Here is a 121,276-nt window from a genome sequence, read left to right on the forward strand (position 1 = left end):
TGCCGCGACACAGAAAAATTCAGCACAGCCGCTTGGGCTCGTTAAAGCAACATTAAAGGGAAATTGCAAGTGCATGGTGAATGGGCAGAGTGTCGAGAAAAGCAGCAAATAGAAGAGCGCCGCTACACAACATCATCACAGGGTTGCATCGCATGGGGCGCCGTTGCACATGTAATTAAATTCATTTGACGATTCACACCAGAGAACCCACAGATTAATGCACATTTGCAAACAGCGAACAGAGTCGAGCAGTAATGGGGTTAGAGGGAATGCTCGTTAATCCAGTTGGAATGTGGCAGTTTCGGCAAAGAGAAACTAGTCCAACTTTATACATTTCCTGGTGGGCGTAGTAAATTAGGAAAAAGTGGTCATATCAAAAGATTTTCAGTACTTTGAAATCGTCTAAGAAGTATCAACTATTTCGTTCAATTTTTGCATGACAGCTTTGTATAACATGTGGTACCCTGAATAACATGTTTCTAATGACTCTAAATGTGAGCTCGAATCTGCCAAGTAATCAGCGACTCCGAGAACTCCTGAGTAACGAATTTTAAGCGATACCGTTGAAATTTTCAAAAAAGCGTCCGCCATATTGGATCCGTCATTTTGAATTTTGAAAAACTGACACCAGATTCGGAAGAGCCTCTGCTTAAGTGCCTTTCCCGCTTAAATGCCTTAATATTTAAGCCACAAATACAAAATTGATTGCAATTTTTCACTTTTAAGTGTCTCTTAATATTTTTGACATTGAATGCATGGAGTATTGTCAAAAGGAAAACATATACATACATACTCGTACATAGTTTTGTAATGTTTTTTTTTTCATTTTTTTGTTATTAATAAGTATTTTTGTTATTAAAAAGAAATCAATGTGATTTTCATTCTAAAAGAAAGGCTTGGTAAGTATCTCGATGTACTTAAGCGGGATTCATTTAAGTGCCTTTCTCGCTTAAATTTCCAAAAAGTCTTGCATGTTAAGAAGGGCGCACAAGCTGCCCATCATTTAGGTTTTTTGGGGTTAGGTCAAAACCTTGATCTGCTGGGGTTAAATGAACCTCGGATTCGGATTTAGCGACAACAAACACCTAGATTGCACATAGTAAGACCCCTACGTCAGAACCAATTTTTTTTGTGTGTGGGTGTGTTATTAATCTTATGTATTATCTAAGATGCCATGCACCTCAACTGACTCGAAAATCGACTTTTTTCGGGATAAAAACTAATATTATAGAATCAAGAATATTTAATAATCGAAATTAATTAATTAATCGGAATTTTAAATGCTCTTATTATACTCTCGCAACAAAAGTTGCTAAGAGAGTATTATAGTTTTGTTCACACAACGGTTATTTGTAACACCTAAAACTAAACCAGTAAGATATAACTTCAGTAAAAATTGAGATATCTTTATGAAACTTGGTACACATATTCCTTGGCATCATGAGACGGTTGGTATTGATAATCGAAATCGGACAACTGTCATGCCCACAAAATTTGGTATTTGGTATTTGGTACAAAGGATCGCACTATGAAGGGGCATATTTGGATCTAATTTTTTTGGGGAAGTCGGCGTGACCCCGCCCCTACTTAGTTTTTTGTACATATCTCGTAAACTACTAGAGCTATATCAACCAAACTCTCTAGAGTATTTTCTTTTAGGCACTCCCTTATACAATCCAAAAATGGAGAATCGGATTATAGCCACGCCTACCCCCCATACAAAGGTTATGTTGAAAACTACTAAAAATGCCTTAATTCAGTAAAGAACAATACCAAAAACCTTAAATTTCATTATAACAAGTAAGGAAAGGCTAAGTTCGGGTGCAACCGAACATTTTATACTCTCGCAATTTATTTAGAGATTTACCTATAATTTCGGTGAAAAATTACCCTTAGACACTGAGTTCTTCATGTTTGATATCAGGGGCCTTGAAAAGTCATAGTTCGATTTTGACAATTTTTCCACAAGTGATGTCACAGTATAGTATTTACACAATACAGTATTTGTGTAAAGTTTTATTTCGCTATCGTTATCGGTTCCTTATGTATACATTATAAAGTGAACGAAACAGAAGGATTCAAAATTGAGTTATAGGGGAAGTAGGCGTGGTTGTAAACCGATTTCGCCCATATTCCACCAGTGTCATCAGGGTGTCAAGAAAATATTATATACCGAATTTCATTGAAATCTGTCGAGTAGTTCTTGAGATATGGTTTTTGACCAATAAGTGGGCGACGACACGCCCATTTTCCATTTTGTAAAAAAATCTCAGTGCAGCTTCCTTCTGCCATTTCTTATGTAAAATTTGGTGTTTCCGACGTTCACGTGTTCCAAGTTTCATTAAGATATCTCAATTTTTACTCAAGTTACAGCTTGCACGGACGGACAGACGGACATACATCCGGATTTGAACTTTACTCGTCATCCTGATCACTTTGGTATATATAACCCTATATCTAACTCGTTTAGTTTTAGGACTTACAAACAACCGTTATGTGGACAAAACTAGTTATAATACTCTCTTAGCAACTTTTGTTGCGTGAGTATAAAAATGGTAAAGAGGGGCTGCATTCAAATTGGTATATAACATTTTAAATATACGTGCCTCCACCCACTAATGGGTCAAAAACAAAAAAATATCCCAGAAACTACTCGACCTATTTCAGTGAAATTCGGTTTGTAATATTTTCCTTGATATGTTGTGAAAATAGGCCAAATCGCTTCACAAACACACCTACTTCCTATATAAATAAGTAAATTGCGAGAGTATAAAATGTTCGGTTACAACCGAACTAGCCCTCCCTTACTTGTTTTTTGTACAATTCGTACAGTAAGAAAAGAAGTATTCATCTTTAAGCCAATAATATGAAATAGAAGGCAATTTGAAAGCATCATACATTAAAGAAAAAACTACTTTACTTTCAATTAACAGTAAAATTGGCTCCTTCAATACCAGGCATATCAGGAAAAAGTACACGTAATTAGGAAATGTAAGCGAAAGTGAGTTAGCAATAGAAAATCAAATTGTATTGGGTTGGCTGTTCATTATTTGTGTTTGTGTGTACATTTTTAATATTTTTACTCAGACAACTACAGCAAATCTATACATACATACATATTTACCTACATATAAGTATAAATGGGCGAGGTGGGCTCTCATTCAGTTTCTGTTTTTGATTATTCCGGCGCTTTGACGCATGAAATCATTGAATTGTACCATTGGGAAATTGTTACCAATTAGAGCGGGTGAAGTGCGTGGAAAAATTAAAAATTTATTTAAGAGCAGTTGAAGACAACAAACCGTGCGAAATTAAATTGCAACAGCATCGGAAAAGCAAGAGCATAAAAATAAGCTATGAAGTGGTAAACAAATTATCTGAGTGCCAGCAAATAAAAGTACACGTTTTAAAGTGTTCTCTAACTAAATTGTTGTTAGTAGTTTATACCCTGCACCGTAATTGGCAGAAGGGTATACTCATTCAATTTTTTTGTTTTTCGTTAGATATTAATTAATATAATACTGTGTATGTCTCTTTAACAATATACTAGAATACTATCTGAAATCAGTACAGGAGTCTAGTGAAGTGCATGGGCCTTAATAAGTGCTTTAAAGAAGCTCCATAAATTCTGTGAAAAAGTCAGCACGAAATTCAAAGATAAGGTTAATCACAAATGTTGTTCAAAAAGTTGCGGAGGAGGGATAATTTATTTATATTCGTATTCACATAAAACGGGAAATTAAATATAATGACATTTATTTAGACAGTTAACACATTTGTAATATTCGATGTACATAATAATATATTATTTACTCGTATACATTACATGTGACAAAATTCATTTCGATAGCCTAATTAATGCTTCAGTAATCTATTTTCACAAATAATATTAATAGATTTCAAACAAGCGCATTGTATGTACAATTTTGCTGCAATCGAAAATGACACTCATTATGACTTAGCTTGTGATACTGCAACTCAAACCTCAAGAGGTATTTTCTAATTTGTCTGTTGACAAAAGACATTACTAACCCAAACATGGACAATTGACTTTGCATTGTTTGCTTCCAATTAATTCATAATTTATTTCACAGCCCTTGGATATGGAAGCAAAATATGAAGGGAGCTCGAAAAGACAGAAAACTTTATAAAGGGAGTACTTTCTTATTCAAAATAAAAAATACTATAAACTATAAACAAAACTCAGAAATCTGTTAGAAATGTAGGCAAATTTGTATAAATTTCATAAATTCTTCTGCCTTAATAGGTTTCAAGTAATAATTAAACTTTTTGGTCCCTGCAAGCTAATGCCCCATTATTTCTATTGAAGTAGCTTACATTTAGTAAATAATATTTTTTATTATAAAATTATATATACATATACTATATGTATTAAAACATTGGAATTGGAGTTATGTACGATTAGACCGTCATATTCTTAAATGTATAAGTACGTGTGTACATACGTACATTTAATATTGGAAACGTTGAACAATGTAAAATATTTTAGATAATCTCACATGCAAAAGCAGAAATTTTTTTTGTATTTTTTACTTGGCGTGTCCACAGACGCTTTGGCAAGTGCAACAATAGAACGAAAGCAGACATGCATACAAACATCACATATACATACATATGCACATATATTTTTAATACGCAAACCGAGTTAATGTGAAATTTTCCACGTCAGCAAAAACAAAAGCGGTAAATGGACTATAACCATTGTAGGCATTAGCATAGTAAGCGATTATATCAACGAGGCAACAGTGGTCAGTCACGCGGACTGAACAAACAGACAGCGCAGGCTTATTTCCAAACGTGTCCTGGCATTCAAAGCATGATTTGCTACATTGATTCCCTACACCAGATAGAGGCTCAGTATTACCAGCTGTTATTCTCTGAGTTGTGTGTGTATGAGCACATGAGCTGACAAACCCCTCGCGGGAAAACGGGTATCGAATTTATTACACTGTACAACACTTGGCAGGATTTTGAACCAAACTTACTTACTCCGGGAGATTGATTCATACTAAGTTAAAAACGTGTATTCACTAATTTTCGAAGTTAGCCTTCAAAATCGAAATATTTATAATTACAGGCTATATTTAGTAACTAAAATAAAAATATGGATATGAACTACCTTTCCCTACTATATCAATGATGTATAAAATTTTTCGATCATTGTCATATAAACTGATGCTTTAAGGAGTCAAAGTGGGATATGCGAATAAAATAAAAGCCTTATATTTCGAAATTTACTAGACCAATTTTCTTGGTACGGTTGTGAATGTGGTTAAGCGACCTAAATACTGGTGTGCTTATTTATATAATTGAAGTATAAATCTTTAATTAAAAAATATATATATTTGAATTAGAAGATACATATATGCATAGAAACAGAAAAGTAACATACCGATTGTTCAAAAATTGTGACAGTATTTTTTGAAATATAAAATTTTGAATTGTTTTGTTTGTTTTAAAGGTCCAACTTTGACCATGTTTGGGAGGAACTTCTGTCGAGTCACTATTGATACGTGTGGATGGGTGTTGTCCAGATGGCAAACAATTCCTATCCTTTTTGCAAAATTTAATTTAATTATAGATGAATATATGAATTATTCGGATCAAAGCCCTGGTGATTTTGAATTGAATGACCGCTGGTAAGAAATCCTCGAGTTTGAGGTATATATATTTGAAGCAAAATACCTATTGTAAAACTCAAATTTTACCATACTTTGCGAAAATCACAATTATTGACGTATGGATTTCTTTAACACGATATGAGCATTACAGCCTGTTGGAGGTTCCGAACAAACTGTGTTGGATTTAAATTTTCACGATACTTTTCTTACTTTTCTGGGTGTATATATACAGCATTTACTATGCATGAAATCAAACATTTACATTTCCTTTTCATTATAAAGTATATGGCATTGTTTGTGCGTCTGTATGCCTACCGAAAGGGAACAATGCATTCAATCATGATAAAATCACTTTTACACAGGAATAGATATGAAGTGTATAGGAGAGCTTTTAAATATTTATACTGTTCATATTTATTCAATTCATTCAATTCAATTCGCTCGAATAACGGTATCTCGTGTTGATTTGTTTGCTAATGCAATTTAGTTTTATTTACTTTCTATTAAGTGTGCGTGAGCGTGCGTGCGTGCGTGAATAACCGCCTATATTTATACACTAGAATCTGTCTGTTGCCTGTCTACGATTGCGTGAGCAAATGTGCTGCGAAAGAAGTGTGCGCTGGGTATTTTACAGCGACCGTCCAGGTATCACTTACGTCCCTTGGTATATTGATGTTTGATGGACACCCAAGGCACTTGTTACATATTCTCCTCAAAACTATTCCAAGGGTCATACAAATTGTTGCTCATTTCCGTTTGTTGACATGTTTGCTTTGACAAGTTAAACGCACGAGTGTTATTTTATACATATTTAATATTGGGTATTAAGGCGCTACAGGTCAATGGTAAATGGTCAACCGAGTAGCGGTAACGAAGTATGTTGAAAAAATTAGAAGCAAGATGAAAATAAAACGAAAAATTCGCTCTCATATTTATATTCCCCGGAGTTTTTTTGTATTATTAACTATAAGATATCTTGGGACAATAAATTAGGAGCATTATCATTTTAAAAGCTATAGGATATCATGAAACAATAAATTCTGTGCTTGAAAAAAGCAAATAAACTACCCTTAAACCTCAAGGATTATTATCAGCTGAACTGAATATTTGACTAAAAGAATCTTATCAATTTACACAAAAGGAGCCCAAGATTACTTTATGAGATATTCTATACGTATCTTTGTGTTTTCTCACTTCCATTGAAGATACTAAAATTGAAACTAGCTATTAAGGTGACTTGCAGGCAAATTCCCGAAATTCCTTTCCGTACAAACCACACTGTTTTCATTTGATAAACTCAATCATAATTCAAATGCTTTTATAGTTCAGGAATTACCAAACTCGACCCAAGTTACTCCCCAAAAATTAGCCAATACATACATACTTCGGTACATAACGTTTTATTAAGGGTATAAAAACAAATTTTACAGTTACTTTCGCTTTCGTTATGAAAGTGCAAAATTCCCCGTGTGAAATGTCGTTGAACATTTTCAGAACTTTATCAAGCACTAAACAGACGCACCGAAAACTCACTTGCCGTAGTATTACAAACATATATACCTAATACATACATATCACTCGTATTATGGGGTAGTATATCAAAATCACCACTCGTCCTTGACATATTCGTCCTTGTGTTTACATTAGTCAAAGGTCTACTAAAGTACAGCTTTCGTTTCGGTCGACGATAGGCCAAAAATGAAAATTATCGTTTATGTGAGTGCACTCGTATATGGGAATATTATTAAAGCCTTCCGCAAAAAGTGAATATTATAAGAAATGTGGGTGCATACGTTAAAATATCTTTTAAATTTCTTTCCAGATATAAAGAGAACGGCACACAGATATGAAGATAATGTTTGCTGCAATGAAATTTCCGAAACTGTTTTGAAGGGCCAATCGTATTACAAAACTGGTAGCGCAAAGTTGGACGATCGTAATCTCCTTTGTAAACGCATATGATTATCAGGAAAAGATGTCCTCCAACTTTCATTAAGATATTCCTTATGTCAATCGACTTATTCGGTAAAAAGTCAGCCTTATTAACTGATATCTTCAGATTTCAATGGTTATCTTAAAATCACTATTTGTGAAAACATATTTCTATATCTTCATTTGTGATTGATTTAAAGAATACTCCATTTCGAGGTTGTCTACTTTTATAAAGAAAAAACACAGAAAATGGGGAATGTTTATTATCGATTGAAAGAAAAAAATTTTTGGCATTTATTTTTTAAAGAACGTGTATTTTTGTAATACAAACAATTGCCACAAATGCCAAACAATTCTGAACGAAACTAGTATGAAAACTTGACACGACTCCCGACGCCTCTACTTGGATCACCCATTATAATGGATGGAATCGTATGATGGGTGGAATTGATTCAGCTAGTTCATTTCATATAGCGTTGATATTTTGGGAGATATAAACGTCAGACCTGTTAAAGGACGGAGCCATGCCCACATATCGAACATTTTAGAACCACAGGTGCTCCTCCCTACTGTATTAGTCTGCAACATTATAGCACACTGACTTTATTTTCCAAATGTTGTGGCTTAAATTAATGAACTATAGTCTACCGATACCTTGATATTGTGTCGGTAATTTTTTTATTAAATACATTATACATAGATCCTTATTCGTTCAAAAATACTCTGATATAAATGCAGAATACTGCAAAATGATTATTAGAGAAACTACAGTTTCAAAACAATTAGAGCTAACTGCCTTAAGCTTCGAACTTTAAATGTCTTTGTAACACAGACCCCATTAAAGAGCTGTAAGCTCAGGGCAGAGGTATATATCCTGTCTACTAAATTCTCGCAGTGACGTCTGTGATTTTTTAAGAGATTTTACGTCGATTGTTATTTATCCACACCATTGAGAAGGGAGAGGTTGAGCTACTGTGGAGTCTTACCGCCTCTAAACGCACTATGGTAATTACAAGATTGGCAACATTTGAAACTCATGCATATAATCTGTAGAGTTCTTCCTCAATCTGCTTCCCTACCACATATGCACTTGTCCTTGATGCTTTCTTTTGAAATTACCTCGGCAAGCCAATTCATTTTAATTAAATTTGACATGTAACATTTGTTGCATGTCAAAGAAATTGAATTTCACATTGCACATGTTTCATTTACAAGAAGAACTTCAATGAGAATATGAGTAAATAGTTGCATAATAGAGTTGTATTAATTCAATAAAATGGAGCAGACAAAATTAGAGACAGAACTTGAAGAAATATAACCAATTGCTAACTATGCAAAAGTAATTAAATTTCTCAAGCATTCTTCGCAATTATTTTCCGACACAGTTAACGGTTGAGAAGCTTCTCGCTTCCTTGGTCATTATATTTATGCATTATGTATACATGTATTCCCGTATGTATGTTAGTAGTGATGTGGGTGAACAGTTATTTACACGTGCCAATTGTTGCATGCTGGAATTGCTTTGAAAAGTTATTCACACATCCTTCAAAGGCACAGCTCTTTACAAAAAAATGTTTATTCGTTGGTAAACCTTTCATAAATCCTTAGAAAAGTCAGCCAGTTGTTGACCCTTTCGTCACTTATACTAAGAAACGTATACACTTATACTTACTCTATATGTATATAGGGCTGTACTATAGGAGCTCTACATCTCAGCGACATAAGCAGCGTACAGTGGACGAATTTCAAGCGAATAGCGCAAATTAACATATGGGTGTGGTTATCCTATCTCACCACTATAATGTTCTTCAAAATTATTTAGAAATATTTTACGCTTACGGTGTTTTGTTTATTTGTATGTTTTCTAAATGCAATCAACTTTCCGAGGAGGCCATATAGCTTTCCTGATAATAATAAATTGTAAATTATATAGTAGCCACCGTGTGCTCTCCACTTTTCAAACTCTTTCACCTTAGCAGTTGTAATTAATTACTTCCAGCAGCGGGCTAACCTCTTCTGCAGTTCAACTACATGGCATAGTTCTATGACCTAAGTACACTTTTGTTTTTGCAATGTTTTACATTTCTTTCCCCCGTATTTTATCATTAATAACACATACATATAGATATGTATGTATGTATGTTTAAGCAGACGCCCAGCTCAATCCACATCCTCAATTTGTAACTTAAGTTGCTTTGCTTTACTTACTCTTAATTACGTCTAACCGTTAGTCGTGCAGTGGCGGCCCGCACACATAGTCGGTGTTTTGGTGAGTGTGAGTCTTGGCATGGAGCGCTCTTAAACTCCAGTTTGTGTGGGCTGTTCGTATGGTATCTTAATTAATTTTGATGTTGCTCTTTTACGAACTTAAATTTCCCCGTGGACTGAGTTAAGGGTTATTTTAGTGAATACTGACTGTTGCTTAGTCACAATTCAATTACCAATGATTTTTCGAAAAATTCAATTTCATGGTTATAGCAAGAGAAAACTCTGTAATTATTATTTGTAAAATAAAATTGAAAATAAAATATGTCTATATGTAGTACTAAATTTATATTAGAATTCATGCATATGGATATAGGAAGCGATTTTTCATTAGTTTTATAAAAATTGATAAAAAGGAGTCAAATCGCGAATTACATGGGAATTACACTTTTGGGCTGGGTTTGGAGAAAACAGGCATATCATTGAATTAGTAACGTTTTAAAGTCTCAGTCGAAACAGTCATTAGTCAACAAAATTTTACCTTTTTTTGTCACATGAAAACATGTATATATATCATATGAGAATGAAAAAAAATTGACTCGTCATGTTTTCTTGCGATATCAAAACATATATTTTCTTTGAGATTTAGAGAAAATATTACTCAATATAGAAAAAATACTCTTGATTTTCGTGAATATTTGGCTTCTGGGAGGTCTTTTTTAAGTCTCCAAAAATAATATGCTAGCATTTCTCGGCCCCATTTTCCTTGATATCGCTTCTCCATTAATGAAATATCCACATGAAATCCGTCGCCTTGTTCGTCACTCACAAGATACAAATTTGCCGGAAAGAAATTCACATGAGAGCCCAGCATTTTTATTTTTCAGAGTATATTACACCTCAAAGCTGTAAATGACGTTAAAAGTTCCTTCACTAATTTTTTGTACTTTTTCGATTTATTGGTTCCCAAAAATTTTTGTTGTTTTCTGTTCGTGAATTATTGCACTTTTAGTAATTTTCAACATAACCTATGTATGGGAGGTGAGCGTGATTATTATCCGATTTTATCTATTTGCATGGTGATTGGATACGTAACGGAAGTATATGCGGAAAGTTTGGTTTATATAGCTTTATTGGTTTGCGAGTTATATACGAAAAAACTTTTTGGGGCGGGGCCCCGCCAACCATATATGACCCTCCATAGTGAGATCCTTTATACAAAATTTTACTTTCATAGCTTTATTTATGGCTTAGTGATGACACTTTAAAAGTTTTCGCTATTTTGCGGTTTTTTTTTTTCGTGGCAATGGTTCGAATCACGGTCCGAAGGAACACGTGTTACAAGTTTCGTCAAGATATCTTATCTCGTCTCGTCATTCTGATCATTATATATAACCCTATATCTAACTCGTTTAGTTTTATGACTTACAAACAACCGTTATATATAAACTATAATACTCTCTTAGCAACATTGTTGTGAGAGTATAAATATAACGATATTTGTTTATTCAATCACAGAAGTAAAGAAAAGTCGGCGAGGTTTTCTTTATTTAATTGAAATCTATAATCACCAAAAATATTAAATTCACAAAATCTTTAAGCAAACGAAAGGGTAGAATCGAGTATGTAAAAATTTCCTCGAACTTTTATCTACATATGTATGTATGTATGTATGCATACTCCCAGTGTCGTCTCATCTGATGTTGACATCGTCCAAGCTTCTGCACCATAAAGCAGGACGGGAATGATAAGCGACTTGTAGAGTTTGATTTTGGTTCGTCGAGAGAGGACTTTACTGTTCAATTGCCTACTCAGTCCAAAGTAGCACCTGTTGGCAAGAGTGATTCTGCGTTGGATTTCGAGACTGACATTGTTGGTGTTGTTGATACTAGTTTCCAGGTATACGAAATTATCTACAACTTCAAAGTTATGACTGTCAACAGTGACGTGGGAGCCAAGACGCGAGTGCGCTGACTGTTTGCTTGATGACAGGAGAAAATTGGTCTTGTCCTCATTCACCTCCAAACCCATTCGCTTCGCCTCCTTATCCATGCGGGAAAAAGCAGAACAAACTGCGCGGTTGTTGTTTCCGATGATATCAATATCATCGGCATTCGCCAGACGCTGTAAACTCTTGTAGAAGATTGTACCTTCTCTATTTAGCTCTACAGCTCGTTTTATTTTTTCCAGCATCAAGTTAAAGAAGTCGCACGATAGTGAGTCACCTTGTCCGAAACCTCGTTTGGTATCGAACGGCTCGGAGAGGTCCTTCCCAATCATGATGAAGCTTTTGGTGTTGCTCAACGTCAACTTACACAGCCGTATTAGTTTTGCGGGGATTACAAATTCAGACATCGCGGCATAAAGGCAGCTCCTTTTCGTACTGTCGAAAGCAGCTTTGAAATCGACAAAAAGGTGGCGTGTGTCGATACTCTTTTCACGGGTCTTCTCCAAGATTTGGCGCATGGTGAATATCTGGTCCATGATGGACTTTCCAGGTCTAAAGCCACACTGATAAGGTCCAATCAGTTTGTTGACGGTGGGCTTAAGTCTTTCACACAGTACGCTCGATAGAACCTTATAGGCGATATTTAGGGGCTTATCCCACGGTAATTGGCACAGTTTGTGGTATCTCCCTTTTTATGGATTGGGCAGAGCACAATGAGATTCCAATCGTCAGGCATGCTTTCTTCCGACCATATTTTGCAAAGAAGCTGATGCATGCACCTTATCAGTTCTTCGCCGCCGTATTTGAATAGCTCAGCCGGTAATCTATCGGCCACTGCCGCTTTGTTGTTCTTCAGGCGGATAATTGCTATTCGAATTTCTTCATGGTCAACTCGTGGTGTTGTACTTTCACTGCCATTCAGCAGGTCGGAGAAGTGTTCCCTCCATAATCCCAGTATGCCCTGGACATCGGTTACCAGATTACCACCTTGGTCTCTACATGTGGATGCTCCGGTCTTTAAACCTTCGTTAAGTCGCTTAATTTTTTCATAAAATTTTCGCGCTACAACATATACCAAACCAAATTATCTCTTGTGCTGATACACGCACAGCTGCTTAAATAAATATAAATCAAATTGTGGTAATCAAATTACATTAAAACGTCGCAATAAGCAATTTTCACTACAGTTACATATTGACTTCCACTGCGTCTTGTTATGACACGTAAAATGCATTAAATTCTTAGCTAACTAACTACTTGACGCTGATTAAGGAATCCTAATACAATTTAATTGTGATAATCAGGTGTCACTTTCCTGTAATTGGAATGTGTGAAGGAACGACACGTCGCTGAGGCGAACACCGTCGGCAGCGGGAGTACCTGCACATACGAATGAACACGTAGTATATACACGTAAATATTACATATGGTACAGTGCGCTTGTCGGTTTTAACGGTTTTATCATTATCAGCGCATTGCGGCTGGCTGTTGACAGGAGCACCTGTGCTTCCGCTCACCCACCTATCGTTCGCTATCTTTTCAATCCGGCTTGCGATTGTTATTCGAAAACGGATGTAGCGCGTTGAGGCAATGCCAAAAGGATATGCGAATGTAACGCACTCATGCACACTCATGAATATCGCTCACACACACGCTCAGCTACGGAAAATCAGGCAAGAAATTCGATAAACGACAGTTGTGATGCCTCATTGACGCAGAAAGGCGTGAAGACCCAGCGGAATTACATACTCATATTTCAACTGAATGTTCACATACGCGCAGTGTGTTTAAATCGCTAAGTTGTGGCCTTTAACTAGATTCCGGAAAGTACATACGAATACATATGTGGAGCCAAAGTTTTACACGTACTTTGTGTTTACTTATACTTTAAAGGGGAATTCACTTTGCTTTATTTCACACCTCATAAGCGGTTGGGCTTGTACTTGGATGAATATGTACAAATGGTTCTTAAATTTAAGTTGTGAGCGGAAGGGCACATATCCGGAGTGGATATGGTTCTGTAGGTGAAAACAATGCATCTGTAGTGCACCTTAAATGAGTGATATTGGCCAACAATATTTTTCAGATACTCATCAAAGAATGTCTGCTATAAAGTTGTACTTTCCACTCCACATGCGACAGGCACCTTTAAGCTGTGGTGGGTTTCCATTTTTGCTACTACTTCGGAGAACAAGGAAGAAAAGATGAACAGTCCTCTGGGTCTCCGGCTCTAAGTGATAAACACATTATTTATAAAACATGTGCTTCGCTCTAAGTATCTAAGTTTGAGATCGTTGAAAAAAAAACTTAAAGTCCGACCGATTAACCAGTACCAGTATCGTCTCTAGAAATAGTTACCTTAAATTGGCTTCAAATGTGTTTCACACGTTTGCTTTGTTTCATTCAACCCAATTGTTTGTTGGGTAAAATCCACTAGAAGATGTATTCACCGCTTCGGTATAAATAATTGACACAGTTGGCTATTTACTATTACTGCAGCGCAGCAAAGACAATGTCCACATGTAGCACATTCAATGGTTCAATAACAGCAATTACCATTTGCACTTTAACACTGTAGACCCTTGAGGCAGTCAGTAACGTATCGCCATTTTCGCACTTCAGTAGTCAATTTCCGTCTGTCACCAGTTGGGCATGCTTTGCGCTCCTCGCCTGCATGGACTTCATATATCGCAAGAAATTGTGTCAATATTCCTGCAGAGCCTTTGAAGTCATTGTTATGAGGCAGCTACTGTTTTCTACTCGCCGACTGAAGTCAATCGTCAACAATTCAAAGGTGATTGAAAAGACAAGTGCATGTAATTTATCATCGAACTGTATTTATTTGCTTCACTTGCAATGAGCTCGATTTCGCTCGGTTGTCTATTTGTTGACAGAGATAGAATGCCGAATGGAGACTTCCAGGCACCGAAATGATTGAGGATTGATTCTTCAAATAATTGGGCTCAAAGTTTTTATAAGAAATATTTTACTTATATATACAATGTATATCTTAATCAACGATTTGTTGTACGGAACGTTCACTAAGGGGTACCAGTTGTATAAAATGTATACTTTTTAAAAATCAATCAACACTTTAAACTATTTATTTACGATCCAATATGTTTTAAATTCGTATATACGAACCGAAGATTAGACTGTCTGGGAAGAACTACATGTTAACAAAACAAAATCCATTATACGTCGTATAGCTATTTTTGTAAGGGTTTAATGAGGTTTATGCGAATGAGGATGGGATCATGTGTAGAAGTTCACGTAAATGAGGAAAGTTTTTGATTGTCATTCACTTGGGAGTGGCCAGAAACGATTCTTCTCCACATGATTCAAGCAGCTCACGACTTCCGGTTTTAGACCAAGTATCCTCTGGGTATCCAACAAACAGCAGTTTGTAGGCGAGCTAAAGTGAGAAGGCGAACCCGCTTCTGCGGTTCGGACCCTTAATTGGGAAGGTGCCTCCGCCCAGCTGGTTGATGTCCTCATTCGACTAAAGGCTGATATCACCACCATCCAAGAAGTGCGATGGACGAGACAAGGACGGAGAAGGTGGGTCCTTGTGACATCTACTACAGCGGCCATATAAAGGAGCGCAAATTTGGTGTTGGATTTGTGGTGAGAGAGAGACTCCGTCGCCGAGCCCTGGCATTCACCCCGGTGGATGAACGTCTAGCCACAATCCGCATAAAAGCGAGGTTCTTCAACATATCGCTTATTTGCGCCAACGCCCCAACGGAAGAGAAGGACGATGTGACCAAAGATACTTTCTATGAGCGCCTAAAACGCACCTATGAGCGCTGCCCCCGCCACGATGTCAAAATCGTGCTTGGCGATTTCAACGCTAGGGTGGGTAAAGAAGGTGTCTTTGGCACAACAGTCGGAAAATTCAGCCTCCATGACGAAACATCGCCAAACGGCCTGAGGCTGATCGACTTCGCTGGGGCCCGAAATATGGTCGTCTGTAGTACCAGATTCCAGCATAAGAAAATAAATCAAGCTACTTGGTTGTCTCCTGATCGAAACACGCGTAACCAAATCGATCATGTCCTGTGTTTTAGACGTGCGTACGCTCCGAGGACCAAATATAGACTCGGACCATTATCTGGTTGCAGCGAAGATACGCACCCGCCTCTGTGCCGCAAAGAACGCCCGACAACTGACCAGATATTCACCATGCGCCAAATCTTGGAGAAGACCCGTGAAAAGAGGATCGACACACACCACCTTTTTGTCGATTTTAAATCTGCTTTCGACAGCACGAAAAGGAACTGCCTTTACGCCGCGATGTCTGAATTTGGTATCCCCGCAACTCTTAATACGGCTGTGTAAGTTGACGCTGAGCAACACCAAAAGCTCCGTCATGATTGGGAAGGACCTCTCCGATCCGAACGATACCAAACGAGGTTTCAGACAAGGTGACTCACTATCGTGCGACTTCTTTAACTTGATGCTGGAAAAAATAATACGAGCTGCAGAGCTAAATAGAGAAGGTACAATCTTCTATAATAGTGTACAGCTGCTGGCGTACGCCGATGATATTGATATCATCGGGAGCAACAACCGCGCCGTTTGTTCTGCTATTTCCCGCATGGATAAGGAGGCGAAGCGAATGGGTCTGGAGGTGAATGAGGACAAGACGAAATATCTCCTATCATCAAGCAAACAGTCGGCGCACTCACGTCTTGGCTCCCACGTCACTGTTGACAGTCATAACTTTGAAGTTGTAGATAATTTCGTATACCTGAGAACCAGTATCAACAACACCAACAATGTCAGTAGTCATAGTTCAGCGAATAAAAAGACAGCGGCTACGCTGGCTAGGTCATGTTATCCGAATGGACGAAAACACTCCAGCTCTGAAAGTGTTCGATGCAGTACCCGCCGGAGGAAGCCGAGGAAGGGGGGCCTTCCACTCCGTTGGAGGGACCATGTGGAGAGCGACCTGGTTACAATTGGGATCTCCAACTGGCGCCGAACTGCGAAGGAAAGAGACGAGTGGCGCGCTCTCGTCGATTCGGCTATAACCGGCTAAACTGTTCAACGCCAATCAAATACATACATACATGCGATTCATTTACGATTATTTACGAGACTGAAAGGTCAGAAAATAATCCGCGAATTTGTTGATGATATCTTCTAACAATGAAATACGATAGTTTTTATCTCAATCAATTCTAGTACAAAAAACCGCAATGTAGTATAAAATTCGAACGTTGGTGAAAAAAAAAATTATCTGAAAGAAGAAGAACCGAGTTGGAAGCTGTAGCTTTCCGACTTTCCAGTCACGTGTGCCGTCTCATAATCGAGAAGGATTCAAATAATATAATAATAGTACCACTACTATTATTAAATATAAAGAAGTAAGGAAGGGCTAAGTTCGAACATTTTATACTCTCGCAATTTATTTATTATTATACTTAACTATATTTTCGTTAAAAAAATTGTTAGAAGCATTGAGGTCCTCATATTCGATAAATAGGTTCTTGAGAACTTATGGACCGATTTCGACGATTTTTAGAAGGGCGATGCCACTCTTTAAATGCAGTATTTATGCAAAGTTCTGTTCCGATATCTTCACTAGTGCTTACTATATATTTTGTAAAGTAAACGATTCAGATCGACTTCAAAGTTCTGGTATATGGGAAGTAGGCGTGGTTGTGAACCGATTTGAACTGTTTTCACAACATATCATTGGGAAGTCAAACAGATATTATGAACAGAATTTATGCGCGATCTGCCGACCCCCCGGTAGCTTAGAGCCTAACTGGATGGATTGCTTCTATTGAAACTGTCCCGTTGGCAACATGGGAGCGTAACATTGTACACAGGTTGTATTACGAAATCTGGCCGAGATTATTCTGTCGTTGTGCGGTTTCCAATCTATAAGAGTTTTGCGAACAAAGTTCGACAGCAAAATACCCACGTCGTTGGTGCTTCGAGGTTGGTTGGTTGGTTTGCCTGAATATAGAAGGTGCATACCCGCGGTCTTTACCTCACCAAACTCTGGCCATTTTGTTTCAGATAGGCCAAGGACGCTGATGTTGTACGCTTGTCTTTCCCTAATTACCTGATGAAGTCGTGACAGTTCTAAGAGCGTAAGTAAGTTCCAGTTTCCAAATAGTATCCGAGTTTTCATTCTAAATTTCGTCATCATTTTATGGGGTTGATTTATATTGTTTCTTCTAGTGGTTTCAATAAACATGTGTTTTTGAGATGGATGACTGATTCGGCCATCGCTCCCGATCCTGGTGCTGGATGTGCCAGCAAGCCTCCGACCAGCATGTGGGCAACAGAATGCCGCCTATGTGCTCGGTCGACAGCGCATCGTTAGCGGTAACAGGGATCACCAAGTCTTTTCGGACAGTGGGTGAGGTTGTCATTTGGAGAGGAGAGGTTATATATTCACTTCACTCCCATTGGATCCCTACATAAGCAATATGCATAACTTTGAATAAATCAAGAACAATCGTTAAAAAAAAAATTTATTGGTCAAACCAATATTTTCAGATACGAACATTAAAACAACTCTTTGATCTACGTCGTGCTCGGCTGACTTCTTTTTGCTAGGTACTGCGATATTTACAGCAGATGACACTCTCTCTGAGGAAACAGTGGACGCAGCCGGTATTTATATTTTCTCCAACGTTAGAGAATTTCAATTACAATATTTGTACATTTTGAACAACTAGATTAAGAAGTTGACGCATTTACAAAAGAAATCCAACATGCCGTTTGGAGTAGTACTCCGGAGATAAAGCGAAAAATTATAGCTTAAAACTATCCTAAAGAAATAAAAATCCTCCTAACTAAGAAAAGAAAATTAGGCAGCAGTTGAATTAAGACGTGAAATCGTTCATATTAAGCATGAGTCAATTTTTAACTATTTATCTCAACTATCCGCTGACAAAAAAAAAGATTACTTACTCTGGAAGAGCACCAAGTATCTTAAACGCCCAACAAACCACGTTGCACCATTAAAAATTGCATCAAATACATGGGCTAGAAGTGATTGTGATAAAACTAATGCGTTTGCAAAACACCTAGCTGAAACCTTTCGTCCAAATGAGAGTAGTGAAATTGCGTTCCTCGATAGTATTCAACCATATCATACAACAATACCAGCAATCACCATTTGTAAAAGTGAAATTAAAAATCTTAAGGATAAGAAAGCAACTGGATTTGACCTAATTACAGCTGAAGCCTTAAAGAAATTACCATACAGAAGTTTACCGAAGCTCGCTTATCTTTTCAATACTTCAATCCGTCTGACACATTTTCCAAGTCTTTGGAAAATTGCCGAAGTTGTTATGGTTCCTAAACCAGGAAAGGATCCTCATATAGTCTCGTCATATAGACCCATTTCACTACTTCCACAAATTTCAAAACTTTTTGAAAAATTAGTTTATAAATGATTAAAATCCATAATCGATGAAAAGCAGTTAATCCCATCGCATCAGTTCGGCTTCAAAAACAAGCATTCAACAATAGAACAAAATCATGGAATAACATCCAAAATATAAAAATTCTTTGAGGATGGAAACGTATGCTCAGCCGTATCCCTTGACGTTGCGCAGGCATTCGACAAAGTATGGCACGAAGCCTTATGCAAAAACTAAAATCATGTCTTCCGCTTGAGTATTGTGCTCTTCTGGGATCGTATATCACCTTAAGATTTTTCGGTGTAAAACAAGAGAATAAATTCTCAAAACTAAAAGAAATTAAAGCAGGAGTTTCTCAGGGCCCACTACAAAAGCCTTAATGAGCATGTGAACGAGGAGGCGAGAAATCTCCTCTTAGATGCAAGCCTCTCAAATCGATTATGTCGAAAAAAACCACATAATTTAGTTGGAAGTTGAAATAAAAAGGAATTAATTAAAAGCCATATTAATTAATTTCTTTGTAATTTGTTTGTAAGATACTCAAATCAAACTTCTCGTTAGTTTTAAAACTAGTTGTAGTGATATCAAACATTGTTATAGTTTTAAAAATGTTTGTAATAAACAAAAATTGTTGGGAAGACACAGAGGTAGTCAAAATTATTTACACATCGAACGTTTTTTACGTAACTTCACAGAAAAAGATTTTTATTGTGCTATGTTGCTGAAAACCTTGATCTATTCCTAAACGAACGAAGTAAGTTTGGTGAGAAAGCTGGACATATGACAGAGAAATTGGCAAAAAAACTGATGACTGGCAGTAGTCAAATTTATTTATAAACATTTTTTTTCTTCAAAAGTATTTACACACCACGATTTAGCCTTTATCCTTGGATTTGGTTTGAGCTAGAGTAGTAATTGAATTCTATTCCATTCATAACAAACTAACTCAGCCCTAATATATAAAAACTGGTAAATAAAATTCCGAAAGGAATTATCGATAATAACTAGATCGGAGACTGTTACTAAGTTTAAGACTGGGGTTTCGGCTTCGGAGTTAGTTAAAATGTATAGAATTCGATGGAATACTGTTTATAATGTTATTAAAAAGAAGGACACGAGCAATTACAACGATAATTTAAAGTGTATTGCGCAGAAACCGGTGATAACTCAAAACTGTCATACAAAATCACACAATTAGTCCTATTAATATTGGAGCAGCATCGAATCAGCATATTGCATGAACAGTCAATGATGCTACACTGCTTAGGACATTAAAAAAAGATAACAAATATACCTGACGTTTTGCGGAAAATTGTAAATATTTCCGAAAATAAAAAAGCGATATGCCAGTCATTTGCCTTAAATAAGATCCTGGAGCCTGTCGTGGACAGATAATGCTGAATATATGCAGTTTAAGCACTTAACGGGGTCGGAGGTGACATGATGATTTTTGGGGAAATTTTCCTTACATAAGTTCTGGAGATTTGGTACTAATTTAGGGATCTTAAATCATCCGGATATATCAGAATTCACATGATCATGCCATTGTAGTGGTTAGTCGGCCTTTTCCAACTATTGACTACATTTTACAGCAGGACAATGCTCCATTTCATAAAGGATCATTACTAACAAAACTCTTAAGTGAAGCAAATCAAGTTGACCTCTGGAGAGCCAGGACCTAAACTTTATTGAAAATTTTTGGACTTTCGTTAAATATCAGAGGACAATTGATATAATAACCGAAAACGCCGAAATTATCGACATTTGGTCTAATTTAACAGTTAACTTAGCGCTCAAATGTGTTGAATCAATTCGGACCATAAAATAGGCTGTTATTGATGCCAAAGACGATGTAACCAATTATTAATTTACCGCCTTAGAATAGTAACTTAGGATAAACATTAAAATTAAAAAGAAATTCATTAAAAAACAAGTAAGGAAGGGCAAAGTTCGGGTGTAACCGAACATTTTATACTCTCGCAATTTATTTATTTAACTTTATTTATATTATGTAATACACAATTTGACCCACATATTCGTCATATATAGTGCATAAAGTCCATTGAAAGTTGGAAACCATAATATTAGGTTAGAAGCACCGAGGTCTTCGTGTTAGATATATGGGGCCTTAAAAACCTATGGTCCGATTTCGGCGATTTTTAGAATGGGCTGCTACGTTAAAAACCTAGTATTTGTGCAAAGTTCTGCACCGATATCTTCACTAGTGCTTACTTTATATATTGTAAAGTAAACGATTTAGATTGTCTTCAAAGTTCTGGTATATAGAAAGTAGGCGTGGTTGTGAAGCGATTTGGCCTATGGTTTTTGACCCATAAGTGGGCGACGCGACGCCCATTTTCCATTTTGTAAAAAAATCTGAGTGCAGCTTCCATCTGCCATTTCTTATGTGAAATTTAGTGTTTCTGACGTTTTTCGTTAGTGAGTTAACCCACTTTTAGTAATTTTCAACCTAACTTTTGTATGGGAGGTGGGCGTGGTTATGATCTGATTTCTTTCAGTTTTGGACTGTATTAGGAAGTGGCCACAAAAAACGACTGCAGAAAGTTTGGTTTATATAGCTCTATTGGTTTGCGAGATATGTACAAAAAACTTAGTAGGGGGCGGGGCCACGCCCACTTCCCCAAAAAATTACATCCAAATATGCCCCTTCATAGTGCGACCCTTCATACCAAATTTTATTTCCATAGCTTTATTTATGGCTTAGTTATGGCACTTTATGTGTTTTCGGTTTTCGCCATTTTGTGGGCGTGGCAGTGGTCCGATTTTGCTCATTTTCGAAAGCAACCTTCCTATGGTGCCAAGAAATAAGTGTGCCAAGTTTCATCAAGATATCTTAATTTTTACTCAAGTTACGGACGGACGGACGGACGGACAGACAGACATTCGGATTTGAACTCCACTCTTCCCCCTGATCACTTTGGTATATATAACCCTATATCTAACTCGTTTAGTTTTGGGTGTTACAAACAACCGTTATGTGAACAAAACTATAATAGTCTCTTTAGCAACATTTGTTGCGAGAGTATAATAACAGGATAATAGAGTTCAAGTTGTGTGTAAATTATTTATTTCTCCGCCATATTTCTAACTATTCTACCCAAACTGACTTCATTCGCTCAGGAATAGATTATGGTTTACAACACCATAGCATTTTGTTACCCTGCGACAATAACAACAACAACCAAAAGCTTTTTGTGTGAAATTTGTAAAAAACGTTTGATGTGTAAATAATTTTGAATCTCTCTATACATAAAAAGTTGCTATGTCAACTAAATTATATTTTTTAATTTAAGGTAATTTATAAGAAAGCCTTTTACAAGAAGTGAACTTTATTAGCCGTAACTGCACAACAAATGATGAATGAGCACTTGCATATAGGTATAACACTCATGAAAGCTTGTTTCCGCCTTCTTTATTTCACTTATGCCTTTCCATTTATTTATTTAACTAATTTAAATGAACAGTCACACGATACAGAAATTGAGGCCTCTAGCGTCATTGCAACAGACACTCAAGCACTGCCACTTATAATTTTACTTAACTTAATCCTCGCCGGCAACTTTCTGACGCTCACCCAGGCCAAATGCCTCGCTCCTCTAAATCTTAGACCAACAAATAAACTTTTGGCGCAAAGTTTCAAGTAGAAATTCATAAATATTTCGCAATCTGTGCAAACCAGCACATCCTATGTACATATATACGTACGTATGTATGCAAGTTCTTTTTTGTTTGTGGAAAAGCTATGGCTGGCATATCGGAATTTAAGCAACATCTCACTTAACACTGAGTCACTGGTGTAACCAAGTCCGCCGAGCAAATTATTCTTCAGCAGATATTACTTCAAGTTTTCTCGTCTCACTCCTTGACGGAGCTGGTAATACTACTTTCTGATTGAGTGTCTTTTCTTGCCTCGCACGGCAAGCGCTGTAGTGAATTATAATTAATTTTGCCTGCACAGCAGAAAACAACACATCTATGTAATTTACCGTGACACAAACAACTTGGATGGCGTCTGTCGCACTCCTTTGTCGGATGGTGGCACATTGTGTGACACTTTTTTGGTGGTAATCGTTGCAAGTTTTTGGCTAAAAGTTTTTGGCGAAACTTTCACAGAAATCAATTTCACAACGCTACAGATCGCTCAGCATGGAGACACGGGAGAATTATAAATCATTTCAATTAATTGATTCGTTAAAACATCACTCATACGCCAAAGGAACTGATTTGGTTGGAACTTTTTTACCACAAAAAACTATCAAGCCCTCACTTTCACCGTCGCCGAGACCACATTGGTCGAATTATGCTACTTACTGCCATTCCATCCAATACAATGGGCTCCTCAAATATCCTATATGGGGACTATTTTCTTCTTTTTTGATACATTTTCATTTCTTCTTGCCTAAAACAATTGAACGAGGGTAACCCTTTACCCGTTATAAGAAGGTAACGAACTCTTCTTCAGCTATATCGACTCCAAGCGTGCCATTTGTTGAGATTTTTAATGCCTGTCTAAACTAAACTGTCGGCAGAGATAAAAAATCAGTCTGCAACAGAGAACTGCAAAAATCACTATTTTCTTGATTTACTCATACGCGAACTTTTTCATTCAACTCAACTCACTGAAAAAAAACAGAGTGATGAGTAAAAATCAACTCAATTTGCCGTACACATCATTCTTTGGATTTTGAGTCCTCGGTTCAAAATTTCTCACTCAATTCAACTCACTGAACAAAAGTCAGCGTTCAATAAAATGAGCCTGTGTTGACGAAAGCATCATTCGGTTCAATTTGAGTTGATCGATTATGAGTAAACAATTAGCGACAAGACGACACGATGTGAGCGTTACGACTGCATGACTGCATGTACCGTAACAATTTCTATGCAGTTTGTTGTTGTAGCTTGTCTTGTTCTTCTTCTCACATTTCATCTGTGCAGAAAAAGTGCCGCTTGCTGCGCGAATTTTCTCTTTAGTCGTAGTGAACGGGTTTTTAAAAAATAATAAAAATCAATTTACATTGTAACGAGCTGACGTTGATGACATCCAAGAACAGACTACTTTATTTAATGTTATTCACTTAAAATTAAGCTTAGTTTAATTACAATTTGCTTATTAATTAGTTTTAACATATTGTATTTATGAAATTGTTGATTAAGCATATTACTGTTAATTTGGATAATTCTTAAGAAATTTATTGTCTTTTTCATTTTCAACTACTTTATTTGTTTAGCATTTTTGTAAAAGGCCGGAAATGGTATTATGTTACAATTTGTTTCAACAGTTCATCGTACTTATCAATTGCACCGTCAGGTGTTTTTACATAATTATTCGTATATGTAACTACTCCCCCCTTTAGATTAGAATTCTCCTGAATTCTTTTATTTAATTTTATTTTTATATACTTGTGTTTTTTAAAAATGAGAGTAGCTATTAACAAAATTATAATAATGCTTAAGATATTGCAAATATATGATATATTTGTATGTATTTTCAATTTAAAAATGTTTTCCATATTTGATTTATGTTCTTCTACTATTTCATCAAAAGTTATTTTTGTTGTAAAATTCTGAATATCTTTATATTTTAAAGTTATAATATTTTCTTTAATTTCTTCAAACAAATTAGAAAAATAATAGTCGTTAATTTTAATTGAACAATTATTAAATCTTATTAGATAGTTTCCACTTATTATAGGTTTTTCTTGATTACATGTATTATTAATCTTTAAATTTATAGCATTTTTAATAAAAATTGTTTTCATATTCATTTGTATTATTTCGAGTTCTTTGCATTTTATAAGATTACAATTATTTCTTAATATACAATGTTTGCTTATTTTCATTTGTTCTAATGATTTATTATCTTCAAATAATAATGTTTTATTTTTATAGGTAAATATTTCCTCTATTCTTGCATCTATTTCATTATTTTCATTGTTAGGTATTGGTATTATTTTTCTTATTTTTACATTTTCAAAATTTTTAGGTATTTTTATTCCAAATACTAGAAATGTATTATTTACCATTACTGTTCCCAATTGTAGATATTTAAGCATATTATAATCGAAATAATATTTTTTTTTTATAATTTCTTCATTAGTTAAAATATTTGGATGTATTATTCCATATTTAGCGGATACAACATTTTCTTGTATATGTTCTATTTTACTTTTTAAAAATTGAATTTTTGTGTATTGATCTAAGTATAAATTTTGTTTATATTCTTCATATATAAATTTATTTATTGAATTAAGTTCTTTTTCTATTTTTAATCTATCGCTTTTAACAATTTCTTTTAAATGTTCAATAGCTGATGCAAAATAATCGTTAATTTTAATTTGTTCGTTAAATGAGTCATTCGTTCGTAAAAGGTGTGTTTCTATAGCTTGTCTGTCGTTTTCGTCCATTGTTCCAAAAAGCCATTTTGACATACTGCCAATTGCATTAACTAAACCTCTTCTATTCCTACTTTTAACTTATGCCAGTGTCATTAATTTATTCCTTGTTTCCAATAAATCTCTTTATAGTATTTCTTTATTTTCTATTTTCATTAAGATTATATTGTCGGTCATGTCATTAATAATATTTTCTAATTGTTGAACGTCAATCATATGTAGTATTATGTCACTACCTTTTGGTATTTCCTGATCTCTAATCTGTAAATTTTAATGGTCTCTTTATATTACTGATATGTATTTTGTCTAAGTTCTGCTTCCTATATTTAGGTTGTTCCTTGTGCCTAACTGCTTTATAATTTTTTATAAATCCTTCCTTTCTCTTTTCCTCATAATTTTCCTTTTTCTGATTTAATTTATTTATAATCTTATTCTTTGTTTCTATTAAATTGTTTTTTTCTTTTTGACATGTTTCGCATTGGTTAATTACTATTTGTATTAATTCTCCTAATTTCGGATAATAAATTTTATTTCTGAGTTGATTATATGTTTCTTGTATGCCTGAATGCATACTTTCTCTAATATGATATAGCGAAATTTGTTTAACCGCTTCGACTTCTGTTTCTATATCTTGTGCTCTCATTGTGCTTTTTATAAATTCTAATTGTTTATCATTTGAAAACATTTCTATTAGTTTCTCTTGAACTATATTATACTGTCTTTCAGATAATTCTGAATAAATTCCTACTTTTCCTTTTGTTATATATTTTCTAAATATTTCACCCAATCTATCGAAATCATATTCCGAAATGAAAATAATTATTTTGCCATGAATCATTTTTAGTTCTTCTATCTTGTTATTTGTTAAGATAATTTGTGTTTTATATTTGTTCACTATTTCATTTTTTATATAAAAATGATCTTGTAAGTTTTCGTCTGCTGAATGAATCGTTTGCATTGATGTATTATCATCAATATTATTAACTACGTTTAAGTAATTTTCTATATTTTCCTCAGTAATTTCATCCTCCTTCTCCTCTTTGATAACGTCCTCGTTATTTTCTATTCTACTAAGAAAATCCGCTACTCTATTTTCTTTTCCTTTTATATATTCAATGTTGAATTGATATTCTTTAAATTCTTCTGTATTTAAATGATCTAACTGAATTCCTTTTATATTTTTATTCGTTGCTTCTAGAGCGCATATTTCACTGAAATTGAATGATTTATTTAAAAAATTCGATTCTTTTTTATTTAGCGAAATTTTTCCTTCTATTAAATTTATCATTGTGTTTAAATGGTTTAATAAATCGATTCCTATTACGAAATTATATTTTCTATTTTTTAATGGTGTTGATCGCCATCTTATATATGCGTTTTCTGGTAAATTAAATTCTTTTGGTGCTTCAGTATGCACTTCGTGGGTTATTATTTTCTTGCTTGTTACTGTACTAATAGTTATTTTATTTCTAAGTGGAATTTTTCGAAACTCGTTTAATTCCGAATCCACTAGACTTATATTTGCTCCGGTATCTATAAGTGCAACGTATTTTTTATTTTCAATTGTTATTATTATTCGGGGTAAGCTCTCCGAGGCTTCCTTGTAAAAAAAATAGAATTATTCACTTCCTTACTATCTTCAAGTTCTCTATAGATTTGCCTAGGCGATTGCAAGCGATATTGGCTGCTACTGCTGCTAGGGTGTCCTGCTATTCGGGATCTTTCTTGATCGGTTTCTACATTATCTACTTCCATTGGCTCTCCTCTATCTAGCCTTAATTTGTTTGAGTTCATATTTCTTCTTTCTCTACCTGAATTATTATCTCTGTAATCTTTATACGTTTGGAACCTTTGTCCATATTGATGAGAATTATTATCCCTATTTCCTTTTTGCATGAAATTTTGTCTAATTTGATATGAATTGTTTTCACCATATCCTTTATTTTGTGAAAAATTTTGGACATTTTGCCTAACTTGTCCTGATCTAATATCTTTACCTACATATTTTTCGTTATAATTATTGTAATTTCCTCTATTATCATTATTATGATATTGTCCGTACTGTCCTAGATATTTTTCGTTATAGTTATTGTAATTTCTTTTATTATTATTATAATGATTTTGTCCGTGTGAGGTTTTGGATTTTTTAAATTCTGGCCTAATACACGTATCTTCGTATCTTCTTTTAGTCATAATATCTATGATATTGTAAAGGTCCTGTTCCTCATATATTTTGTCCAGTAATGTCCCCTGTGTCATTTCTTTAATTGTGTTAACTAAAAGGCTGTCTATGTTAGTTAAATCTATCCCTATATCGTCTTTGTAGTATACTTTTATTTCGTCCGACTTATATTTGATTTTTTGAATTTGTATTGATAACTCACTTACCGTATTCGCTTTCATACCACATATCCTCCTGTAAATGTCATGAGGTTCGATGTCCGGTTTGTATCGAAGTTTTAACGCCTTCTTTATTTCTGTCCAGTTATCAGGGTGGGGTATGTTAATTATTACGTCCTTTGCTTCTCCTTGTATGGTCCTGTAGTACACTGCTCGAGTAGCTTCCCTCTTTGTTTCGTCATCTCTGATATTTGACAGCAGATATTCTATGCTGCTCATAAAGGAGTTTATGGTTACGTCTCCTTGTCCGGTGAATGTTGGTATATGTTGAATATTTTTTATGACTCTTTGTATATCGTTGTTATTAGAATGTCGCTGTTGTAATTCGACGTATGCTAGGCGTAGTTGCTCCAGCTGCGTTTCTCTACGGTTAAGTTGTTCTAATAGCTCCATATTTGGATTTTGGATCTGTTCCTGTTGCGCCATCCTTCTTCTTCTATCAAACGTTCGCTGCCTTGATGATTCAATTTTTATTATTTTTTTTTTCGTCACTTCACTTTATTCACTTTATTGATTTGGTGAATTCACGCTTTCTTTGTTTAAGACGTGTTCACTGCAAATCTTTTTTTTTCTTCACTTGTATATTGATTTGGTGAATTCACGCTTTCTTTGTTTAAGACGTGTTCACTGCAAATCTTTTTACACTTTTGTTGCGAGAGTTGTTGTTTTTTGTTGTGTTTTACGTATTTATGGTGAATTTACGCCGTTAATGAGGTCGCTTTTCACTGCACAAATTTTTTATTTTATATTATTTTATACTCTAGAGGGTCCGGTCAACTTCCTAAGTTGGCTACGGATTCGCAGAGTTATTTTGGGGATTATAAGTTTAATTATCACTATCCTTTGTAATTAGTTACAAAGATTACCGACTGCGCCAATTTTCTCTTTAGTCGTAGTGAACGGGTTTTTAAAAAATAATAAAAATCAATTTACATTGCAACGAGCTGACGTTGATGACATCCAAGAACAGACTACTTTATTTAATGTTATTCACTTAAAATCAAGCTTAGTTTAATTACAATTTGCTTATTAATTAGTTTTAACATATTGTATTTATGAAATTGTTGATTAAGCATATTACTGTTAATTTGGATAATTCTTAAGAAATTTATTGTCTTTTTCATTTTCAACTACTTTATTTGTTTAGCATTTTTGTAAAAGGCCGGAAATGGTATTATGTTACAATTTGTTTCAACAGTTCATCGTACTTATCAATTGCACCGTCAGGTGTTTTTACATAATTATTCGTATATGTAACTCGCGCATGAGTAAAATCATACGAGTTGATTTTTGCGAGTTGAGTGTTGTTCTTGTTCAAAACAATGATTGTTGAATCGAATGAGCAAGCGCCCGAAATCATTATATTGAACACGAGCCGAACAAACTCGGAGTGAAACAAAAAATCGCACACACACGAGTGAATTTAAAATCAACAACGAAAATGTGAGCTCAGGCAAGTTTGATCGGCTGATCCGAACAGTGTGATTATTCGGCTATTGAGCGCGTACGAATGTTTTTCATTCAGCAAATGCCGTTCTCTGGTCTGCAATCAGCAGTTGACTGAGCAGGTTAATGCAAACAATTATTTCATTGTAAAATAGTATAAAACGATTTTTTTTTAATTATTACATGCCCAAATTAACAATAATCTATGTATGAGCTTTTCCGCCAGAAGGTCCACCACAGACAAAACATTAAACATTATTAGAATTACAAAGTTTTTGCATATTTTCATAGGGAAATATTTAAATTTATTTATATTAAATTAATTTTAAATTAATTCATAACAAATTACGAGATATACGAAAGCCAAGTCGAATAGGAGCTACTTTTTCATTTCGATATTTCTACTACATTTTATTTTTTTTATAAGAGTATAAAGAGAAATTCAAATGTATAATAAAGAATGCGATTGCAAATACTGTAAGTTTTTGCTCTCTTATTATCCTATATTTTAATGTCCCGTGCGACATCAAAAAGTAACACTTGTTTCCACTGCATTGGAAATATAGGCAGAATGTTAATTGATCAAAAATCAGAAGATTTGAGATTTTGGTAACTAAATCACGTATGACATCGTAGATGTGGAATTTAAAAATTTTAAATTATTTTTTGTCTTATAAAATTGACTTAAAAACTGTAAATAGATTCGATTACATTATTTATTTACATATGAGCATTAGAATGGAATTTTTTTGCAAGGAGTCGTCGATGGAGTGGGAGCAGTTATCAAATGGAAAGTCTGGCAGATAACGAAATCCAAAAATTTGTTTATACCCGATGCATTTTCATTTTATCAATTTGCTCAAAATAGTACAACTGTAGTTAATATGAATGTCATCAGATTGAAAATCATTCCTTATTATAAAATTTAGATAAAAAATGGTTAAATGCATTACAGGTATATCCCAGTTGCATTTCTTTGGTTGCAATGGTCAAGAATTAAAAGCTGCTTCATATTCATAATACTATTTTCATTTCATACTATAGAATATTTTTATTGTGTTTTTAATGACGGAAATGCCCAAATATGAAAGGAAGTCGTGTTGGTTACACTATTTATAACTGAAGAACGGCTGAAGCAATTTGGCTTAAATTCAGTTTGGAGGTTATTTAGGACCGGGGCAGGACACATTATACTTTTTATTACATTTCCGTGACGATAACTATGGGATAAAAAATGCAACTGACATTCCATATAAAAGAGAATTTATTATTCAAAATAGCAGAGAGACAAAAATTTCATAAAAATGATAACGAAACGAAAAATTTTTCAAACAAAACATTTCCATTTCATTTGATAAAAACAAATTCAACTGACAAAAAAAATATATTGTCTAAGATTGAATATTGAAAGGTTTGAAATTTCGAATTTAAGGCTTTACCAGGCCGTGTGATAGTTATGTTACAAATCGTTTTATTGAGTAAATTTTTGTATTTCGGTTATTATAAGAATTCCAATTGGATATCTAAAAGAAACTGTGCCTCATATAATGCCCATGCGTTAGAGTGAAAACCCCTTTTTTTCGAACCAGACATTTTGCATTACAAAATTCAGTGTTAGAGTAAGAAATGGTAGAATTCAGTACAATGCATTTATTTTTAGTGTATTTATACCAAGTTTGTTTTTTAATATTTTGACGTATGGCTCATTCCAGACTATAATTACAGTTAAATCTTCAAATTGTTGAATCAACATGTAATATTGCGAAACCCTCCGTGATGGCCAAAGCTTTAACAGAATCGAAAGTTATCATATGGGACGAATGCACCATGGTGCATAAACGTGCATTGGAATCACTTAACCGAGCAGGTAAAGATCTACACAATGACTGGAGATGCTTTGGAGTCGCAATGATTTTACTGTCTGTCGATTTTCCTCAAAAACTGTCAAAAAAGATCAACTGCCGCCGACGAAATAAACGGTTGCCTCAAATCATCAAATCTATAGCCTTATGTGAAGAATCTTCAGTTAACAACAGACATGAAAATTGTATTACTGAAATGTACATTTGTTGAAGATATCTCTGAGCAATTGCTGAATATTGGTAATCGTTAAGTACCTTTCGACGAATCGGACGGATTTCGAATTTCTGTAACTTTGTCTTATCGAAAAACGATCTCATCCGCAAGTTATTCCCAATCACAAAAGTAATAAATGGTTGAGTGGGTGGCTAAAAATAAAGAGATAAATGACTTAAACTACATAATCCGGAATGAGTTTCAGAGAGAGATTTTCATTTTCAATAAAATCAAAAATGTCCTCATTTATTGCCTCTAAGGCGGAAGAAACTTCTCTGCTGGCTCAGCTAGTTTATACTAAATATAAAATATAATTAATTTATACATTCATTAGAACGTGTACGTGTTGCGTAATATGAAGACTATCCTCCACTATTATTCGCAAGCTACGCGAAAGTCATGCTGCCTAGTTTAGCTACGACGTCCTATGTTGACCACTCATGTAGAGTGGCGACACAATGTGCGAATTAGAAGCAAAGTGCTGCCATTGTGCCGATTGATAATACAGTAGTTTGCCGAACTAACGAACACATTAATTGTCAGGTCTGTTCATTACATCGATTTTTTCGTTAAATCGAGTACTAACTTAGTGGTATGTTTTTCAGTAAAAATTAGTTAAATACTAGTGTCCGATCGACACCCAATTTTTGGCCAAAGCCGATGCCGATGCCGATTAATCGACCAGTTGGCTAAGTATCGGACGATGGCAATGTCGATGCCGATTCTTTCATGAACAAATTTATTTAGTTAACTAGTATAGTAACAAAAGAAAAACAAAAAAAAAAACAAGTAAGGAAGGGCTATGTTCGGGTGTAACCGAACATTTTATACTCTCGCAATTTATTTATTTAAGTTTATTAATATAATACACAATTTGACCCACATATTCGTCATATATATTGTATAAAGTCCATTGAAAGTTGGAAACCATAATATTAGGTTAGAAGTACCGAGGTCCTCATGTTCGATATATGGGGCCTTGACAACCTATGGTCCGATTTCGGCGATTTTTAGAATGGGGCTGCCACGTTAAAAACCTAGTATTTGTGCAAAGTTCTGCATCGATGTCTTCACTAGTGCTTACTTCACATATTGTAATGTAAACGATTCAGATCGTCTTCAAAGTTCTGGTATATAGGAAGTAGGCGTGGTTGTGAAGCGATTTGGCCTATTTTCATAACATATCATTGGGATGTAAGGAAACTATTACAAACCAAGTTTCAGTGAAATCGGTCCAGTAGTTCCTGAGATATGGTTTTTGACCCATAAGTGGGCGACGCCACGCCCATTTTCCATTTTGTAAAAAAATCTGAGTGCTGCTTTCATCTGCCATTTCTTATGTGAAATTTAGTGTTTCTGACGTTTTTCGTTAGTGAGTTAACCCACTTTTAGTAATTTTCAACCCAACCTTTGTATGGGAGGTGGGCGTGGTTATTATCCGATTTCTTTCATTTTTGTACTGTATTAGGAAGTGGCTAAAAAAAACGACTGCAGAAAGTTTGGTTTATATAGCTCTATTGGTTTACGAGATATGTACAAAAAACTAAGTAGGGGGCGGGGCCACGCCCACTTCCCCAAAAAATTACATCCAAATATGCCCCTTCATAGTGCGATCCTTCATACCAAATTTTATTTCCATAGATTTATTTATGGCTTAGTTATGGCACTTTATGTGTTTTCGATTTTCGCCATTTTGTGGGCGTGGCAGTGGTCCGATTTTCCTCATTTTCGAAAGCAACCTTCCTATGGTGCCAAGAAATAAGTGTGCCAAGTTTCATCAAGATATCTTAATTTTTACTCAAGTTACGGACGGACGGACAGACAGACATTCGGATTTGAACTCCACTCTTCACCCTGATCACTTTGGTATATATAACCTTATTTCTAACTCGTTTAGTTTTGGGTGTTATAAACAACCGTTATGTGAACAAAACTATAATACTAATAAAATAACGTCACAAAATAAGTATAAATCAGTTCAAACTTGAAGGTGTTTATTAATTCAATTAATATTTAAAAGTATATAACTTATTTATCTAAGCTACTATTATAAAGAGAAAAGATTTGTTTGTATGTTTGTAATGAATAAACTCAATAAATAAACTAATAAAACTACTGCACCGATTTCACCATTGGAAAGCTACATTCACCCCGAATAACATAGGCTATATTTATTGATAGAATCTCAAATTTCTGGAAATAGGTCCCAGGTGAGGGTATCAAAAAGGCATCGTGATGGAGAATCTTAATCTGAAACTGAAAATCGTCTGACAAGTCATTCTTTAAGCATCGCAATCGCGTACCAGAGAGTCGAGTAAATTACAAAACCTCCCAAATACTCGCTTGAGAGTCGAGTACGGAGCGTGTACAGCGGTCTGAAGAACCAGATATTAGAAATATACAAGCTCGCACTAGGGCGTCGAACTCTGAGCGTTCCCAACGCCTTCATAGAAACGGGAAAATACATACATATGTATGTATGAGTGAGTATAAGTGTAGGTAGGTAGGTAGGTAGGAGTGCTGCTATTTTAGTTCGGGCTCAATTAGCACTATCTGTGCCATTTTGATGCACTAGTCATTGACCTTTTATTTTATTTGCTGTCTTCTTTAAGCTTCTCGTTCAAACCACTTTGTGGTTTCGATGAAGCTACTTATATCCATTATGCTTTTTGTAGACATCCATTTGAGGTTTGATGCTTGATGGATTCCCAGTGTTCTGTGACGGATCTGCGATAGGGCTGGGCATTCACAGAGGAAGTGGAAAATTGTTTCTTTATTCCCTAGGGCATACCCATTTTCGACGCATGTTCTCCAAATGACCAGTGCCCTGTAATGGTAGCAGTTAGTCTGAAAATATTGTTTCTTGACTTATTTAATAAGTCGTTGGTTCTCTTCATGTCATATTTTGGCCATATCTGTTTGGTTATTTTGCATTTTGTTGTATTTTCCCATCTGTTATTTGCTAATTGTTGAAATTCTAAATTAAGCTCTCTTCTGATCGAGCCTAGCGGGCTTGGTATTAATTCGGCCTCCGATTCGTTCAGACAAGCCCCTGTCTTTGCCAGCTCGTCTGCTTTTTCGTTGCCGAAAATGTTCCTGTGGCCGGGAACCCATACCAAGTCTAGGATGAGCTTGTCTTCTAGCGACTTTAGCGCCTTCTTGCAATTTAGGACAATTATTGAATTAGTCACGGGTGACGACAAAGCCAGGAGAGCCGCTTGGCTATCCGTATATATTGTTGCTTTATGTATCCTCTCATAGTTTTCCAATAGAGCTTCACAGGCCTTTTCAATGCCTAGTACTTCCGCTTGGAAGATACTAACCGAGTTTGGTAAACGGATAGAGAAAGAAATGTCTAGATCATCGGAAAATACTCCCGTGCCTACACCGCAGTCCATTTTGGACCCGTCGGTATATACTGAGATGGTATCTTCCTCCTCTATTCTTCCCCTTCTCCATTCTCGTCTAGAGGGTATCCTCACCTGGAAGTTACTATTGAAATCCAGCTTTGGGAGAATATAGTTTGATTTATAGACTTGTGTTCTGAGTTGGTTTAGAATATCACTATGTCCATAGTTCTTCTGGTTCCAATCTCCTAATTCCTTTATTCTTATTGCAGAACATGCTGCTATTTTGTGAATATGAATATCTATGGGTAGTTGATGCAGGATCACATTAAGCGCATCAGTCGGACATGACTTGATTGCTCCAGTTACTCCTACTCAAAAACTAAAATCATAATAAATAGTATATGGGAACTGAGGTGAACCGATTTCACTCGTTTACATCACCAAGATACAATATATCGGAGACTATACGCCCTCTTAATTTTATATTATATATAATTAAGTATATGGGATCTGGGGGAAGTTATGACCTATATTTTCGCTGAAAAATTATTCTTAGGCACCAAGTTCTTCATGTTCGATATCAGGGGCCTTGAAAAATCATAGTCCGATTTTGACAATTTTTCCACAAGTGATGTCTCAGCTCAAATACAGTATTTGTGTAAAGTTTTTTTTCCGATATCTTCATTGATTCTTAATGTATATATTAGGGGCCATCCATAAATTTCGTCACACGTTGTCACATTTTGAACGGGAACGAATAGAAGTCACTGCGACAGTCAGTCTTGCAAACAACAACAAGCATGCATACGCAGCGGTAAAACCACGCCACCGCCGACAGAAGTAGCGTGATCGGCGTGGTACAGAGCAGCCAGTCGTCTAGCACCCAGGAGCGCAGAAGAGCGGGAAACGATATTGCCCTAAATTTTGAAATGTGATGTCACAAAGCTTTTGACCCCCTCCTGCCCCTTGTCACACAATGTCACTTCTGAATGATACCCTCCCCCTCTTCAAGGTGTGACGTAATTTATGGATGGCCCCTTATAAAGTGAACGAATCAGAAGAATTCAAAATTGAGTTATATGGGAAGTAGGCGTGGTTGTGAACAGATTTCGCCCATATTCACCACCCACGTCATCAGGGTGTCAAGAAAGTGTTATATGCCGAATTTCATTGAAATCGGTCGAGTAGTTCTTGAGATATGATTTTTGACCCATAAGTGGGCGACGCCACGCCCATTTTTCATTTTGTAAAAAAATCTGTGTGCAGCTTCTTTCTGATATTTTTAATTAATGAGTTAACGCACTTTTAGTCATTGACTAACCTAACCTTTGTATGGGAGGTGGGCTTGGTTATTATCCGATTCATTCATTTTTGGACTGTATAAGGAAATGGTTAAAATAAACGACTGCAGAAAGTTTGGTTTATACAGCTTTATTGGTTTGCGAGTTATATACAAAAAACCTATTTGGGGGCGGGGTCACGCCCACTTTTCAAAAACAATTACATCCAAATGTGCCCCTTCCTAATGGGATCCTATGTTCCAAATTTTATTTTCAGGAGGAGGTTGCTTTCGAAAATGGGCAAAATCGGTCCACTGCCAAGCCCACAAACACATAATAACCACGCCCACCTCCCATACGAAAGTTAGGTTGAAAATAACGAAAAACGTCAGATACACTAAATTTTACAGAAGAAATAGTAGAAGGAAGCTGCACTCAATTTTTTTTACAAAATGAAAAATGGGCGTGGCATCGCCCACTTATGGGTAAAAAACCATACCTCAGGAACTGCTCGATAGATTTCAATGAGAATTGGTATATAACATTTTCTTGACACCCTGACAACACGGGTAAAAAATGGGCGAAATCGGTTCACAACCACGACTACTTTCCTTATAACTCAATTTTGAATTCCATCTGAATCCTTCACTTTATAATATATACATTAGGAACCAATGAAGATAGCGAAATAAAACTTCACACAAATACTGTATATGATCTGTGGATTCACTTGTCGAAAACGGACTATAACTTTTCAGGGCCCCAGATATCGAACATGTTGAACTCAGGGCCTTAGGTTAAATTTTAACCGAAAATATGGGTTAATCTCTCAGATAATTTAATGTAATTCAGAGGAAATTGTTTTCTTCCAATAGTGTGTCTCTGTTCCAAATATTATTAAAATCGGGTCATAACATATAACATCTCCTAGCTCCCATATACCTAATTATAGGTTTTTTAAAAATACGATGGGCTTTATTCCACATATATGTTTTGGTTAATATGTGAGATATCTTAGTAAAATTAAATGAGCGTATAGTCTTGGATATAGTGTACCTTGCTGATGAAATTGAATGAAATCGGTTCAGGAATTACCTCAGCCCTCATATCTATATATGACGATTTTCGTTATTCTATTAAACTTTATGCCGAATTTATGGGTAAATTTGTGTGTTTTCTAAATAAAATTTCTTCAATAAATTGCGAGAGTATAAAATGTTCGGTTACGCCCGAACTTAGCCTTTCCTTACTTGTTTCTTTTAAGAATAGAAAGAAAGCTTGTTTTAAATAATGTGTATAATAAATTTAAAACAAACATAGTAAAGTTCTTGATAATAGACTTAATATTATCATCGTGCTTGGCGATTTTAACGCCAGGATGGGTAAAGAAGGTGTCGTTGGCACAACAGTCGGAAAATTCAGCCTCCATGACGAAACATCGCCAAACGGCCTGAGACTGATCGACTTCGCTGGGGCCCGAAATATGGTTGTCTGTAATACCAGATTCCAGCACAAAAAAATTCATTAAGCCCCATCAATCAAATCGATCACGTTGTGATAGACGGAAGACATGTCTCCAGTGTTTTAGACGTGCGTACGCTCCGAGGACCAAACATTGACTCGGCCCATTATCTAGTAGCAGCAAAGATACGCACTCGCCTCTGTGCAGCAAAGAACGCCCGTCAACAAACACAAGGAAGGTTCGACGTCGAAAAGCTGCAATCACAACCGACAGCCGAACGATTTTCTACTCGACTTGCACTCCTGCTCTCTGAGAGCACTCATCAGCATCTCGATATAAGGGAGCTGTGGAACGGCATCTCAAACTCATTATATACCGCTGCAGCCGAAACAATTGGTCTCCGGGAACGCAAAAAAACCAGTTGGTACGATGCCTACCTCGCAACGTTGCGATCGACCACAACACGTTCCGGGTGGGATAGATATCGAGAACTGAAGAGGGAAGCGAGACGCATTTGCAGACGTAAAAAGAAAGAGGCCGAAATGCGTGAGTATGAAAAGCTTGAAAATCTGGCCGACATGGGTAATGCTCGAAAATTTTATGAAAAGGTGAGGCGATTTACAGAAGGTTTCAAGACCGGAGCATTATCATGTAGGGACCGAGGAGGTAATCTGGTAACGGATGTCCAGAGCATACTGGGATTATGGAGGGAACACTTCTCCGACCTGCTCAATGGCAGTGAAAGTACAACACCAGGAGATGGCGAACCCGATTCCCCAATCGATGACGATGGAATAGATGTTCCATTACCCGACTATGAAGAAATTCGAATAGCAATTACCCGCTTGAAGAACAACAAAGCGGCGGGGGCCGATGGATTACCGGCCGAGCTCTTCAAATACGGCGGCGAAGAACTGATAAGGTGCATGCATCAGCTTCTTTGGAGAATATGGTCGGAAGAAAGCATGCCTGACGATTGGAATCTTAGTGTGCTCTGCCAAATCCATAAGAAGGGAGACCCCACAATCTGCGCCAACTACCGTGGTATAAGTCTCCTCAATATCGCATATAAGGTTTTGTCGAGCGTATTGTGTGAAAGACTAAAGCCCACCGTCAACGAACTGATTGGACCTTTGGCTTTAGACCTGGAAAATCTACAATGGACCAGATATTCACCATGCACCAAATCTTGGAAAAGACCCGAGAGAGAAGAATCGATACTCACCATCTTTTTATCAATTTTAAAGCTGCCTTCGACAGCACGAAAAGGAGCTGCCTTTATGCCGCGATGTCTGAATTTGGTATCCCTGCAAAACTAATACGGCTATGTAAGCTGACGTTGAGCAACACCAAAAGCTCCGTCAGGATGGGGAAGGACCTCTCCGAGCCGTCCGATACCAATCGAGGCTTCAGACAGGGTGACTCAATATAGTGCGACTTCTTCAATCTATTGCTGGAAAAAATAATACGAGCTGCAGAGCTAAATAGAGAGGGTACAATCCTCTACAAGAGTGTACAGCTCCTGGCGTATTCAATATCATCGGAAGCAACAACCGCGTCGTTTGTTCTGCGTTTTCCAGACTAGATAAAGAAGCGAAGCGTATGGGTCTGGTGGTGAATGAGGTCAAGACGAAATATCTCCTGTTATCAAACAAACAGTCAGCGCACTCGCGTCTTGGCTCCCACGTCACTGTTGATAGTCATAACTTTGAAAACAGCGGCTACACTGGTTAGGTCATGTTGTACGAATGGATGAAAACACTCCAGCTCTGAAAGTGTTTGATGCAGTACCCGCTGGAGGAAGCCACGGATGAGGACGACCTCCACTCCGGTGGAAAGACCAAGTGCAAAGTGACCTGGCTTCACTTAGTGTTTCCAGTTGGCGCCAAAAAGCAAAAAGGAGGAATGAGTGGCGCGCTCTGGTGGATTCGGCTATAATCGCTTAAAGCGGTTCCTACGCCAAATATATATATATATTATCATCGTGAGGAATGATTGGTTCAGGCAAATATTAAACAAACTGTGTTTTATAAGGTGAACAGAAGACTTAATATTATAGGCTTTTAAGAAATCAAGAAAGTATAAGAAAAATTAATGTAAGTGTAATTCATAAACAGTAGAAAGAATCGGCGAAGAATCGGCCAAATATGGCCGATGCCGATGCTGAATTTTGTGGCCGATGCCGATGCCAAGGCCGATTAATCGGTCGGACTCTATTAAATACAAGTAAATAAATTGAAGTTTAATAAATTGTTTTATTAAATGATTTGTTAAAAAAACCATAACAGGACAATTAAAATGTTGTCTTAAGAGAAGTAATATGCTTAAAAAACAAATTCACGTTGTACGAGATCAAAATATTTTGTCATTAGTAATACTCAACAATTTCTATAGCTATTTAAAAACTTGATTAAACGTCGTTCACTTCGAAATACAAATATAATAAGTTTTGAGTAATTGATCTTCTTCTCATACTTCCTCCAAAAATGGACCAATACAGCCATTTTTCCACTACGAAATGTTCCCTTTTTGTAGCAGCAGCTCAAAATTTTCAAAAGGTTTACCTTATTTGGGTCGGCTTTAGTATAGTATCCCCGATTTCAGTGTTGAAATGGGTACGGAAAGAAAATGGTAGTTGGAAAGAGAAGGATCTCCAGATTACGAATATATATAATTTTTAATTGCAAGAAACTTATAGTTTTCGAGATATTCGCATTTAAAGTTGCATTTAAAGTTTCAACCCTGAAATCGGGGTATACTATACTAAAGTTTCCCCCCTTATTTTTTAATATACTCGAAACGGTGGACACTTTTAAATTATTATTTTTATAAATAATTTCGACACTTATCCTTCTATTTTGTGCCGATCAACAATTTTAAGGTTTTCTATCAAATTCAATATTTTTCTTGCACATTTTTTCAATTCTCACAAATCTTTTGAATTTTTTCAAGATCTTTTTTTTTAAATGTTTTTTTTAACTGCATTTATACATATGTTTTCTTCATGTTGTATGTTAAACCGAGTAGTTACAAATCCCCGATGTTCGTTATTTAAGGCAGTAGTCTGCTTTACAGGCTTCAAAAAATCGATTTTTTTGTTTTGTTTTAAATCTCTTCCAAAACTATCCAAGAATATGTATGTCTTTAAAATTCCAGAGGCCAATTCGACATATTTTCGAAGCTAAAGCAGTTTTAGTGGCCGAGCGTCGAGCAGGCGCGAATGCGAATCCGAAAACTTTAAATCGCGTTTTCTCGAGTTTTCATTTTCACAAGTGTTAGGAAACGGTGCCGGCGATAGCAAAAAGAATATATGTCCGATCGAAAAAATATTTGAACTAAAAAAGTTGGACAAAAGTATTATTTAAATTACTTGTTTTGCAACTTAAAGTAAATTTTTTTCTTAAAAAAAGTGAATTTTTTTTTCAAACTTCGAAAAAATTTGGAATTTTATAACTTTTTCGGTATTTTAGTTCATAAAGAAAAAAAATTATAAAAATGAAAAAAAAAAATTGGTTCGACTGTTTCAGATGCATCGCACGACCTCCATCATCGGCACAGATTTACAAGTGCAGACTCCAGGCGCTGCAGAAAAATACTTACAACTTTGAAAAATATTCAATATTTTTTAATAATAAATATTGTTTTTTAAGCCTTAAATATAGTACACTATCGTCTTAAAATTCCGTTTACCGCAATCATTTCCTTCCCTTTCAAAAAAAATTACTAAAAAAAACGCTTTTTTCGGCTTCTAAAGCCGACTACTGCCTTAAGGTACTCAATGCACAGTGGTTGGGCTTGTATGAAGGTGCGGTCATAAATACTTCCCGTTGAGATATCGCTTTGAAATTTTCACCAAAAATCTAGAAAATTATGTTAAATATATAGTAAAAAAATTGGCCCCATCGGACTACTAGGTCCTATAGCTCCCATAGAACTGTAATTGCCATTATATGGCAATCATGCGCAAAAATAGTTCTCATGGTCATGGTCGGAGCGTCAAAACTTTCAGTAAGCTTTGTAAAAACATTTAAGAAAGCGATAAACAAGCTGAACATGATTTGTCGTTATAGTTTCCCCCATCCAACCCCCACATATCATATAAAAAAGTCATGTAGGAAAAAAGCAAATTATCAACCAATTTAATACAGTTCATTTTCAGCAGCCATTATAATTAGAACAAAAACTTATAATACATCCTCTAGTAAACCGTACATAGATTGAAATAAAGATGGTCTATCCTTCTTTCCAAGCTTTTTTAGTCCAATTACAATGAGTTTGAACTTAAAAATAGTTAATTCAAAGCCCATTATTATTTTGACGATTACTTCTACATCTGCAAATTTCCGCACCTAACTTTAACACTTTTATTACCTTAAGACTCTGGTAAAGACAATGTAAAATAAATATAACGGGGGATCGCGGGGGACATTGAAGACGCAGACTAATTTCACAAAAAATAAAAATCACGTTAGTCTTAATTAATTTCACAAGTTAAAATAAATACCTTTAGCTTCAAAAGCCATTAAAAATAATCTTGATTCGTTAACCTGAACAATTACCAGAACAATTTGAAGTGCGTTGTTGCTGAGAATTAAAAAAAAAATGTCTGATGTGCTTTAAAAAATACAGTTGTTCGTGCGTTTAACTCTATTTTTAGAAAGTACCGTTAGATTTTTGGGAAAACCCGGTTTGAAAATAAGAAGTTTGGACAATTTAGAGGCCATCGGTTTACATTTTGTCAAACAATCGAGAAATGGATTTTTTGATTTTTGGTTCGGTGGAACCACTGAACAATTGAAACCTTACAACGATTGTATTTAGTCCAATAAGCAATAATTTTTTTGCAAATGTAACCAATACAAATGTTAAGTTTTCTCATCTCTACTGCGTAGCCTTTGTTTTTAATGCTTTGTTCTATCAAACCAAATTTGAGCAACAGTAAGACGACAGTCAGTTTATTCACGAATATAAACATATGGGCAAATATCGGCAGCTACACTTAACATTTTTATTATCTTAAAACATTGACAAATACACTGATAACACTCATAAAGGGGGGATCGTGGGGTAACATAACTAAATGTCTATTTAAACATGAAAATTACGTTAAAAAAAAATACACAAAAAAAGTATAATCAATCAAAAATACACAACAAATAATAAATCAATAAAATTAAATTCACTTATCATTCCCGTCCTGCTTTACGGTGCAGAAGCTTGGACGATGTCAACATCAGATGAGACGACACTAGGAGTTTTCGAGAGGAAAATTTTGCGCAAGATTTATGGTCCTCAGAACATTGGCAACGGCGAATACCGCAGACGATGGAACGATGAGCTGTACGAGTTATACGACGACATTGACATAGTTCAGCGAATAAAAAGACAGCGGCTACGCTGGCTAGGTCATGTTGTCCGAATGGACGAAAACACTCCAGCCCTGAAAGTGTTCGATGCAGTACCCGCCGGAGGAAGCCGAGGAAGGGGAAGGCCTCCACTCCGTTGGAGGGACCAGGTGGAGAGCGACCTGGTTACACTTGGGATCTCCAACTGGCGCCGAACTGCAAAGGAGAGAGACAGGTGGCGCACTATCGTCGATTCGGCTATAACCGGCTAAACGGTTGCAACGCCAATCACATACATCACAATTTCACAAAATGAATTTATTAAAGTAAATACCTGCAACAATAAAATTCTTTTTAAATAATCAAAATCGGACCTCTCTAGCAAACGTTTGACCACTTTGAAATTCAATTTTGTTTTCATGAAAAGCTAACTTAGCGCAGTTTCGCTACAAAATTGAACAGTTGATCACGCTTTGCATTCTATTTTTAGAATGTCCCGTTAGATTTGCAGTAAAAACCGGTTTGCCATGAAGAAACTTGGATATTTTAGAGACGATTTGGTAACTTTTCAGAAATTTTTGTTGTTATGAATTTTTTGAATTTTGTCCTATGGGCGCAACCACTGTGCAATGTAAACAATTTGCTTGTTCGTAATAAGCGGTTGTCGTTAAAACGAATATTCGTTATTTCGGAAAACTACTGTAATTATTTTATATATATTTTAACTACTATTTTAAATTTTCGAATTATAATCTTGTATGCACAACTAAATTCTCCATTTTGTCGAACATCAAAAATGCGTTATAAATTTATACAACTTGCCAGATGCTTTCAAATTTTTATTTTCATTCCGCTCTTCAAATGGCATTTGTTAACACTGTACACCCACACAAATATTGTTAATTTGGCAGCACTGCACACACACAAATCAGCTGCTCCAATTACCTTTCAGTTGAGTCAATTTAATATTTTCAATTATAAAATTTACGATCGAGAGCTAGTTCTTAGTAGTTAGTTTGAAAGATAAGCCATAAAAGTGGATGTAAAATGAAAAAAGGGAAACTAACATTGAGAAATAAACATCGATAAGCTTTCGAGAACGTACAAAGTGTTATTAATGTTGTCAAACTTATTAGCACAACGGATGTTGTTTTTGTTTGGAAAGATAAGTGTGAACCGCAGTATACATATATACCAAAGGGTGAACCGAAGTAGGTGCAAGACGTAACTTGTGAGTCTAATATAACGATTGATAAATATCAAAATGGGTACAAATTGGCGAGAATTATTTCCAACGAAAGTCACTTTTGTTATATTTTTGCTATACATATCGTTGTTCATTGGACAAGGTAAGTAAAAATAACAATTTATTGGACATGTTTATATTTATTATATTTTATGTTTTTTTTTATTATATATGATATTACAGGTATATTCGTAACCGCCTCACAAGAATCCAATAAAAAACTTTCAGTAAGCTTTGTAAAAACATTTAAGAAAGCGATAAACAAGCTGAACATGATTTGTCGTTATAGTTTCCCCCATCCAACCCCCACATATCATATAAAAAAGTCATGTAGGAAAAAAGCAAATTATCAACCAATTTAATACAGTTCATTTTCAGCAGCCATTATAATTAGAACAAAAACTTATAATACATCCTCTAGTAAACCGTACATAGATTGAAATAAAGATGGTCTATCCTTCTTTCCAAGCTTTTTTAGTCCAATTACAATGAGTTTGAACTTAAAAATAGTTAATTCAAAGCCCATTATTATTTTGACGATTACTTCTACATCTGCAAATTTCCGCACCTAACTTTAACACTTTTATTACCTTAAGACTCTGGTAAAGACAATGTAAAATAAATATAACGGGGGATCGCGGGGGACATTGAAGACGCAGACTAATTTCACAAAAAATAAAAATCACGTTAGTCTTAATTAATTTCACAAGTTAAAATAAATACCTTTAGCTTCAAAAGCCATTAAAAATAATCTTGATTCGTTAACCTGAACAATTACCAGAACAATTTGAAGTGCGTTGTTGCTGAGAATTAAAAAAAAAATGTCTGATGTGCTTTAAAAAATACAGTTGTTCGTGCGTTTAACTCTATTTTTAGAAAGTACCGTTAGATTTTTGGGAAAACCCGGTTTGAAAATAAGAAGTTTGGACAATTTAGAGGCCATCGGTTTACATTTTGTCAAACAATCGAGAAATGGATTTTTTGATTTTTGGTTCGGTGGAACCACTGAACAATTGAAACCTTACAACGATTGTATTTAGTCCAATAAGCAATAATTTTTTTGCAAATGTAACCAATACAAATGTTAAGTTTTCTCATCTCTACTGCGTAGCCTTTGTTTTTAATGCTTTGTTCTATCAAACCAAATTTGAGCAACAGTAAGACGACAGTCAGTTTATTCACGAATATAAACATATGGGCAAATATCGGCAGCTACACTTAACATTTTTATTATCTTAAAACATTGACAAATACACTGATAACACTCATAAAGGGGGGATCGTGGGGTAACATAACTAAATGTCTATTTAAACATGAAAATTACGTTAAAAAAAAATACACAAAAAAAGTATAATCAATCAAAAATACACAACAAATAATAAATCAATAAAATTAAATTCACTTATCATTCCCGTCCTGCTTTACGGTGCAGAAGCTTGGACGATGTCAACATCAGATGAGACGACACTAGGAGTTTTCGAGAGGAAAATTTTGCGCAAGATTTATGGTCCTCAGAACATTGGCAACGGCGAATACCGCAGACGATGGAACGATGAGCTGTACGAGTTATACGACGACATTGACATAGTTCAGCGAATAAAAAGACAGCGGCTACGCTGGCTAGGTCATGTTGTCCGAATGGACGAAAACACTCCAGCCCTGAAAGTGTTCGATGCAGTACCCGCCGGAGGAAGCCGAGGAAGGGGAAGGCCTCCACTCCGTTGGAGGGACCAGGTGGAGAGCGACCTGGTTACACTTGGGATCTCCAACTGGCGCCGAACTGCAAAGGAGAGAGACAGGTGGCGCACTATCGTCGATTCGGCTATAACCGGCTAAACGGTTGCAACGCCAATCACATACATCACAATTTCACAAAATGAATTTATTAAAGTAAATACCTGCAACAATAAAATTCTTTTTAAATAATCAAAATCGGACCTCTCTAGCAAACGTTTGACCACTTTGAAATTCAATTTTGTTTTCATGAAAAGCTAACTTAGCGCAGTTTCGCTACAAAATTGAACAGTTGATCACGCTTTGCATTCTATTTTTAGAATGTCCCGTTAGATTTGCAGTAAAAACCGGTTTGCCATGAAGAAACTTGGATATTTTAGAGACGATTTGGTAACTTTTCAGAAATTTTTGTTGTTATGAATTTTTTGAATTTTGTCCTATGGGCGCAACCACTGTGCAATGTAAACAATTTGCTTGTTCGTAATAAGCGGTTGTCGTTAAAACGAATATTCGTTATTTCGGAAAACTACTGTAATTATTTTATATATATTTTAACTACTATTTTAAATTTTCGAATTATAATCTTGTATGCACAACTAAATTCTCCATTTTGTCGAACATCAAAAATGCGTTATAAATTTATACAACTTGCCAGATGCTTTCAAATTTTTATTTTCATTCCGCTCTTCAAATGGCATTTGTTAACACTGTACACCCACACAAATATTGTTAATTTGGCAGCACTGCACACACACAAATCAGCTGCTCCAATTACCTTTCAGTTGAGTCAATTTAATATTTTCAATTATAAAATTTACGATCGAGAGCTAGTTCTTAGTAGTTAGTTTGAAAGATAAGCCATAAAAGTGGATGTAAAATGAAAAAAGGGAAACTAACATTGAGAAATAAACATCGATAAGCTTTCGAGAACGTACAAAGTGTTATTAATGTTGTCAAACTTATTAGCACAACGGATGTTGTTTTTGTTTGGAAAGATAAGTGTGAACCGCAGTATACATATATACCAAAGGGTGAACCGAAGTAGGTGCAAGACGTAACTTGTGAGTCTAATATAACGATTGATAAATATCAAAATGGGTACAAATTGGCGAGAATTATTTCCAACGAAAGTCACTTTTGTTATATTTTTGCTATACATATCGTTGTTCATTGGACAAGGTAAGTAAAAATAACAATTTATTGGACATGTTTATATTTATTATATTTTATGTTTTTTTTTATTATATATGATATTACAGGTATATTCGTAACCGCCTCACAAGAATCCAATAACTCCTACAGCTATAATACAATTACCGTGGTACTTCTTACCGAAATATTAAAACTTGTTGTATCAGCTAGCTTGTATTGCAGAGAGTACGTAAATGCACAAGAATGAAAATTATAATTATGTGTTTAAATAATTACCATTTCATAATTTTATCTTTGCAAACCAGAAAAAAATTCATCAATCTACTGCAGGATGTCCGAAAGGATTCAAATGTTATGATGCTATACTTCGTTCCTGCATTTCTGTACTGCCTCTACAACAATTTAGCATTTGTCAACTTGTCGACGTTTGATCCAACTACATATTACCTACTCTTACAACTACGTGTCGTGATAACTGGCATTCTATTTCAGGTATGTCAATAAATGTTCAATGTGATATATTTCACTTCTTGGAAAATGAGCTGAAATATTTTGTGTTTGCATATGTTGGTATTTCCAGCTGTTGTTAATACAAATAAAAAAATATACAATTTTTAGACGCGTTATTAAAACCAACTGAAAATTTACTAGCAAGTTAATATCATAATTTAAAATATACATATGTATGTGTAAACATATTTCTACTTATATCATATACAAAAGTATTGTTGGAATAATATGAAAAATTGATTGTGGTATCTATGTGCATACGCAATTTGATACAACTTTCTTAACGAATATCTTTACTATCATGTTGCCATGTAAACAGTTGTTGCAATTTTTATCAAAGTGTTTAGCACTTTACTAAATTAATAACTAATATCTCTGATATATTGAATATGCTGTCAACACGTCAACACAAACATGTTGATGTTGCACCAACTACAATGTTTGCACTTACATTGACAACATACAAAAATACAATGAATTATAAATTCTACTTTCGTTTTCAGATAATTTTTAAAAAATACCTGACACGTCGTCAATGGGTGTCGTTACTGTTGCTTACGTTTGGTTGCATGCTGAAACAAATTAATCTGAATAGCTTATACGGCGACACAAATGACGATAGCGAAGCCGCTGCAGTTCAACAAGTGAGTCTGGGCAGCACCGCTGCTACGGCACCGAAGGTGAGCGGAAAGAACATGTCTGGTTTCGATTTTAGTTTAAGTGCACTCCTAATATTGGCGCAAACAATATTCTCCTGCCTTGCTGGCGTTTATAATGAATATTTGTTGAAGGATAAAGGTGCTGATGTGAATATATTTGTACAGAACGTATTTATGTATATAGATTCGATTGTGTGTAACGTCTTAATATTATTTCTGAATGGGCAATTGGTTGGCGCATTCACGTGGGAAAGTCTGCACGCCATTTTTCGTTTTAATGTAATTATAATCATAGTCAACAACGCCGCAATCGGTATTGTAACTAGTTTTTTCTTGAAATATATGAATTCGATTGTAAAGACTTTTGCCAGCGCCTTAGAGTTACTATTTACCGCTATACTCTGTTATTTCCTCTTCGCCATACCCATTTATATTAATACCGCGCTTGCCATTGCTGTAGTATCGTTTGCTATATATCTATACTCACAGAGTCCGGTTGTCAACACAGGCAAAGTACGCCCAATAAATAAGATAAGCGAGGCTACATTAACAGCTCAAGATAAACGCAAGTTGTTAGACTCGGATGGTGAAACTGATCTGGAAATGGATATAGTGTAGTAAGCACGATTATTTTACCTGACACCGCGTAGAGTAATTTACTGGCTTACAAATTGTGAGTGATGAGTGACAGCCTTTAGTGTAGATTGTAATTAAATATTAAGATGTACTTTAGTTTAATATTTTGATATGAATGTGCAAATTATAAAGAACATAATTTAAGGCTTTAAATGTGTTAATTAGTGTTTATTTTAACAATGTTCAACTGAAAACTTTTCTCAAAGAAAAATACGTTCAACATATAGTTTCATAATCTGGTGAACTAATATTTTTAAAACACATTTTAATTATATACTATATTGGAAAGTATTTACGAATAATATGTTAAACCTAATTCGATAAGACTTACATATTGACCAAATAAAATATTTTCAAAATACCGCAATTCCTGCATACCTATATTTTATAAATTTATAGTGGGTTGATATTTGAGTTTCGTGTAGGCGTTGAAGATTTAAAAACTTAAATCTAAATTAATTACTTTTGTACGATAAAAAAACAATTTCAACTCTGATATATCACTTTATCTTTTATTTAATGTAAGGTAAAAAAAATGATTTTTGGTTTATTTAGTTGTGTAGTCACATCTACACTTGTCATTTATGCTTGTGGTCTGCAGCTTTCCGCCAATCTTTCAAATTCGGAATTATGAAAATGAAAGTAGTCACGACATTTTTCCAAGTGTGTTTCCATTGTTCCGACAGGTACCAAATGTGTTGCATTATACATGCATTGATCCAAAGGAGGTCCATGATAATTTTTGCGGCACTTCATCATATGGGCTGGCATGCGGAAACGAATAATTCGATGCGATTTATTATAAGGGCACAAAATAAACTCTTCTTCATCCATTTTACTTTGAATAGTTCCAAATAATTTAGAAAAAATATAGTTTTGATGTCTAAAATCTCCAACTGTAAATAAATTTTTGCAACTGATGCGCTGTTTGCAATTTGAGTCAGCTGACAGCTGTTGTCTCTTAAAGAGTTGCCAAGCTAACTTACACAAAGTAATAAATAAAAGAGTTCAAATTCAAATTAAAACAAGTAAGGAAGGACTAAGTTCGGGTGTAACCGAACATTTTATACACTCGCAATATATTTATTTAATTTTATTAATATAATACACAATTTGTCCCACAAATCTCGATATATACATATGTATAAGTTTGAACTAAACTTTGAAAGTTTGAAAACCCTAATATTAGGTATATGGGAGCTAGGGGAAGTTATGGCCTAATTTCACTCATTTTTGACTCGGAGACATATTATTAGAAGAAAAATATTCCATTTGAATTTCTTGAAAATATCTGAGAGACTTACCTATATTTTCGGTAAAAAATTTATTAGAAGCACTGAGGTCCTCGATGCTACACTATAAATGCAATATTTGTGCAAAGTTCTGTTCCGATATCTTCACTAGTGCTTACTTTCAATATTGTAAAGTAAACGATTCAGATCGACTTCACACTTCTGGTACATGTGAAGTAGTCGTGGTTGAGAACCGATTTGGCCTATTTTCATAACATATCATTGGAATGCCAGAACACATATGTAAGTGGGCTAAGCCACACTTATTTAAAATTTGTGTGCCAATTTAAATGCAGCCCTTCTGTACCATCTTATAATGAAATTCGAGATTTCTGGTGTTTTTCTTCACTGAATTAAAGTATTTTTAGTAGTTTCCTACATAACCTTTGTATGGGAGGTAGGCATGGCTATAATCCGATTTCCTCCATTTTTGGACTGTATAAGGTAGTATCTGAAAGAAACAACTCTAGAGAGTTTGGTTGATATAACTTTAACAGTTTACGAGATATGTACAAAAAACTGTGTAGTGGCGCCCACTTCTCCCACAAAATTATAGACAAATATGCCCTTTCATAGTGCGATCCTTCGGACCAAATTTTACTTATACCTTTATTTATGGCGTGGCATTATTCCGATTTTATTATCTTCTTCCTACGTGTACCAATTTTAATCAAGATATCTAAATTTTTAGTCAAGTTACAGCTTGCACAGACGGACGGACGGACAGACATCCGGATATCAAATATAGTCGTCACACTGATTACTTCGGACTCTATACCAAATTCTTTTAGTTTTAGGTGTTACAAACAACCGTTATGTGAGCAAAACTATTATACTCTCTTAGCAACTTTGTTGCATGAGTGTATTAAAACTTGTATACCTTATATATGCAATCGTATGGATTAAATGGATTTTATTAATTCAATGTTATTACTTTGTGTTTTATTATGTTAATAGAATCATAACATTAGTATAAACTAAAAAACTTAAAACTTACTAATGCAATGAGGGTTAATCGTTCAACAGCGGTTGACCGGTAAAATTCAGGTCAATTCAGGTAGCGTATAACCGACTATTGTGAGAATTGATAACATTAGTGATATATTAGACGGAAACTACTAACCGTACACTTAAGTACAGTACTCATCGATATATTAACTCGACGCATATCAAATCGTGATATTAAAATTTATGATATATTCGTCAAAAAACGAAAGGAAGACAGACCTTTCAGGGATTATATTGTCTTAAACTGTTTGTTGTAAGTGTGGAATCGCTAACAAATGCCGAAATGTATTCACAAATGTCTTTCTTTTATAATTTTTGTTTTTGTAAACATCATTAAGCACTATATCTGATAGACACTGTAAAATGCTAGTAATATGTGTCTATAAAATAATTTTTAATATAAAATGCTACGTGTTGGCTTTGTTCGGTATTAAATGTATATTTATGTAAACTTTGTATGCTAATACAACAAAATTTACCAATTTCTTGTGCTAAACTATTATTTTACCAAGCGAATTTTTCTTATACAAATGCCAATGTTTATATATGTTTTTTGTTGTTGTTTCCCCAAGCACAGGTATCTAAAGGTATCAGGTTATTTAGAGTCCTTGGCCTCCTTGGCGTTTTGTAATGATTGCGTAATAAAAAGTTTGGCCAAAGATTGTGAACAAAATTGCGATATATGTTGTGAATAGGTATTAATTTGTCCCGAATTAATTGTGGCATTAAGCCTAGGTGGAACTGGAAGTGGTCGGAACTGTTTAAGCACTTCTTCTTCTGGAATCGGTGATTCGCCCTTAGAGCTCCGCACGACGTTTTCGGCTGCTTGTTTTGCTAAAGCGCGGTGCTTCTCCTGTTAAAGAAATAACAATATAACAATTAAAATTTGCTTTTCATTCTATGCTTAATTTACTTACAGTTTCTTGTTTGAACACTACTTGTTGATATTTGTTGTAGCGTATTGACTCTTGGTATAGTTCATCAACACGTTCAATTAAACAACGCATGTGATTTTCCAAAACTGAGGCTGTACCCAAATCCAAAAAGTTTTGACCCTGCTCCTCCGGCAACATTTCACCCAACTCGCTCATCATTATATTGGTGAGTGGAGAATTTTTAATAACGATTGGTATCTCCACAAAAAGGCTTTCATAGCCAACCTTCAAGTTGCGAAGTGCATCAGGTGTAAAATCTCCATCCTTATACATTTGAATGGCTTGTGGAGTTAATCGATAGGCCTTCAAACATAGAAAGCCTCGACCAGACTTTTGTGTGTCGTAGATGACAACAACGGACTCCTCAATGCTAGTTTGGTAATGGTATTGTGACTCAAGCAAAGCCATTGAAAGGAAATTTCCTACATCCGAGCTTTGATACCAGCCAACATGGAAATGGTCAACATTGACACGTCGTAAACGCCGCATCATAGTTAACTGATACATTTCTTCATCCATAGTTTCATCACCGCTTTTCGGAAAGGGGAAACAGTTGGTAATTTCCAAACATTTGTCCACGACCAAACCCAGTAATGCACCTTGTGCTAAATCCATATTACTCGACTCCTCATGGCAATGTTTCACCATTTTCATCACGGCCTAGAAGAAATGCATTGATATAAAAGGTGTGTTTAAAAAAATATCAAAACAAAATCTCTACAAAATATTGGCAACGCTAAAATACGCTGTCACCGCCCGCAAAAGCAAACGTGTAAAATTCTGATACCACTACGACTGTATGGTTCACTTTCACATTGTTTTAGAACATATTTTAACAGCAATCATTTATATTTTATGCACACAATATAGCAAACAGTATTTTCTCAATAATTTCACTTACCAAGCCATCGCATTGTACGTAATTAATGGTATTATCCACTTCTTCTTGACGACCACGATTACCTCCACGGCTTGCCATTTTTATGTCAAATGCAAAAGAAAGAAAGGAGAGAATCTAAATATGACGCGAGCTTGGCTGTGGTTTCTCATCAAAATATGAACAGTGCTGCCAAATTAACTGTTTATCACAAGTTGCCAGTTGCCTTCACCGCAGTTTAGCAACACAACCATGTGGCTCCCAAACTGTCAATGTATTGTAACGGATTTCCAAAATCTGTCGTTTACTCCAAAACTCTACCCTGAGTTCGATCACTGGATTGTCAAATCTAGTTTGTTCTGGTGCTATTTTCGTTACACTGCCCTCCACTTAAGTCTGATCGTCCCGATTAGACATACTTCCAGAACCAAACGCTTAGCATTTCTTCCCCTAATTCGTCTTCTAGGACACTGTCGTCCTCCTTAACATTCCTTTTTCCATTGGCATTATTCCTAAATTTTAAATCATTCCGTAACCAAAAATTATACTCGCAGTGGTCTACGCCGTTGATTCCAGGAACATGGATATATGGAGATCCTCTGTATCTATGACGATACCTGTCCACCAGCTTTCTAAAATGCTCTTCCAAATTTCGGATGAATCTTTCCACCATGATATCGGATCGTGGATGTGATGCAACTTCAAATATTTTTCGGACACTTTGCTTCTGGCACATCTCCCAACTTTTGATGTCTACGTCCACCATCTCGTCAGTCTCTTGGCTTAGAATTGGGTATTTCTCCGTCCTAGCCATCAAACCACTCCTGTTTCCTGATTTGCTGGTAGGTAATTGACCAGCTACAACCATGGCAAATTGCTCCAATGGCGTTCCCAAACTGTACTGCTTCATCTGACCATGTCTCTTGGAACTCGACATCTCATTTGCAATGCAATCTCTCATTGATTGACGACAACCAACCCAACAAAACTGATTCCTCAACTTTCCCAAGGTTTCCGTGATTCTTATGTGCTCTTCACTTGGACCTTTGCGCATCTCGTAGCAAACTTTAGGCGATCTTTCATTTCGAACAACCACGAGAGATCGGGAGCAGTATCCTCCTTTGCCTTTCCACACTCGATATAAGCAACCAGCGACCAACTTGAAACTGTTCCACTGTGCCTTTGAGAATAGAGGTTCTGCAGACATTTCTTCATTCTTTGAATGTTTCACAACTGGAGCTTCATCTTGAGATTCTTGTTCCTTCATATCACAATCTTTTGTCCATGACACGTCTGTCTTCTCTGGGATCACATGCGTCGATTTATACACCTCCTGTTCCTTCAACTGTGTCAACACCTGTGCTGAAACCTGCGATGGTATACCCTCTCCATGCACTTCCAGCTGTGTTGACACCTCTTCTCTTTGTAAGGTCACCTCCATCGACTCCTCCTCTTTCAGCTGTGAGGACACCCCATTCACTTCCAATTGTGATAACAAAATCTCTCCATGCGCTTCCAAAGGTCTTGACAATCGCGCCTCATTCGCTTCCTCGTGCGCTTCCAGCTGTGTTAACACTTCTACTCCTTTTGAAGTCACATCCATTGGCTCATCCTCCTCCTCTTTTTCCAACTGTGAGGATACCCTATTCGCTTCCGACTGTGTTGACAAAATCTGCCCATGCGCTTCCAAAGTCCTTGACATACACGCATCATTCGCTTCGGTCTGTGTTAACAACTCGTCTTGCGTTTCCAGCTGTATTGACACATCCGCTTTATTTGAAGTCTCGTCCATTGATTCTTCCTTCTGCTTTCCTAACTCTGAAGATACCCCATTCGCTTCCAACTTCTGCTCTTTTAACTGTACCGATATTTGAGCTGATATCTGCGTTGATAGCTCTGTTATTTGGTCCTTTATTTGTTGGGACAACTTTGTTGTTAAGCGTGTGTCCTGGTCTTCAAACAATGACAACTGCTGGGCTTTCATCTCTAATGACTGCGCCTGGAACTGTGACGATATTACAGACAAAAGTTTGCTCATGTCCAGTACCCCTGATGAACATGGAATCTCTTCCTTTTCCTCAATTTTCGTTGTTGATTCCTCTAACAGCGATTCAAAAACAAATTCGGCCACGTTGATGTTTTCTTCTACCATCGCCTCTCGCAAACGAGCTTGTAACTCAGCTTTCAACCCATTCGTTGCTAGGCCTCGTTGTTCCAACTCCTTTTTGAGTTGTGGTATCTTTAAATCGTTGAACTTAAACATTATCTCCTATGGAATTTTATTTGTCAATCCCACTTCTGACACCAATTGTAACGGATTTCCAAAATCTGTCGTTTACTCCAAAACTCTACCCTGAGTTCGATCACTGGATTGTCAAATAAAAGTCACACATTAATGGCTATACACTAATCTTTATTTCTATTTCCTTATAACTTAACACTTTAGTACTCAATACTCTACTTTATAACTCTAACTTATAACTTGTTTACACTTTGCTCGACAACTCTCTCCTTAGAATTGTCCTCACTCGACAACTCTCTTATCAGAAATGTGTCTTGCTGCCAGCCCGGCAGCCCTTATATAGTCGATTGCTAGCATGTTATCGTCACTCGAACATTCTGGCAACTACGAATATCGATGTCTAGATAGATCTGGCAAGTTATCGATTTCGATTGTCAATTCTAGTTTGTTCTGGTGTCATTTTCGTTACAGTATAGAAATAAATTTAAATTTGGTCATTCAAGAAAAATAAACTTGGTCATCGAAGCAAATTAATATCAGGGAACAGTTAGGTGTACATATATGCTCAATCAACTTAGGAAGTACATCTTGTTTTAAAGAAATAAAATGGAGCTTTTAGAATTATATAACGTAGCTATGAATTGCACTCACAAATCACTTGTCTGATTTCATTATTATATCGGGTATATTGATTAAGAAAAGCTCTATACTCAAGAGAGTATAATAGTTTTGTTCACATAACGGTTGTTTGTAACACCCAAAACTAAACGAGTTAGATATAGGGTTATATATACCAAAGTGATCAGGAAAAGTGGAATGTCCGTCCGCCCGTCCGTCTGTGCAAGCTGTAACTTGAGTAAAAATTAAGATGAAACTTGGCACACTTATTTCTTGGCACCATAGGAAGGTTGTTTTCGAAAATGAGCAAAATCGGACCACTGCCCACTTTGGGGAGGTGGGCGTTGCCCCGCCCCCAAATATGTTTTTTGTACATATCTCGGAAACCAATAGAGCTATATAAACCAATCTTTCTGCAGTCGTTTTTTTAGCCACTTTCCATACAAAGGTTAGGTTGAAAATTACTAAAAGTGACTCACTAACGAAAAACGTTAGAAACACTAAATTTCACATAAGAAATGGCAGATAGAAGCTGCACTCAGATTTTTTACAAAATGGAAAATGGGCGTGGCGTCGCCCACTTATGTGTCAAAAACTATATCTCAGGAACTACTCAACCGATTTCAATGAAACTTGGTTTGTGATAGTTTCCTTACATCCCAATGATATGTTGTGAAAATAGGCCAAATCGCTGCACAACCACGCCTACTTCCTATATACCAGAGCTTTGAAGACGATCTGAATCGTTTACATTACAATATATAAAGTAAGCACTAGTGAGGATATCGGTGCAGAACTTTGCACAAATACTATGTTTATAGTGTGGCAGCCCCATTCTAAAAATCGCCAAAATCGGACCATGTGTTTTTAAGGCCCCATATATCGAACACGAGGACCTCGGTGCTTCTAACCTAATATTATGGTTTCCAACTTTCAATGGACTTTATACAATATATATGACGAATATGTGGGTCAAATTGTATATTATTAATACTTTATTTATATTAATAAAGTTAAATATATAAATTGCGAGAGTATAAAATGTTCGGTTACACCCGAACTTAGCCCTTCCTTACTTGTTGTTTTTTTAGTTTTTCCTAGCTTTTTCCACATTTTTGCTCCAGAAAAAGCTTAAATTTAAAACAAAAAAAAAACAAGTTAAGGATATTCAAGAAACCGTCGCCCAATCATTTTTAACACGTTTCCGCAGCTGTATTCCTTTTTATTTTAAATTTAACTTTTTCTGGAGCAAAAACGTGATCCTTTAATTTTTTTAAAAATTCGATCAAGTGAAGCAAAAAAACGGCTGGCTGGATTAATTTGATTTTTTGTAGGGTTTTTGTGGACATATTGAACTGTAAAAAGGCACACTTAACATTAGTGGTCGATATTTTCGATCTAGCTCTCGATTTTCCAAAAAACCACCAAAAGCCCTTTTTGTTGCATTTTGAAATTCATGTGACAATAAGAAAAAAATTTTTTCGGAAAAGCAATGGCTAGTCGTTAATGAGAATTCATTCAAGTTCTTGAAACCCACCTTTAACTTTCTGTGCGATTATTGGTTGCTGAGATATCGATAATAAAAGACAAAAGGATCCTTTTCTATTTGAAGACCGATATCTCGGCTTCGTATCGAGGTGTGCAAAAAACAAATTAATGCTAAATGAACAAAATATCCGATCCTTATAGTAGTTAAGCTAAAAAAAATTTTTCCACGCCCGTAGATCAAAAAGAAAACTAAAAAATTTTGAAAATTTTTTTGTTGCTGGTTTTTCTACGATTACTCAAAAACCGCAGAGGTTAAAAATTTTTAAAGTTCTAATCCAAAAACTAGACACTTGGAGCTATAATTTCCTTCTTTGTCGATTTCTTTCGAAGTTACGGCCTGTTGAAATTTGCCCAAAAATTTGGAATTTTTTTTATCCCTTAATTATTTCCAGTAATGTATAAAAATTATCAGGGTGACGAGACGAGTCAAAATCCGAATGTCTGTCTGTCCGTCCAACGAATAACTTGGGTAAAAATTAAGATATCTTGACGAAACTTGGTACATATATTCCTTGTCACCCTGAGGAGGTTGGTATTGAAAATGGGCGAATTCGGACCATTGCCACGCTCATAAAATGGAGAAAACCAAAAACTTATAAAGTGTCATAACTAAGCCATAAATAAAGTTATAAAAATAAAATTTTGTATAAAGTATCGCCCTAGTAAGGCCCCCCCCCCCCCCCCTACGATAAGAGGTTTCAATTGCATAGAGAAAACGAAGAGAGAAAAACTTAGGATTTTTTTATGAAACCTCTATATTATAGTTTTTGTCCCCTTTATTTATCTTCTCACTTAAGGGCAAGTCATTTAATACATATTTTATTACTTTTTCGACGACCAAGGTAAATACATCGGCCAGGGGAGAGACGTAAAGTTTATGGTAGATAATTATTTTACCAAAAGCAAAAAATTAATTTAAAATAGTAGTACAAATTAAAGGTACTCTCTTTCCTAGATGAATAAACCATAAAATTAAAATAACAAATATATAAAATCACTCTCTATCCTAAATAAACGAAACAAATATTAAATATAAAATCTTAAGATCTTTCAAAAACATTTCTGACTTTTTAAAGACGTAATATATCCTCTGCCCTTTCAAAAGAAGTTTTGGCGTATGCACCGCTTATGCGATTATAGGCGAATCTATTTGAGCGCACTAGTCATCTCTCCGTTTTGCTGTTTGGCGCGAATTGGAAATACCAATAGAAACCAGGTCACTTTTAACCTTGTTTTTCCTAAGGAATGGAGGATTTACTGTTCCTCTGCTTCCACCAGCGGGTACTATATTGAACACTTTCCAAGCTGAAGCGCTTTCGTCATTCGAACAACATGACGTAGCCTCTGTCTTTTTATTCCCTGAACTACATATGTCAGTGTCGTCGTCTATAGCGCATCGTTCCATCATCTGCGGCATACGCCGTTGCCAATGTTTAAGGGACTATAAATCTTCCACAAAACCTTTTTCTCGAAAACTCCTAGTGCCGTCTTATCAGATTTTGACATCGTCCATGCTTCTGCACCATAAAGCAGAACGGGGATGATAAGGGACTTGTAGAGTTTGGTTTTAGTTCATCCAGAGAGCACTTTAACATTTAAATGTCCACTCAGTCCAAATTAGCATCTGTTGGTAAGAGCGATTTTGCGTTGGGCTGCCAGGCTAATATGTTTGGTTTTGTTGATGCTGGCGATGGCTGGAGGTGGGGAAGGGGTCATGTTCAGAAGTTCACTCAAGAAAGTATCAAGACTCAAGCAGCTCACGACTTCCGGTCCGGGTGTAATGATGAATAGCATCTACCCTGGTTTCTAACTTTCTCCCCTGGCAGTTATTTTGCCAGGGAAAATACGGCAGGGTAGAGACGTTTTCATGAAAAATTTAATTGTTTTATTTGACTGAATTATTTTTTGGGTTAATTATTTATTTCACTTTAATTATCACAGTATTAGTAACTTAGGACAATAAAGGCAAATAAATTAAATTAATACGAGGAGTATACGTTATATGAATTGCCAGGGGAGAGACAAAATCAGCTTTTGAATCCAGTACACCGCACGATCGGGGCGGAATAACTAAAAAACTACAGCGTTCAAACGGATTTCGCGATTAGTATTGTTAACATCAGGCTGAAATGAGCCCATGAGCACTTTTTTCAATGCGATCGTCTTTGAATTTATGTCGCACAAGCGGAACAAAATTTGGCAAGGTAGATACATAAAAAAATCGGGACAAAAGTTAATTTTAAAAATTATATGAAATAAACAAAATAATTCTGTTTTTTATTTAACAATAATTAATTTTAATTATTTTACTTCCGGTTGAACTTAGTTTTGGTTTAGCATCTCATACAAAATATATATGTATTGTCCAAAAGTTAAATGAAAAGTAGCAATGGGACAAGCCAAGGGAGGGACTTTTTAGACTTTGAAAGGAATTTCAGAAAAAATTGCGTTAATTATGCAGTAAGTAGTAATGTTATTTAATACATTACATTAATATGATGTGATTCATTTAAAAAAAAATAGCAACATAAGGACAAAAAAATACTTTAAGCTGATTGCCGCACAAGTTACCTCTTATCGTAGAATCATCTATAAATCTCGCAAACCCATAAAGCTATATAAACCAAACTTTCTGCAGTGGGTTCCCTTACGTGCCCCACCACACACCATGAGAATAATTGAAATCGGATAATAACACGCTCACCTCCCATGCAAAGGTTAGGTTGAAAATTACTAAAAGTGCGTTAACTCACTAACGAAAAACATCAGAAACACTAAATTTTACAGAAGAAATAGATTCTCAGATTTTTTTACAAAATGGAACCAATATGAAAAGTACTCGTCCTATTTCATCAGCCTATATAAATTGTGTGTTATCTTTATAAAAATATAGCAACGAATTGCGAGAGTATAAAATGTTCGGTTGCACCCGAACTTAGCCTTTCCTTACTTGTTTTTATTTAAAATTTCAAACATATATGTACCTAATCAATAAATTAGTAAACGTTTTTAATTTCGAAATATAAACATGATTTTTTACTAAGCGATTTTTCATTTCGTTGCTGCATCATTTTAGCTGTGAGCCACTGTAAGTGCGCGCTTCGTCTGCTGTTAACACATAACTCCAACGCTCGATATCTCGTAAACGGTGCGAGATATCAATTTTTTTTTTATTTTTTAAAAAGTGAATGTTTAAGTGCCTTTCCCGCTTAAGTGACCACATTTTGCGATATCGCTGTTTTTTCTCTAAATTTACATATAAAATTCCCGGCTTAAGAGCATCCGCTTTCATCCACGGAGAAGGCCGGAATCACTGCAGCAGTGAAGTACCTTTTTTTCGCGCCGTTGGAGATCGACTATAACTTAAACAAGTAAGGAAGGGCTAAGTTCGGGTGTAACCGAACATTTTATACTCTCGCAATTTATTTATTTAACTTTATATTATATAATACACAATTTGACCCACATATTCGTCATATATATTGTATAAAGTCCATTGAAAGTTGGAAACCATAATATTAGGTTAGAAGCACCGAGGTCCTCGTGTTCGATATATGAGGGCTTAAAAACCTTTGGACCGATTTCGACGATTTTTAGAATGAGGCTGCCACACTATAAACATAGTATTTGTGCAAAGTTCTGCACCGATATCTTCACTAGTGCTTACTTTATATGTATATTGTAAAGTAAATGATTCAGATCGTCTTCAAAGTTCTGGTATGTAGGAAGTAGGCGTGGTTGTGAAGCGATTTGGCCTATTTTCACAACATATCATTACGATGTAAGGAAACTATTATAAACCAAGTTTCATTGAAATCGTTCCTGAGATATGGTTTTTGACCCATAAGTGGGCGACGCCACGCCTATTTTCCATTTTGTAAAAAAATCTGAGTGCACCTTCCATCTGCCATTTCTTATGTGAAATTTAGTGTATCTGACGTTTTTCGTTAGTGAGTTAACCCACTTTTAGTAATTTTCAACCTAACTTTTGTATGGGAGGTGGGCGTGGTTATGATCCGATTTCTTTCATTTTTGGACTGTATTAGGAAGTGGCCAAAAAAACGACTGAAGAAAGTTTGGTTTATATAGCTCTATTGGTTTGCGAGATATATACAAAAAACTTAGTAGAGGGCGGAGCCACGCATACTTCCCCAAAAAAATTACATCCCCATATGCCCCTTCATAGTGCGATCCTTCATACCAAATTTTACTTCCATAGCTTACAAGCCATAAGCTTAGTTATACCTCTTTATGACTTAGTTATACCTCTTTATGAGTTTTCGGTTTTCGACATTTTGTGGGCGTGGTAGTGATCCGATTACGCCCGTCTTCGAACTTGACCTTCTTATGGTGCTAAGAAATACGTCTTTCAAGTTTCATCAAGATATCTTAATTTTACTCAAGTTACAGCTTGCACGGACGGACGGACAGACATCCGGATGTGAACTTTACTCGTCACCCTGATCATTTTGATATATATAACCCTATGTCTAACTCGTTTAGTTTTAGGACTTACAACCAACCGTTATGTGGACAAAACTATAATACTCTCGTAGCAACGTTGCGAGAGTATAAAAACAAATGAGAAGAGATATGTAACGATATAAACAAAAATTCAAGGGTCCTTGGATACCAGATTGTAATGAGGAAATTCGGTTCGAAACTGCCAGCTCCACAGTTAAATGCTGCTCCTATGGAGCATATCATGGGCACTATGTTCCCAACCCATGATTTGGGAAGAAATTAGTCAGAGTATACGCAATGAACCCAAAAGTATTGAATTTTGACTCGTGACTCCATACTACGTCATCCCAAAACGAGTCAGGTTCATCAGCGTATTTTCTTGGAAATGTACGCCTCTTTTGTCGATTCATCAGAGGTATTAAATGTTTTTGTACCCATTCTTGAAAGGTGAGCGTGGTCCCGTCGCATCATAGAATTTTTATAAATATGTATCCAAACTTACTAGCGTCCTTCCTATTATACAGTAAGGAAATAACGGATAATAACTGCAAGCTGCAACTTGAGTCAAAATTGAGCTATGTATCTTGATGAAACTTGGTACACGTTTCGTAAATGGACGAAAACGTCGATGTATAACTAAAGCTATAAAGTGAAGTTTAGTACAAAGGATCGCAATTTATTTTAGGAAAGTAGGTGTGGCCCCGCCACACTCTTTGTATATATCTCGTAAACTACTAAAACTATGTAAAATAAACTCTAGGGTCATTTTCTTTAGGCACTTCCTTAACCTGTTTGGAGGAACTTATATTATAACCACGCCTACCTCCCATACAAACATTATGTTGGAATCTACTAAAAATGCTTTAATTCAGTAAAGAAAAGCGCTAGAAACCATAAATTTCATGGTAAAGATGGTACAGAAGGGCTACACATAAATTTGAATTTGGCGTGGCTCCGCCCACTTATGAGTGAAATACCATATTTCGGAAACTACTAGACCAATTTCAACGGAATTTGGTTCATAATACAGTTGAACTTCCCTAACTCGAATCACCATAATCCACAAAAAAGTTTGAGTTAGAGAGATTTCGAGTTATAGAAGGTTTCTGTAATTTTGTTTGTTGCAGTTTGCTATTGTTCGGCTCTGGGCGTCTGTACACCATGCCTTTGTTACATGATTTATGCAATCCATAAGTGTAATATCAAATTTTTTGTTCGTCTCCATACGATATAGGGACTATTTTAAAATTATGAATCGATAGTTAAGTGAGTTTGAGTTATGGAAGGGAATGTGTTTGAAAAATTACTTTTTAACGAAATTGCCAATTTAAGAGTTCGAGTTATGGAAATTCAACTGTTTAAGGAGGCAAAGTTATTAGTTTCTATCGCTTGACTTGACTTAATAATCTATATTTACCAAACTAAACTATATACCTACTCCAATGCCTTTCCCATATGATTCTTATATCGATGAAATTGATTGACAAGTTTTTAATTTTTTTTTTACTTGCATATGTCTATTTTTTTATTTCCGGCGATCGATTACAAACAACTAAGTGCTCTATTTATTTAGTTCATATTTTGAAGTGGATACATTTATTTGTTCACTTTATTTATGAATTTATTTTGCGATAACAAACTAATGTATAAAAAATGTTTGTTTGTGTTAGTATACTTTGATAGTCATTCGGACTTTAAATAGCCGCAGTCCGTTTAGTAATTCATCACTTTTCTCTAACAACGAACTATATCAACATGAAGACTGCCGCAATTATTTCTGCTGTGCTTTGTGCATTTTTGCTGTGCCACAGCACATCAGCTTTACACCTCGTTAACTCCGAAATTGAATCTGCTCACTTAGAACAACCATCAGATCTTAGAGAAAATAATCGTGACATTACAATCGAGGGCGCTATTCAATCCAACGCACACATCGAAGTTCCGGAAACGGTTGCCAAGGATTTATTAAAAGCTTTGATCAAAGCTTTTCAACACATGAAGGTTTCTGGCGAGGCAACTGCTCAGGGCCATCTGAGTACGGCTGAAGTGGAGCCGGCCAACAAAGTGAGTGAGGCGCAAGGTCGAGTCTCTTGTGATTCGGGAGCATGCAGTTTGTACTGTCTTCAAATAGGACGTCACGGTGGATATTGCAGCGTTTGGGGGGCCTGCATGTGCGTGTAAAACACAGAATATTTTAAAAATATATGGATATGAATTGATATATAAAGCATTTTGATTAATATTTTTCATTCTCAGACATCTTATTTAATAAAAAATCTATTACAATTAAACTGCGTGTTTTGAGGAAATTTTTATTTTCATTTAAAAATTGTCGAAATCGGACTTTTGTAGCCCCAGACATGGAATATTTATAAACGCTGAGCTCTAACTGGCTTTATACCAGAAATAATTTTTTGAAATGCGTAACATATGTATATTAATGAATTGATGATATCGACATATTTTCCCCATAATAATGTGGCGAGTTGCTAAAAATGTCCTAGACACCAAATATCTAATATAAGAATTAAGAAACTTCATTTTACTTTGTACCTTATATATCGTTAAGTGAACATGTTATCTCATTTATACAGAAATTTCGTGCCGGAAAGGGTGAAACATATCCTAGAATGCGTTTAGCAATAAGTTATTCGGTAATAAATATCACACGTCACTAATATTGTGAATAGGGTGATTTGTATTATTTAGATGGTACAGAGGTAGATTATTCTAAGAAAAATATTCCCTCTGGATTTTCTAAAAATATTTGAAAGATTTACCGATTTTTTCTATAAAAATTTAGGCATTTATGTCTCGAGTTTCCTCCACTGCATTATTTTTACAAAATTGTATTCCAATCTTTATATTGGTTCTTGAGTTATATATAAAGAAAAAGTGAACGAATCAGATAGACCTCAAAATTTTTTTATATCGAATATTTCCTGAGATATATTTTTTGACATTTAAAGTGAGCGGCGCCATTTTCCATTTTTTATACAAATTCCAGTTCTCTTTTATTTCATTGTGATGAGTGGTTTTGAGAAGGGGAATTCCGTTTTATTCCCCGTCCCCTCATCGTAAAAATACGATCTGAGATGAATTTTCAACGAACGAGCTTTTTCTTCGACATATGTAGATATTATTATACCCTTATATATCTCAACCTGTTATATAAACCGCTTCAAGCAATTATAGCCGAATCCACCAGAGCGCGCCACTCTTTCCTCCTTTTTGCTTTTTGGCGCCAACTGGAAACACCAAGTGAAGCTAGGTCACTTTGCACTTCGTCTTTCCACCGGAGTGGGGGTCGTCCTCTTCCGCGGCTTCCTCCAGCGGGTACTGCATCAAACACTTTCAGAGCTGGAGTGCTTTCATCCATTCGTACAACATGACCTAGCCAGCGTAGTCGCTGTCTTTTTATTCGCTGATTTATGTCAATGTCGTCGTATAGCTCGTACAGCTCATCGTTCCATCGTCTGCGGTATTCGCCGTTGCCAATGTTCAGAGGACCATAAATCTTACGCAAAACCTTTCTCTCGAAAACCCCAAGAGTCGTCTCATCGGATGTTGTAATCGTCCACGCTTCGGCGCCATACATCAGGACGGGAATAATGAGCGACTTGTAGAGTTTGATTTTTGTTCGTCGAGAGAGGACTTTACTTTTCAATTGCCTACTCAGTCCAAAGTAGAACCTATTGAAAGAGTAATTCTGCGTTGGATTTCAAGGCTGACATTGTTAGTGTTGTTAACGCTGGTTCCCAAGTAGACGAAACTATCTACTACTTCAAAGGTATGACTGTCAACAGTGACGTGGGAGCCAAGACGCGAGTGCACAGGAGATATTTCGTCTTGTCCTCATTCACCACCAGATCGACATACGCCAGCAGCTGTACACTCTTGTAGAAGATTGTACCTTCTCTATTTAGCTCTGCAGCTCGTATTATTTTTTCCAGCAATTGATTGAAGAAGTCGCACGATAGTGAGTCACCCTGTCTGAAGCCTCGTTTGGTATCGAACGGCTTGGAGAGGTCTTACCCCATCCTGACGGAGCTTTTGGTGTTGCTCAACGTCAGTTTACATAGACACCTATATTTAGCAGAAAAGTGTGTTGGACGGATTATTCAGACACAATTTCCAAATTTACCAGATAAATTTGAGTTTTATAAACTTCTATAGCGTCATTTAAAGACGTTATTTGATATACATATTTGAACTAAGTTTTGATTAAATTATTTATTTTATAGGAAACTGGATAGTGTTCACGAAACCGTTGTTTAAAATTCAAATATACATTTTTTGTATTACCATCAAGTATATGTAGCAAGAATATATGCCCTTTCAGCAGAGGTCGTTAAAATGCACGCTATGCTTGGAGCTATTAAAAAAGTGCGAAATCCGGATGTATACATGTTCCAAATGGGTGTGTCAAATTATCTTAATCTACTATTCGTGAAACAGTTAATAACAGAAATATAATCACTTAATTTTTCGTATATATTAATCTAAATCTATGACCCACCTGCTTCCACACGTCAAGAGATTTATTATCAAATATTTCTGAAGTGTCCTTATCAGCGTGGCATAAAAGAATCAACTGATTTCTCCGACATTTTTGGTAGACAATTTTTTGTTTTTATTAAAAAGTGCTTTTGTTTTCTTTTCTCTCTTATTAATCATTCAATATGTGGTGAATCCACATTTGATAACATGGAAATGTTGAAAATTACATAAATAATAAATTGTATTGTTTGTTGTTCAATTGGCCTCTTTTTAAATGTAATTTACATTGTACTCAAGGTGTCTATGAAAACGGAAAACACTTTTCACTTCTAAGTATCATAAACTGTAACATCGCAAATACTTAACTTAACTTAGTGAATACTTCAACTGCACTTAGAAGTACTTCAATTCAGAAATTCTGTAAAATGTATTTCATTATAGTCAAGACTAAAGAAACCGAGTTGTTTGGTTTACTATTTGATAGATCGTGGGTTCGAAACGTACCAAAAAATTATGGGGAAGGCGTTTAGTGAAAAGCAGTTACAGTTCATCTAGTGGCCTCTTCACATTTGAAATGTAAGCGCCCGTCATTGAAGCGGAACGTCGGCCTACCATTTAGCGAAGGTGTAAACCAGAAATAGAAATTTTTAAGTACCTCTCCAGCTGGAAATAAAAAGTCAAATATATAATAGATGTGTCTGTCTCACTTATGTGGTACAGTTTCATTTAAATAAATACAACTTACTGATCGATAAATCAGTTAGTTTTACATCGTCAACAATCAGAGGAAACATGAAGACGTTCGCTATTTTATCGGTCGTATTGTGCAGTTGTATGCTGTTGCGTGTTGCCTCAGCTACTCCTGTCGACGAAGCTGAAATAAGTGGCTATCCACAGGTGCTGGAGCCCGAAAATCCTGAAATTGTAAAACAGAAAAACCGCGACATTACGTTCAATGGCGAGATTCAATCCAACGCCCACATCGAAGTTCCCGGCTCAGTGGTTCAGAATTTATTGAAGGCTATGTTTGAAGCGTTTCAGAAAATGCAAATTTCCAGCGAAACCACTGTCCAGAGCCAGGTACATGTGCCTGATGTAAAACCAGCCACCGTAGATCCTAAACCAGAGGCTCGTGCCTTTTGTAATATAGGCGTTTGCAACAACCACTGCTTCTCTTATGGCTACCGCGGCGGATTCTGCAATATGTGGTCCACATGTGTTTGCTATTAAATCGATTTACTAAATACGTATATATGTACTAAAAACCAGTAATAAACAAACAAATTAAAATTGTTTTACTATTCAATAAATACGAAATCAAAAGTCTAGTTCCTGAATTAATGGGCATACTGCGCGCAAGGTGTGACTTCATATTCGTATTTAGGTTAGGTTACGTCAAGGGGTAGATCTCCGCAACTGTAGAATCTCACTTAGACAGTTTCAATTGTCCTTTGTGACATACACATATTCCTAACGGATCGCCAAGACCCTCATGATTCGACAAAGCGCTTGGACTCTATTAAGTTCTTAAGCTGGCTAATGTCGATTTGCCGAAGGTGTGCCTACCGGTATGTTGAAGGAGGAAGAGCCATGATAAACTGGGCCAGAAAGACTCTACTGCTACTGCACAGGTGCTGGTTATTGTCCAGCGATTGGCGAGGTTCCACTCGCTTCCGGTGGCCGGGTACCCACACTAAACGGATTGCAAAGTAGTTCGAAGCTACTGATAAGGGTGTTAATACAGTAGCATTAGTACATTGTCATCAAATCCAAGGTCAGTATTGCCGCTCTACTGTCGGAGCCGCACTTCGGAGCTGCTACTACCGCTGCTATCTTAAGGGCAGCCACCTCTGCCTGAAAGACTCTGCTATAGTCTGGCAGCCGAAAACTGGAGTATTTACAGCTTCCGACAATATACCCCTCTCTCACCTCCCTCTGAGCTTCGATCCATCCGTAAAAAAGCCCCTCTTCTCCATTGACGTCTTTACTCCCACATAGCTCTTGAAAGTATGTGCGTAGTAAATAAACTGCTAGGAGACGGTTACGCGGTGTATCGGAAGATTACAGAGTGTCCCTGTTTTGGATCCTTCATGTACCCAGCTTCTCTCGCAGAGGGCGCTTTATTTTATCTGCTTAGGGACTTTGTAAAATATTTATGAATCAAGAGATCGCACCACATATAAAACATCTCTCTCTGACTTAGAGCAATAACCTCAAATCAAATAGTTTTTAACTCATCTTATAGATATCAAAGTAAAAGCGGATGTGATTTAAAGGAAATAGTTATCAACACAAAAAAGGCTCTTTCACCTACTTTTCGCTTCTTCTTTCTATCTTCCCTCTTTACGTTTTGTTTAGCTGACTTCAGTGATTCCGAAGTGAGTTTCACATTACGTGCCACAAATGTAAACAAATGTCTGCCATATCCATCCCCACAAATTCGACATGCAACAAAGCCGTGCAAACTCCGTTATCAGTTGTTTTCCACCCCTTACTTAATAGGTTGCCAAACCACACTCCCCGCCAGGACAGGCTTCCACTGCGCAGCAGCGAGTCCGAGTGTCAAGAGCACTGACACTCAGCAAAACAACATGTGGCAAAGTGCGGTATAACGGCATTGTGAAGGCAGTAATCTTCAGTCTAACAACAGTACTGTGGACATTCAGTTTTTCTTCTAAGTTTGCTTATTGTATTTCATTCTAAAGTTTGTTTTTCGCTTTTTAATCTCGCAATTCAACAAATTACAAAACAGCAATAAAACGCATTTGTCTTTGCGATCTAAGTAACGGCGCGAAGAAAATATGCAATGCATTCACCGATAAACACTTTCGAATTGAATGAGCGGCTGATGACCGCTGTACAGACGGGTAACTTTCATGGCGTTCTCGATTGTCTGATGGAGGGTGCCCGTGCGACCATTGTGTCCACCTCCTGTGGGCGGACAGCTGTTGGTACTGCGGCGCTGGTGGGTGATGCTGAGATCCTCGCGCTGCTGATACAGTCTTGCGAAGAACCTGATTTGGATATATTTAACAGAAGTGAGTGGCCAAATACATAAATATATGTATATGAAAGTGTATATAAGAAATAGAAAAAATCGATATCTGTATACGGTATAACGAATAGTCCTTTTGAGCTCAGCTGTTTATTGTATGAAATATGTGCGATCCATGTGCCTTAAGATACATTACTTCAAAAATCCTATAATACGGCTAAATTAACACTCGTGACCAACACCGGAAGAATAATTCGACTCGATATAAACCACCATCCATAAGTACTTGCCTGAAAATCGTTAAAACATCTTTTCAGCTATCAAAGTCATATTTAGGCTTAAGGAACAACAATTGTTGTTACAGGGCTTCAATCCCACCTATATATGTATATATGTATATATATACTTATCTATGCGTACCTCCAGATTTGATATCAGTTGATCTTAAGTTCATGTATCTAATTTTATTTGGTATACAGACCATTCCAACTCGTTCGAAATGGAAACGGAGTGCACCCCTGACGGCATGGACAACCTCGAGTGGGAGGATGAATTCATCGAAAACTGCGCGGAGTGTGATGAGAGTGGTGGCGAACATGTTGCGCAGGATGCTGCAGACACTTCCCTCTACTATTATTATGCCAAAACGTTTGAACGTACCGGTGCTATTATTACGCGCATGGATGATCCATATGCCATCTCCACTAATTGCGGACACCAGGAGGACATTCATCGCGCCGATGCAATGTTCATGACACCGCTGCATTATGCGGCAGCGTGTGGACATGTGGAGTGTGTGCGAGTGCTGCTTTCGCATGGCGCCACCGTAGATGCAGTCAATAGTGACGGTTATACACCGTTACATGTTGGCGTGGCCTTTGCGGAGGTAGCACACATGCTGCTGAAACATGGCGCCAATCCAAATTTAAAGACGCTAAATACCGGCGAAACGGCGTTGCACTTGGCTATAAGGAATCGTGCCGTAGCAGTGGTAAGTACATTGTCATATAAACACATATAGTTATTGTTATTTAAAGAGAGCTGTCCTTTCAGGCCAATGTTATTTTGCAAACCAATGCGAATATCAACGAAACGGATGACATCGATCAGACGCCGCTGATGTGCGCCATATCTGCTGATTTGGACGGGCTTGCGGCGACACTCATCGATCGTGGCGCACGCATCAACCTGCAAGATAAGGAGGGACACACCGCACTCTTCTATGCGGTAGTGCAGAACAATATGCCACTCACGGTGCGGCTGCTGCAACGCGGTGCGCGGCGCATCACATCCCACTACCTGCTACACCACTGCGTACGTTACAGCATGCACGAGATGGCTGAGACGTTAATCAGCCATGGCGATAGCTTGAATGTACGCAACAAGGATGGCCTCACACCCATTCTGCTCGCGATACTCAGTCAAAAGATCGATATGCTGGAGTTTTTGTTGCGCGTGGCCACGGTGCAGCAAGCACAGGGTGTCACCATAGTTGACACCGTGGAAAATGAGTTGCTCATCGCCGTGCAATATATAGACACCGTGCAGGATTTTAAACCCATCGCACGTATTTTGTTCGCTCACAGTGAGGGTCGTTGGATGTGTGCATCATTTTCTACGTTGACTTGGTCGTGTTACATCCCGTACTGTCAGACACCACTGGCGCGCGCTGTTATGCTCAACAAGTTCGATATCGCTGAATTTCTGGTTAAAGAGGGCGTGGACATCACACAGGTGTGTAGCGATCATGGGATTAATCATTTGCGGGCCACAAACGCGTCGGGTTCGTTGGAGTTCGCCAAGTTTCTGGGTGAGTGAGGAATTTCGATTTCACAAAAATATAAATCTATTTTATTTTATTTTCCGTAGTACATACTGGCTACAAATTCCCGTTCCTGCGTCCTGAAGTTCCCAATAAATGGACCGCCGAGCGACGAGATTTTGAAGTGGAAATGTGTCGGTTGTGTAGCACACCCTTATCCTTGCAGTCACTATCTCGGATTGTGATAAGGAATCAACTTATAGGCCTGCTAAGTGGATCGGCGGTGATGAGACAACGATACGCAACAACGAAGCGTGAGTCGAGTTTGAGTCGTATGATAAGCCTTTTGGGTGTACCGCGCATACTACAAAAGTATTTATACGAGTTCGATGACTGCGCGTCTGTGATGAAAAATACCTGTAATGTGGATGGCGGGGGTTAGCGCGATAAGTAAGGCTGTTATATAGGTATAAGTAGTAGTTTGTAAAGTTTATTTAAGGTAAAGAAACGTTTTGAGTGTGACATTGAGTTGACGTTGAGTAAATTGTTTTGCTCAGCTCGTGTGTAGTAACCAACATTAACATTTCGGAGAACTATTAAGATTTCATTGAATCATAGCATCAGTTCAGCACGACTTGTACGACCGTTTTTCCAAGTTAATTCCGAAATACTACATAATTTATATAAATATGTAGTAAATTTTTCAAATCTTCTCTTTTGTCAAAAGTGTAGTTTATATGTCCACCATGGACTATGTATTATTCAAACAAGTCACTTCAAAAGCTTCATTAATTATTGGAGTTGTAGAGCCGAGTTTAGAGTAAAGTTACATTTCGTGCTATTTCGTTAATTCAGACTCTGTATTTATAGCTTACTCAATTGAAGCCTCAGCAGCTAATCTTTTACACAAAAGGTTTAAAGAGTCAACAAAGTATACATACATACATACATATATATGTAAATAGTTTTAAAAAGGCATAACTACATTAGTATAGCGTTAGGTACGGCACATTTCAAGTGTTCCTTAGGTAAATCCCTTTATGGTTATAGAGGTACCCCAATTGAAGATTGCATTTGAAACTAAATGTTAACAAACACAGTTACACACTATAAAGTTGGTGAGCTACAATTAGACGCTAACACCAATACACATATACTAAATTGTCTATATAATTTGGTAAACAAACTTGCGGATCGAATAAGAATAACAAACATATAAATTATTTTGAAAATTTTATATATAGATATCAAATTTTATTGGTTTTTGAAATGCAATTATGTATTTTAAAACTGATTTTTAAACTTTCTCACATCGTTTATAAAGCGTTTTAAGAAAAGTAATTATAAAATACAACAGTTTGAATAAAACACAATATACATATGTAGTTTGTATGTTATATATATGTATATGCATATAAATAGTTACAAAGTATATGATGATAAAAGCTCAATATGTGCAACAAACACATAATTCCAACCTCATCAAATTAATAAGATCGTAGCGTGTAGTTAAAAGTATATTATATAGTTTAAATAACAAACAAAAAAATGGTAATCAACAGGCGACATTTGTTATGCCAAAGTTCCACTTAAGCAATCGAGTCAATAAAACATTTCACTACTTTGAAATTCAAATATCTAAAATGCCAAATTTTTATTACAACAAATGTATTTTTGTTTCCGAAATAAAATGCTGTTTTTTTTATTTTGTAAACTAATTAAATAAGATATTTCATTTTAAATATACACATATGTATATATATAAACCATATTGATCCACATGTTTGCGCATAGACATCGAGATCAATGCATGTGTTTCGATTTCGCCTGTTTGATTGATACGTTTTCAATTGATTTGGCTGAATGTTACAATATCTCTTTGCTTTAGTTACATTATTTTGACTCTAGGGCTTAAGCAATAATTTGAAATCATCGTTAGCATTCTCCATTATATATTCATAGGGTATTTTTTCTTTCTTGTCCTTGATTTCCTTTAATTTCGAATCCTTCTCCAATAGAAATTTACAAACATCCAAGTGTCCACGTATAGCAGCACGATGAAGTGCAGTCTGTCCATATTCATCTTGCAGCTGGAGATTTGCTTTGGCGCCAACCAGTAATTTCACAACATCGAGATGACCTAAAATAACAAAATATACATTTCGTATATATTCGAGCGCTTTTAAGTATAATAAATACTAATTACCCATCATAGCAGCGCGATGCAAGGCGGTGGCGCCCGCCTTGGTAATCGCGTCCACATCAGCTTTGCCATCTTCGATCAACATTTTGCATATTTCCACATTGCCATTGCGCGCTGCATAATGGAGCGCCGTGTAATCGAAGTCGTCGCGGTCCATTGATTTGCCGCGGCTGATGAAATTGCGCACCCGCTCCGGCTCATTATAGATGGCTGCGTGGCAAAAAAAATCAATCAATAATAAATGATAACAAATCTTAAGTCAGAGAATTTAAGTTTTACTATTGCCTATAATACGGTTACGAACTGGTTCACAAGTGCGTCTTCATGTTCGAATATTCGAATTAATACTATTGACTACTATTTTAAGTGTGGATTTCGTGCAAACTCACCTGCATTCCAGATGCCACGATCGAACTCCAAATCGGTTAGTGTTTGTTGTGCTGGCGCCGCCTGCTTGTGACATTTGCAGTTATCCGCGTCATGTTGATCCATTTTCACTAAATATTTATAATTTTTTACTTTCAAGGTTCTTTTGAATTTTGTTTTCAGTTTTTTGTATGTATATTTCCAATGTGTGTTTTAATGTTCATTAGTTTAACTAGTTTTCGTTTGTAATTTCGCTTTCAGCTAAATTATTGAGAAATTCAACACTTTGGTTTTGGGTTTGGGAAAACAGTTGTTTTTGTTTTAATTCCTAACAAAGAAAAATAATATGTTTACAATTTTCTTAAACTTTTAGTTTTATACGTATGTATGTTTTTTCAGTATTAATATTTGTTGAATACACTAGATATTTTCATTATTCTTTTTTTATAGCATAGCATTTATATGTCTTTTTGTTAACAATTAAATTTGCAAATTTTAATAAGTTTTAAACTTTAGTTGTTCGGCTGTCCTCTGTTACGAAGTGCGGTTTAAATCTCGCGTTGCATAGTCCAACTGATCTCCGCCTCACCACAACTACAAATCACTTTATAGCTCAATTGCGCCAATGTGTTTACCATGTCCATCGGTGGAATCGTTACCATTACACCGTTCACGGCGCCCTTTAAACCGTTGCCGAATCGTTTTGACAGCGCTTGGATTTCCGTATCGTTGAGACCGAAAACGGCGCATGAGCGATCGTGCAACGAACCCTTCACCGTCACATACGTGTAGTTCTCTTCGTTCTGCACAATCGGTACGGGTATGGTAACAACATTCGCCACCGAATTTGGTACGGAGTTCGTTGAAGTCGCCGTTTGGGCAGCCACCGATGATGTAGCTGTGGTGGCGACGTAATTAACGGCAGCTGCTGCAGCACCGATATTGGTATTCGGATTGCTGGGCGCGGGTTGCGCTTCCGCTGGCACAGGCTGTGCGGCCACTTGTGTTGGTATTTGCGCGTCCATTTTTTGTGGCAACCTTCTAACTTTAACTTCTGTTCAACTTACTATGCTTTGGTTGCTTGGTTGCTTGGTTGCAAATTTTGTTTAAATGTAATTACAAAAAAAAAACAACAGAAAACGTAGAAGAGAAAAGCGTAAAACTTAATTTCTGCTAAAGTCTTCTTTTTTGATTGCAACAAAATTATCGCTTATATGTCGGCCTTCTCTCACGTATATGCGCGATAGCTTTTGGTATGTCGTACTATGGAAATAGTTAAAAATGTTTCGTTTGCACTAAATTGTTGAACTGATTTCTTTTTTTGTTTTGCGCACTTTTACGTGATTTAACGTTATTTTTGTTTTTTGTTGTTGTTGCTGTTTGTTGTCTTTAGTCGACCGCTTTTTACATATGCATGTATGGATCGTGGCAGGGAGATCAGCGGCTAGTCCAGTGCTTTCGTTAGAAATCACATATAGAGCTACATATGTATGTATATTTTATGTTTACTTTATTGAATTTCTTATTCAGGCGAGTCAACTTTGTGATAGTTGCCCAAACCAGCTGCTTCGCGTCCTATATTCGAAAGATTCTCACGCACAACGGATTCGGTTTCTAGCGGCTCTGGTTCGTGGAACTCTTTTCGCATAGTCCACATATACTCGTTGTAGTCCTGCTTAACGGATGTTGATGAGGAAGCGACCACACGAAAACCTAAAATCTAATTACAACTGTAAATTAGTTGAATTGTAATGGAAATTTAAGTCAAAAATAATATTTTCTACACAAATTTGATTTGATATATTATGTATAATAGTATATATAACTAAAAAATTATTATTTCTAAAGTCTAATTTATTAGAAAAAAGTCGATTTGACGAATAGTGTTATTAATCACTTCAATACAATATTCAACAAATTCTGATTATCTTTGTTACAACAAAGTACAAACAAAGAGCAAAACTCTGTTTAGTCGACTAATACTGTAAATAGTAGGCTAAATATATATAATATTTGTATATAAACGCGCCGAAAATTAGTCAACGAGAGAAAATCTATTAAATTTACATAGAACATTACTCTAGAGTGACCATCCGTAAGGAATACGAGGCTTGCCACAACCGGCAATCGTCACGAACATCTAAATTCACATTTGCATAATTAATGAATAGACTGCATGTTAATGCCGGTGGTTGGAGTACATTGTACTAATTACGTGTAAATCGACAAATTCAAGCGCAATATGTTAATGAACAACATAACCTTGGTTGGTTAGGGATGTGAATCGCTCGATAGACTTACATTTAACGGATTTAGGTCTAAACTGAGCCGTTGTAATGTAAAAAAGGTGGTAATGTCTTATGGACATTGTGGGCACAACTAATTCATATCTGATGGCAAAACTACATCTCGGTGGGTCCAATTAAAATGGTTGAGTTCAAATCGCCCCAAATACTAATATAAACTGTATCTAATCAGCCTCGACAACCCACGTCGAACAACAGCTTCTCTCAATTTATCGGGCATATTTACCGACAGAAGATAACGCTCTCAAAATATTTGCATTATATATAATGGTAACATTCACAACGATGGTGTCGTGTTGTTCAACATAATTAAGTAAACTTTATTTACCTCAAGCGCTGATAAGATTCGACATGGATGCACCAGATAAACTATTGTTGTCTCATCACTGTAACCGCCACATGAAAATTTATTCAATTGCTCAATTTCATCCGCTGCAAAAGAAATGAAAATATATATATGCATTAGAAAATAATTGAAAATTTAATTAACTATTTAAAGAAATATAAAGGTAAAGTTAAAAAAAAATTTGAAAACAACAATAAATTTGTTGAGATTTCTTTAAATTAAAATAAGCCAGAAATTTTGTTAGCAAACTCGTTCTGATGTTTTTGATATTGAAATTCAATTAACACCCAAATAAAGATCATAAAAAGCTTTACATACACAAAAATAAGCTCATGGCATCAGATATCACGAGTGAGCGGTAAAGAAAAACATATGCAAAAGCAGACGTAAACAACATGATAAAGAAATGCAAAGCAAATCGTAAGTGATGTCATCACAAAGAGTGGCGATTGTAATTAGCAACCGTGGTGTTGGGGCTTGACCACAACTATAGGGCACAACCGAATTGAGGGCGAAGGATTACCTCATCGCAGGATTAAATAAAATGTCTATATATATATACATATGTATATGTATTTGCGGGCACAACACAAAATTGTGCGAATCGAACTTTTCCAAGGAGTTCATTGACGTTTGTGGCAAGGCAAAATTAAACACCTCAATGTATGCGTACTGAGGCACGAACGTATTTGGCGAAAAAAAGCAATTAAGACTAAACCACAAGCCACACACGCACTAGTTGCGATACTATGAACGTATTCATATACTAAAATTTACAAAACAGGTGAATCGTCACGTCACTCCTTCTTAAAGGTGTTTATTGTTTCTATTTTTTCACACTAATTGCACGGCATTGCAAATGCGTATTTTACATAGTCGACGTTTTTCTTATTACACAAAAGAAAACACTTTCGATTTCAATTTCATTTTTTTTTTTCTGATAAATGTTTGCAATTGCGAATTGCTTGTGCTTAGTGAACTGAACAAATCAAACGTGAGTAATACTCGCAGATACAAATATACAGCTAATTAAAACTCAAACTGCTAATATTTTCTGAATTTTCCATAGTTATTGAACTCTTTATATTACATACAAAATAATGTGTTGCTAGAGCTACTTCATTTACTTTTACTGGGAACTAGTCAGCATATGACACAAAATTACTAAACGACGTCCGCAAATGGAATGAAATGGCATTAAATAAAATTGAAGTGATTCTCTCTCCATTCGCATAGAGTTGGCAAGCAAGCGCAGCTATTAAATTGTTGTTTGGCTGTTTTTAATTTTGTTTTATGTGTTGATTTGTTTTGCTTTTTTCTTGTTCTTTGCTCATGTCATTTGCCGGCGGTGCGTCATTCGGCCCCCATTTAGTATATAGCAGTGCAAAAGGCTGGAATGGGTAAATAGAGTATATGTAGATATACATATACAGTGGATCTTCTATAACTCGAAGATCTCTATAACTCGAACTTTTGAATTGGCAATAGTTTAGAAAACAAGTTTCATACAAATTTCCTTCCATAACTTGAACTTCTATAATTCGAATTGCATATAAATTTCCTTCCATAAATCGAACTTTTCGACCAGGGCATAATACAAAATTAAATTTTTTAGTATCGAACAAAAAATGTGGTATTACACTTATGGATTGTATAAATCATGTATCAAAGGCCTGGGGAACCAGACGTCAAGAGCCAAATAATAGCAAGGTGCAACAAACAAAATTACATAATACATGTTTTAACGTATTTACATAAAACTTTATATGAAGGAAATAAATAAAACTGTATAAATCTATATTTTACAGCTTCTTGAGAAATTGGATGTTTAAATAAAAATTCTCTTACTCGAAGTCTCTCGAAGTTTTTTTGTGTATTATAATGATTCGAGTTAGAGAAGTTCCACTGTACATATATACTAAGCAATGCGATATTTTTTCAGATATCAGTTGGTTAACGATAATTACGTGTATCTAAACACTCGCAAAAGGTTACTGCATACACTTATATATGTATGTATGTATATACAGTAGAGGACAATGAAATCCGGACAACTAAAAAATTATAATTTCTTGTGGCTTTTTGGCGGCGTTCAAACTAACATCTTGAAGCCTTTGACGATTGGTTCTTGCGCTATCTGTATATAGACAAAGGTTAGTTATGGAAGTTTTAACTACTACAGAAACATTAGCATTTGCGGGTTTTAGGAGGTAATACCAGGTGAAATTCTATACAAAGTTACTCAAATACGTTTCTTAATAAATATATAAAAAACAACAAATAAGGAAGAGCTTCGTTCATGTGCTTTTGAAATTTGTAAGTAGGTCGGAATACATTAAATTTTCGACATCAAAAACCGATAATATGCTTATTATCCGAGTTCATTCAATTCAATAGTGTATCAAGCAAAAGATGTTTTGTATTACAAATAAATAACTATTTATGTAAAAGAAAATATTATACACTATGCAACATATTGCGAGAGTTTAGTAACGAAAATTATGCGAGCTGTACAATTGCTGAGCTACATATACCGCAATATTATTGACGTGCTAAATGGAAATAGGAATCTATGTCAAATTTGCTTATGTTAAAATAAATAAAACCTTCATATATATTAATTGATTCTTTACACGCAAGCCATTTTCTTTTTTAAATAATTAAGTCCTTATTTTAATTTTCAATCATTCATTCATCATTGCTAGCTAAACATTAATATTTTTCTATGGTTAACAAAATATTTATTCTATATTAACTTTTATATTTTTTATCTAATCCGAGTATTAAAACCACCAAGAAATACATATCGTAGAGCAAATTAAAATTATATCTTTTAACATCCGATAGTATTATTTTTTAGTATGTACATCTGTGCGCGATTTAAGTTAATATATTTACTTACTTATAAATATATACGAAAGTGGCATACATAGGCAAATGAATTAATTAATGATTGATTGGCCATTTAGTGGAATGTACATGTATCTATTACATATGCATATTACACATCCATAGATATAAATTAATTTCATATATATACATATGTTAATCTGTATATGACTACGAATTTAATGACAAAAGCAAAGCATATCAAAGCCACTATCTTCTCTGTTATGTGTGAATTCAAAAAAAAAATATAACAATTAAAATTAAAACTTTTGGTGTTTGATTAAAAAAACGCACTTAAAATATGAAAAATTATATGACAACAAAAAAGTTACAACACAAGATAGTTGAACAAAAACACAAATTTTCAATGCGTTGATAGGTTTACATATGTTACCTTTTAGGCCGGAAACCAAGACACGCCAGGGGTATTTATGGCTGTACGATGCTAAATTGCCGCGTATGATAATGTAAGGCATTTGTCCAATAACGATGGTATCAGCTAAACTCTTATTGTGACAACTATATAAGAACGATGATGACGATGCAACCTAGATTATTACAATTAATCAGTCAACTTTCATGTGTCACTTTATTTTGTGTCGTAATGAAAGCGCGAGCCATTAAATTGCCATAAATATGCAGGTAGCGAGCAAAGGTGCGCCGCCTACAAAATTTAGTAGTCGAACGAGTGCCGAAGATTACTAATACCTTCAAATATTCGCGACAAAGCTCTCACCCGAACTGATTTTCAATTATATATTCAGTAACGATTATATGTTGGATGTAAGCCACCTTAAAGCTTTCAGACCTTGCTTCGCTTAGTTATTCCCTGGTTGATAGGCTGAGAAATCGGTTTTTGTGTAGTTTGTTTAATTTAAAAATAGTAAATAGTAAATGCTTCGGTTGCGAACGACGTAGTTTGCTTAAATAATTTAGACTGACGATATTGCATGACTTTTATATTGCATGCAGCGATGTATGTAATATTTCATAAATATAAAATACTATGCAGGGTTGGCCTTTTTTCGGAATAGGCGCGATTTTATTTATTTTGTATCATATATCAACGTTTGTTAAGGGTTCAGCGTGTTAGGAAAATACAATAGATATTATATTAGTAGTCTTAATAAATTGAGGTATTATGTAGTATATACATATATTTTTATATGTCCGAATATATATTATATGCATAATTATCTGTTTTCATAATAATATGTATATATTTTTTTTTAAATATATGTAGATGGAAATAAATTTTAGAAGCTATATTTTTACTTTACCAATAAGAAAATGCATACAGATCCACTTGAATTTTTTGAATTCCTACACGACGACAACAATAATATATAAACCTAACAACTTTTAATAATATAATATTGGAATTGCTGATGCAGTGAAATAACACAAAAAGTTTTCGCATATTTTGGTTCAGACAAAGAAGTTTATCGGAAATAATATAAAAATAATACAGTGCTATATAGCGCGGTTCATGTCTAATAAATTTGGTATTTCCATTTTCAGCCATAACGGTATCTCTATTTTTAGATATATAAAGAAAATATATATTCCATACCACGTAATTTCACAAATAATAATAAATTTTATTCACTGTACTAATGATATATATAGTAATAATTTATATTAAATTTATTGGGTACGCTTTATGTATATTACCACTTTTTTGATTAACTCACTTGTTATTATTAATTGTAGTTTTTCACCGCATTCGTTGTTACTAATTTATGGTGCCCTCCTGTTCATATAAATATTTGTGATACCAAAATGCAAATTTTTTTGTTGAAAAACTCCAAATTCATCAGATTTTCTATTAATTTGTTAGTATTGTTCAGATGGCTTATTACTGATTCTCACTCAAAATTTTCTATATAAACGTCAGAAACAATAAAAATTTGGATAAATCGTAATGAAATGAAAACTCAAAGTGCAGTGTTGCTATTGCGATATACGAAAAGTAATCGTAGCCGATTATAATTTGTAGTAATTGTATTCACAATAGAACGATAGAAATTTTTTTTAATGTAACAAATACCGCAATTAAGCAGTAGTAATATATGTATGACAGACTCGGTGAATATACAATATACATACATATATAACTATAGTTCAAAGACAGCAGACAAAATTTTTTGAAATCTTTATTCGATTAGTTTTTCCCATATTGTTAGCTTTTTTTCCCATATTTTGGTGTTATGTTTACGTAATAATTCTCATCTTCTTAAATTTACTTTATTAAATTTTCTGTTTACGATTCTTTTCCTGTTTTCATTTGTGATAATGATTATCGATATACATATTTTTCGTGAGAAATTTTGATAAGGGGTTTTATGGTCATAGATTATATGCATTTTGCGTGGCATTTGCTGCTGTATTGATAATTAATTAAAAATAAATAACATAATTAAAGAAATATATAATATTATATATAAAGTCATATATTAATATGAAATCAAATTGCCGATAATAAGATGTATCGATAATACGGCGTATCGTCTCTGGTATTGTCAAGAGAGAATTCAGTTTATTCCAAACATCACATACAATTGCTCATATTTTTGAACATAAACAAACATATCACTCAGTGTAATAAATTTATTATAATTAAGTGGACTTTAAACATAATTGTGTTTATGTTCGGATAAATTTTCCCAACTAAACAGCAGTGAACTGATCAGTCAATACAGCAATAAAGAAATAAAAGACTTACACAAAGGTATTTTAAAAAATATCTACCTATTGAGTAATTCTTTCAAAGAAGCAATAATACACATCAATCTCTAAAATCTAGCAGTGTAGTTTATATACAGACGAATGTCGATGTTTATAGTACATACCCGCAAGATGTTTGGTAATAATAAATATCTCTAAATTACTAAACGAAAAAGTGGAATAATTAAATTTTATCATTCATCATTTATTCGAAAACATTACGCCAGTAGCCGGATCTTAGCAGAGATTGTAGGTAAATACGTCGTGGTCCAAACAGCTTTTATATACAAATCTATATGTATAAACGTTCCCCACTTTCAATGCCTATGCGAAATAGTTAATGAGCGACCAGCAGCTGTAGCGGGCAATTGAGAGAACATTATATTTGTTTGCAAATTTGCCGTGTGATCTAAATATTAAAAAAAAAAATAGTAAATGAAGTTTTCTAAATGAAGTGTAGCAGTTGTGCAAATAAGAAAGAATATTGCTAAATACAAGCACTTTGAAAGTACCATATTGCCAAAGTGAAAATCTCAAGTATTTCATTTTAAAGTGGTGACGAAGTCAAATTCCTTGTACTCAATAGGCAGTTTATATAAAGCAACGCAGAAAAGCAGGCGCACACAAGTGGCAAAGACCTTGAGCTACCAGAACGTTTAAAGTGAAACTATATATCGAAAAATGCCGCGGTTCGGAATTTTCTTTTTGTTGATAGCCTTTGTGCTTGTCGTTAACACTATGCCCGCAAATGCAGGTGTAGCACACGCTCATAAACACGAAAAACATAATAGTAAAGAACGACTTAAGGATGGAATATATGCTGGACGTGATGCACATCATCATGAAAACGGTGACCATAATGTGGAATTCGATCATGAAGCAATAATAGGTAAGTGTAAAATGTATTTCCTCAGTTACAGTAGTGATAAGATGTTAAAAAGTAATTTTTAAAGTTTCCATATTCCGAAATTTTTGGAATTATGCATATTGAATCAAAAAAAAAAAATATAGTACAAATATTTCAAAAATTAAAAAAGAAACGTACTTATATTTATTGAAGTTTGTGGAGAAAGAAGTAAATATGCCGTTAATGCCAATTAAATATGCTTACGTGCTGCAGGCGTTGTATGTAGAGTATTTAAAGAAAAAGTTAGATTTCAACGACTCAGAATGGTGCTGTTGCCGTTTTGGGGCGATGTATTGTTTAAACACGTGCGTTTTTTTTTATTTCCTTCTTATTTAAGCATACTCGTATTGTATAAAGAAATAAAGAGATATACTGGAAGACAAATTACTTATTCAAACTTCCGTCTAATTATTGTAAAGATTTAAATTTTTTTATTTCTTTCTTTCTTTTTCAGGTAGCTTAAAGGAAGCTAAAGAATTCGACAAACTTACACCCGAGGAATCCAAAAAGCGACTGCTTGTTCTCATAAAATTAATGGACTTAAATAAGGATGGTTTTGTTGACCGCCACGAACTAAAAGCTTGGATTTTAAGGTCTTTTAAGTGAGTTTTATGTTGTTGATTAATGCTTTCATTATCTTCATTCTCCGCTAAAAGCACTAACTCCAAAAGCATATCATGCTTTGTTAAAACAATAGCTTATCACCAAGATCGCGTGATCTAAGCTTGAGATTGCTGGTTAAACGTTAATTTAACTTAGATAATTCACGTAGTGTGTAGATATCGACCTCAAAGAAATGTCATTGGCCTTCTGTAGCTATAATAGATGTATATCCACATGCATACACACATATATATATGTATTTTAACGAGCTTAATACAAATGTTCTATTTACATATGTAATAGCTTTATTTAAAAGCTTTCTCAACACAAAACGGCTGTTTTACATTATTCTTTTACTCATTTAAATAAAAACACATTTGAATGGTATTATGTATGCTTTTAACTTAATTATTTTCTTAATAGATTTTTTTGAAAGTTAATATATTTTACTATTCTAATCCATAACTAAAACAAAAAACAGAAAACTTGGTGAAGAGGAAGCAGAAGATCGTTTGGAAGAAATCGATGCGGATGGTGATGGAAAGGTGACATGGAAGGAATATCTTAAAGACACTTTCGCAATGGAAAATGAAGATGAGAAAAATGATTTAATTGATTTTGATAGCTACGATGAAGAGAAAGAAATGATAAAATCAGATAAGGAGATATTCAATGCGGCAGATTTAAATAAAGATGGCGCACTGGATTCAAAAGAATATGTGCTTTTTTATTCACCGGAAGAACATCCAGAAATGTTACCAATTGTATTAGAACACACACTTCGTGAAAAGGATACAAACCATAATGGCGAAATAGAGTATGCTGAATATATTGGCAATACTGGACAAGACCGCAGCCGCGAATGGTTAGTTGAGGAGAAAGATCGTTTCGACCACTTGGATGAAAATAAAGACGGTCTGCTGACTGGTAGTGAGGTACTCAATTGGGTAGTGCCAAATAGCGAGACTGTAGCTACAGATGAGGTCGACCATTTGTTTGTATCGACTGATGAAGATCACGATGATCGCTTAAGCTATTTAGAAATACTCAACAACTATGACACATTCGTTGGCAGTGAAGCTACGGATTATGGCGATCATTTACAGAACATAAACCATTTCCTTGATGAACTATAAATGGACTATTTAAACCGTGATTTTAATAAATTTTGTGTTTAATTCCATATTTTTGCCACGCCAAACGCTTAACTAAACGTACAAAGCAAATTGTGTTTTATGATTTCATTTAGAAAATTAATCACAAAATTAATATTATATTAATTTTACAGATTATTGTAGCTTTTATTATTTATTAATGTTCCTCCATATACGTAAAGTAGCATATTCTAAATATTTATTGTACTGTAATATGAGTCTTAATAAATTCAAAAACAATTTATTGTGTTTTAATATTAATAAACATGTTTGAGTGTAAACTTAAGATTTATGTCAGCTCACAATCTTAGAAATAATGACAGTATGTTCTGGATAAAACAACAATCTGGTAACTCAGGATGATCGAATATAACTATTGTTCCTATTTCGGTTTACAAATCGGCTTAGTGCAATTGAAGTTAAGGCAATTTAACTGCAGATCATTTAAACTAAATTTTAATTTTACGAATTTAACTAGTTTTAGTTGAATCTTTATTTGCGTTGCCAACTTAGCAATGTAAAGTTTTGACAGATAACACGACTCTACAAAAAAAATTTTTTCTTTGTCCTAAAGTTTATTTTATGATTTTCTGATTAATTATGAACAAAAACGATAAGAAAGTACCTTCGTAGTAGGTTCGTATAAAGTTTGCTTTTGTAAAAGTTATAGTAATAATACTATATTTGGGTAATAATTAAATTATTTTTTACTTTTTTGTAAGTTATTTTGATAGTAAACCTTAATTAATATGTTTCTTTAAGTGATTTAATTTTCAATTAAAAATTAAAAATACATTTAAAAAAACAATATCGTTAAAACGGTGATTTAACGGTATATTGATTAGTGACCTTAGTATTTAATGTATGCAATGCAAAGGATTGTTTGCCCTTGAGACCGCAAATAATCCCTAAACGATAGCTAAACAACAATTTTGTTTGCCCTTTGCTTGATGATGTTAATATTACGGCATACTTTGTGTTTCTAGCGAATGATGTTTATTCATCGATAGTTCTACCAAAAGCTTAAAAGCTATTTTAACACAACGGAAATAAATTTTCATCTCTTCCAATCGCTCACTCAGTATATCTTAAAAAAATTATGAAAGTGTTAAAATTTTGCTCGAATCTGTAAAGTATTGCGAGTATAACTGGCAGCTAATTGGAGATTTCAAAATGGTGGGATTTTTTATGGGACTTCAAAGCGGATATACAAAGTATCCTTGTTATTTGTGCTTATGGGATAGTAGAGCGGATGCTAAGCATTATACTCAACGGTCTTGGCCTGAAAGAACAGAACTTTGTATCGGAAAAGAAAACGTAAAATTTGAGCCAATGAAGCAGAAAAAGTGTTAATGCCGCCTCTGCACATTAAGTTAGGGTTGATGAAACAATTTGTTCAAAAACTGGATCAAACCTCAGAAGCTTTTGAATACTTAAAAATAGTACATATGCTACATGCTCATTTAGATAAATTCAAAAACAACATGGGAACGTATTCAGAAAAGCAAGGAGAACGTTTTCACCAGGACATTATGAGCTTCGAACAACGTTATCAAGGCCAATACAATGAAAACATGATGGGAGACTATATTTGGGGTTTATTAAGAGATAGTATCTATGAACATAAAAAAAGTAAAATTGTGCACTTTTAAATTACTTTTTACTTTTTTGTAAGTTATTTTGATAGTAAAACTTAATTAAAATGTTTCTTTAAATGATTTCATTTTCAATTAAAACCACATATTTTAAAAAATATCGTTAAAACGGTGTCCTAAATAAAAAAGCAAACTTTTTCATGGAACAACAATGGAAATTTACTGCTTTAAAGTTATGGTCAAATTTTGTGTTTGTTGAATTGTTGTTGTAGTGGTTACCCAAACCTGTCCGAACCGAAAAGCCTAAATTAATTGTCATCGAAGTCACCTAACGGGAGGCCCAAGAAACGAGCTATTTCGGCAGAGTCGGACCAAAAGGAAAGGGGTGTTACTAGAGTGGGGCTTAGCGGACATGCAGAGTGGTGGTTAGTGCCATGCGGGGACTCTTTGCATGCAGGACATATGTAATGTATGTAGTTCATTTAAAAAAAAGTAAAATGAATGAGTCCTTGGTGTCCGTTGTATTTATCTCTGATTATAAAAGCTCAGAGTTCGACGCCCTAGTACAAGCTTGTATATTTCTAATGTTTTGTTCTTTAAGCGGCTGCACACGCCACGTACTCGAATTTCAAGCACGTACTTGGAGGTTTTGAAATTTTGTTCAGTCAGAATTTTTGAAATCGGCACAGTAGTTTTTGAGGTTATTCATTACAAACATACATACAATTCTTTCCTCTTTATAATAGTAGTATAGATTGAGAGACACTAATTTCTCTGAGGTATAATGTAAACAAGAATGAATACATAAAAGAAATACGAAAGCTAAGTTGTCATGTCAAATTTAAAATTTCTCAAGAAGAAGTACTCCTTATATTATTTAATTATTATTATTTTATTGTATTTAATATGTATACGTGTTATAATTTATATATTAGTTAAATATAAATTAGTAATTATATTTGTCTCAGTACTCACCGGTATATTTAATCCAATCAAGCTGTTTATTTAAGATACACATATTGTTTTTATTAGACATTAATAGCTTTACAATGCGTATTATTACTGAATATTTTTCACATTTGAACAAATTTTTTAATTTAAATAATTACAATTATTTCCTAAAAATGCTGACTGCTAGTGATGGCGCTATTTTCGAGCAAGCAGTACAACAATTTACATGACTAGAATTCACTCAACTCTACGCTCACTAATTTACATTTTACAACTTTGCATCCTTGCACATGTCAAAACGATTTAATTTTATTTCAATATGTTTGTATGTGCGTAGACAAATACCAACTGAAAGTGAACAAATGAAAGCACAACATAATAACAGTGGTGTTCAATAAGAAACTAAATTTCATTTAAAATGTAAACGTAGCACAAATACAGAAAGGAACGTTTAAGGCGTACATATGTATACCCAAACACGGTTTCTTTTGGTTTAAAATATGTATACTTTGTTTTCTATTTACAAAATAAGTATTTGTAAAAGTTTTATTAACCGCAATGCAAATGATATTAATATGATCTTTCAAGTTATCACAATATTGCACCGAACAGGCCTTTGTATTTTAAAATAAATTTACTCTAAGTTTATCTATACAAGCATACAAAGATATTCTAATATAAAGATCTCGAAATGCTTTTCTATTATTTCGTGCTTTTTTCCAAATTAATCCCAAACACCTAATCTTAATAAAAATATATACATATATTGTATATAACTTAAAAAATAATAATTGTTAATTTCACTTTAGAAGTGTTTGACTAGCACTTATTGAATTTCTTCATAAATTAAGAAAAATAAAAATAGATCAAATTTTATATAACTTCAAATTTACTTATGTAATTAAAATATAAATTAATATTTATTATATCAATCAAAATTTATTATATAAATTAAATTGTATATGTATATCTTTATTTTATTTGAAACTGAAATAATTCCGTGTTCTTTTTCATCAAATACTTTTTAGTCATTACATACATATTATATATCCTTAATGCTTTAGGTCCCGTGCATTTCTTTTGTTCACAATCACGATTCTCTATTTTTTTTTAATAAATGCAAATCTAATTATTGTTTTTGTTTACACCTAATATTTATGTGTAATTACTAGCTTTTATTTATAAATTTCAAATATATGTACATACACATGTTTGAATAAAATTTGTTGACTTTACATACACAATATTTAAGGATTAAATGTTATTTCCACATTTCCCTACTTATTTGTATGTGTGTTTCGGAAACGAAGTAGCTTTTTACTCAAAGCAACTGAAGGGACTATATTTGCCTATATACATACTATGTAGATATACTACAATGCTTCTTGGAGCTCGGTATGGCACGGCGAACTTCACGGATTATAAAGTTATGCACTAAGATTTCTGTTACAATTGTAATTAGTTTATATAATCATTATAATTTGTTTTAGACAATATTTCTTTTTTAGAAAGAAATGAAAATTATAAGAAAAACTAAAATTTTCTGAAATAATTTTCAACAATTTAGACAAATTATTGAGTGCGCCTTAAATTATGCTATGAAAGTATTTATAATGATTTTCTTCACTGAGCTTTATTGCTAGCAAGAGACAACCGATTTTTAACTTTTGACTTCTCAAATACGAATTAAGTGTATACTCAGTTTCAATTGACCAACTAGCTAAGCATTACGAGGCTGGAGTAACTGTTTGAAAGGCACACACTTCATATTCTGTATTTATTAGATTTAGGTGTCTTATCATTTATATGCTGACAAAGCTGACAAGTTAGAAAAAGAAGTGTCCAAATGACGTTCTAAAAAATGTGATACCTATTCCAATGATTCAGCTTGGTCTCGCTCATTTTATACATAATACCTCGTATTCGCGTTAGGAGTGATTTAAGCGATTATAAAAAAATAGTTTACCAACTAAGGACGTATGTACAATTATAAAATGATTATTGAATTTTTCATTAATACAGACACAAACACACACACATACCCACACAAGTTAGTATCACCTCCTGTCCAGCATTACTCCGAAAACTACTCTCTACTGTGAGTTGTCGAAATTTAAAAATCACATAGAATGTCATAGTTGTCTACTTGACGTAGGGGTGCCACATCGTTCACCACTTCGCTCAGATATTGCGTAATGAGCGGCGGCAATTTCAATTTCACCAAATCCTCTCTCGTTTTGACGTGTTTAATAATTTCGGCCCGACAACGATCTTGCAGATTTACGAAATCCCGTCGTGTACATTTGAGTGTCATTTCAGTTTTTGCGGCGGTTGAACAGACAATCGGATACAGCGGTTCCTTGATCTGAATTGACATATATGAATGTACATAATATAGATCTTTACGATGAAAAGTAAACAATTTTAGCTTACCTTATCTAACCCCCTAAATGCTACTCCCAAACATTTGCCATCTTTGTAATAGCTGAGCGTACCCTCAATGCCATCGAAAAGCACACCAATAACGGTCGGGTGGTTTTCTTTGAAACGTTTTGTGTAGAGCAGCGCTACACCTTTATGCCACAGCACACCCTTGTGCGATAGACCCCAGCCATGTTCATTCTCACCAAGCATGTTACGAAATGAGTTGGCGTGAAGACCTGTAATATTAGAGATATATTAATATTAAGATGCTCTATAACAATCGGCTATAAGACGGTATACGAAAAATTAAAAAAATGTCATAGAGTTGAAAGTAAAATAAACTGCTTACGCGCTTGCTTTGTGCCGATACCGAACATAATGCTCGTTCCAAAGACACGCTGTGAGACATGTAATTCCCAATAGAAGCGCCCATTATTCAACGGACGTTTCCCCTGAACGCCCGCCGTTCCTTTGCTCCAATTCGGATGAAAATGAACTGTGCGATTATTAGGACCACTCAATACGATCTCCTTGGAACGATGTCGTTTACTCCACGTCCAATTATCCTCGCAACCATGCTCCAGCGGCATGACTTTCTTACGTCTCGCCAATTGAGAGGTATTTCCACTGCCACTGCCACAACCAGCACCTCCATTTCCCGCGCCTCTATTGGCAGTCGACGAATTCGACGTCGGTGTGCCACTTAACTGTTCGCTAAGCCTTGCGTCCGACTTGGCTGAGGAGTTTAATGAATTATTGTCGTCATCCGAAGACATTTTATTCCCGTTATGTTACAACGTATGTGTGTACGTCAAAATGCTAGTGATTAAATGATTGAATTGTTTAATAAACGAGTTCAAAGCCAAACTGAACTTTTGCAATACTACTTAGGTCGCTACTTGACAGTTTAGGCTTCAGAAATCAAGAATCCTTTGTAATGCCGGCATTTAAGTTGTCTAGTCACTTTAGGCTGACGAAAAGAAGGTCACTTTCGGTTGTTTCGTATTATACACACCTGCAAAACCACTTTGCACTTGCACCTGTATAATGGTAAATGTTTAGTTTATATGCAGTTAGTTAGATACTGTCGTCACATCTTACACGTTCGACTCACTCGGCACAAGTCCTTTGTCCTTCTGAGAACACTTATATGTGTGTGTCTTTCCGTCTTCTAGGCTAACGATGTTTTCAATACGCTCTGTTCGCCTGTTGTTCGTTAACTTTTTATTGGTATTGTTTATGGTGCGGGTACCAAAAGATTTCCGTTTACGTATCTAGTTGAAGTGAGAAAAGTTATAAAATATATTTACTAAAAGTGATTACTAAAAATATTTCGCCTGCACGAGTAAACAATAAAAACAGACATATATGATTTTGAGGAAACAGAAATAACAAAAATATTTCTTTCATTCGTTCATAAATATATACGGAATTTTTTGATGATGGAAAATAGTTGGTGTGCTCAAGTGATGAAAATTATTTGCTGACTTTCATCGGAACTTTGTACCCGAACAGAACAAATTTGTACACCCACGCATAGCAGACAAAGTACCAATCAATTTGAGTGGATCTGAATCATAACATCGAAATCGTTGTAGCCCTATCCAATACTCCAAAAGTATCAATGCGTAGATATTTTGGAGTATAGTTCAGATGGAAAAAAACAAAAAGGATCTTCTCTATTGCCGTGTCCTCAAAATCATCTTCCAAAATAATACTAAGAGAGAATTGGGCTCTGCCAAATTCTTAAGAAGGGACACCCCACATTCTGCACCAATTACCGTGGGATAAGTCTCCTCAATGTAGCATATAAGGTTCTGTGAGCGTATTGTGTGAAAGACTAAAGCCCAACGTCAACGAGCAACCCAAAAGCTCCGGCAGGATCTAGGAGGACCTCTCCAAGCCGTTCGATACCAAACGAGGCTTCAGACAAGTCTCACTATCGTGTGACTTCTTTAACCTGATGCTGAAGAAATTATGCGAGCCGCAGAGCTAAATAGAGACGGTATAATCTTCTATAAGTGTGTACATCTTTTGGCGTGCGCCAGCCACAACCGGAAGCAAGAACTACGCCGTTAGCACTGCTTTTACCATACTGGATAATGAACCGAACTGAATGGGTTTGGTAGTGAATGAGGGCAATACGAAATATATCCTTTCATCAAATAAACATTTAGCGCATAGCGTCTTGTCACTGTTGACGTAACTTTGTGGTAGATAATTTCGTCTACCTTGGAACCAGCATTAACAACACCAACTATGTCAGCTTTGAAATCCAATGCGGAATCACTATTGCCAACAGCTGCTACTTTGGACTGAGTAGACAATTGAAAAGTAAAGTCCTCTCTCGACGAAACACAACCAAGCTGAATTTTGGTGCAGAGGCGTGGACAATGTCGACATCCGATGAGACGGCACTAGGACTTTTCAAGAGAAAAGTTTTGCGCAAGATTTATGGTCACTTAAACATTGGATGATGATGGAACGAACTGTCCGAGTCATACGACGACAATGACATACGGGCTACGCTGGCTATGTCATGTTGTTCGAATGGACGAAAACTCTCCAGCTTTGAAAGTGTTCGATCCAGTACTCGCTGGTGGAAGCAGATGAAGAGGAAGACCTCCCCTTGGATAGATCAGGTGGAGAGCGACCTGGTTTCTCTTGGTATTTCCTATTGGCACCAAACAGAAAAAAGAAATATGAATGGCGTACTCTTATAGATAACCGCATAAACGGTGTCTACGCCAAATATATATATATATATATATATATATATATATAATAGTGGCCGGGCCACACATTGCTTTGGATAAGGTATATATATGATAAATTCAATTCTGGTTAACTATTTGATAAAGTGAAGTTATTTAGGGACTAACTTATTATTTTAAAATGACCATCAAGAATACCAAAGTTCTCATAGCATCAAGGTTTAAGTGTGAGATAAGTTTATTAGAATATCCAGATCAAATTACAGCTTGGCCAAATGGCCGGCCGGACATACGGATGTAGCTGTGACCACGTCCACCGTGAAATTATATTATATTTGTAATGAGCTAAAAATTGATTACGACCTTTAGTCTTTAGTGTCCGTTGTCCTTTTCTCTGATTATGAAGCGTGTTTGTATATTTCTAATATTTTGTTCTTCAAGCCGCTGCACACGTTCCGTACTCGACTCTCAAGCGCCTACTTGGGAGGTTTTGAAATTTTGTTCAGCAAGCAGCTGGGGGCACTCGTTACCCGACTCTCTGGCACGCAATTGCAATGAGAAGAGAATGACTTGCAAGACGATTTTCAGTTTCAGATTAAGACGCTCCATCACGGAGTCTTTTTGATACCCTCACCTGGGACCTATTTCCAGAAAGTTGAAATTCTAGCAATAAATATAGCCTATATTACTCGGGGTGAATGCAGCTTTTCAATGGTGAAAGAATTTTTGAAATCGCCACAGTAGTTTTTGAGTTTATTCATTACAAACATACATACAAATATTTTCTCTTTATAATAGTGTCTCTGGAATTAATTGAAAAATCGACAAATTTCATAATAAATTTGTGAAAAACTGCCTGTAGCTAGAGATTTATTAGTTTGAAATTGAAACGGGTGTAATCAAGGATAATCGGCATTCTCTGCTGAAGATCGACAGGTATTAGCAATAAATTTTCAATGTAAATGGGAAATAAGATTCAATTCCCAAAAAATTAAATGTCCTAATTGAAAGACAGATATCTGGCAAATATTGCACTGTTATGGTGAAATAGAGCTCAGTAGCAACTCTAATTGAGTGAATATCATGCGTTATGCTTGGCCCGAAACGAAAACAAATCGAACTATGTATTGTATAAAACTATTTATAATACATTCCAGTAAATACATTAAATATATGAAAGTATGTATGTCTGAATAATTCCACTTGTATACATCCGCACTTACTCACCCGTATAACTTGTGTTTGTCGTCGCTTAAAGGTAAGTTGTTGTTATTGTGGATGATTTCGCTGGCCCTAGTACTAGTTCTACAGCCAAAGCTGGCGATAATTCTTCAGCAGATTCCGGCTCCTCAACACCATAGTACGCAACACTTTCTATGGAGGTGGCTAAACCTGAGTCCGCAGTATCGATGTCAGAGAGAGAACTATTTACATTGTATACAGAGGCGAAGGGTGATTGGTAGCCGCTGGATGAATTTGAGGTGGACGTATCCCACAATGGACTGCCGCTACTAGAACTACTACTGCCACTATTATTGCCGGCGTTTCTTGTCCTCATGAACTCCTCATATTGCAGTCGCCTCAAATACTGCCTTTGAAGCTGATATTGCTTTTGCATTGGGTTTTGCTGCAACTCTTGTTGTTGTTGTGTTTGATGTTGCCGTGACGTAGCGACACTCAATCGATTTTTCAAGTTTCGCTTCAGCTCGCGACTTACTTTACGCTGCTGCCGTCGTTGCGCCCATGTATGCTCCAACGTCGTCGAACTGCTGCCACCGCAAAGTGGCTGCCAGAAACGTGGTTGACTTTGCGTTGTTGGATAGCCAGCAGATTGCTGTAGCTGTTGCTTATGTACCTTTTGGAATTCCAATTCTTGCAGGTGAAAATGATGACGACAATAACCCTGCGGGCTATTAGCACAAAAGCGGCAAGCTTCAGCTAAAATACCTCCAGGTCCATCGGGTTCACCACCACATGCGGTTAGATTATTTCGTTTGCGTGGCTGTTTGTTGGTCTCTAAGCCACCAGCGTGGTATTGCTCTAACAGTAGCTTGCGTGTAGCAGCTGAGGATGTCTCAGCGGCTTCCTTGAGTAGACGTGAGTTCTTTGGATTGATCCATCGATCGTGTACATGCAGGACAAGTCGCTGACAGTATAAGCATAGTGATTGAAACAATAATAACAAAACGATAATCATATATGATTGAAGTTTGTGTGTGGACCAGAATGCGAACACGTCTTAGCGACTTAGCTGCAGTTGAGCTGACTATTTGGAGACCAACTTTTCCAGATGACGAAATTTTAAACGTAATAGTATTCAGCACACAGCATTGGCAACTGACTACGATCTGCTGCTGTTTTTATGGCCATTCGATTTTCTTGAATGTAATGTATTGTCGTTTGAAATGTTGTTGTCGCTTACTGTGGCGGTGGTCGCTGGTGGTGGTAGTGCTGGCGGTGTAAGCATTAAGTAAGCCTGTGGGTGTGTTGACTGTTTTGTGGAATTTGTGGTGGTGATTTTTTCTTAACTTCTGGGGTTGACTCTTACTATTTGATTATATTTTTCAGCACTAACCAACTGATTTTTTGTTTATGTAAATATGTATATATTTTCACACGAACTCCATACTAATAGCGTGACACAGCACTTAATTTTGCAACTTTAACTAAAAAACAACGTAGAGAATAACTAAAATTAACTTTTTCAATGAATTTATTTGAATTCGATTTTATTTTTGCACGAACACTTATCGACTCGGCGCTCATTCGCTCCTTAGCTCGTTAGTTCGTCTGTATTACTCCATTCTTGTCCGACCTCTGACAGCCGTCTGCTGTGCTCAAGTGCGCCTTCGCTGCCCAGCAACCCCCTTTTCACGTCAAATTTTCCAGTTAGTCATACAATCATCCATGCAACCCCGTTTGACGTTTCCACTAACGTTCCTCGTAGTCACTTGTGATTTTTCCACCCCCAATTAGACCAGTTATATCTCGCCAGATTACAAATGTATAAGAAGTTGTATAGGTGTATGCGTGTTTCCCTCTATTTTCTTTTTGGTTAAATTTTATTACATTCTTTATTTTGTTACCGGTTTTCGCGTTCCCCCAAACTCTCGCCCTCCAGTTGCGTTCATTCATTGCACTTGAAACGAAAAAGGTGTCGTGTGTGTGTATTGTGTGCACGAAGAGGGGCGCAAGTGTCTCGCGTGCTTTCATCCCTAAAGCATTTACGTTGGTCGATGTGTTAAAGTAAAGTAAATACGTATGTAAATATGTATATACATACATATATACAAACAAGTAAGGAAAGGCTAAGTTCGGGTGTAACCGAACATTTTATACTCTCGCAATTTATTTATTTAACTTTATTTATATTAATAATACCAAATTTGACCCACATATTCGTCATATATAGTGCATAAAGTCCATTGAAAGTTGGAAACCATAATATTAGGTTAGGAACACCGAGGCCCTCGTGTTCGATATATGGGGCCTTAAAAACCTATGGTCCGATTTCGGCGATTTTTAGAATGGGGCTGCCACACTATAAACATAGTATTTGTGCAAAGCTCTGCACCGATATCTTCACTAGTGCTTACTTTATATATTGTAAAGTTAACGATTCAGATTGTCTTCAAAGTTCTGGTATATAGGAAGTAGGTGTGGTTGTGAAGCGATTTGGCCTATTTTCACAACATATCATTGGGATGTAAGGAAACTATTACAAACCAAGTTTCATTGAAATCGGTGGAGTAGTTCCTGAGATATGGTTTTTGACCCATAAGTGGGCGACGCCACGCCCATTTTCCATTTTGTAAAAAAATCTAAGTGTAGCTTCCATCTGCCATTTCTTATGTGAAATTTAGTGTTTTTGACGTTTTTGGTTAGTGAGTTAACCCACTTTTAGTAATTTTCAACCTAACCTTTGTATGGGAGGGGGGCGTGGTTATAATCCGATTTCTGTAAATTTTGGACTGTATGAGGAAATGGCTAAAAAAAACGACTTCAGTAAGTTTGGTTTATATAGCTTTATTGGTTTGCGATATATATACAGAAAACATATTTGGGGGCGAGGCCACGCCCACTTCCCCAAAAAAATTACATCCAAATATGCCCCTTCATAGTGCGATCCTTCATACCAAATTTTATTTCCATAGCTTTATTTATGGCTTAGTTATGGCACTTTATGTGTTTTCGGTTTTCGCCATTTTGTGGGCGTGGCAGTGGTCCGATTTTGCTCATTTTCGAAAGCAACCTTCCTATGGTGCCAAGTTTCATCAAGATATCTTAATTTTTACTCAAGTTACGGCTTGCGCAGACGGACGGACAGACAGACATTCGGATTTGAACTCCACTCTACACTCTCTTTGGTATATATAACCCTATATATAACTCGTTAAGTTTTGGGTGTTACAAACAACCGTTATGTGAACAAAACTATAATACTCTCTTTAGCAATTTTTGCTGCGAGAGTATAAAAATGAGGCAAACGCACATGCGAGTGTGTGGTGCCCGCATGATGGGTATGCTTATCAGAAACAGTTATCGGTTAGTAGTTATACATTTACAGTATCTATATGTATGCATGTACATAAAATTTAGTTCATTGATATGTTTTTGTTATTATAGCACATTTCACGAAAATGTATTAAGTTGTGTTCGATTGTGAAGGCCAATCTACTAATGTTATTGTCCTGGAGCCATTTGCGAGGTGCATTTGCTGTGTGTTTCGGATCATTTTCCTATAAAAAAAGGCTGACCCATTTTTAGCTCAGATACTTACTTGAAAGCAAATGACTACGCAGAATCTCAATAGAACACTCTACCATCATTTGTCCTTCAACCTACCAACACCATTAGCAGTTATGCATCCTCACAGCATAACTGGGCTTCTTCCAAACTTCAGCCTAGCACCCTTACCTCTCCAGGTCCATGCGCGCTCATCCGATCCCAAACGATTTATTTTGGTTCATATTGGTAAAGATACCTTAAACACCAACCAATAAAAGTATTCAGTTGGATTTGTATTTGACTGCAAATGTAAGACGGAATGAAAGAATGAATGGCTATTTAACGGCAGCGTGATCAATTTTGTGAGTCACTGTATGTACATATGTATGGCATGAAATATGTATTAGAAAAAATTATTACATACATATATGGTGGGCTAAACAAAGTCCGATTTCATTCATATTTAACGCTAAATCATATTGTGGTCGTGAAAAGATGTTTAACAGTATTTGAGATATGGCTAATATTTACCGTTCAAAACTTACTGTTAATAACTTATGGCATATCAATGAGCACATTACAATTCATCATTTAGCAATGGTACAATCTCGGATGAAAGACCCAAAACAGCAAACTAAAATTACATGTGCCCTTTCAGTAGTGTTTTTGGTGCAATCACGGATGAAAGACCCAAACTGAATTTTATAACAAAACCATTAATTATATTACATATTTATTGAAAATATCATGACATTTAGGTATTTATTATTATATTTACTATATGTATATAGTATTGAATATATGAACAATTTTTGCTATCGGACAAAGGCTACCACGTGTGGAGTGGAGTGTAAGCCGCGTACATTATGTGAGGACTTTTTTGGTTTCTTTAGAAGTTTTAGTAGGATCTGTTCTTTCATTAATTTCACAAGTACTAGATTCATCCAATTTCTGGGAAGAGGGTTTCTGTTAAATATAAAGTAAAATTTGAATTTTTACAACATAAATGTTGGTAATAATTACCTTATGCTTCAGGAATTCTAAATCTAGCACGGGCGACGTTTTGGTCTTAACATCCATGCTCTTGCTGTAGAATTTCCATTGAACTAATTTCGGTGAATCCATATACTTGTAAAGTGATGCAAGGTGAAAATGAATCAAAAAAGTCAAATAAAAAAAATTAAAAGTCGCGATGATAAACGGTTACAAAAGCACAATTATTGACAATTATTCGAGTGCTTGTGTTGACCAAATGGTTTAATTGCAAGTAAAAAATGTGACATTCAACCTCATATCTGGTGTGTAAATGATTTGTGTTCGATGTAGCAGCGTTTGAGTCCATAATTATGGATTTGCTTGCAGCACATATTCCTATCCCTTCAAGAGTTCTACGCTGCTACCTAAGTGACACCAATTAGGTTGCGTACCTTTAACGCGCCGTATGAGGTTTAAAATATCTCTATAGAAAATTAATTCGAATTTAAGGCAAGATAATATTTTTCTATTCACCAATTATTTACATATTCCATGGTTTCGCCCTTTTTGTTGACTATTATTGATGTAGCTTCTAATGCGTACATCTCATTTACAGTCTTCAATTCCATCTTTTAGCTTTAGAAAACCCATATGTGTGGTTCAATAATTTAAACTTTAATTAGGCTGCAGATCACTGATTTAAAGAAAACATGCAAAATAATACTCCACAAGCAGCAACAACTTGTTCAAACACGCGATAACTTTGGTTGTTTCTTTCTTTCATTAAGTGTGCGGTAGGAAAGAAGAGTTGAGCTAAATGTTTATGAACATTTTACCCTTTGTTGCGTATGTGTATATGTAGTGGTGTTATTGAATGTGTTGGAGTTTCAGTACCCATGACTTGCTGGGGAGTTACTTATCTTTAGAGTCCGACCGATTAATCGGCCTTGGCATCGACATCGACCAGTATTGACCGATTCTTAGCCGATTCTTTCTACTTCTTTTGAATTACACTTACATCTTTTTTTTTTACTTTCTTGATTTCTTAAAAGCCTAAAATATTAAGTCTTCTGTTCACCTTATAAAAGACAGTTTGATGCAACTGAACCAATCATTCCTTAGGATGATCATATTAGGTCTAGTATAAAGAACTTTCTTTTGTATTAAGTTTTCTATTGCATTATTTAGAATGATCCGATTTATCAAATATGCACAGTTTTGTTCAACAACTTGATGAGTTTTTGAAGATAATTCAACATCATTCGCCATTGGTGCTGGTCCTGACTATGAGGTGTATGTAAAAGAACCTCCCAAAAAAGCTTTCTTTCTGTCAATAAGGAAGACATCTGACGTAGCAACTTGTTTTGAGAAAAGATGAATAACTTATTTTTTCTATCTATATAATAGCTGTCATCGATTGGCTAATTGTTATAGAGAAGCCAATAGAACGCATTATCTATTATAACCTATTTAGTTTTGAATATTAATTGAATTAATAAACACCTTCATATTTACATATGAACTAATTATTTACTTATTTTGTAATGTTATTTGTTTTTGTTTTTCTTTTGTTACTATACTAGTTTACGTAATAAATGTGTTCATGAAAGAATCGAAGAAAAAAATCTTTGCTAACTGCCCGATTAATAAGCATCGGCTTCGGTCAAACATTGGAGACCACTTATCTTATACAACGGTGGTTACCAGTAATAAAAGCCCGTTTTTATTTGTGGTCCCTCTTGTTGCAGCTCTAAGCCACTTCCCCTCTTTTACAACACGTCAGTGTGATTATCTTGCTCGCTCTATCTCAATGATTTTGGTGCAAATGCTGCATATGTCTTTCTGCTCTAATTTTTCTATTGTTTTGGAAAGCCACACGTCATTATGTGGTTAGGAAAGCCATCTGAAGTCGTTTGTTTGCTTCATCATTTTTATGGTCATCCCTTAGTCACAGGATGTGGTCATTTGTGTAGTCACCGCCTCGTTACTAAAATTTGTTTCAGTAGTCACCTCGTTCATGATACCGGTTACCTTTTATTTCGTTTAGAAATAAAAAAAGAAGTTTTTTATATTATTATATTTTTTTATTTTTATTTATTTAATTGTATGAGGTATTTACATTTGTAAATTAGTATGGTATTTTACATCAGAAGCGAGATGAACAACTTCGGCCTCAATATTGTTTTTTTGGGCTCTTTTAATTGTTAACTATCCATTATGTAGATCCAAGGGCATCATAGGAGACACTGTGTTTAGCACGTCAAAAATAAGTAGTGAAACTGCTACTCGAAAACTCCAATGCAATTTGTTGTACATCATCCGATGCCTATTTGCCGGTTTCTTTGTGCATTTTTGACTTTTATTATGCATTTGACATTTGAATATGCATTATTTGTTGTTGCTGCTACACATGTTACACCATTTTTTATTATAAGCAGGAGAAGTATTGATACCAATATCGGCTTCGGCCCTGTTAAGTAATGAGAATATCCAAATTATTGCTTTGTTTTAGTTTTGCAATTCGTTTCAATAATACCTGTTGTCGTAGCATGCTTTGTGTTGTATTTCTAGGTGCATGATTTTTGTTACTTCCTCACACAAAGGACTACGAGTGCTTCTTCCATCTTACGGCGAATTCTAGTTCGAATTTGTATTATACGATTGATGAGCGATTGCCATTGTTGCGATTCCCCGCACCTTCCTATATGGGAGTAATACTTTATCCCCGCTTTGTTGTTCCGAATTCTGTTTTTGTTATCACCATATGCATCCATTGTATGTATGTGATTGGCGTTGCAACCGTTTAGCCGGTTATAGCTGAATCGACGATAGTGCGCCACCTGTCTCTCTCCTTTGCAGTTCGGCGCCAGTTGGAGATCCCAAGTGTAACCAGGTCGCTCTCCACCTGGTCCCTCCAACGGAGTGGTGGCCTTCCCCTTCCTCGGCTTCCTCCGGCGGGTACTGCATCGAACACTTTCAGGGCTGGAGTGTTTTCGTCCATTCGGACAACATGACCTAGCCAGCGTAGCCGCTGTCTTTTTATTCGCTGAACTATGTCAATGTCGTCGTATAACTCGTACAGCTCATCGTTCCATCGTCTGCGGTATTCGCCGTTGCCAATGTTCTGAGGACCATAAATCTTGCGCAAAATTTTCCTCTCGAAAACTCCTAGTGTCGTCTCATCTGATGTTGACATCGTCCAAGCTTCTGCACCGTAAAGCAGGACGGGAATGATAAGTGACTTGTAGAGCTTGATTTTGGTTCGTCGAGAGAGGACTTTACTGTTCAATTGCCTACTCAGTCCAAAGTAGCACCTGTTGGCAAGAGTTATTCTGCGCTGGATTTCGAGGCTGACATTGTTCGTGTTGTTGATGCTGGTTCCCAGGTATACGAAATTATCTACGACCTCGAAGTTATGACTGTCAACAGTGACGTGGGAGCCAAGACGCGAATGCGCCGACTGTTTGTTTGATGACAGGAGATATTTCGTCTTGTCCTCATTCACCTCCAGACCCATTCGCTTCGCCTCCTTATCCATGCGGGAAAAAGCAGAACAAACGGCGCGGTTGTTGCTTCCGATGATATCAATATCATCGGCATACGCCAGGAGCTGTACACTCTTGTAGAAGATTGTACCTTCTCGGTTTAGTTCTGCAGCTCTTATAATTTTCTCCAGCATCAGGTTAAAGAAGTCGCACGATAGTGAGTCACCTTGTCTGAAACCTCGTTTGGTATCGAACGGCTCGGAGAGGTCCTTCCCAATCATGACGGAGCTTTTGGTGTTGCTCAACGTCAACTTACACAGCCGTATTAGCTTTGCGGGGATACCAAATTCAGACATCGCGGCATAAAGGCAGCTCCTTTTCGTGCTGTCGAAAGCAGCTTTAAAATCGACAAAAAGGTGGTGTGTGTCGATCCTCTTTTCACGGGTCTTCTCCAAGATTTGGCGCATGGTGAATATCTGGTCAGTTGTCGATTTTCCAGGTCTAAAGCCACACTGATAAGGTCCAATCAGTTTGTTGACGGTGGGCTTTAGTCTTTCACACAGTACGCTCGATAGAACCTTGTATGCGATATTTAGAAGGCTGATCCCACGGTAATTGGCGCAGATTGTGGGATCTCCCTTTTTATGGATTGGGCAGAGCACACTGAGATTCCAATCGTCAGGCATGCTTTCTTCCGACCATATTCTGCAAAGAAGCTGATGCATGCACCTTATCAGTTCTTCGCCGCCGTATTTGAATAGTTCTGCCGGTAATCTATCGGCCCCCGCTGCTTTGTTGTTCTTCAAGCGGGTAATTGCTATTCGAATTTCTTCATGGTCGGGTAATGGAACATCTGTTCCATCGTCATCGATTGGGGGATCGGGTTCGCCATCTCCTGGTGTTGTACTCTCACTGCCATTCAGCAGGTCGGAGAAGTGTTCCCTCCATAATCCCAGTATGCCCTGGACATCGGTTACCAGATTACCACCTTGGTCTCTACATGAGGATGCTCCGGTCTTGAAACCTTCGTTAAGTCGCTTCATTTTTTCATAAAATTTTCGAGCATTCCCTCTGTCTGCCAGCTTCTCAAGCTCTTCGTACTCACGCATTTCGGCCTCTTTCTTTTTTTGTCTGCAAATGCGTCTCGCTTCCCTCTTCAGCTCTCAGTATCTATCCCATCCCGCACGTGTTGTGGTCGTTTGCAATGTTGCGAGGTAGGCAGTCTGTTTTCTCTCCGCTGCGAGACGGCACTCCTCATCGTACCAGCTTGTTTTTTGTCGTTGCCGAAAACCAATTGTTTCGGCTGCAGCGGTACGCAGTGAGTTTGAGATGCCGTTCCACAGTTCCCTTATACCGAGATGCTGATGAGTGCTCTCAGAGAGCAGGAGTGCAAGTCGAGTAGAGTATTTCGTGGCTGTCTGTTGCGATTGCAGCTTTTCGACGTCGAACCTTCCTTGTGTTTGTTGACGGGCATTCTTTGCTGCACAGAGGCGGGTGCGTATCTTCGCTGCGACCAGATAATGGTCCGAGTCTATATTTGGTCCTCGGAGCGTACGCACGTCTAAAACACGGGAGACATGTCTTCCGTCTATCACAACGTGATCGATTTGGTTCCGCGTGTTTCGATCAGGAGACAGCCAAGTAGCTTGATGTATTTTCTTATGCTGGAATCTGGTACTACAGACGACCATATTTCGGGCCCCAGCGAAGAAGCGAAGGGGGCAGCGCTCATAGGTGCGTTCTAGGCGCTCATAGAAAGCATCTTTGGTCACATCGTCCTTCTCTTCCGTTGGGGCGTGGGCGCAAATCAGCGATATGTTGAAGAACCTCGCTTTGATGCGGATTGTGGCTAGACGTTCATCCACCGGGGTGAATGCCAGGACTCTGCTACGGAGTCTCTCTCCCACGACAAATCCAACACCAAATTTGCGCTCCTTTATATGGCCGCTGTAGTAGATGTCACAAGGACCCACCTTCTTCCGTCCTTGTCCCGTCCATCGCACTTCTTGGATGGCGGTGATGTCAGCCTTAAGTCGTATGAGGACATCAACCAGCTGGGCAGAGGCACCTTCCCAATTAAGGGTCCGGACATTCCAGGTGCATGCCCTTATATCATTATCCTTAAAACGTTTGCAGGGGTCGTCATCAAAAGGGGGGTGTCTCATCCGAGGCTTTCGTAGATTTTTCATTGGGGGGTGTTTTTATGTGGTGGGTCCCAAACCCTACGCACAACCGCATAAGCGGGCTTCGCCTTCTCACTTTAGCTCGCCTTCAAACGGATGTCTGTTGGCTACCCAGAGGATACTTGGTCTAAAACCGGAAGTCGTGAGCTGCTTGAACCATGTGGAGAAGAATCGTTTCTGGCCACTCCCAAGTGAGTGACAATCAAAAACTTTCCTCACTTGCGTGAACTTCTACACATGATCCCATCCTCCCTTGCGTGAACTTCTACACATGATCCCATCCTCCATTACGTTGTTATTATTGCAATGTTGGTGAATATTAATGCAATATAATCTGTTTCTATCAGTGAAAAGATTAATAAAAACATAAAACTAATTTTTATATAAAAGTATATTCTAACAAAAGATTTTATGTTATACAGTGGAACTTCTGTAACTCGAATCACCATAATGCACAAAAAAACGTCGAGTTAGAGAGACTTCGAGTTATAGAAATTCGAGTTAATGAAGGAAATTTGTATGAAATTTAGTTTCTAAACGCTATTGCCAATTCAAGTGTTCGAGTTATGGAGATCTTCGAGTTATGGAAGTTCCACTGTAGTATATACATATGTAAGGTTTGATATTATCAAATCGCCCTTCTGCCTTCAGTGGCATATTCCTTGTTCTGCTTCTATTTTTGGTTTTGCATGTACGCACCAGATGTTGCAGCTCGCTTTGCCTTCCAAGAATAATTTTCTGCAATTATATTCTGTTAAAATACTCTGCAGCACCCAATCAAACATAGTACCGTTCTGTGAAAAGAAAATTTACTATAAATATAAAATAATATCAGTAACAAATTATTAATACGCATTTACATCCTCTTACTTCAAATTGTCTTTTCAAATGAATGGTGGGCATGACGGCGGATTTTGAACTGTTCATGGTATTACTTTCATCTCTCTCTTATGCATACAAAAATTAGGGTTAATGAATGTTGCCACTCTAACTACCGAGATTGTCATTTAATTTTAAAAAGTTAGTATTGTGTATGTGTTGGTAAAAGCTGGAAAATTTTGCTTGTAGGGGAGCAACAGCGGTATATTGATTTTTCCAATAAAACGGCGTCAGTTGAGCACTTTAAATGCCAACAAGGTTAAATGACGAAAATCCAACATCGTCGATGGAAGGTGCAAAGAAGGAAATGAGATAGTACGCAACTAAAAATAGCGAATTTGATCACATCGAAAGAATAAAGATTGAGATCGCTTCAAATTTATCAGAATCAGTGGCGGATCCAGAAAAAAATTTTTTTTGGGGGGGGGGGTTTACGAAAACTTTTATTACTCAACGTATTTTTAATATAGCAGTTCCCTCGCGAAAATTCAGTTATTATAGGAAACGTTTTGTTTTTTTTTGTGTATTTTTCCCAAAGTACGAATTTGACACTAAACAAGCTCGACAAATATTTTCTTTTTATGAAAGGGTGATCAACTGTTCAGAACAAAACTTTCTTGCGGAGGTGAAAATGTGGAAACAGCGAACTTCAGGCAAGCATTTTCGGAATGCTCTCGAAGCTTTAGAAGCAGTGAACAAAACGTATTTTGGGAATGTTTTCAAGATTTTACGCATATTGGCGTTATTGCCTGTTTTAATAGCATCACCGGAAAGAAGTTTTTCAAGTTTAAAGAGAATTAAAACCTATTTACGAAATACGACAGGTCAAGATAGGCTTATTGATCTAGCATCAATGAATATTCATAGGGATATTGAACTGTCAGTTGATGAAATACTAGAAGAATTCTTTCAAAAATCAAGGAAAATATAACATGGAATGTGAGACCCCGTGTAATCCGCAATTAATCATTGAGCTTCCGTGATACTGCTTGTACAAATGTAGAGAAAGTTCGAATTATATGAATAACAACAAAAATCTTGTAACTTATCATAATTGCTTATAATTTGATGTGATTTTTTTGATCAATAACCTCATTCCAAACCCATATCACGGGGGGAGGGGGTTGTTTGATTTTTCTCTGAGTTTAGTGTTTTAACACCAAACAACCCCCTCCCCCCGTGGATCCGCCACTGATCAGAATGGATTTAGTAACTAGGGTCCCATACCGAAAATCCATAAGCCACTTCTGACTTCACCAAAGGCAAAATACACGAATCTCTAAAGTCTTTAGATCATCCTTTAATAATTTTTGTTGCTTAAATCATCGCTTCAACTTAGATATATGGTACAGCTATCCCATCATCTCATACTATTTTGCACTTGTATGAATGTTTGGAAATATTAATTGACTGAACACGTACTTGAAATCAGTGCGCTAAGTTACAAATTAAACAATTTTACCACAATAATATTTAATTCAAATTCCATTAATTGCCTCACCGATTTTGACATTTTCAAAATTTGGCATATCAAGAAATCGATATTCTCTCTGAATATCTTTAAAATATATAAAATTTCTAAAAAAATTGGCACTGAGATCTTGCTGTGCGATATCTGTCCAACAAGATACATTCAAATTTGCTCCTTTGTAGTGTGATCCTCTGACAAAAATTTTCATATTTCTAGCTTTATTTGTGACTTAGTTCTTTAGTATACAAATAAACTTATCCTCCGATTGCTACATTTCTGGGACACTTTTCATTCAACTTTTATATAACATATACTCCAAAATCAACCTAATTAGTTCTCACTTTATTTGGTCATTTAGTGTAAAAGAAGTTGGCCGGCAAAAATCCCCCGCTGAACCCTCCGCGAGGGTGCCGGCTGGTAATAGTTACCACAGTGCCGCAACTGAGTTGTGGGGTATCTAGCTAAGGTACGAGTCCATTGTTGAGTGTTTGTTGCTCTTCAATAGCACAGCATTCGGTGATGTAGTCGTATCATGATTGGGGGTAAAACCAAGGGCTGGATCAACGTGTCATGGCTGGGGGCCCTTAAATAGCCCAGTCTTGAACGGAGCTTACGGATACCTGGCGCCCTCCGTAATAAGAAAGCCGGGGGCTATGCGCAAGTGGACATAGATTCCCCTACACTCGTGGGTCCAAATATGAGCACATTAAAAGAAACTAAAGAAAAACCAAGGGAGTCCGGTTCTCCCTCAATAAAGCCGGTAGGAACAGATTGTTCCGAAAAGAGAGCAGCGTATGCAACGAGCTCTAGAACAGTTAGCACGAAGACAGTGGCTAAGCCTGGTCTGAATGCTAAGGTTGACACCAGTGCTGGAACTTCAGCCAAGCCAAGTTCCAGCAAAACAACAACAACAAAGGTAACCGGAGCCAGGCCTACCAACCGGAGGCAGAAGGCAAAGGAAGATGCCAAGTGTGTAGTTTCTGGTGTATCAACCAGAGAATGGCCTACCTTTAAAGTGGAAGACCCATCAAAAGCGAAATATGCGGAGAGTAAACGCGCTGCATATATCTTACGAAGAGCGCACCGGTACCCACCAACAAAGGAGGAGCTCACAAAAGAGCTCCAGAAAACCTTGGAGTGTGCTAAAGCGGTGTTATCCAACTTTAGCTTGGAACCGCCAGTTGTCGCTACTAAAAAGCAAAGGTCAGCTGAAGAGGCTAAGCCGTCAGCTAAGCGGCCTAAAACAAGGGGTGAGATGCCCAACAGATTCTTTGCGGAAGTGGCCGGAACCGCATCATCATTGGTGTTCTGGATGAGGGAGACCCCGAAGGAAAAATTCCCAGAACCCAATGGAAATGGGTACAGGCTGCGCTGACTAACGTGGCTCTGGAAGTGCTATTAAGCAATCCAGGCCCGCCGCCGTCATGCACAGATGCTGGATGGTACCAGGGTCAGATCAAGCTAGTAGCTTGTGATGACGAAAGATCGGTCCAGCTATATAAAGCCGCTATAGCGAAGGTGGGAGAGGTGTATCCCGGAGCCAAGCTAATACCCGTTGACAAAAAAGACATTCCGTCCAGGCTAAGGGCAAGAGTTTGGATACCGGCTACACCATCCCAGCCGGAACAGATCAAAGCTTGCAACCCAAACCTACCAACGGAGGGTTGGAAATTTGTAAAATCATTCGAAGAAGCGACAACCGAATCGGGCGTGGAGACCAAAAGGGCCACGATGCAGATTCTGTTGTTGCTAACTAACGACTCAATTGAACCTATGGCTTCACTAAAGTCAAAGTGAAGACTTACAAAGCAGATGCCGGCGCTATCGACCATCTTACCTCGGACAAAGAGACTTAATATTAGAAGACAAGATAAGATGGGCTGTTAATAGCTTCAAGCCTTTTAAATCACCGGGACCTGACGGCATATTCCCGGCTCAACTACAAAAATCGATAAGTTACGTAATGGGTTGGTTAACAACCATTCTGGAAGGGACTCTCCGATTGAACTTTAGACCAATCAGTCTTTCCTCATTTCTACTGAAAACGTTGGAATAGAAATTAACATAAGAAGCAGACTACCTCCAGAAAGGTTAGCAGTTTCGCAACACGCGTACTCCAAAGGAAAATCCACGGAAACAGCTTTAAACTCTGTGGTGACAGAGATTGAAAGGGCCCTGGAGGTAAAGGAATACGCTCTCATTACTTTCCTGGATATAGAGGGAGCTTTTAACAACATCCAGCCTAAGGCCATTATCAGCGCGCTTAAAGATCTGCATGTGTCGGAATCACTCACGAAGTTTATAGAACAGATGCTTCTATGCAGGTTCATAACTGCAACACTGGGGGTTTAAACGATGTGCAGATCTGTCCGTAGGGGCACACCTCAAGGAGGCGTGAGGGAGGATCTTAAAAATGAACAGTATGTTGTTACATCTAGAGAAGGGGGGAGTACATGCTGTGGCCTATGCTGATGCTGTGGCGGTTTCAATTAGAGGAAAATTCCTAAGTATCCTCGCGGACCTTATGCAAACAAGGTTAAATGAGTTAAATCGATGGGCTAAATCTTGTGGATTAAGCCTGAACGCAAGTAAAACTAAGATAGTGCTGTTTACTAGGAAACACAAGATTCCAGAGTTCACACCACCCTCAATAAACGACACATCACTAACAATAAGTGAGAAAGCAAGCTATCTGGAACTAATTTTAGACAGGAAGCTATCGTGGAAACCACTTGCACTTCTGCACTTACTGCCTATAGACATATTCAGTAAGCAACAGGCGGCGAAATCGGCACTTAGACTGAGAGAATCTTCACTATTGCAAACCTGCAACAGAGAACATTCTAGTATACTCGGCAAGTTCCCATTTCTACCAAATAGGACGGATTTTCGCAATCCTATAGAAATGTATCTAAAATCTGAACTACATATATAATTCCCCTCTAGAGAGGACTGGGAGATGGGAAAAGTGGACAAAGATTCAGCGATAAGTATCTACACGGACGGGTCAAAACCAAGCAGCAATTAAAGAAAGCCTTCTCGTTCTGTCAAAAAGAGTGTTAGCGGCCAGACAGATATTCATATTCTCGGATAGTCAAGCGGCTTTAAAATCATTAAAGTCTCATAGAATATCTTCTAAGATAGTGAAAGAATGCTTGGATTTATTATTGACAATAACGTCATATTTCACGATACACCTACAATGGGTCCCAGGACATAGTGACATCCCTGGGAACTGTGTAGCAGATGAACTAGCCAGACTAGGCACCACACTGCAATTGGAGGCCGATAAAGAGGCAATCTATATACCTCTGGCAACCTGCAAATACTTAATCGATAAACATGCAGTAGATACGGCTGAATCACAATGGAAACAAGTAACGACTTGTTCCGTAAGTAGACAAACGTGGCCAGAGTGGAATAAGAGCCGAACTTGCCGCTTATTGAAATTTAAGAGGAACGAAACAAGAACCCTTGTAGGGGTTTTAACGGGACACTGTCTGATTGGGAGACAAACGAGCTGCCAAGAAGAAGAAGAAGAAGAAACGATTACACATCTTCTTTGTGGATGCAAGGCTCTGTACAGAAAAAGAATCGCAACTATTGAACGCGGTTTTCTCGAGGATGTGGGCGAAGTTGTCAAATTGTGTGAACTCTTTCACTTTATTAGGACCACAGGGTGGTTTAATGATGACTCGATAGTGTGAGGGATCTCAGTCCCAGTGGTATCACAATGGGCCTCCCAAAGGCCTAGGTGCGTCGTTTGGCAGCCACTCAACCTAACCTAACCTAGTGTAAAACTATTGTATATTGCCTAGAATCTTCATTCAATTAATATATTCGGTATTTGTGTTTCGTTTTATTATTTTTTTCATACAAATATACAGTTTATTAGATGGCTACTACACATATTACATATTTAGTTATGTTTAATTTTTTCTCATTCGCTTATATTTTACATGCTAATATTACAATTAAAAAACAAGAAGCTTTCAACTTTTGTATCTTCATAGTTTAGTGGCAATGGCAGAATTTTTGTTTTTATTTTGGTTTTTGTTTTTTGTTTTTATAAACATTAAGATTAACACTTGGGCAAGTACTTTTCGATTACAAATTATATTCGCTAGAAACTAAAATGTTGCCGTCACATTGAAGACAACATGAACATTTTCTAGCACTCGTTGTCTAGGTTTTTTTTTTGGTATTTTAAGGAATTCATAGCAATTTGTTACCAACAATGTTTTTGTTTTTGGATTGTTTTCGATTTTTAAAAATATGAATTTCATTGAATTTCGTCGTTTTTTGAGCGTAGAATTTTATAAAGTTACTCAATAAAATTTACTTTAGTTATATAATGGTATATAGCTTTTTGGAAAGAACAAGATTAAGAACTGCTGCTTATGTTGAATTTTTTATACAAACTGTACATCTCGATACTCGTTGCAGCAAATTGCCAGCCTTGAGCGTTTGCATTGCGGGACGTTGGAACTGTTCGTTGTTCTCAACTGTGACCAACCAGAAGCTGGTCATGGTTTCATAGAAATGGCAGTGACCTTTGGCACCATTACATTCAATGAACGGTGTGGCACGGAAATCTTCCAAACATGAACCGGGCGATGCTAGTGCTTGACCACCGCCGCCATTACCCACAGCGGTATGCTATATTGGGAGAGCGGGAGAAAAAAATGGTTAAAATTAAATGACAATCGAATTAAAAGGGCTAAGGGGTAAACGTTACCATTACAAAACTGTAGCCTATCCATAGGCTTTCCCATCCGTAGGGGCAATCGGGAATGGTTAGAGATTGGCTATGTACAGCGATAACATTTGCAGGTGCCTCGCAGACTACGCAACGCGATATATAATTGCTGATCTCGTTATTCTGTATGGGCATCATTGGAATGGGTGCGGATGTTGAAAGCCAGAACGTCTTATCGTTTCTCGAAGCGTAATTGCAAACATTGTTTTGTCCACACGACATTACTGGCAGTGTTGAGAAGCGGCGCACGCAGGAACCGGCTGAGCCGAGATCTTGATTGTGCGCATAATCGTTGCCATCTACATATAACATTGAGTAACCGGTCCATAGTTCAACTTGGCCGCTGGGACAACGTGGTATCTCTTCCGATTGGCTGTGTTTAACAAGCAATATGCCAGTCAGATAATCTTGAGCTGCTGTGCATGCCGCACCGGCTTCACCTTGAGGTCCAGGTTGTCCAGGAGCTCCTTCACGTCCTTGTATACCAGGCATACCTCTATCACCTTTTGGTCCAGGTCGTCCGATTTGACCAACCAGTCCGGTCATACCGATATCACCTTTCTCGCCGCGCTCACCCTGTAGACCGGAAACACCACGTGGACCTGGTGGACCCCGCTCTCCTTTTTGTCCGTCATATCCGGGATGACCAGGTTCGCCTTTAGGACCAGGTGGTGGTACTAAACCTGGTTCGCCCTTTTGACCAGGTGCTCCAGGCAAACCATCACGCCCATCCCGACCTTTAGGTCCGGTAAAACCTTTTTCACCAGGTGCTCCGACTGGTCCAGGTGCTCCTTCTAATCCTGGGAATCCGCGATCACCTTTCATTCCACTACGACCCTCTAAGCCTGGCGAACCCTGCATACCTCGTTCACCTTTCTCTCCCTTTTGTCCTTCAAAACCAGCTAATCCACGTTCGCCCTTTGGACCGGGGAAGCCCATGTCACCTTTTTGACCATTTTGGCCAGGTAAGCCATCAGCACCATCACGACCAGGCTGTCCCATGATTCCTCGATCTCCTTTAGGTCCAGCTGGACCCATCGGTCCGGGTAAACCAATTAAACCAGGTACACCGGCGAGACCAGGTAAACCCTTTTCACCCTTCTGACCAGGTGCACCAGAAGCGCCTACAACCAAAGTATTTTAATTTAAACACGATTTGTACAATTCATAATATGTTACCTTCGCGTCCGTTTCTTCCAGATCTTCCAAGCAGACCCTTTTCTCCTTTGATTGCTGGCCCCGGTGCACCAGGTTCTCCAACAGGACCTTGGTCACCTTTTAAACCTGGAGCGCCATTCAAACCAGGCATACCCACTGCACCAGGTAAGCCACGTTCTCCCTTTGGTCCGTTTAAGCCGGGTAAACCTTGGTTACCTTTCGGACCCATTGGGCCTTGCAAGCCTTCAACTCCGAATTCACCCGTTTCACCTTTATCACCTTTAATAGTAATTGGTTGTGCATCACGTCCACTTTGTCCTGGTAAACCTCTTTCACCCTTTAGACCAGGGGCTCCAGTTGGACCACGGTAACCAGTAGCTCCTTTATCACCTTTAACACCTTCAAGACCTATGAGACCTACATCTCCCTTGTCGCCTTTTGCGCCAGTATAGCCAACTGGACCAGGTGCACCCGCCTCACCAGGTCTTCCTTCCAAACCAGGAGCTCCTGGGGCTCCTGATAATCCCATTTCACCTTTATCACCTTTAAGTCCATTTAAGCCAGGGAAGCCACTATTGCCCTTTTCACCAGGCTCACCATTGAGCCCATCGATACCATCGAGACCACGGTCACCTTTGTCACCCTTCGCCCCAGGTATTCCGTGAATGGGTATACCGGGGTAGCCTTTCTCGCCGCGAATTCCGGGGGCACCAGGACGGCCTTCTTCGCCGCGCAATCCAGATAAGCCAGGTTCTCCCTTTTGTCCTTTTTCTGACGCATCACCAGGTAATCCCTGAGGGCCATCGAAACCAGCCTCACCTTTGGAACCTTTTTCTCCATCGAATCCAGGACGACCATCAGTTCCAGGAGGTCCTTGTGGACCAATATCTCCCTTAGATCCCATTAAACCAGGTGGCCCTGGTGGTCCTCTAGGTCCCGTTGCACCATCATTACCAGATAAACCAACTTCGCCCTTGTCTCCCTTTATACCTGGTAAGAAATAAATCAATATTTACAAACATGTAAATATAACTATTAAAAATATGTACCTGGCATGCCCTCTGGACCAGGAGAACCTCGTTTTCCTGGAGTTCCTGGAGGACCTGTAAACCCTTTAGGTCCATCATTACCGGGTGCACCGCGTTCACCCTTAGTTCCAGGCATACCAACATAACCGGGTTTGCCAGGTTCACCTTTAGCACCATCACGACCTTGAACTCCATCTACGCCAGGTTTTCCTGGGGGTCCAGGAGGTCCAGATGGTCCAAGTGGTCCAGTATCACCCTTTGGACCAACAGGTCCTGTCTCTCCATTCTGTCCAGGCAAACCCGCATCACCTTTATCACCAGGATAACCAATCGCTCCATCCACACCTCTTGGCCCAATTGGACCAGGAACACCTCGATCTCCCTTATCCCCAGAGGGTCCATCACGTCCTGGTGGACCAGATGGTCCAGCTATAGCTATACCTTGTTCACCTTTTTGTCCTCGCTCCCCAGCTCGTCCTGGAGGCCCTCTTGGTCCATCTTTACCTGGGTTTCCTGGGGCACCCATAGCACCAGGGTTACCTCTTTCACCGCGAGGACCAGTCAAACCACGTGGACCTACAGGACCTACCGGACCTTGTGGACCTCTATCACCTTTCCATCCTTCATCTCCTTTATTTCCTTTTTCGCCCATAGCTCCCATTGGACCTGGCATTCCTGGTGCACCCCGGTCACCTTTGTTGCCTTTAGCTGGTACAGTTAAATTCGCAGCGTCACAAGTTCCTGGGTCACCTTTTGTTCCAGGGCGGCCTCCAGTTCCCTTATCACCTTTAATTCCATCACGACCCGGACGACCTGGTTCGCCTTTAATATCTATACCGGGAAAACCGTCAGTTCCATCGCGACCGGGATTACCAGGAGTACCATCTGTACCCGGTTGCCCAGCATAGCCTTTATCACCCTTAGCGCCGATTTCTCCTTTGGCACCAGCTATTCCAGGTAAACCCGCATAACCTGGTTCACCCTTTAATCCGGCTGGGCCAGGGAAACCTCTTCCACCCTTTTCTCCTTTCTCTCCCTTTACAAGACTTAAGTCGACTATTGCATCTTTGCCGGCAGGGCCATCCGGACCAGGTAGACCATCTCTGCCATCTTCACCTTTTTCACCAGGTGGTCCATCCTTACCAGCAATTCCATCAGCACCGCGCTCTCCCGGAGCACCTGTAGCACCAGGAGGACCACGCACGCCGGGTTCACCAGGAATACCATCTAACCCGTGATCGCCTTTATCTCCTTTAAAACCAGCAGGACATTGTGAGCATTTACCACCGACATCTCCTTTTGGACCCATGTCTCCTTTCACTCCGGGATTACCAGGCCGTCCTTGGTCACCTTTTTGACCAGGCGCTCCAGCACGACCTGGAGATCCAGGCCGTCCATATTTCGAATCACCTGGCGCACCAGCATTTCCTTTGAAGCCTCGTTCGCCCTTTTGACCTTTAAGACCGGGAATACTGTTGGATGGAATGATTTGAATTTATTACTAAGCTTGAAAGAGAGAAAGATTGTGGGCTTACCCGGGAGTACCGTCATCACCTTTGGGACCCATTACACCAGTACCAGGGAATCCGGGTTCACCTTTCTGACCTTCTGGTCCTGGTGGACCAGTATGACCTAAAGGACCAATGGGACCTGCTGGTCCTGTTCGACCTGCATTTCCCTTTTCACCTTTTTCTCCAGCAGGGCCTTCAAGACCAGGACGACCAGCCAAACCTAGACCACCTTTGGGACCAGGGTAACCTTGCGGACCAGGAGGACCATCAACACCGTCTAAACCTTTAGGACCAGGGGCACCAGTATATCCTCGGGGACCTTTCGGACCAGGTGCACCTGGAGAACCTCGGCCACCACCAGGTGGACCTGGAGGACCGAGCAATCCACGTTCACCACGCTCTCCAGGACGGCCGGGTTCGCCTTTTTGACCAGGTTTGCCAGCCAAACCGTTTAAGCCAGTCTCACCACGATCACCTTTCTGTCCTGTTGGACCCGGTGGACCGAAATTTCCTTGTCGTCCCTAAAAAATGCAAATTAAAACGTTATATATTACAAAATATTCGATGCGAAGTTTAAAAAAACTTACTCTATCACCAGGACCACCAGGTAAGCCCTTTTCACCTTTTACACCGTCACGCCCATTTTCTCCTTTTAATCCGGTTTCACCTTTCTTGCCAGCCAAACCTGGTTCACCTTTTTCACCTCTCTCACCCTTTTCACCCATAATTTGTGGAGGTCCCCCAGTTGAAGGTTTCAGTGAGGCTGGTTCACCCTTTTCACCCTTATCACCCTTTTTACCTGGTTGTGGTGGTGCAAAACATGGCGCACCTTTATCACCTTTTATACCTCGATCACCCCGTGGACCTGGTGAGCCATATGGACCAGTATCACCAAGATCACCCTTTGGCCCTTGCGGACCCTCCGGACCAGGATTGCCCGAACGACCAGCAAAACCAGGTTCTCCCTTTTCACCTTTAGCATAATCGCCATTTTCTTTTGCTGGTTCACCTTTCTCACCTTTAACACCCGGCTGACCTGGATAACCGCGTGGACCAGGCATGCCGCTAAGACCTGGCAGACCAGTAAGTCCATCTTCACCATTGCAACCATCTTTACCAGGAGCACCAGGAGCACCGGAGTTTCCAGAAAAGCCCTGTACACCAGGTTTACCAGGCATGCCATGCGTACCGGGTATACCACGTTCACCCTTGTAACCACGTGGACCTATCGGACCGGGATCGCCTTTTTGTCCTTTATCGCCAGGTGGACCTTCAGGACCTCCATATCCAGCCACACCTTTAGGTCCGGGTGGACCCGCTTCACCAGGAAAACCTCTATTACCCTTTTCAGCAAAACATTTCGGTATACAACCCACTGTGCCGGATGTACAATTTCTTGGCGGTCCATTTCTATTTGTACCTACGGTATCTATTATCGCATAACTATCATCAATCGGTGAACGTGGTGGTGTTGGTTCCTCTCTATAATGTTTTAGCGAACTAGAAATTGCGCCAGTTTCGCTATTTTTCCAAAATTGCTATGCAAAGTAAATAATATCATATACAGAAATTAGAAAGTTTTAATGCACAAATAACAAGTGCTCCTACCGCATTTGCGCCTAGTAACGCTCCTGCTATCGTAGCGGCAAAAATAAGCCTAAAAGTATAAGGGATAGATTGTTAATTAATGAAAAGGGACTAAGTAGAACTAATCGAAAATATGATTAAGTAAGAATTATGAAAAAACCATTATACTTCCTTAAAGATATATCGAATTCGAGTTTCGGGATATTGAAATTAAATTGTATTATTTGTCTACGTCATTTGTATTGTTAAATTAATACTGGAAACTCGATTTCAAATATTTACCATCTTATATCGTGTTGTATGAAAGGATACATACCTTTTAGTTAAATATTATACTATTATAAAATTTTATAACAATCGAGAAGACTTACATAAGTGAATTAACTCTTACGCTTTCTCAGCATGAAATTATTTAATATACGCTCCAACAGGAGTTAAAGGAAATTATACATCTTAGTATATCTTAGCTTATCTTATGAACAAATAACATTTACGCCCATTTTTGATCGGATGTAAGAATGTGCAGTGCGCCTCGCTCAACTTATGATCAACATAATCGGCCTAATGACCATACTGTTTGCAACACCATCACTCATCTTGCTACCCAGCATTCATTATTGGATAATATTCGGCGAATAGAGCACGTCCGGCACGCAGTGAAGAAAATATAGCAGCCGTAGTTGAGAGTGTACACGAAATCCGTGGAGAGTCGATTCGGCGACGTTCGCATCAACTCGACCTGACGTATGGAATAACTTGGCGCATTTTACGTCAAGATCTTAATGTAATGTAGAAATGTTGCAAGAAGATCCGACGTTTACGAACCAAATTCTACTCAGCGATGATGCTAATTTCTGGCTCAATTGGTAGGTAAACATTGCCGCATTTGGAACGAAGAGCAACGTGAAGAGATTCAGGAGCTGTCATTTCACCCAGAATAAACAATTTGGTGTTCATGATAACCGACTATTTGAGGCCTGAAATTGAAGCTCGTGATCTCGCCGATATTTGATTTCAATAAGCCGGCGCCACTTCCCACACATCGCATCAATCAATGGATTTATTAATAGAACACTTCGGTGAGCAGATAATTTCACATTTTGGGCCGGTCGATTGGTCAACAAGATCATGTGATATTACACATGTAGACTTTTCCTGTGGGGATATGTAAAGTCTAAAGTCTATGCAAATAATCCCACTTCGATTCAGGACTTTGAGGAAAACGAACGAGTCATCGAAAATTGGACTGAACGGATGGACCATCTGAGACGTAGCTGCGGTCAACATTTGAAAAAAAAAATAAATGCCAAAAAATATTCTTGGAATGATAATAAACATTCCCCATTAAATTTGAATTTTCAGTTTTTTTCTTAAAAAGGTAGGAAACCTCGAAATGGATCACCCTTTACTTGACTATATGCGTGTGCATTCATATGCCAAGACACAACTACCGACATATATTTGAAGTTCTCATATGCATACATACATATGAACACCACATACACAATTACATTTATGTTTCTGTATTTACTTTTGTTGGAGAAATCTTTAGAAGAGCGTAGTGCTTAACTGTATGCAAAGAGTGATCAATTGCGAGTCCATTGAAAGAGAATTAATTATACGAAGAGTTTTACATGTGAAAGAGACTTTTCTTTCGCTAGCGGCTAGCCATACACGCGTTAACCATGCGCCGGCTTTAAATTCGGTAAAGCTTTAAATTTTTGTCAAAATTTCGTTAAGATGCTCTAGGCTAAAATCGAGTAGGATTTATATTTGATTTGCAAATACTAAAAGGATATGTGTATTGCAATTTATATATACAGTTGAACTTCCCTAACTCAAATGACCTTAATCCACAAAATAACTTCAAGTTAGAGAAACTTCCGAGTTACGGAAACTAATTTGTATGAAATTTGTCTTCTATTGCCAATTCAAAAGTTCAAGTTCGCTTGATAAGTTAAATGGAGGTGGGGAAGTGCAGTCCCACAGGCCGTTTTCCGCGACAATACAGCTTTTATTGCAGAAATCACTTTAAAACAACTAACAATGTCTTCACTTCACATTTTGATTTGAATTTAATTAATTTCAGTCCCAAATATTTATTTAATTATTTAGCTTGCAACTGAAGCAATAAAGTCAAGCTCTGTCTCATGGCGATTCAGTACGACGGCATTGTTAAAAATGTACGTTATTAACAGGATGTAGTATGTTCGACGGCGGATTTCTTATGTTTTTAAAACAGTCGAAATTTTTTTGAAAATTTAGTTTACCAAACTCAAACCACAAGTTAATTGTTATGAAAAATATATTAAATAATATATATTAAAATAATTTAAAATCAAAGTTATTTTTTATTTGAATTGTAGTTGTACGTCGGTATAAAAATTTTGAGAAAAATATGATTTTTTTTAAACACTATTAGTTTTTGTTCGTTATATTTCTCCTTATTTTTAATAATATTAAATTATTTTTTCATAAGTTAATTACTCAGGCTAAAATAATATTAATTATTAATATATATAAGTAATAAAATAGTGTTAATAATAAAAATACATTAATAATAATTATTAATATTTAACTAAGTACAATTAAAATTTAAATTAAAAATTTATTGAAATCTATCTATGGAAAATTATTATATACAAATAAAAAAATTCTGGTTTCACAGAAATGTTCAAATAGTATTTGCAATAACTAAGGCAGGCTTAAGTTGGCACTTACCGCTTCCAGTTGGGCTCCATCATGCCCAACGCTCAATGCACGCGCTCCTTTCTCACTTTATCCAACTTTTTAATTATACAGTCAACTGCCTTAAAAAAATAATAGAAGATCATTTATAAGATTTATAAAAAAAAAAACAAAAACAAATAATATGTACTTATTAAAAACAATTAATTAAAACACAACAACACAAGCAGCACAGTACAAAAATTTTAAAAATATTTTATCACTTTTTATTAATCAAACACTTTTGTATGGCAATAATATTTTCAGAGAATATAAATAATTTACTTTATAAACGTTGCAACTTAGTTCAGTTCGAAGTAATATTAAAGTATAAAAAACTAGAGTCCACGTATTTATTTATCGTTTATTAAATATTCTTTTATTTAATTTATTTGGTTATTTTTTACTTTTCGTTAAACTACATAACGAACGGAATAGGAAAAACGAAACGAATTCAAAATTAAAATAAGGCGAATTTATTCTGCCTCAAACCCCATCAACCCTGACGCGTTGTGCGGGTACGACGGGCTTCCTAAAGCGATCTAACACTATGGATCGACTGGAGCGGACTGAATGCTCGACTGGCCGACGCAGCTAGACGAACATAATTCCCGCAAACGCAGCAAACACCAACACAAACAACCACAAATGAAGACACGAAGCAAAAGCAAGTATAAATATACAACAAGTGCCAGAGGCGCACACAGAACTAGAAGCAGCCACTTACTTTAAACGGCAACACTCGACTAATTATAGTATAACTTCCAGCCAACGGCAAACGTCCACCAGCCCGCCAACCAAGATGCCTCACACTCAATCACAGCACACACCACATACGCTACATGTACGACAATTGTGCGGTTGTGTGGGTACATAATGTGTGTGAGAGGCACAGCTCACACGGATTGTACGAGGAGATGGAGAACTGTGCAAGTGATAAGCAACATTCACGATCAGCAACACAACATACACAACACACGCTTGCATAGACACATATATGTAGAAACATATATATATGTACATATATGAATTATATTTTTGTATGGGAAGCTTCGGTATTCTGCAAGATATGCACTCGGCTACACCGATTGTAACGTCAGACCATTGGCTCGGACATTATTAGTGCCGATCTTGCGACATGCCACCCATTCATGACAATACCAACGTGCCGGCATATCCGTCGTGTGCAAATATACATGAATACATATAAAGGTAGTTGGTACCCAGCACTACGTATTGGAGTTACATGGATAGGACATATATGTACATATACATACATAGTTATACAAATGTATGTATGTGTTCCTGCGCAGACTTTTAGCGATAAAGCTTGTAACTAAACGGTCGTATCAAATTTGAGTTCATTTGTGTTTTGTACATACATATATGTGTACATGTGCACGTATTTTACTGTCTTTGTTTTATTAGAGCGGATGGACTTACGCGACAGACCTTGCCCACAAGTCACTTTTAGCAGTTATTATGTGGCCTTTTGCCTTACCAACATAAGGAATAGATGGAGGGTATGAGCTTTAGGGCTTTACTTTGTTGGCTTTTATCTTTGGCTTTTATGTAAACTTTTTTGAATTGGGGTGTAGCTATATATAGAATAACCAGACCCCGGTGCTCAAGCTATGCTGAAAACATTAATTTTCTACAGCTATAGCAAACTCTAATTAAATTGCATTCTTAAAAAGGAATTTAAAATAATATTTATTTATGTAATACTCTCAATTATCAGAGAACGTCAATACACACACACTATCACCTGAAGCTCGTCCGTGAAGCATATAATTTTAGGATGGAATTTTAGAAAATACCATAGTCTCATTCTTTAATTATGCTTAGAAAAATTTCATGAATCTAAAATTTTTAAATTTTTTAAAAGTAAAATTTTCTAAAAGTTTTGAAACTGTTTCGATGTGAGTGAGACCCTATCTTATACTCAGTCTCATAGTTATCCAACAATTGGTTCCTGATGAATGTATAACATATTGAGGGACGAAATTCCACACTTAAATGTTCAAACGAGCACCGAAGTCGATGAACCGAGGTAGATGCTATGGACGAACATATAAAAATCCCCAAACTCATTTTGATTGACCGTAATATGAGGTTGTTCACTTAGCTGATACTATAAAGATATCAAAGCAACGTGTTTGCCATATCGTTATTCATGAAAATCCACAATGAAAGAGCGGACATTGAAAAGTTGAATGAACACTATAATTGCTATATCACTCGCGTCGGAGTAGCTGTTCAGCACGGCTGTTTATTATTAGGTTTACATATGAATCTAAGTTCTGCGGATCTAACACCGTCACCATTTAAGTGAAAATTCATGAACTGTTTGTCCTGTTTGGAGTCCCATTAAATCACTCAAACATTAATGAAGATACGGAATCAAAAGCAATTATTAGCAGACATTGTTTATAAAGCAGGAGACACCATAGTTTTTATCAGAGTTATAGAACAGAATTTCGCTCATTCAAGTGGCAAGTGGCTTCACTTCAGTGATTTCAATTTGTTATA

At 36.7% G+C, this 121,276-nt stretch overlaps 12 protein-coding genes across 20 annotated transcripts; 3 read left to right on the forward strand and 9 right to left on the reverse strand.

Annotated features, from left to right (window-relative positions):
- Positions 1 to 46,949: 46,949 nt before the first annotated feature.
- On the forward strand, positions 46,950 to 49,165 carry At5g41760 (UDP-galactose transporter senju). Its single transcript, XM_011189124.3, has 4 exons — positions 46,950 to 47,049; positions 47,130 to 47,247; positions 47,328 to 47,514; positions 48,036 to 49,165. The coding sequence occupies exons 1-4, from the start codon at positions 46,965 to 46,967 to the stop codon at positions 48,807 to 48,809; spliced, it is 1,164 nt and encodes a 387-aa protein (XP_011187426.1). The 5' UTR covers positions 46,950 to 46,964; the 3' UTR covers positions 48,810 to 49,165.
- A 153-nt stretch (positions 49,166 to 49,318) lies between these two features.
- LOC114804361 (gametocyte-specific factor 1) lies at positions 49,319 to 49,806 on the reverse strand. The gene has a single exon (XM_029042295.2). The coding sequence runs from the start codon at positions 49,659 to 49,661 to the stop codon at positions 49,410 to 49,412; it is 252 nt and encodes an 83-aa protein (XP_028898128.1). The 5' UTR covers positions 49,662 to 49,806; the 3' UTR covers positions 49,319 to 49,409.
- A 1,916-nt stretch (positions 49,807 to 51,722) lies between these two features.
- On the reverse strand, positions 51,723 to 53,124 carry LOC105215297 (eukaryotic translation initiation factor 3 subunit H). Its single transcript, XM_011189125.3, has 3 exons — positions 52,964 to 53,124; positions 52,045 to 52,722; positions 51,723 to 51,980 (listed from the first exon to the last, which is right to left on the reverse strand). The coding sequence occupies exons 1-3, from the start codon at positions 53,039 to 53,041 to the stop codon at positions 51,723 to 51,725; spliced, it is 1,014 nt and encodes a 337-aa protein (XP_011187427.1). The 5' UTR covers positions 53,042 to 53,124.
- A 141-nt stretch (positions 53,125 to 53,265) lies between these two features.
- Positions 53,266 to 55,619, reverse strand: LOC128920144 (pharyngeal muscle protein 2-like). Its single transcript, XM_054226685.1, has 2 exons — positions 54,516 to 55,619; positions 53,266 to 54,353 (listed from the first exon to the last, which is right to left on the reverse strand). The coding sequence occupies exons 1-2, from the start codon at positions 55,200 to 55,202 to the stop codon at positions 53,349 to 53,351; spliced, it is 1,692 nt and encodes a 563-aa protein (XP_054082660.1). The 5' UTR covers positions 55,203 to 55,619; the 3' UTR covers positions 53,266 to 53,348.
- A 12,158-nt stretch (positions 55,620 to 67,777) lies between these two features.
- LOC105215298 (ankyrin-3) lies at positions 67,778 to 72,865 on the forward strand. Its single transcript, XM_054226335.1, has 4 exons — positions 67,778 to 69,349; positions 69,786 to 70,297; positions 70,360 to 71,116; positions 71,176 to 72,865. Exons 1-4 carry the CDS (start codon positions 69,118 to 69,120, stop codon positions 71,508 to 71,510), a joined length of 1,836 nt encoding a protein of 611 aa, XP_054082310.1. The 5' UTR covers positions 67,778 to 69,117; the 3' UTR covers positions 71,511 to 72,865.
- An 18-nt stretch (positions 72,866 to 72,883) lies between these two features.
- LOC105215301 (ankyrin repeat domain-containing protein 39) lies at positions 72,884 to 73,880 on the reverse strand. Its single transcript, XM_011189133.3, has 3 exons — positions 73,661 to 73,880; positions 73,275 to 73,481; positions 72,884 to 73,208 (listed from the first exon to the last, which is right to left on the reverse strand). Exons 1-3 carry the CDS (start codon positions 73,761 to 73,763, stop codon positions 72,973 to 72,975), a joined length of 546 nt encoding a protein of 181 aa, XP_011187435.2. The 5' UTR covers positions 73,764 to 73,880; the 3' UTR covers positions 72,884 to 72,972.
- Positions 73,741 to 81,101, reverse strand: LOC105215299 (uncharacterized). Of its 3 annotated transcripts, none has more exons than XM_054226341.1 (5): positions 80,873 to 81,101; positions 79,573 to 79,726; positions 76,272 to 76,375; positions 75,147 to 75,357; positions 73,741 to 73,898 (listed from the first exon to the last, which is right to left on the reverse strand). In XM_054226341.1, exons 2-4 carry the CDS (start codon positions 79,652 to 79,654, stop codon positions 75,160 to 75,162), a joined length of 384 nt encoding a protein of 127 aa, XP_054082316.1. In that variant the 5' UTR covers positions 79,655 to 79,726; positions 80,873 to 81,101; the 3' UTR covers positions 73,741 to 73,898; positions 75,147 to 75,159. The 3 variants fall into 3 exon arrangements, with proteins under 3 accessions (XP_054082316.1, XP_054082315.1, XP_011187430.1); XM_054226340.1 differs by having other exon boundaries at positions 73,865 to 73,965; positions 80,873 to 81,100; XM_011189128.3 differs by lacking the exon at positions 73,741 to 73,898 and having other exon boundaries at positions 75,104 to 75,357; positions 80,873 to 81,098.
- Positions 73,987 to 74,716, reverse strand: LOC105215300 (uncharacterized). The gene has a single exon (XM_011189132.3). The coding sequence runs from the start codon at positions 74,660 to 74,662 to the stop codon at positions 74,186 to 74,188; it is 477 nt and encodes a 158-aa protein (XP_011187434.1). The 5' UTR covers positions 74,663 to 74,716; the 3' UTR covers positions 73,987 to 74,185.
- Positions 76,280 to 90,568, reverse strand: LOC105215303 (SPRY domain-containing SOCS box protein 3). 3 transcript variants are annotated; one of them, XR_008470197.1, is made up of 6 exons: positions 90,427 to 90,568; positions 89,889 to 90,358; positions 89,549 to 89,775; positions 89,158 to 89,480; positions 87,140 to 87,463; positions 76,280 to 76,375 (listed from the first exon to the last, which is right to left on the reverse strand). XR_008470197.1 is itself a non-coding variant. In XM_029042301.2 (4 exons), the coding sequence occupies exons 2-4, from the start codon at positions 90,313 to 90,315 to the stop codon at positions 89,229 to 89,231; spliced, it is 906 nt and encodes a 301-aa protein (XP_028898134.2). In that variant the 5' UTR covers positions 90,316 to 90,358; positions 90,427 to 90,568; the 3' UTR covers positions 89,033 to 89,228. The 3 variants fall into 3 exon arrangements, 2 of the variants coding, with proteins under 2 accessions (XP_028898134.2, XP_028898135.2); XM_029042301.2 differs by lacking the exons at positions 76,280 to 76,375; positions 87,140 to 87,463 and having other exon boundaries at positions 89,033 to 89,480; XM_029042302.2 differs by lacking the exons at positions 76,280 to 76,375; positions 87,140 to 87,463 and having other exon boundaries at positions 89,033 to 89,480; positions 90,424 to 90,566.
- Positions 81,698 to 84,809, forward strand: LOC105215302 (reticulocalbin-2). 3 transcript variants are annotated; one of them, XM_029042298.2, is made up of 4 exons: positions 81,700 to 82,044; positions 82,133 to 82,794; positions 83,267 to 83,414; positions 83,897 to 84,809. In XM_029042298.2, the coding sequence occupies exons 2-4, from the start codon at positions 82,587 to 82,589 to the stop codon at positions 84,549 to 84,551; spliced, it is 1,011 nt and encodes a 336-aa protein (XP_028898131.2). In that variant the 5' UTR covers positions 81,700 to 82,044; positions 82,133 to 82,586; the 3' UTR covers positions 84,552 to 84,809. The 3 variants fall into 3 exon arrangements, with proteins under 3 accessions (XP_054082311.1, XP_028898131.2, XP_028898132.2); XM_029042299.2 differs by having other exon boundaries at positions 82,136 to 82,794; XM_054226336.1 differs by having other exon boundaries at positions 81,698 to 82,794; positions 83,267 to 83,405.
- Positions 90,569 to 90,669: 101 nt separating the features above from the next.
- LOC114804362 (uncharacterized) lies at positions 90,670 to 95,123 on the reverse strand. 2 transcript variants are annotated; one of them, XM_054226338.1, is made up of 3 exons: positions 94,999 to 95,123; positions 93,481 to 94,919; positions 90,670 to 90,813 (listed from the first exon to the last, which is right to left on the reverse strand). In XM_054226338.1, the coding sequence occupies exon 2, from the start codon at positions 94,448 to 94,450 to the stop codon at positions 93,506 to 93,508; it is 945 nt and encodes a 314-aa protein (XP_054082313.1). In that variant the 5' UTR covers positions 94,451 to 94,919; positions 94,999 to 95,123; the 3' UTR covers positions 90,670 to 90,813; positions 93,481 to 93,505. The 2 variants fall into 2 exon arrangements, with proteins under 2 accessions (XP_054082313.1, XP_054082312.1); XM_054226337.1 differs by having other exon boundaries at positions 93,481 to 94,942; positions 94,999 to 95,093.
- Positions 95,124 to 109,813: 14,690 nt separating this feature from the next.
- On the reverse strand, positions 109,814 to 119,530 carry LOC105215305 (collagen alpha-1(IV) chain). Of its 2 annotated transcripts, none has more exons than XM_054226366.1 (9): positions 119,472 to 119,530; positions 118,739 to 118,827; positions 116,039 to 116,087; positions 115,018 to 115,968; positions 114,455 to 114,951; positions 112,941 to 114,391; positions 111,913 to 112,881; positions 110,713 to 111,857; positions 109,814 to 110,633 (listed from the first exon to the last, which is right to left on the reverse strand). In XM_054226366.1, exons 2-9 carry the CDS (start codon positions 118,759 to 118,761, stop codon positions 110,373 to 110,375), a joined length of 5,346 nt encoding a protein of 1,781 aa, XP_054082341.1. In that variant the 5' UTR covers positions 118,762 to 118,827; positions 119,472 to 119,530; the 3' UTR covers positions 109,814 to 110,372. The 2 variants fall into 2 exon arrangements, with proteins under 2 accessions (XP_054082341.1, XP_011187439.1); XM_011189137.3 differs by lacking the exon at positions 119,472 to 119,530 and adding an exon at positions 119,030 to 119,322.
- Between the last annotated feature and the right edge of the window lie 1,746 nt (positions 119,531 to 121,276).

This window comes from Zeugodacus cucurbitae, chromosome 3 (genome assembly GCF_028554725.1).
Source record: "Zeugodacus cucurbitae isolate PBARC_wt_2022May chromosome 3, idZeuCucr1.2, whole genome shotgun sequence".
NCBI classification, from domain to species: domain Eukaryota; kingdom Metazoa; phylum Arthropoda; class Insecta; order Diptera; family Tephritidae; genus Zeugodacus; species Zeugodacus cucurbitae.

What these genes read in the sequence shown, in the direction of transcription:
- At5g41760 (XM_011189124.3), top strand. Translation starts at nt 46,965, where the DNA reads ATGGGTACAAATTGGCGAGAATTATTTCCAACGAAAGTCACTTTTGTT. An exon ending in GCTAGCTTGTATTGCAGAGA is followed by an intron (nt 47,248 to 47,327) that starts GTACGTAAATGC and finishes TTTGCAAACCAG; the next exon opens with AAAAAAATTCATCAATCTAC. An exon ending in TAACTGGCATTCTATTTCAG is followed by an intron (nt 47,515 to 48,035) that starts GTATGTCAATAA and finishes TTTCGTTTTCAG; the next exon opens with ATAATTTTTAAAAAATACCT.
- LOC114804361 (XM_029042295.2), bottom strand. Translation starts at nt 49,661, where the DNA reads ATGGATGAAGAAGAGTTTATTTTGTGCCCTTATAATAAATCGCATCGA.
- LOC105215297 (XM_011189125.3), bottom strand. Translation starts at nt 53,041, where the DNA reads ATGGCAAGCCGTGGAGGTAATCGTGGTCGTCAAGAAGAAGTGGATAAT. An exon ending in ACGTACAATGCGATGGCTTG is followed by an intron (nt 52,723 to 52,963) that starts GTAAGTGAAATT and finishes CATTTCTTCTAG; the next exon opens with GCCGTGATGAAAATGGTGAA. An exon ending in TAGTGTTCAAACAAGAAACT is followed by an intron (nt 51,981 to 52,044) that starts GTAAGTAAATTA and finishes TTTCTTTAACAG; the next exon opens with GAGAAGCACCGCGCTTTAGC.
- LOC128920144 (XM_054226685.1), bottom strand. Translation starts at nt 55,202, where the DNA reads ATGTTTAAGTTCAACGATTTAAAGATACCACAACTCAAAAAGGAGTTG. An exon ending in TGACTTCAAAAGGAGTAGAA is followed by an intron (nt 54,354 to 54,515) that starts GTGTTAACACAG and finishes CAAAGAGAAGAG; the next exon opens with GTGTCAACACAGCTGGAAGT.
- LOC105215298 (XM_054226335.1), top strand. Translation starts at nt 69,118, where the DNA reads ATGCATTCACCGATAAACACTTTCGAATTGAATGAGCGGCTGATGACC. An exon ending in TTTGGATATATTTAACAGAA is followed by an intron (nt 69,350 to 69,785) that starts GTGAGTGGCCAA and finishes TTTGGTATACAG; the next exon opens with ACCATTCCAACTCGTTCGAA. An exon ending in GGAATCGTGCCGTAGCAGTG is followed by an intron (nt 70,298 to 70,359) that starts GTAAGTACATTG and finishes CTGTCCTTTCAG; the next exon opens with GCCAATGTTATTTTGCAAAC.
- LOC105215301 (XM_011189133.3), bottom strand. Translation starts at nt 73,763, where the DNA reads ATGGATCAACATGACGCGGATAACTGCAAATGTCACAAGCAGGCGGCG. An exon ending in TCGTGGCATCTGGAATGCAG is followed by an intron (nt 73,482 to 73,660) that starts GTGAGTTTGCAC and finishes TTTGCCACGCAG; the next exon opens with CCATCTATAATGAGCCGGAG. An exon ending in GCATCGCGCTGCTATGATGG is followed by an intron (nt 73,209 to 73,274) that starts GTAATTAGTATT and finishes TTGTTATTTTAG; the next exon opens with GTCATCTCGATGTTGTGAAA.
- LOC105215300 (XM_011189132.3), bottom strand. Translation starts at nt 74,662, where the DNA reads ATGGACGCGCAAATACCAACACAAGTGGCCGCACAGCCTGTGCCAGCG.
- LOC105215299 (XM_054226341.1), bottom strand. Translation starts at nt 79,654, where the DNA reads ATGCCTTACATTATCATACGCGGCAATTTAGCATCGTACAGCCATAAA. An exon ending in CTTGGTTTCCGGCCTAAAAG is followed by an intron (nt 76,376 to 79,572) that starts GTAACATATGTA and finishes TTTCTTTTGCAG; the next exon opens with CGGATGAAATTGAGCAATTG. An exon ending in GAATCTTATCAGCGCTTGAG is followed by an intron (nt 75,358 to 76,271) that starts GTAAATAAAGTT and finishes AGTTGTAATTAG; the next exon opens with ATTTTAGGTTTTCGTGTGGT.
- LOC105215302 (XM_029042298.2), top strand. Translation starts at nt 82,587, where the DNA reads ATGCCGCGGTTCGGAATTTTCTTTTTGTTGATAGCCTTTGTGCTTGTC. An exon ending in CGATCATGAAGCAATAATAG is followed by an intron (nt 82,795 to 83,266) that starts GTAAGTGTAAAA and finishes TTTCTTTTTCAG; the next exon opens with GTAGCTTAAAGGAAGCTAAA. An exon ending in TGGATTTTAAGGTCTTTTAA is followed by an intron (nt 83,415 to 83,896) that starts GTGAGTTTTATG and finishes AACAAAAAACAG; the next exon opens with AAAACTTGGTGAAGAGGAAG.
- LOC105215303 (XM_029042301.2), bottom strand. Translation starts at nt 90,315, where the DNA reads ATGTCTTCGGATGACGACAATAATTCATTAAACTCCTCAGCCAAGTCG. An exon ending in TATCGGCACAAAGCAAGCGC is followed by an intron (nt 89,776 to 89,888) that starts GTAAGCAGTTTA and finishes CTAATATTACAG; the next exon opens with GTCTTCACGCCAACTCATTT. An exon ending in CATTTAGGGGGTTAGATAAG is followed by an intron (nt 89,481 to 89,548) that starts GTAAGCTAAAAT and finishes ATGTCAATTCAG; the next exon opens with ATCAAGGAACCGCTGTATCC.
- LOC114804362 (XM_054226338.1), bottom strand. Translation starts at nt 94,450, where the DNA reads ATGATTATCGTTTTGTTATTATTGTTTCAATCACTATGCTTATACTGT.
- LOC105215305 (XM_054226366.1), bottom strand. Translation starts at nt 118,761, where the DNA reads ATGATGGAGCCCAACTGGAAGCG. An exon ending in CGTTACTAGGCGCAAATGCG is followed by an intron (nt 115,969 to 116,038) that starts GTAGGAGCACTT and finishes TACTTTGCATAG; the next exon opens with CAATTTTGGAAAAATAGCGA. An exon ending in TAGGCTACAGTTTTGTAATG is followed by an intron (nt 110,634 to 110,712) that starts GTAACGTTTACC and finishes CTCCCAATATAG; the next exon opens with CATACCGCTGTGGGTAATGG.